Source organism: Lygodium microphyllum, chromosome 15 (genome assembly GCF_053477565.2).
Source record: "Lygodium microphyllum isolate KBCC chromosome 15, Lygodium_microphyllum_v1.1.10, whole genome shotgun sequence".
In the NCBI taxonomy this organism is placed as follows: Eukaryota; Viridiplantae; Streptophyta; class Polypodiopsida; order Schizaeales; family Lygodiaceae; genus Lygodium; species Lygodium microphyllum.
Window position 1 is genome coordinate 108348737 of NC_141149.1, and position 144179 is coordinate 108492915.

Sequence of the window (144179 nt, forward strand, 5' to 3'; positions counted from 1 at the left end):
TTGATCTCTTGATTCAGAGGTCATGTACTTCTCAACCAAAAAGCTCCAGTGCATTTGAAGCTAGTTAAGAGATCTAACAAGGAGTTAGAAAAATGGGGAAACATGAAAATCAATAAGAGGTTAAGAGTTTTAGGCAACTAGATGAAATACTATTCACTTCGCTTGCTCATGCATATATTCATGACGACATTGGAATTCAAACTATTGAAGATGAGAAGCTCTTAGAAAGGCCATTGACATGGTTAGAACAAGTACAAATCTATTGGTGTTACCCAATAATTGTGGGAGAAGTTGTGAAGCAAATGACCAAGGTTGAGCAAGAGAAGCATCACTTGATTCCTATGTCTCGCATCAGGGATTTCAAGGCAACTAGGGAGAAAGCTGGAGTATTAGTACAAAAAGGAGATGGATATAGTACATTAGAACAAAAATGGTATTTTAGTTGAGGTCTAGCCATAAGATATGGGAGACTCCTAATGACTATTATTGAACAAAGAAAGACACTCTAGACTTCACTGCATGATCTGATAGATGTAGCACACACATGCTCGAGGGTTGTTGATAACTACCATGGTGTCAAACTTTCTAAACTCAGCGAAAAAGATTCCTTGTAGAAAAACCCATTTCAATGGAAGAGCTACATGTTACAAGTTTAGTAGGACAAGGCAACATGATTGTTGATATAATTAGATATACCTTTTGCCTCACTCAAGACCTACAAATTCTTGATATTTATGATTTTCTTCAATACAATCCCAATTTTTATGATAGGTTTATTCTAAGGTTGAGTGACGTAGCACCTAATCTTTCCTCCACTTATGCTAGCTACAAAATGAATATTCATCAAATGATGTAAAGCAGAATGGTGTACATAAACCTTCTCCTAACAAGGATACAATAGTAGAAAGCAATAAATTGAGACTCTAGACCCTAAGCCTAAATCCACTTATGTCGCCACTAACTCAACCCATCAATTAGACTAAGCTATGAAGGATGAATCCCAAAACAATTCAGAGGGGGTTGCTTTGACTCACCTCCAAATCGGTATCACTAAACCTAATATGCCTCTTCACATGAAATCTTTACTAGTATGCCAACTCCAAGTAGCATAGTTGCTTATAAAAGAAATACAATTTCTCAAAGTGCAATGGCTACTCCAATTTGATGCTATATTCACCACCTATGCCAAGTTGTTTGCAATGATTGATTTAGGCCTTGTTGATGATGAGGCAACTCAAGCTACTTCTAAATGGTATTCCACTTGTTGCAATGCAAGAGAGTGAACACATCTTCTGCAAAAGCCTCCTAGTTCAACCCAAGTATGTTAAGACCCTCCCTTAGAAGCAATTGCAATCATGTTGACTAATTCCTTCTTATGCTTTTGTGACCAAAATTGAAGATCAATCCATACTTTATAAGCTCAAGTAGAATTGCAATTCCTCAAGTCCATTCTTGCAAAAGTTATTTTCTCATTAACTAAAGCTTTCTTGTGCTGGTAGCTATCTTATGAAGATGGCTAAGTAGCGACATATAGTTAGTACACTTCAATCTCACCCAACCTACTATGAGACCACTTCACTGTAGTCTATCATCGTCTCTCAAAATCTAGACTTGCCATGAGAGTTGAACATCCATTGATTGACAAGATTTTAATTGAAGAGAAATTATGTATAGCTAGATACTTTATAGAATCTTTCTTGCTTGACGATTTGATTACTTACCTTTGTGGATGGGTTACCAAATCAACTAAATTGGATACTTTTGATGAATTGGTGTACATCCCAAATTTCTACAACTAGTGGATTCCTAAAATTGCAAGCTACTAACCCTTGTATGTTAATAATCCTAATTACTTTGTACAAAATTATTTCTTTAGCTCAGTGTGTTACATTGATAAGAGTTGAAATCCCTTGAACCTTGGAGCAATGCTGCATCTTATGCAAGGAGAAGATCTAAGGTACATGATCTAACTTATGTTTTGGGTACAGTGGCAAAAACTAGAAAAGTTGTCATTAATTCTTCCTATCTTTTCCACTATATGGTACTCCCAAAGTTTCACCAAATGAATGTAAGAAAACAATATGACCAAGCAATGCAATGTAAATTCATGGTTGGAAGACAACATCCTTAGTAGTAAAAACAAATTTCCCTAAGTATCTTAAGCTATAGCAAGATCATCTCAGAGCTTAGGAAGAGATAAATAAATTAGAGAATCATCATTAGTGGATTTTCAATGAAGATGTACTGTGACTGTAGCATCCAAATAGTTGTCTACTTCCATAGGTGGAGTTGGACTTCCTTTATCAACAAGTTCATAATTCTTCATCAACAAGTTCAGGTTCTTCATTATCAAAACTTTGTCAGCAAACAAGGAATTTACTTCAAAGTTTGAGGCTTTGTGGGAGCTTTCGCTCAACCTCCAAGACCCACAGACTGCTTATTGTTTCAAGCGTTCCAAGCCAAGCACTAATGGCTACCTCTCACATAGCCGATGCACCATCCATATCTATGGGTGTAGTGAGCTTAACTCCATGCCGTTCGAGTTACCTTCTCTCCCACGCACTTCGGTAGCTCCACGATTCAAGTGCAAGCTTTAAGCAAGCTCCATCCTCAAGCTCCAAGCTCCACGCTCCAAGCTCCATCACCACGAGCAAGATAAGAGAAGAGAAGAGATGAGAAGAAGAGAGGAGAAGATGGAGAGCTTCTCCTCCCCAGTCGCTCACCCTCACACACTCACTCCCTCACACTCTCACACTCCCTCTCTCAAGCACAAGCTCAATCAAGCAAGAATATGAAGAAGAAGAAGAAGAGGAGAGCCACTTTTGGCCACACACAAGAATGAGCTTCTCATTCACTTTTCAACTTTATATACAAAACCCTAAATCCCTTTTGGGTGGTCATCCCCTTATCCCCTTTTTTACATGGCCGGCCATGGCCTAGGCCCTTTTTCCCATTGTCCTTCTATCCTCCTAGCTTCCTTCCTACGGCCCGTCTACATTTACAAGTTACCCGGCGCTCCTTGAATAAAACCATGATGCGCTTGCACTCTTTTACAAAAGTATTGACTTGTGCTTTTCCTTGTGCGCCTTGTTCCCTTATTTAGGACTTTTCTCCTTGTGCGTCTTTGTCTTTCGTTTCACTTTGCCTTGGCCTTTGTCTTCTGCTTTAGCTTTTCCAAAATTTCCGCCTTATTCATCTTCCGGTTAACATTACCCCCCTCCTAGATGAGTGCCAATCCCATGATACTCACCGTCGTAGGTAGCAGGCTTTGGCTTGCACTGAAGACGTGGGTGGAAGGGACATTGGTGGTTGCCATGGAGGAGTGTTGGTGGTGATGTGGAGGAAGGTCGTTGGGGGCACGTCGTTGGCCTAGGTGGCTGGTGATAGGGTTGTTGGAGTTGGTGGTAGGGTTGTTCCTGATGGCCGGCACAAGTGTTGGTTTGCTCGGGATTCTGCACATGACGATTCTTGGCAGGCTTGTAGGATGATAAAGGATAAGAATTCAGAGTTGGGTGTCAATGAAGAGTGAACGACACTTTCGTTGGAGTCTTCAATACCTGCAATTGAAAACCTCTCATAGGTGGTCTCTCCCTAGGGGTAGTGCTAGTCTTCTCTATCGTGCACAAGACATAGTTTAATTAGTTTGGGAGACAAGTCGAACTCTAAGCAAGCTGAGAGTATTGTCCTGCACTTGAGGACCCAAACTGTGTATATATTTTGGTACAGATATTATGTGAGTGCTCGTGCATAATTAGATATTATGTAGTTAGAAGACCGCGGGCTGGTTTCTCATAACGATGTGTGGATGAAGCAAAGTTGTCCATGTTGAGAAGAAGTACACATGAAGGTGAATGCGACATCCTTTGCATTGTGACTGCATGACGTAACATAATTGAATACAGGGACATTGTACTATCGGTAGCTGGTAGCTATTGGATCTGCGTGATGAGGACAATGTACTTTTCATGGCCATTCGTGCATTGCTTACCACAATTGATTGCAATGGTATTAAGGCAGAGTGCAAGAGGGAATCGTGTGAATGGGTCAGGGTGACAGGTCTAACCATAGGCAAGACAAGCTCCCTAGGTATGTCCTACCCTTGATGTGCCCTGAACAATTGTGGGTGATGCTAAGGGTCTAGGGGACTAGGGATAGAGCCAGCCGACCAAGGTCACTGGACGCACCTAATTTGAGAACCCCTAGGTGTTGTGCTGTGATCGTGGGTGCTTCTTATCTTTTCATTCTTTTCTTTTCTTTTTTCCTTTGCTATTTTCTTTTTGGTTTCTTTTTCTTATGCTTTTTTCTTTCTTTCTTTCTTTCTCTTCTCTTTTCTCCTTTTTTTTGGATTTTTTTTTGGACTTGCATGAGTACAACCATTGCAATATGTTGAGGCTCTCAGCCTTTCAATGGGTGAAAATGTCAAGCTTCGAAGGCTTAGGAAATGGATATTATAGTGATGATTGTGCCCTAGCCTCGTTGTTAGAGAAGCAATTGTTGAGATGGGGAGATACACTTGAGATATTGCAAACCTCTTTGCGACACGCGATGTCGGTACAATTGAGGTAACAACTATCGTGAGCCAACTGTAGAGTTTGACCCAGAAAGAGAGCGTAGCCCATGACTATGCTTTGGGCCATGCGATGTGGAAGCTCGCAAGGGTGATTTTCACTTTGGTCAGCGTGGCTTTGTTACGGTTGTTTGTGAGGTTGGTGGTCTTGTGGTGACTTGGGCATTGAACACATTTGCACAAAGACCTGTGTCATCCTGCATCCACTTGTCACTTCATGAGAGTATATGCAAGCCGCATGCGTCAAGTACAACGAACAAATGCAATCATGTCAAGATATTACTTTATCAAAATCCTATGATGCTGATTGTGATGCCTATTCTAGTGCTTGTTAAAGACATGCCATATATTAGTAATAGGTAAGGAAAGTGTGTACAGGTGGGGAACCTGCCCCTTTAACCATTAAAAGATGAAAAGTTATGGCAGGATGGCCTTTGTTAAGTTACTTGTATATCATAGGGGCTACTCTATTTGCATGAGGCGTGGTGAGTCTGGGTGGTTGGGCGACTGAGGCTCTGCTCTGGTGAGGGGCTCTTGTGAGTTTGGGCAGGGAAGATGTCGGTCGGGACCTGAATGGTGTAGTCCCAAGCCGCAACTGTTTCCAGAATGCTGTTGAACAATGCATCAAATTCTTCCTTGTCTCGAGCTGCCCTCTCCTCTTTCGAGCACCTAGTGCTCGAGCGTCTGGTGGGGGCCCACACGATTGGTGTTGCCATGCCTTGTGTGCTCCCTTGAGCTTCTATTCCCCTGGCCTGGGGATTTTTTGGCCTACGTCCGGGGCGGTGTCACTTGGGGCCTCGTTTCTTTGCATACCTTTTGAGACTAGGTACTAGCATTCCAGTGGAGGAGCTTGTGTTGCATGCTCCCTTCAACGACGGATAGCGTCTTTGCAAGCCAAGTGCATTGGGTGCTCCATGTCTGCTACCGTAGGGGGACCTACAAAATGCAAACCAAGGATTAGGCCTTGAGACATGATAAAACTATTTGCATGGAAGGGATTATACAGTGGGTTATCAAGCGCATATGACGAGAAGGGGAGAGGTGAGGCATGCAGTGTTTGTTGCAGAGGGATGGCCCCCATGATGATGTTCATTTGGCCTCCAGCAATTAGCAGATCTTAGCTCATGTCAAGTTGCGTGGACTGGTTGTCATGGAGTGGGGCAGGGCTCATCCTCGGAAGGATAGACCGCAAAAGGGAAAAAGGTGTATAGAAAGGGACAGTACCCTGTCTACACCCTTAGAGATGTTGGTCAGGGCTTCCTATGGCGGTAATGATGGTTGCATGCCCTCCACCTACTAGAGGCGGGAATGGTCAAACATATTCTAAATGTGTGGTGAGAGGAGGACCTGAGGAGCTTAGCCTGTTGAACCCACTCTTCTCCCTGTGCTTGACTATCATTGCTTGTGTGTGTTGACATTGTCTATACAAGGTCACAAAGTTCATTGTTTTTTTAAATATTTATAAATGTACATATTTACTAATCCATGTCACTTCTTGAGGATAAAAGCCAATTGTAGAACTCTGGATTGTACTGGAGTGTGGCACACACATCTAGTACTTGTGGTAGCTTACTCAATACCAATAGATATTTTGCAACATTGAGTAGCATGGAACCTTGTCCGAGTCTACTGGCAACATGTAACTCCTCCTTAGTGAGAACCTTATCAAACAGAGAGTTCTCTTGGCTAGTTTCAGCTAAGTCCGTACCCCGAATGGCAGTTAGCACTCGAAAGGAAGTTGGTGCCACATAGGTTGGGTCTCTTTGAGACTGCCATTTGGCCAATCGCTCCTCTGAGACTGTCATGATTTGGGCTCCTAGTTTGGCCATTGCAATGTGGTTTTCACACCAACGTTGTTCAAATTGACTTTAACCCTCTGATAGTTACTTTAGTTGCTCTATCTCTAAGAGATTTGGTTGATAGAGTACATCATTGAATGTTATAGTTAAGCGTAGTTCGTTGGCTTCCTCGTCAGAGATGAGTCGCATGCGTTCATACAGGAGCCTGTTATAGTGCTCGTCAAGATGTTCTTGCTCTTCCCAGGATAAGGGAAATGACAAGTATTCTTCAAGCTGCTCTTTAGGGAATGCACCCATGTCTGCCAGGACATAGACACGTGCAAACACTTTGAGATTAGCATCCAACTCGGTTAAGCATTCTGCGACACTTCTATGTTCAACGAGGGCTTGCTCGGTTGCTATCTCATGCAAGGTTCTAGGAGTTTGCCTAGGCTTTGGCATAGCTGGGGGCTTAGGCCTAGACGAGCAAGATTGGTCAACGCTAGGATTTCTTATGCTCTTGGGGTTTCCATGTTTCTCCCGAGGCTTTGTTATTGTGTCATGGTTCTCCTTGGATGTGACTGGTATAAATTTGTCATCCTGTTGTGACAGCGTTGTATCCACTCTTGATTGATCAATGCGAGTTCTATTGTCAGTGGATTGAGTGTTGGAAGCAACCATTGATGGTAATGGCTGCTTTGATTTTTCAGAGCACATGGATGTGTCTGAGGTTTCACTGCTATTAGGAGAGACATCAATGGGTTCATTGGTGGATGGTCTCGATGCTTTATTCCTCAGCTCTCCAATGCTCTTGGTCTGGATGTTCTTGGGGTCCACAACCACCTGTAGCTACTGTTGTTTTCGCTGTTTTCTCCTCTTTTTCTTGGTCAGTGAAGGTGCATCTCTCAACGACTCAGGACCCTGGACTAGGTCAACGGTTGATGTGCTTGGTTGGGCCTCAGCATTTTCTTTCTCCAGTGTGTCCTCATGGGACATAGCCATGGCCTGCTAAATAGCCTCGCTAGGTTGTAGGGTACATCTGCCTCCCTTTTTGGAGAGTCTAGCTCTTCAGCCAATTCCCTTGTGTTTAACTCCTCCAGCCTAGGATTTAGGCACTTTGGAAGTGTTGGAGTTGTGAAGGAAGTTGGTTGCAACACCTCCTCCACAGGTAAACTACTAAGGACACGTTCCGCAAGGGGCATTGTCACGGCCAAGGGTTGACTGCTGTGAATCCTGATTGGAAGTAGTAGCGGCTATCCAGTGGGCTGGCTACTCTTGGTGGATTGCGGTGTCAAGTCCCTAGGGTGATCGGAAGTGCTCATGTCTTTTGTTGCGCTTTGAGCATTCACCTGTGTAGATCGAGCATGAGTTGAGCTAGTCACAATAGGTTGCACAGGCATATCCTTGGGCCGAGAGCTACGGATGGTGTCATGTCCCACCTCTTGGACATTTGGAAGCTTAGATGGAGATAGAGATTGGGATTGAGCAGCTGCACTTGATGACTGCTGTTGTGCTTCCTGTGTCCGTTTAGGGAAACAGGGTGTAGGAGACTTGGGACTCTTAAGTGACTCCAACACTGGCTAGAAGATTTGCTCGTGGCTGTTAGATGATTTTGCTATCTGCTTTGTTGAGCATTTAACCTTGCCATGAGCAATGTTGTGCCTATGATGCCTGCTATCCTCTTGGGGAATTAAAGGCTACTTGGGCACTAGTGGCTTTTGCGTATCCTCAATGATTACATGTGATATCTGCTTGTCAAGCATGCTAGGCTGAGGATCTACCCTCCGATTGGTCCCGTTTGGTTTCTTGATTTCAACCATGAGGGGCTCGGTCACTCCACTGTTGTTAACTCGAGACTTGGTTTTTCGTTTAGATCTCCTCCTGTGCTTCGTTGCTTTTGATGCAATCTGGCCTTCAGCTGTGATAGAGGTGGTTTAGCAAGGGGTTTTGGTACCCAAATCCATCGGTTACCTGCATAATACTCTTGAGCACGTACCAACGCTTTGGGTATCCATCTCGGCATTGTATTGGCTCTCCATTGATGCCTTCGTCTATAAGGCTTACGGTTCTTTTGGGGTCTTCTACAATATTTGTAAGTCCAAATCCCGTCCTTGGCATTGTCTCTTGACCTTCTTGTTTTAGGCATGGCCTCATGCTTGTATCAACTCTTCCAACAAGTCCTTGCTCTCGTTATTAGGCTTGACTGTTATGTCAGCACCTTCCTTGCCTTTCCCTCGAGGTTTGATGAGGTCACCCTTGCTAAAGGTCATGACTATCCTCACATCCGGTAGTGTTAGGTGTATCCTCTGTGCTACATAGTCGGCCTCACACTTGGTCACCCGTTTGAAGGGTCTTCCTAGGAGGGTTTCCTTCCCATAATTAGGACTATTTGGAGGAACATGAAATAGGATAGGCAAGCTTTCAGTTTCAATTGTCGCAAGGATTTTGCACTTCCCTCTAAGTGCTTGTGGGTGTCCCATGTAAGGGCTAAGAGTTGTATTAGTCAGTGTGAGCTCTGGTTGGCCTAGTAGGGTCCATGATTCATAGGTCAAGATATTAAAATCAGCTCCTTCATCAATCAGAGCATTGATAGTATGCTCTCTTTTCATGGTGAGTTTGACCCTAAGATAAGCAGGTGGTACTACGTCTTTGTCTTCCGGGTCTTGACTTACAAATTTAAGCCTTCTGACAAATGCCCTTGAGTCCCCAACTGCATGACTAGATGTGGATTCTCCAATGATGTCTTGGATCGTCAGTGCAGTGCTATTCAAGGAGCATCTATCATCAAGACTGTCATATCTAGTCATTCTTCCTGTTATAGCTTGATGTTGCATTTTGCTCTGACTAGACACGGTCTATCACAATGTCTTTGTGTTCTCGTGGTGTGGCCCTTTTGCCTTTGATGGCTAGATTGGCCTGTTGAGATTCTAGGGTCTCTTTTTGTCTTTGTTTGGGTGTGGGCTTCTATTTGCTGCTTTGTAAGTGAAGATCTATGCTTGTGTAGAGTCATTACTACACTAGGGCCTAATCCGGAGGACCTGTCAAGACGCACGTTTTCTTTCCAACCTACTTGGGGGAGGTGCAGAGGGGGCAGAGCCCCCTCTGCGGGGGTCTCGGGGGGGGGGGGGGGGGGGGGGGGGCAGTCCCCCTGGCCCGCAGAGCCGTTACAGTAAATACCATGTGCAATTCGGAGGACCTTTTATAGCCAAATTTTGAACTACTTGCTCTAAATTTTAGCCGAGTGATGGATTTGTGATGTGCCTTTAGCTCTACATAGCCTTTGGGGTCAATTTCGGGGTTCAGATGCATCAAAATTTGTGTTCTAGATACCTGTTCGATTTTGACAGTTTTCTGTCTGATTTCGATTTTCAGGAGTCCGATTATCAGAATCAGACGTCCAATTTAGGGTTGGTCCGATCGGCCCAGTTGTTCGATTTTGGTCACGTCCGATTTTGATGGGTGTTCGATTTTGAACTCGTTCGATTCCTTGCGTCTAATTTTTGTGTGTCCGATTCTCAGGGTCTGAGTGTCCGATTTTCAAAATCGGACCTGATTAGACAAGCAAGGTGGTCCGATTTTGGGGCTGGTCCAATTTTGGGTCTGGTCCGATTCTGGGACTGGTTCAACTTTGGGACTGGTCCGATTCTAGGAATCGGATCGGAAAGGTGGTCCGATTTTTGGAGTCGGACGATTTTCAGAGAGGTCCGATTTTCGGAGTCGGACGGTCCGACTCCAAAGATCGGGCAATCCTATTTTGGGACTTGGACGAACTGGTCCGACGGTGCGGACGCCAGCCCGCGAGTTGCGCACGATGCCTCTAGGTCAATGTCTACTCCACCGAAGCATGCCGTACCTTCCAAATGATGCAAAGCAATAGAGGGAACCACCTGGCATACCTGGAAACGATGTGGCACTCGAATCGATCAGCACGTCAATGATCTCCCCATAGCTCTCTCTCTCTCTCTCGCTCTCTCCCTGGCTCTCAAGCTCACTCTCTTCTCAGAAGGAAGGATGTCAAATGTGGTCTTTCCTGGTTCCTTGGGCCTCTTATTGCCCCATCTCAGCCTGCTGTGACCTCAGAAGTTAGTCCCTCATACTCTTCCAGTCAGAAATCTGAATCCGTGCCCCTATTTCCTTGTTTGCTCCAATGTTTTGCTCCTATCCTTCCTAAATGCAAGAAAAAATTATAAGAAAAATACCTACACTACTCCATCATGCTTTCTCAAGTCCAAAACAACAAAAGCCTACTTGGTAAGGAGATCAAATACCTCTTCAAACTCCCTCGCTTCCTACCTATCTACCTCAAGCACTGGTTCGGGGAAAATCCTACTTCATTGCTCGATTCGAAGCGCGCAAGTGCTCAAGGCTTGAATCTGTTGGTCCCGTCAATGGAACCAAAATGTGGGAGCTTTCGCTCAACCGCCAAGACCCACGGACCGCTTATTGTTTCAAGCGTTCCAAGCCGAGCACTAATTGGCTACCTCTCACATAGCCGACGCGCCATCCATATCTATGGGTGTAGTGAGCTTACCTCCATGCCGTTCGAGTTACCTCCTCTCCCGCACACTCTGGTAGCTCCACGATTCAAGTGCAAGCTTCAAGAAAGCTCCATCCTCAAGCTCCACGCTCCAAGCTCCATCACCGCAAGCAAGACAAGAGAAGAGAAGAGATGAGAAGAAGAGAGGAGAAGATGGAGAGCTTCTCCTCCCTGGTCCCTCACCCTCACACACTCACTCCTCACACTCCCACACTCCCTCTCTCAAGCACAAGCTCAAGCAAGCAAGAACAAGAAGAAGAAGAAGAAGAGGAAGAGGAGAGTGACTTTTGGCCATACACAAGAATGAGCTTCTCATTCACTTTTCAACTTTATATACAAAACCCTAAATCCCTTTTGGTCGGTCATCCCCTTATCCCCTTTTATACATGGACGGTTGTGGCTTAGGCCTTTTTTCCATTGTCCTCCTATCTTCCTAGCTTCCTTCCTATCGCCCGTCTACATTTACAAATTGCACGAGTGAGAGCCCGGCACTCCTTGAATTAAACCATGATGCGCTTGCGCTCTTTTACAAAAGTATTGACTTGTGTTTTTCCTTGTGCGCCTTGTTCCCTTATTTAGGACTTTTCTCCTTGTGCATCTTTGTCTTCCGTTTCACTTTGCCTTGGCCTTTGTCTTCTGCTTTAGCTTTTCTAGATTTTCCGCCTTGTTCGTCTTCCAGTTAACATGCTTAGTATGCAATCTCGCTTGTGCACCTCCTATGCATAAAATTCTTAGCGCTAGATTTACTACATACAATCAGCCTATTCACCTTTCATACTTCCATTCCCACTATATAAGACTATAAGCCAAGTTGCACAAGCATGCTATTATTCAAGAAAAGAGCAAAAACAGGGAGGAAAAGACAACAGTAAAAGGGAAAATAAAATGAAAAAAAAGAGAAGACAAAGGAGAATAAGAAGAAAACAAAGTGAAAAAATAGAGAAAAAGAAAAAGAAAGATAAGATAAAATAAAAGGAAAAAAGAGAAAAAGAAAAGAAAAAGAAATATATGCACTCCCAATTACTACATCACATAGGACATCACATGGTAACATGAAATATGAAAGGCCACAATTTGAAGCAATGTGAAAGAGCAAGTGCCAAATTTATTTTAGTAGTTTACTATTTCTGGAGTGCTATAGTCTATTATGTTTGGACACATATTATTTGTGGTGCATCATGGACACATTATATTCATGGTTGGTGAGAGTTGGGCTCATTCATGTGCATGTACATTATATTTATTACATGTTAGATATGCTCAAGGTCCCACCCTCGTAAGGTGCCACCAATGATCCATGGTGCTCTAAGTTGTAAGGCCCCCATTATGAAGAGAAGCTATGTGTGAGCAAAAACATTGGGTGGGTGTCGTGACTTGTATGTCAAATGAGGTCTATGTGCCTAGATGGCAAAAAGGTGACCTTTGTGGAGCTAGCCTTTAGGCTAGATAGAGTAGTTATGTTGGTAGCAACTTGAGGCACAAAGCATCGAGTTGTGGGGTGTGGGAGTTATCAAGGACCTCTATTTTGGGATTCAAGGTTCGTGGAAGCAACCCCCGGTTGGGAGGTCTTAGGGGGGCTAGTGGTCCCCTTGATTTGGGGGTCCAATGGTAAAGGAAATATTCTTTGGAATATTCTTTGGCCAACTAGGGAATATTCATAATATGGTCAGACATGACGACCATACTACCTTCCTGAGCTATAAAAGGAAGACCCCTCTAAAGCCATCATCAATCTAACTTTTACCTAGTCAGAGTTCTTACAACTACCCTAAGCTCTTCGCGCCTATCATCTATCTACATCGCCATCTGAGCTTCACAATAGAAGTACACGAGTGGATAGAGCCATCTTTATAACATTTCATTTGAAATTAAAGTAGCCTCTGTTCTTCTCATATTTATTGTGTGTTCTCTACTCCTTAGATTCTATTCGACATGTTGCATAATTTCTATAGGGCATTAAATCCCAAGGGTCTTTTAGGAGTGAAGAGTACGTGAGAGGCAAGGGCTTTAATAGCAAAGAGGAGAAATGTCAATTGCTGTATCAAGTAGCGATGCTAGCACATCGGGTAGTGGTGGTGCTGTATCGGCAATTAAAACATTGAGGATTCGTCCACCAACCTTTAGTGAAGGCAAGTTAGATGATACAAACTATACTTTGTGGAAGCTTAAAATCACAACTATCTTTGATTCTTATGAGCTTCTAGAGATGGTGTTAGGGACTAATCTAGAACCACAATCCACCCCTGACCCATCAAATTTGAGTGTTATGATTCCTCCAAATGTAGATCTTCTATGAGCTTGAAAATGAGGAATGTAGATGCACTATGTGCCTTAGTTACAAGTTTTTTTGATAGTGTTTTGACCTTGACTCAACACACAACCAAGGCATCAGAGGCTTGGAATGTACCGAGGAGTTAGTATGAAATGCGAAATCAAATAAGGATTTAGAACTTGGAGAATCAACTAGCAATAGATAAGTTTGTTGTGTGAAGGACAGATAAATGAAGCATTGATCACTCAGATCAATAATCTATCGTAACTAGATGGCTGGCACACCGAGATACAAAGACTAATGAGAAGCTAGCTTAGAGGTGTCTTCGGATTTGTCCACTAAATTTTGATGTATTTTAACTATCCTAAACACTCAAGTGTGAGATCCCAAGCTTTAATGTTTGATGAATTTTGTACACTACTAATGGATGGGGAGTTGAGGCTTAAAGTTGGATAAGGTAGTAGCAATGAAGATGTTGCATTCTCTGCCAATGCAAAAGGCAAATGTGGTTCCTCTACCAATAGTGACAAAAAGAAGAAGGGTGGTGAAAAAAAGTTTCAAGGAGAGTGCTTCTACTACAAGAAGAAAGGACATGTAATTGCAAATTGTTGTGTTAAGAAGGTAGATGAAAAGAATAGCACCATGAAGACTAAAGGGAAGGAGATAGCCAATATGGCTGAAGCAGAGTTGGAGTTATTCATGGCGACCATTGAGGAAGTGTGGTCCTCAGCATAAGAAATATTGAACAGTGACTCATCGGTATTGGATAGTGGCACCTCCTGCCAGATGACCAATAAGAAAGGTCTATGTAGTTCTATGAAGCCTTTGCAAGAATCCATCACTGTGACAGTTGGGAATGATGAAAAATGCCTTGCTAAGGATATATGTACTATTTTCTGTGTTATTGCAAATGGTAAACTCAAATGTGTTATATATTCCAGAGATTAATAGAAATCTACTATTAGTTACTTCTATAACTGATATTAGCCATGAGGTGAGGTTCACTAAGACAAATGCAAAAATTATCAATAGTGATGGCAAAGTTGTTGGCAAAGAAGAAAGGGGGAACAACCTATATGAGCTAAGTGCTCTTACGACTATTGCTGGTGTGGACACAAGTAAACTTTGGTATGAAAGATTTAGTCACATTGGTTTTTCAGTGTTAAAGGAGATGCATAAGCAAGGTATGGTTGCTCACCTACCCTGTAGTAATTGAAATAAAGGAAACATGTGAAGCTTGTATGATGGACAAGCAACAAAGAAAGGAATTTCCACAAGGAAGCAAGAACAGAGAAAAGGCTCATCTAGAGTTGGTGCATGTTGACTTGTGCGATAAAATGTCTACAAAAGCCTTAGAAGAATCTTCTTATTTTATATTGATCATCGACTACTACAATAGGAAGATGTGGGTGTACTTCCTTCATGATAAGGCTCAAGCTTTTAATAGGTTCAAAGAATGGCTAAAGCTTGTTGAGAATGAAATAGCAAAAAGTGTGAAGAAGTTTAGAACAAATGGTGGTGGTGAGTTCAACTCAAAGGAGTTTGAAGACTTTTGCAAGAGCAAAGGGATTAAGCATCAATTGATGATATCTCATACACCTCAGAGAATGGTGTTGTTGAATGTTGAAATTACACCATTGTGGAAATGGCAAGATGCATGCTTAAAGGCAAGGGATTGTCTAACTAGTTTTGGGCAAAAGCTGCTAATATTGTAGTCTACATTCTCAATTGGAGTTATACAAAGACTCTTAGGGCAAAAATCCTCATGAGGACTATTCTGGTAATAAACCATCTGTCTCACATTTTAGAACTTTTGGATGTGAATGTTATGCACATGTTACAAACTATAAGAGAAACAAGTTAAACCCAAAAATCACAAAATGTATCTTCTTGGGTTATAGTAACAAGCAAAAGGTTTAGAAATTGTATGAACAAGGCAAATAAGATCATAGCGAGCTATGATGTGGTGTCCAAGGAGCAGACACATACAGTGGAGGAGGAGAATATAAGTTCTTTCACTTTATTATCTAGAGAAAAATTAGTCCACTACTATGACTCTATCCCAAGAGCTATTCCTACTCTCAAGGAGGAGAAAGCATTGTCTTCAAATGACGATGACAAAGCTCACTAACTTGCAATCCTATGCCTACTACATTGAGGAAAAGGCAAATGGACCAAGGAGGTCACTGAGAATAGAGGAGCAAAGAAAGGCTTCTACTCACATAGTCAATATGGCCTTGATGGGGCTAAGATTATGAGAGAAGTAAAGGAGTCAGCAAACTTGGAAGAAGCACTTGTTGCTGATCCAACATGGAGAGTAGCTATGTAAGCTAAGTATGATAGCATAATGAAGAATGGCACTTGGGAGCTAGTGGATTGGCCAGAAGGAGGAAGTTATTAGCACCAAGTGAATTTGGAAGGTAAAGTACAAGGTTGATGGTAGCTCCAAAAAGTATAAAGACAGATTAGTTGCACATACATTTTCACAAGTTGAAGGATTTGATTTTCAAGATTCATTTTCTCCAATGGTTAGAATGATCACAATTTTCACAATACTTGAATTGACTACTTGTAAGAAGTGGCCAGTTTACCAAATGGATGTCAAACCTACATTCTTAAATGGTGATCTCAAGGAGGAGGTGTATGTGGCTCAACCACCACGGTTTGAGATTCCCCATTTTGAGAACAAAGTTTGTAAGCGAAAGACATTATATGGGATAAAACAATCTTCTGGAGCATGGTACTAGCAGATAGATAAATTCTTTATAGGTTTGAATTTCAAAAGATGTGTCTCAGATGCTAACTTGTATGTCTATATAGGGATAATGAAAAGTCTGCAGTGATTGTCCTATATGTGGACTACCTTCTTATTACACGTGACTATGAAGATATGATCCATCAAACTTGAAAGGCTTTGAGATTTGAGTTTGAAATGATAGTCTTGGGCTTACTGCATTAATATTTGGGATTGAAGTTTGGCAAGTACCTGTTGGCAAAATCTTTATCTCCCAAAAGAAGTATGCATGGGAGATCTTAAAAGCATTTGGCATGAGTGAGTGTAAGGAGATAGCTACACCTATGGAGGTCAATGTGAAGTTATCCATTGAGGATACATCAATATTAGTAGACATTGGGAGGTACAAGAGGTTGGTTGGCAGCCTCATCTACTTGTGTAACACCAGGCCATATATCAATTTTATTGTTGGTGTTTTGAGTAGATTCTCAAACAAACCACAAGATAGCCATTGGAAAGCTATAATGCAGGTGCTTAGATATTTGAAGGGAACTCTTGACTATGGTATTGCATACAATTTTGAAAGTGCTCTTATGAAAAACTATGACTAAGGAGATTGGGAAAGTGACAGTGATTTCATGAAATCAGTTTTTGGATATCGTTTCTCTTTAGGTTCAAGAATTCTCTTAGATGAGTAAGAAGCAACCAATTGTGGCATTGTCTTCTACTAAAGTAGAGTAAAGAGGCAACTTTCTTTGTTGTATGTGAAGTAGTATGGTTAAGGAGGATCTTATGGCATATGGGAGTATAGGATGAAGATCTAGCAGTGCTAAGATGTGATAATCAAAGTTGTATCACCATTGCCAAAAATCGAGTTTTTCATGCACCCACCCAACGTATTGAGATCTAGTATCACTATGTGTATGACTTGATTGAGGATGGGATAGTAGAGTTGCAATAGAGGGGAATGGAGACAATATCTTCACCAAAGCTCTTATGAAGAATCCCCTTCGAATTCATCTTTAGGGATGCAACGTTGGATTGAGAATGTAGTTCACTTCTGGGTGGACATTGAGGGGGGGTGTTAGATATGCTCAATGCCCCACCCTCATAAGGTGCCACCAATGATCTATAGCCCTCTAAGTTATAATGCCCCCATATAAGGAGAAGCCATGTGTGAGCATGGACATTGGGTGGGTCGCGACTTGTATGTTAGATGAGGTCTATGTGATCAGATGTCAAAAAGGTGACCTTTGTGGATCTAGCCTCTCTCGGTTAGATAGAGTAGTTATGTTGGTAGCAACTCTAGGCACAATGCATTAAGTTGTAGGATGTGGGAGTTATTAGGGACCCCTATTTTGGGGTCTCAGGGTTGTAGAAGTAGTCCTCATTGGTTGGGGGTCTTACAAGGGGCTAGCAGCCCCCTGACGAGGGTCTAGGAGTAGCGCCCTTAGCTTGATTATGGTAAAGGAAATTCCCTAAAATATTCCTTGGCCGACTAGGGAAGATCATAATATGGTCAGACATCCCGACCAAACTACCTTCCTAGGCTACAAAACGATGGCCCCTCTAAAGTTGTTGTCAATCTATCTTTCACCTAGTCAAAGTTCTTCTAGCTACCCTAAGCTCTTCACCTATCGTCTGTCTAGATCACCACCTAAGCTTCACGGTGGAAGCACACGGGTGGATAGAGCCATCTTTGTATCAATTCATTTGAAATTAAAGGAGTCTTTGTTCTTTTCATATTTGTTGTGTGTTCTCTACTCCTTGCTTTGATTCTATATGTTATGTTGTGTAATTTCTATATTATCCACAATTGTATTAATTGGAGTTGCAAATTTTGTGTGGGTTGTACACATGAATTTGTACTTTCCATAGCATAGCCCAAGTCTATTTAGGGTAAGGTGCAAGCACACTTCAAGAAATGACTAGTTGGTTTAGATCCCATAAAGTGGATAGGACTCCCAAAAGAGGGTGCAAACCCTAATTCACGATGGTGGAAACCCTAAAATGGAAAAGGGGTACAAACCCTAAAATGCAAATGGGATGTCACCCTACAGAAGTGGCTTAACCCTAACCCTAACCATGGTTTATATAGGGGTGAGAGGTCTTACTTGTATTTGCCCTTTTGGTGCATCCATGTTGCGGAAGCTTTGTCATATGGAAGAGAGTCAATATACTAAACCCCCAAGAGTAAGGGTCAAAAGGATTATACTTCAAAGAATTAAGATTAATACCATGTACCTTGTTCAACATAAATTTGTACATGTGATAATCTTCTTAAGGACCTATTTAATGCCAATATCCTTTCATATCTTTGCACTCCAAAATAGGCAAGACATTGACTTAGGCATGAAATACCTTAGTGTTTGATTTTAATATTCTAATTTCACTTTCATGAATTTACTAGCTAAAATTTAGCATGGTTGATAGGATGAGGTGGCACAAGTATGAGAGAGAGAGAGAGAGAGAGAGAGAGAGAGAGAGAGAGAGAGAGAGAGAGAGAGAGAGAGAGAGAGAGAGAGAGAGAGAGAGAGAGAGAGAGAGAGAGAGAGAGAGAGAGAGAGAGAGAGAGAGAGAGAGAGAGAGAGAGAGAGAGAGAGAGAGAGAGAGAGAGAGAGAGAGAGAGAGAGAACAAGTATTTTTCAAGGTATTGAGATTATCCTTATTCTTTATTATCTCCACTTATGTGCAAATATACAACGTTTACATATACAAGAGGTGCATGCTTAGCATTTGGCCATTGGTTTTTACCTTAACAACCTCCTATTTAAAGGTCAATGTGCCTTCAAGAGATAGAACCCATTGAAAATATTATTCAATGCCCATCAAACATTGAAGTGTGCAAAGTGTTTGGAAGGTAAGCACTTTATAAGAATATCTAAGTTCCGAATTCATGAAATATTTCAATCTTATGTTTGCAACTTTGAGAGCTCTAGCAACTTATCTTCTCCTCCTTCCACTTCCATAGCTTGAGAGAGAGGGGGGGGACCTCCCACCTACTCTTGTGTCTTCTCTCTTTTCTATTTGCTTTTCTTTTTACTTGTGGTGGATATTGAGAGTGCAAGAGTGTGTGGAGCTTCCATAGCTTGTGTAATGAGGATCATTAGACCATTGAAGCTTCACTTATGAAAATAGTTTACAACAAGCAAGATCAAGGAAACTATGAGCTCTTCTTCTTGAGCCTTGAGCTTTCTCTTGCTTTCTTATTTTCTTAGAAAAAGAGTAGAGAGTATAGGAACACCGTAGCTAGAGTATAAGTTACCTACATGGGGGATATGTGAGCCATAGCATTGGAGAATGCATGAGATAGCATGCAACCCATCCTGTGCATGTTGAGCTAGTTTGAGCCAGACACCTAATCCATTTAATAATTCAATGTACTAAACTCTTACATTACAAACTTTCTCCCCTCCCCTCCCCTCCCCCTACAAAAAAAAACTATTATAATATAGATGGGTAGATGATCAAAAACATTCAATTGGACCCCAACATAGGGAGACTATGAATCTATCCATGTAGGGGTGAGAAATTGAATTGAATTTAGATATCAATTGGCTAGAATTCTAAGAAGTCTTAGATAATGGCAAAAGCCATGACGTAATATTATTACTATGGTATCTCTCTTAGATGCAAGCAAGGATGAGTAAGTCATCTTTGGAAGAGATTTTATCACACGCTCATTAGAGGCCAATACTGATAACGGTAATGAAAGTGATGTTGAGATACTGCAACCTAAGAGATTTAAGAGAACAAAAAGGGACTTACCTATACACATGAAGAAAGAAAAACAAATAAAAAACTAGTTAACTAATTGAGAAACATATTAGAGTGTGTTTCAATTAGTTAACTTTCATGTATTTCTCAATTAGTGAACTAGGTGCGGTGATCCAAACATAGCAAAATCAAACATACAAAAAAAATACGTACAAAAAAGAAAAATGCATTAACTTAGCTTAAAACCCACTCAACAAGAGACATTCAATTAAAAAGAATCTAGGCTTGTTTACTTTAAAAAAGGTAAAAACACATTTCCTTTTAATTGGTTGTTATTTGGGATCTGTTTGAGATTGACATAAGTGAGTTCAATAAATCATGTGCTAGCTCCGAGCATAGGCTTGGCCTCAGATTGTATACGATCATAGCCACATATACAATTATGATTATGCATATATATGAAATCATGGCATTTGATTGGGTAGATAAGTTGGGAATTGACTAAGAACTTAAGTCCAATTTCATTGCACTAACTTGGTTATAGATAACATCAACTATATTTTACATTCCATGCCGACAATGTAAGTGATTGATCTTTGTATCTCTAATTAATGAGGTTAGATTTAAAACGTACTCATGGGACTATCTATATTGTGACATTATGGATGCCTTGACTAAAGGAAAAAGATTTGAGAGCTTATGAAAGGTTATTGGAAGGGTAAAGCAGTAAAAAGATTGACCAATATTGACAAAAGGTCCACTGGAATGCATCATGGAGTATCATGGTTCTTTACTTAGGAGCTGTATTGAGGTGATTGTAATTGATTGGAAATGGAGCACTTCATCTTTGGGCATTATAGAAAGGATCGAATATGACTTAAATTGTTCTTCTTGGATTGCTTCAATATGGTGGTGATCCGGGTTTTTTACAACCCGGATTATTACCACAAAATTTGGCCAAAGCCTCTATCAAGAGCTTACCATATCACTTTAGGTTTACTCTTCAAGCACTAGGTATGCTACTTTGCTTCTCGATTATGATAACTCTAGCAAATGGGGGGAACAAGTTCTTAGAAGGCATGTCAATGTAAAGGGTAAATGGGATGGTTATCTTAGTGAAGATGAAAATGGATTACACCTAGGAGTTGAGTGAATGCATAGATTTTTCAAAGGACTAGCCTCCAACTACATATGGGCTCCGTTTGCATCACTAAGATTTGGAATCTATCACCATCATTAGAGGACACCTCACCCTTGCACACAAGTCAATATCCACATCATGGTGTCATTTGGATCTTGCACAAAAGCTTACAAGCATGGACCCCTTTTGTCACATGCTTATATGTATTTATATACATATGGGATACTAAAGTCAAAGCAGCTTTTGGAAGCCCTTTTTTATAATCTCAATAACTCCCAAGAAAAAGCGAATTTCAAGAAAATTCCCGCGAAGGCCGATCGGTTTTGATCTGGTCTACAAAGTTGCAGAAGAAACTTTTTCCAAATTCCTCACGGATTTGAAGTTACGAAGGCGCAGACTGCTGGCTATATGCAATTTTCTTCTCTCTTTCACCACACCAACTTTCCACTCTATCCTTCTTGTAAATATATTATAATAATGTTCTTTGGGCACCCACCTCTTGTAATCTAGCTCCATTTCTCTATTTTGTCTACCACCACCCTTGGCTTCTTGCATGATGACCAAGGTGGGGACTTGTCCCATCCACTACTCTCCATATTTTCAAAGATGCCATACATCATCTAGGATTATGTTAATCAAGAAGATTAGCTTAATCTAATCCCTCATGAAGGCTATATAAAGAGCCCATGGAGAATGAAGAAGGGGGGAGGAGGGAGAATGACAAGTCCATGAGAGCACTCTACAATACCCTCATCTCTTTGAGGTAAGCTATGAGTGAGTTCTTTTATTATGTAGTATAATGGCAAGCTTCCTCTACCTCTTCTCCTATTATCTCCATCTCTTCTCATCTTCTCATTCCATGTAGCATAATGACGAGCTTCTTCTACCTCTTCTCCTCTTGTCTCCCTCTCCTCTCATCTCTCTCTCTTATATTCCAATGTGGTGTCTAGCACATATATTCTCTCTTGTAAATTTGTGTCTTGGCTCTCTTGATTCTCTTTGAACATAGGGATGTCCTAGCCCATCCTCTCTTTGGCTAGGTGGTGCCCCTCTTTAGTTCTCTTAGTGAGGATTGGAGGTTGGATGGGTAAGAGGCAACCCGTTCATCATTTCAGCCCTCAGTGGATCAAAGGAATGCTATGTGCTAGTGACTGCAACTTGCTATCCTAGACCAAGTTGCTATGTAGGTGGGGAATGCATAGCTTCCTATGGGTGCAAAGAATTCGGCTCAAAATACTAACAAGGGATGAAAAAGAAACTATCAAATCTACACATAGTCTTAAAAAATAGCCAAAGATAAAAAAAGAGTCAGTTTTATTGAAGCATGTGCAGAGCAGATCTGTACATCTTCCATGTGACACATTGGTCTTAAGCAATGCCTTTCATACATATCTACATTGTTCGCATAGACAATGATAACTTTGAACATAGGTGGATATCCAATTCCGCCAAAAGCAAAAATGCTCAATAGATAGATTTTTGGGCCTTGAAAAGGAAATGATTGCTTTTACAATTATAGAAATAAAAGATCCATATCATAATGCAATGAATTCATGTGAATGAGCATAACCTCTATAGCATAAACACGGTCCGTACTGACCACATTAAAGGCTAGTTATCTTATTGTAATGGCAAAGGATGCCAATGACTAAAAGCTTATCACTAAGCAGCCTTCCCAATCATATGAGAAGAGAGGTCAATTGGCAAATCCATACACTTGTAGATTGTCTTGTGAGGTATAGCTCACATTCAAAATTTGATCGAGAAATGGGGCAATGCCCCTGAAGCTGTGTAAACGAAAGACCTACTAGGCTACATGCTCGTGAGTGCAATAGGATTCTTTGAGAAGAATAGGCCAACTTAAAGCCTCAAGGGGGACACTCATGAATATATGTATATATAACATGAGTTCAAAATAAGGGGTTTTTAAAACACCATTTTTATACATTATTTACATACAGAAGGGTGTCATATAAAGGGATTACTTACTGATTGAATAGAAAAGGGCTGTGTTTTATTCAAGAAAAATTCACAGATTAGGATATTTATAAATAGGCCATGAACGCACGTTATATAAAGAATATATATATAGTGAACCCCCCGAGCTTAAAGCCTTGAAATCTTAACCATGAAGTCTTATAAATAAAATGAACATACTTTAGGCATATCGATATTGGCACAATCAACCATTAAAAATGGGTCTTTGTCAAAAGCTAGTGGTTATTTTAGCTCTTAAGAAGAGCTATATGAGGCCATTAAATTCATGTACAGTTCGAAAGCCAAGCTTTATCAGTAATAATGCATCTTAGGCTAACACTTACATATTGGCTAGTTAGTAATTAGAACCATGCACGATGATAATAAATTGTAGTGAATCCAATCTTTTTACATTTCCCGACATAGCTCGTGAAGGCCCAAAATGGTTGCTCCACCTTCTGAATGGCTCTCGGCTGTGCCTTGAAGTAGAATGGGTAAATTCTTATAGTGACAACAAATATGTACTTGACTCATATTTATGAATAATGGAAAATTTCACACTATTAGCTTATATAACTAAAGGTTCATGGGTATACAATATTAAACAAAATCTAGGTTAAGGTGCAAAATCGACTTGAGCCATGGGAATCAAAGCCAAAATAATTGAGAATGAGAGAACATAATGTATTGTGCAGCCATTTTTAGGTGTTCATAAAGCTACAGATTATTGGTGTTGAGCCACTCTTGGTATAGTATCCAATTCTAATCATAGTATATGTAAGCTTGCTAAAGCAGGGTAACACCAGTGGTTAGGCAGATGTCTTATCGTTCGAGGTGTTGCTATGAATATGGTTGATTATCTATATGGAGGAGATGAGGGATGCATAAAAGGAGGTAGACCTTCAGTGTTGCCTTGGGAGAAAGCCCACTAAATGTAGTTTTAAAACATTAGTGAGAAAGCATAGAAATTAGTTTATGGCATGATTTGTATGAAAATTCCTTTTTTATTGATGCCTATTTATTTGGTCACAAATAAACAAATAATGTTGAATTTATGAATTGATCCTTCTTTTCAGAGAGAATCTATATTTGAGGAAAATGGTTTATGGATAGATATCTTACCAAAAAAGATTGTAGACTCAAAAGTCAATGAAATTGATAAGCCAATCAATGGAACCAACAATTCAATTCTTGAATTGCCATTGTCTAATCTATTAGAGCCTTCATTACAATATGACAAACATTTTTCATTAATTAGTGCCTTAGAGCGGAACCTACATGAGCTTAAAGAGAAGAACTACAAATAGAATGTTCCAAATGTAAGAAATTTAAAGAAAAACTAAAGGCTTTAGAGCAAAAGAATGAAAAAGACTTAGAACAAAGGGTACAAGAATGAATAACACAAACCTTGAAAGATTAAAAAATGGCATGAAAAAGAGTTTGCTTCTATATGAAAAACCTAAGAAACAATCAAAATCAAAATGCTAATAATAAAATATGGCACAAAAGGCAAATCCAATTTCGGTTTAGTGAGGGCAACTGCAAAGCTATTAAATGACTTGCTTGCTACATGTTAATCGAAACATTACAGATGTTCGCAACAAAACAAACACAATTTCTTTAAAGGCCACTGTAAGCAATGACAAGCACCCAAAAAGGCCAAAAAAAGGAACCAAAGCATATCATAAAATACAATGAAGCTAGTAGATTCTTAAGAGTGCTTCAATTGATCGTGTCTCCAAAGTGCAATGAAAGATAGATATTATCAAGGAGAGGAACTGGGAGAGAGAAAGAGGAGAGAGAAGACTGCAGAGAAGAAGAAGAAGAAGAACAAAAGAGAGAGAAAGACAATTACGAGGAGAGAGAAATACTAGAAGAGAGGGAAAGAAGACATGGAAGCTTGGAGAGCAAGATGAAGGAGAAAGAAGACTTGTATATTTATTTGATAATGAAAAATTAAGTCTCTCTCACCTTATATACCAGCCAGTGTAGCTAGTATTTCTCCGTTATTAAATCCCCCTCTCTTACATTCCATCCCCACCCGAAGGTTTTTTTCCTCAAAAACAATTTGGGCACGTGTGATAACTGGGAGGGGCCGGTCAGAGTACTACTATGTGGCATTATTACAAGGGTATATTGATGAATGAAGAGGTATTATTGTGTATGATGGGCCATGGGGTATGTATAATACATGGGCCTTATTGGGGAGTTATAAACATGAGTTTTTGACCCAAATATCTGGAGTAAATGTGGGCTGCAAAGAGTGGACAACATGCTGTTTACTACAGGAACCTGCTGTAGTAAATCTGTCATAACTTTCTATGGGAGACTCCGAACGGGGTGTGCTATACATCAAAATGGAGCTCTCAAGAAGTACTTTCATCCCATGTATGGTGTACATTGCTGTCCATAGTACATAAAAAACCACTTTAAAACAAAGTGCTGTCTGCAGTCTGTCTGGGGAAAAATAGGGCCATAGTTAGCTAGATTTAGCCAAATCTGCTTCTAAAAGGTATGGGAACTCTTCCAAAACTGAAGCTGGCCTCCAAGAAGCTTTCTCAAGTGGTAAATCTTGCCACTTAATCAAGTATTCCATGATCGAGCAAGAGTGAAGCCTTTTTTCCCTTTGTCCTATGACTTTTTCGGGTATGTATTGAATGATGCCTTCTTCATCTATTGGTGGGAGTTCCTCAACGTAGTCCACTGCTGAGCCAATGAAGGGCTTCAACTAACTCACATGGAAGACATTATGGATCTTTGTAGATGGGGGTAATGCCAATCGATATGCCAAGTCTCCCACTCTCTTGATAATCCGGTATGGTCCATAGAACCTATGTGCCAACTTATTGCTAGACCCATCTTTAAGGGAGGCATATCGTGACTTAGGCACTTTCAAGAGCACCAAATCCCCTTCTTGGAACTCCAAATCCCATCTTTTGTCATCAACATAAAGCTTCATTTGATCTTGGGCTCTCTTCAAGTTAGCTTTACACTGCTGAAGTAAGGCCTGCATTCTCTCCAATTCTTCCTTGCTTTGTGGATTTATTTTATCATGGAAGATAACCACAGGAAGGGGCACCTTGTAGCCATACAAGGCCTCGAAAGGTGAAACTCCAATGCTAGCATGTGTAGAGTTATTATAGCCAAACTCAGCCAAGTGCAACCATGAGTCCCAAGCATGTTGCATATCATGACAGAAATGCCTCAAGTAAGTTTCAAGCCATTTGTTGACCCTTTCTGTCTGACCATCTGTCTGTGGATGGTAAGCAGTGGAAGGGGATAATTGAGTGCCCATAGAGTTGAAAACTGCCCGCCAAAAGTTACTCATAAACTTAGCATCTCGGTCATGCACAATGACCTGTGGTAAGCCATGCAATTTGAAAACATATTCCATGAATTGGCGGGCTACTTGAGAAGCATTATACTGAGTCTTTGTGGGAATGAAATGGGCTGCCTTTGTGAGTCTGTCCACAACTACATAGATGCTGTCCCAACCTTTCTTGGTCACCGGTAGGCTGGTAATGAAGTCCATAGTGATGTGTGTCCACTTGTCTTCAGGCATAGGCAATGGGTGAAGTAAACCAACTGGTTTTAAGGTGCTGTCCTTGTTTTGCTGACAAGGCACATAGCCCAAGACAAAGTCTTTCACATTTCCAAAGGCCCTTCCAGTAAAAGCTTTTAGCAATTTTGTCATAGGTCTTAAAGAATCCCAAATGACTAGTTATAGGGGCTGAATGCATCTCCTGCATGATTTTTTGCTTGAATGGGGAGGTATGAGGGATAGCAATTCGGCCATTATACCATAAAAGCCCATTTTTCAGGTTGATACGAAGAGTTTTCCACACATTGTCCTTGCTGTAATTTCTGAAACACATTGTTGAAATCAGCGTCTAGTAGGTAAGCCTCCTAAAGCTCATGTATCCAATCACTGTGTAATTCCATGATAGCAAAGACTTTACATGCCCACATCCTAGACAGGGAATCAGCCACTACATTGTCCTTCCCACGAGTGTGGGTGATGTCAAAGTCATAGTTCTGTAAGGTGGCTACCCATCTCCTTTGCTTCGGATTCAAATTCGACTGAGACAAGAAGTACTTGAGTACTCTATGGTCGCTTTTCACTCTAAATTGGTTGCCATACAAATAGTGATGCCATTCATAACCCTCTCATTTTCAGCCAGCTTTCGACTCTCAAACGCTATGACCCCATGTTTTTGCAGCAAGACTGCACCAATTCCTCTCCCACTGGCATTACACTGAATGGTGAATTCCCTAGAAAAATTAGGGCATACCAAGATAGGGGTTGAAGTAAGCAAATCTTTCAGCTAATTAAAGCTTCTATCTGCCAATGCATCCCAGAAAAATGCTTCTTTCTTTAGCCTATTAGTGAGAGGGGCTGCAATAGTGGCATAGTGCCAAATGAATCTAAGGTAAAATGAGGAGAGACCCAAGAATCCTCTCAAAGAGGTAGTATTTGCAGGTGTGGGCCAATCTCTGACACACTACACTTTCTTTGGGTCAGCTCTAATGCCTACCTCACTGACAATGTGTCCCAAGTACTCAACCTCAGTCTACATGAACGAACACTTTGTCTCCTTAGCAAAGAGTCTATGCTGTCTAAGTATATCAAATATCTTCATCATGTGCATAAGGTGAGCTTCCTTTGAGCGACTATAAATGAGGATGTCATAAAAAAATACCAATACAAATTTGAATAAGTAAGGCTGAAGTATTTTTTTCATGAGGCTCTGAAACGTGGCTGGTGCATTAGTCAAGCCAAAGGGCATGACTAAGAAGTGATAGAGCCCACGATTGGTCCTGAATGCAGTCTTTATCTCATCCCCTTCATGCATGCGTATCTGATGGTAGCCAGATCTCAAATCAATCTTTGTGAAATACTTAGCTCCCTTCAGCTCATCTAACACGTCATCCACCCTGGGAATAGGGTATCTATTCTTGATAGTGATCTTGTTCAGATCTCTGTAATCAATGCACATCCTAAAAGTGCCATCTTTCTTTTTGACCAACAAGATAGGTGATGCAAAAGGGGATGAGCTAGGCTCAATGAATCCCATATCTACTAACTCTTTAACTTGCTTGGCCACTTCTTCTCTTTCACATTTGGACAACCTATAAGGGGGTTTATTGACGGGCTTGGAATGGGGCTCCAAATCAATGGGATGATCAACCGCTCTCTTGGGAGGTCATGCTATAGGTAACTGAAACAAGTCACGATACTTTGCAAGTAGAGCCTTAAGGGTTGAATTATCCTGCATTTTTCGGGACTGATCTACATTTTCCTTGTTTAATTGCAGCACAAAAATCTGGGAGCATTTCTTGAACTCTTTCTTGAGCTGTTTGGCTGTAATAAGTTGAAACTCACTGCTGTTTTTAATTCTTTGCAGGTGAAAAAGTTGTCCAGCCCTGAAAAACTGTATGTACATCAATGAAAAATCCATGGAAATGGTGCCCAAAATTTTCAGCTAATCGCAACCCAACACAATGTCTATCGGCCCCATATTGAGTGAAATCAAATCCACTTTCTGCTCATAATTTTTAGCAAGCTTAATAGGTACAGCTGGGCATACATGAGTACTAATTTCCTCACTCCCATTGGCCACTTGCACCCTCATCAATTGCTATAAATCAGAGACAAAACATTTCATCCTGTCCACGATTGCTTTATTTAAGAAACTGTGCGTGCTACCAGTATCTACCAAGAAAAATACATATTTCACGTGAATCTTGCCTTGAAGACGAAGAGTGTTGGGGCTCTTAGATCCTATCCAAGCATCCAGGGAGATAGTACAAACAGTGGCAGCAGCATGTGAATCGTTCTTATCACCCATATTTACATCCACATGACCGCTGGGGTCAAATGGGAAGGTGTCAGCCGGGTCAAAGAATTCTTCTTGCCCACATTCCTCTTCAACCTCATCATTTTCAGCCATGATTGCAAAGGCACTAGCATCCTCATGATCCTCATCCGATTCATCAAAGATATACATTCTATGTACCCTTGCTTTTGCATTCCTGTAAGTACATTTAGATGCATGCTCGGCTGTATACTTTTCCCCGCATTTAAAGCAAAGTCCCTTCTCTTTCCTCTCTTTGTAGAGATCCATCGGGATAGAGCGTTGACCACCAAAAGCTGAGACATTTTTCTCCTTGTTGTCCCCTTGTCTATTTTCAGTTCTTCCTTGGTTTGCAGTCCTAAAATGACTTTTTTGCATGGAGGCATTAAAGGTGGGGTATGTGGGGATCTTCGGGGTGCTGAATGGCATATTTCCACCACCATAGCCTACTCAAAATTGTCTGAGTCTTATAGCACTTCTTTGCTGCCCAAAATGTGATTGCATAGGTCCTCTTTGCTGCCCAAACAGTGGCTAAGACGCCCCTCTTTGCTGCCCATGCTGAAATGAAGCATCTCGGCAGTACTTACGAGAGTACCTCTCAGCCAATTCAATAGCTTTGAACAAATTTGATGGGCTTTGGGCTGAAACATCAGTCGAGAGTTGGGGATCCAAACCATAAATGTATTTGTGAAGCTTTGCATCATCACTAATGGACTCAACATACATTGTGAGATTGAGGAATTGGTTTGTGTAGTGACGCACCGTCATCCCACGTTGCTCTAAACCATACCATTGCCTTGCAAGCTTCTCCTTCTCAACCAGAGATACAAAGACTTAAATCATAAGGGCTTTGAATGCATCCCAAGTGTCAAAAAGCTGTTGATTTTCCCTCTTTATGTACCGCCACCACGTGTGGGCAAAGCCCACTAAGTGTATTGTGGCAAAGTGTATCTTTTGATTGTCATTTCTTGGCATTATGTCAAAGTAGTCTTCAAGCTTCGAGAGCCATTCTTCTAATTCAGCCGAGGAGGATGCTGGCCATTGAACTTTGAGAAAATGATATTATCTCTCAACTCCCTTTCATGGTTGGGGGCTGTCCCATATACCCAAAATGGGGCTGATCCATTGGGCTGCCAAGAAATGACCCATTGTTTGAGTGATTCCTTCCAAAAGATGGCTGAGCATGCATAGGTGGCATAGGCTCGGTTGGTGGCTGAGAATTACTTCTTATCCCATTATTTTTGGGCTCTTCATGCCTTTGTGAGGGCTCTCCTTGTTCAAAGCTGATGTTGGGAATGCCCATTCTTCCCAAAATACCTTGGGTACCTGCATAGGCTGTATTCACGGATGGGATGGTCACTCTTTCAGCTTGCATGCTTGGTCTATCCTCTTTTTCCTTGCCTTTCATTTGGGAGTCCATCCACATTGAGAACTTGGCTGCAAGTGCTTCCATGGTAGAGGTCATTTGGTGCATCTCCATCACCATTTGAGCTTGACCTTCCATTATTTCCCTATGCCTCTCTGCATGTCTAGTCTCGTGTGAGGGCTGAGGGTATGATTGAGTGCACTAAGACTTCCCATGGAGTGAGAGCGGCCTTCCTCTTCAATGTCAAAGTTGGTGTCATCCCTTGGGGTGCACGCATCCCTTATTTGTTGCTGAACATCTTCGTTTGCTTTGTTTTTCCCCCTGTTACCCGCCATGTCTAGGTGCAGTCCTGTGAGACCACCTATCACTGTTTTGGCTATAACTAGAGCTAGACAACTCTAATTGACTTACTTTTTTGTTCAAAATAGAGGCAGAAATGCCCTCTTCAAGATGAGCATATGCACGTGTTACCAAGTTTTATACATAAATTTTTGTAATTAGAAATGTGGGACTGTTCTGTGCAGTCCAGCACCCTGTCCACACATAGGAAAGGCCTGTTGTGGGCTGTAGGTACTTGGTATGCTCCAAATGGGTATCTAAAACTGAACAAGGTTCTTGGAAAGGCCTAAAGGTACTCTCCAGGGCCAGCACCTCAATTCTTGGGAGTGGCAACACCTCTGCAAATGCAAGCAATTTCTCAAGCACTCTGAAACAGTCACAAGTGGGCTGAAATTGGGTTCTCTGTCTATTGCACCATGGGATTCACTGGTTGCTTGGTATCATGCATCACTTGAGCACCCCTTAGCATGTTTGGCATCCCTTCAGCATTACTAAGCACGAGAATAAGCATTCCCAGGACCGTATCAACAAGGTAGACTCTCATACATGCATAATCACAGCCATTACTGCATAAATGACTGCATAGGTGTATCCAATGATACATACATCCATCTTCAACCCAAGCATTCCCATACATCACTGCATACATGGCTGCATGCATATCTAAGGATACATTTGTTGAGGTACATCCGTACATCCCATGCACACAAGAGTGTGTCATGTCATAGTCATCAAAATTCCATCATGCCAAGTCAATTTCTCAATTTCCCCAAGAAGTACCTGCACTTGCAAACGAGTTTTGGGCTCCGGATCATCGGGAGGTAGGCAAAGTTCCCCCCGGGCCGGGTTGTGCACCCCTTCAGGGTCTTTGATGGCAAGGGGGGATCACCCCTCTTCTGTCTTGCCACCTTGCCTGGCATCGGGCTTTTCCTCACCCAGAATATACATGGCAGACATTTATTAAATAAACACCTAGCATGAGATGCATTTTAGGAATGGAAATTTTGGGCTTTTGATGAAGTGCATGGAATTGGAATGGGGAATAGGGATAGAGAGCTTACCGGCACTAACTCACTACCTACTCACCCTTATACAATGGATTTCTTAATCAATTCTTGGCTCGGCCAATTCACAAGAAGCCAAACAGGTTATGGGTAAGCAAAAATATAATCTCAATGAAGCTTTAGTATGCGTAAAATCCATTCCAATGCCATAAGATGAAATGAGAATGATTGAGATTAATATTCAGCATGCATACAATGTCTAGGACTCCTATTACCTACTTGGACTCATGCATTCTCTCAAACAAGTGGATAGGATTCAACAAGGCTTAATGAGAGAGAATGAGAGCCAAGAATCGATTACCTTGAGTTGTTTGATGAAGAAGGCAGCCACTAATGCCACTTCAGTACTTCATGAGAGCTCCAATTTGATCCCGCATGCTCCATAGCTCCAAAATGGTTGTGCTCCGTCAAGAAAGGATGAAGTCAAGCTTCGGGAAGAAGGATTCTTCCATGGGGAAAGGGCATTGCTTGCATAGACTGATCAAGGGGGTGATTCCTTCCAAATGAGCACTCCATAATGCCTTCTTGCTTCCAAGAAGCCTTCAAACCTTGAGGATGAGCTCCAATGTGGCTGTAGCTTGGGGATAGGATGGCTCAGGACCTTCTCATGAAGAGCTCTTGATGAAATTGAAGCTCTCCTTCCATATCCATGGCTGCCCACAAGTGTATGTCTTCAAATCTTGCTTCTAATCTTCTTCCCATGCTTTTTGATGGCTGAAATCTTGAGCTAGGCTTGAAGAGGGACTCCCGGGACCAAGAAAAGACCAAAATCTTCAAGATTTTTGAGCTTGATGCCAAGCTTTCATGGCTGCAATGGACTGCACATGATCAGGGTTTCTTGAAGTGGAAGAGGAGTCCAAGAAGCTAAGAAAGAAGGCTTCAATCTTGCCCAGGGGACGTGCAATGAGCTGGGAGTGAGAAGGAGAGGAGGGCTAGGGTGCTGTCAAACAGGCCAGGAAGCAGCCCGCATTTTGCGCCGTAATTTATGGGCAACTCCTGGAGGGTTGGAGATGGCCACCACAGCTCAACCCTGCTTGGTTTGTGGCTCTTGAGCTTTAGAAATGAAAGGGGAAGGGCTGGTGCTTCATGGAAGAGGGGGGAAGCAAGATTTGTGCATGTTTTCCTCCATGGGAGCTTGCAAGAAGCTTGAGAAATGAGGAGGGAGAAGACCCTCCTTGAAAAGTAACCCCAGCTAGACTTTCTTCTAACTCCTGTGACCACGATTACTAAGAGTTTACCTTCAAAATGGGCCAAAAATGACCCACGAGCTGCCAAAGTCAGTCTTCCTCCCTCCAAACTTGGTCCAAGCCGCCATTAATGCTCCTGCCTGTAGCCCTTATGGTCCAGAAATCTTTGGGAACTCCCCTACTGCTCCATGTACCTGTGTACCTGTGACTCAAAATTCTATGTGACTAGAAAGTTGTAACTGGGTAAAATGAGGGACTAACTGGGACCAAGAACCTAGGCTCTAATGCCAATTGTCAAGGAGAGGAATTGGGAGAGAGAAAGAGGAGAGAGAAGATTGCAGAGAAGAAGAAGAAGAACAGAAGAGAGAGAAAGATAGTTATGAGGAGAGAGAAAGACTAGAAATAGAGAGAGCAAGACTAGAAGAGAGGGAAAGAAGACATGGAAGATTGGAGAGCAAGGTGAAGGAGAAAGAAGACTTTTATATTTATCTGATAATGAAAAATTAAGTCTCTATTACCTTATATACCAGCCAGTGTAGCTAGTATTCCCCGTTATTAAAATCCCCTCTCTTACAGATATCATGAATGCAAAGTGCTACAGGGCAACTAGACTTAATTTTTCACCAGCATTATAGCCTTTTGGTACATGTGTAGATAATTGGCAGATGTATTTAGACTTAAAAGGCTAAATCCCTTTTTTTTCCTTGCAGCTTTGTGCATTTGAAAGCAAACTATGTTTTGATAAAGAATGAGAACATTTAATGAAAGTAGTGAACCATGAATCTAACCTATGGGCTAAGACATGAGACCGATGGGTTGTAGTACCTGTTTACTGATTTTAATCTTAGTTACAAGATTAGCAGTGAGAGGAAAGGAACCTGAATTAATGTACCTATTCGATAGTAGGGACTACCTATATTATTAGGAACAAAAGATTACATGACATCTCAACGCATGGCATTTGATTAAGCAATAGACAAGCCATATAGGAAACAATAGTGAGATCTTTGAAAGGGAAAGTCCCAGAGAGAAATCAGAGGACCCATATCATTTGCTAACCCCCTTAGGACTTAGAAATGAGAAATAATTTAGTGAATGTTAAGTTTTCAAAAAAGGGGCCTATGTACTTGTTATGTTTTGAAAGCTAAGGGTAGTTGAAAATTGAAAGAAAATAAATTGATGGGGGTAGAAATGCAAAATGAGCCTTATTGCTTACATAATGAACAAGCATACTCATTGAAATGAAGAGATAGCCTTAAGATAAAGCAGTAAAGTAACTTGATGGTTTTTATTGCTTTTAAAGGCAAAAAAATGCAGCAAGCAGAAAGTGAGAAAAATTCCTTTTATTATATAGAATAAAAGCGAGTTAGGACTGTCCCCATTCCATTTAACACTAACTAACTATTTTCTCTTCTAATTAAGTGGTTGGGAATTAAGTATACTTTTGGAGCCTACTAACTTTGTTTGTAACCTCTCTTTTTTCAGGCGGATTTGATTGGAATTTGAGAAGTTTCTCTTATTCAAAGTTTCTTTGTTTAGGGAGGCTTAAATTAGATTATCCTAGCTGAGCCCCTTAAGCCCTCTTCTTACAAAAATAGGTCAATTCTAAAAAGAACAATGAAAATAACCTAGTTCACGACTCAGAAAAGAAAGGACAATGTAATGCTTGAAAATTTATTTGTCAAGCGCAAGTTAAAAATCCGTATGATGGGTGACTCACATGTTTGACTCGGAGAGCACTTATTTAGCCTGCATCATTCATTTACATAGGTCGAATAGTATTTAAGAGACATAGATTTGTTTTTTTGAGATCTACATTTTATCATTGTTTAGCTAATCATATAAAAATTTTAAGCCCTCTATCGTTAAGTGTAAGTAAACTATTGACTCTATCCTATTGGTCAGGGGAACTATATAGAGAATAAAAAAATTAGCTAGCGGATATGTCGATAAGGCCTTTGGAAACCTTTGACAACCACAACTTTCATGCCTTTGGTTGTGCAATATTATCTCCATGCAAAAAACTAAATTCATTTTCATCCTACTATGGTTAACATAATCGATGCCCATCTTTTACTTTTCTCTCCTCTCTTCTTCCATGGCAAAGATGTTACCCAATTTTTCAATACAGTGGGACAAGAAACAAAACTAATCCGAAGGAAGGAAACAATGCTTGTATATAGCTAATATCTTATGTGAGAAAGCTAAAAATATTTGTAGTCGATACTATTGTAATAAGGATACCTAATGTGAATGTACAAAACCTATAGAAATGGATTGATGTAGTAGTTACTCTTTTTTAAAAGGAGATGTTCGTTGACACTTGTATGTAGTGAATGCTTTATTTAAGGGGACTAAGAAGGTATGCAGTCATCATTGCCAGAAAAGGATTAGATCTTAGTGGTCTAAAGTGTAATACTTTTCACTTGATGAAACAAACATCAATACTTCAATTAAGTTGATAAGAGTTGATTTTCCTTATTAAAGTGCTTTCTTAATTGCTTAAGAAATAGCTTGGGGACTAAAAAGAAAAAATTATATGTGTAAATTCATGCATCTATATTTCGACAGATTTGAAATTGTAGGTATGTAAGAGGAATCCACATTTGTTGTTCGAGTTGATTAAATGGTGTAAAAATTGCTTAAATTGAAACACCAAATATGGTTCGACCTCCCTACATGTATTTTTCAATTATATCGATTATGTGAAGGCAAATGCATTTATTTGTTATGGGATCTCAGGCATAAATTTGTGGCTTCCACATTCAGTTTTGATATTCCAAAGGTAGTAATTTTATTAGGACGCTATATTCTTTATGTACAAAGTTTCAGAAATATTAAAAGGGAAAATGTAAAGGTTGTAGTACGAACAATACATGACTTAGTTATGGAAAATGTGGTATTAAAAGTTATTTTCTAGGTCGTATTTTATATTAAACCATTGAAGTAGCACATCGCATTATAAGCATGCATTTTTAAAGAAATGGTTAAATACAGTTAAGGATTTTTGTAGATATTTTAATTATTCGTAAACTTATAGAAGTGAGAATGGCAAAGGAAAAGGGAATCCCATATGTTGGATGTCTTGTGTGATGGAGATAGATTTCATTTGAGATAGATGGTGTGCCTTTGTCAAATGTTTGAGAAGTGGTGAGATTAGTGGCGCATAGGCTATGTGTGTCAACTAAGTTTGTTTACTAGTCGTAATTGCAACAACATTGCTTACTTCGTAAAGTGGACACCCAAAAAAATGGTGTTTTATAATAAATAGTTTTTATTAGGTTCAAAAATTACAAATGTATACTTACTATTTAACTATGGCATAAAATATTATATTCAGTATAGTTTTTGTTTGAAGGTAGATTTAGACAAATCAAGTGGCTGGTGCATCAATTTTATTATAGTATAGAAGCTTTAGCTTATATCAAATGGTTAATGACATTAGAAGGTGCAAAATTAAATGGAGCAGGAGCAGCTATCATGGCCTTGGCAGGAGTAGTAGTTGGTATTGGAAAAACATTTGGTTTCTCGCTAACTTCTATGGTGTGAAATCTTTCGTTAGCTAAATAACTATTCGATTATGTGATTCCAAGTTTTGTCTTGATAGAAGCACTTGCCTTGTTTACTTTTTTGTATTTTAAATAAATGAACCAAATAACAAATGGATTGTACATGGAGCAAGGATTGGGTCTTGACTAATTCCTTCCTTCTTTTTGGTTTGGCCCTCTTGATCAAAAAGGTAAGGCATGGTAATTGATCATTTTGTTTTAAATCAATAGAAACTAAGGTGTCTTTTGATTTTGGGCAATGATAGATTCAAACCACGTAAATGAGGCACTTTATTGACTGGGCTAATTGCCTTCATTATTTGAGCTAATTGAATAGAGATTTTTATTTTGTTCAATGGTAGTTATTAGGATGAAAGGATAGATTCATTTTCTTCTCAAAAGATTGCGCCATGATACAAGCTATTGTTTCGTCTTTTGGGACTTCATCAATTATCAATGCCCATGGCATTCATTGGGATCATTGGAGCTCAATTAACTAAACTATTGATGCATATGACTAACACATTCATTTTATGCCCAAACAAACACGCAAACATGAAGATTTTTATTTATTTTGATCAAATGGATAAGGAATGATTGCATTATTAATTAAAATAATCTATTGTATTAATCTTGGATTCTTTTTATCTAAGAGCCAGAGCAACTATGCAATTATTTGCATTATCATAGAATTTTTTTATTTGCTTTATTTTTGAGACATTATCTGTTTTTTTGTTTGATTTTTTTGGCATAAGGTGGATAATGAATTAATTTAGGAATTCATATATAGGAATAAAAAATGTAATCTAACTAGTTTTCGATTTGGACAGAGCAAATTTCATGAATGTTGAGCACATACTTTGTGTTGGTAAAGCTGATGCAAGTTCCTTTTTTAAGTGCTAAAGCATTTTAGCCTTTTGAACCAAAGCCAATATGATGTAAATCGATCAACCTTTATCACCTCATATTATTATTTATAAGCTATAGCTTACTATGATCTTATTTATCCTTCATGGAACCTTTGGAACTTTTTTGACTACTGCATTGTTAATTGTAAATTTTTTTGAAAGTTGGTTATTTTAGCCTTATTTTTGAAATGCCTTCTTCGCTGGAAAGCATTTCCATTGATTTATCTTAGGCCTAGAAAAATTTCTTTTTTAAAGCTTTGTCTTATTATATGAGTAATGGGGTTTGTCATTTATGGTAAGATTTCATATTTATTTTACATCTATCTTAAGTTTATATTTTTGGAATCGTGATGTTATTAGTTGCAGCTTTTTTTTTAACTTTTTTGAAATGTATTCAATTTTCCATTTTGTAAGCATCGAGAGTAAGCTAACCTCCCCAAGCAAAGATTCTATTTCAACAAAGTAAACCTCTAAATTGAAAAAGGGAAAAAAAATTGATGCTAGCTATGATGGTCTATATGTTGATGCTTACCAATAAATAAGTTAATGGATTTTTTCATAATGTTCAATGTGTTGATGGACTATTTCTCTATCTCATAAAACTTACTAATAAGATGCTAATGGATATGTATAACAATGTGAAAGGGGGATAAGAAAAAACCAAAGGACATTTGTTTTTAAAGAAAAAGAAAAAGATCCAATGCATTGGTTATGGTTTCGGTAAATGCATTGTACCATATTTCTTTCTTAATAAAAAAGATATTTCCAATCAAACTGTTTATAAGAGTTAAATGTGACAAATACATTGGTTATGGTTTCGATAAATTCATTGGCTATGTTTTTTATAAATGCATGGATTCTGGTTTTAGTAAATATATTATCTATGGTAAATGCATAGGTTCTGGCAATGATAAAATCATATCAAAATTTTTGTCTTTCATAGAGTAAATCTTATTTTAAAGTAAATACATCAATTTTTAAATGCATTGGTTCTAAGGAAAGCATTAGTTTAGGAGACTATATCAAAAACCCAGAGAAAAGCCACTAAAAAGACAATAAACATAGTTGTAAAGACTATCATACTTACCTAGAGCTAACACTTCTCTTATCCTCCATAGCTTAAGTTTGATTTAATTCATAAACACATCTAGTCTTAATAAGGAAAGCACTTGCTATTATTGCATCCTATAGATAATAAATTATCTTATTCTCATTAAAAAGGCCAGAGCCTAACGATTATTAGAAATGTCATGTGCAATCTCATAAGTTTGTTTAGCCTAACCAATATGACTTGCAACAATTATTTCAAGAATTTTTATATTGTATGACTTGTAATGGGGCAAGGATTGGATTAATGTAGAATATAATGAAACGTTTCAAGTCAATTCCTTCTATTTTTAGCCACACTTTACTCTCCTTTGTATCTAGCAATATTGAAGCTCATATTATAATTATCACAGTAATATTATACATGTTTTTTAATTTCATTTTAATGAGAATAAGAAGCGATTTGTTTAGTCGTTACATCAACCAATTTTTGTATTCTCCATATGGCTTGCAATCATTATTTCAAGTAATAAAATGAGAATATGAAACCTTTAGTCCCTTTTTTATTAGCTTTTTCTAGTACAGCTAGTCCCATTTTATTGGCTTTTTCTAGTATGGTTACTCCTCTTATTAGCTTTTTTCTAGCTGGAAAACTTGTAAATTTTTATCACATTCCTTGCATAATTGTCTTGCTTCCTCTTGAATATGTAGTGAGTTGCAACATGTTGCTAGAGGCAGCAAAATAGTATAGGGTGCCAGATTAAAGAGTTGTAACTCTATTGAGGGCTTATGACTAGGCATATCTATGCCTTTTAAGCCTTTTGTCTCATAAGCGTGCGAAGGCTTCTTAATAACTAGCTCATAATGATGGAAGCAGTGAGTTTTTTCAAAAAGAGGAATGGCCATATTTCTTATTTAAATAAAAATGTCATTTGACATTAATTTTGTAAGATAAGGTGAACATTTTGGTCAAAATTAGCTTTGAATAAAGGTTATGAGAGCTAGCTTTAAATAAGGATACAAGATTTGGCTTTGAATAAAGGTTATGAGAACTAGCTTTGAATAAGGATACATTGAATTAATATTATCTAATTGAATATTTTAAGTTTGAGTAGATACTGCATTTAATTCTATAGACTCAAATAAAAATGGTCTTCCTTATGACATTACATTATTAACCATTTTTGGAACATCTATATTTTCAATAGATTTACCTCTTGATACATGATCATATATCCTTAATAAATTTTAATGAATTATTATCAATGATTTCTTTTATTTTATATAAATTATTTGTTTCACTTCTTAAATTATTCAAAGAATATCCATAAACATTAAAAACAGACCACTCAGCTTAAGTATTTGATGAATTACATTAGGAATATTACCAAATCTAAGAGATTATTTATCCAAGGGTTCCCCTTATGGTGAACCTTTTACTAGATTTGTAAAGGAAAGCCAATTTATGTATTCGTAAATACCATGAAATGAGGGACAATTATTATCCACAAACAGTCAAACAACTATTGCCTTTATTAAGAGATACCCAATAAATGTTTGATGCTTGCATACAGTAGCTAATCTATATATTACATTAGAGCAATCTATGGTAGATTTTTATCCTTTTCTATTTAAGTATTCAATTATGTATGAGTTTGACCTACTGCAATTTGTTTTATCTTCAATTTGCTCCTTTCTTTTATCCTAATCATGGTTTCTTTTACATCTAAATGTAAAGAAAATAGCAGATCCAAAAAAATTATCAGCTTACGAGCATGGGTTTGATCTCTTTAGTGATGCTAGAAGTTGATTTAATATATGATTTTATTTGGTCCTTTTTCTATTTATTATTTATTATTTAGAAGTAACTTTTTTATTTCCCTGGGAAAATTTTAAAGAAAAGATAGGTTAGTTATATGGATTTTGGTCTATGATGCTATTTGTTTGGATTTTGACTATTGGTTTTCTCATCGAATGGAGGAAACGTACCCTTGATTGGGAATAAATGGTTTGCAAAGAACTCACTTAACCTCCTTTTAAAAAATGCAAGAATTCAAATCTTATCTAGTGCTTGGGTCAATCCCAACACCCATTAAATGCAAGAAAGCTATTTAAGAATAAAGAAAAGGTTCAAATACTTTATCAGGAGATGAAAGAATTGAACATGTGAAGAAGGATTTCCAATGGATTTACATTCTGTCGCTTTTAACCACTCAACCGCTCTCCTGAGTGGCTTGGATTTAGACCAAAGCACACTTCTCTAGGCATTGTCCAATTCAAGATTGATTTTCCGCTTGTTCCACTTAAATGCATAAACAATATGCCACTCCATAGGTAACTAGAAAGATTGAGGAAAGATACAGAAAAAAAAAAGTTGAACGATAAGAAACTAATAGCTAATAGCAACGATTTCCCATAATCTATTAGTCTATATAAAATCCATTTTCTAGGCATATCAAAATACATAAATTTCACCAGTCATACATGATAAAATAGAGTAACCTCTTGTGCATATTTCATGGCACTTAGTCCTCCTAGAATCGTAAAAGAAAATTTCCCATCATATAGCTTGCCTACTTTACTTGCTTTAGATGTTAGTTTTGCACCATTTTTGTTCAAATCACTTAGTTAGCTTTATGGACAAGAGAGCAAGAAGGAAAAGAAACAAGCCTACCTTGCAAGGATTCGTATCACATTTAACACATGGACAAGGCACAGCCCACCAACTATAAAATACATCAACTAAAGTTATAATCATACATGATTGAGTTTTAGTTGATACAACCACTCAATTGTCCACTTTTGATAAACATAATTAACCCAATTACATATCATCCCCTAAAAGCATATAACTATCAAAAGTTAACAACTATTCATCGAAACTGTTATAGTCCAAATACTCATAAAGTTGGGTTGGCAACTAGCCATTTCTCAGGCTCATTTGCCACCCTCCAAACTGTACTTGCAAGTCTCCACGCCTATTGATATTGAAAAAATAAGCTAGTATTTTATGAGTTCCCATTTCAGCTTGCCAAAGATGAGATGATGTGACTTAACTTTGTGTATCACCTTTTCCTACTTGCTAGAAATTTCTGACAATCTCTCTTCCCTCCAATCAAACCATGGCCTTATTTTCAGCAAAAAGAAGCAACATTTTTTTGCTTAAACATCCATACAACAATACATTTTATCGAAAACAATATTTACATGTCCAATGCAACCTATGGACAGTTTTTGGCAATTTTTAGCTATGGGATTTTACTTTTTCTTACTTGATTTGAGCCTTTGAAACCCTAGTAAAATATAAGCAACGGTCTCCTTTATTGAAGTGCTCATCTGTGCCTAAACCTATTGTGAGACCTCCATTTCCAAGGTAGTCAAAGTTATCATAGTTGACCCTTAGCTTCCTTTTTGATGCTTTAGTAACAATTAAAATTGTTGTCAATACATCAAAAATTTCCTACTTCAAAGATGACAAGGGTGGGTCCATTGGGCTCAAAATTATATGTCATTAGCTGTGATGTTAGTGCATTTAGTATTTATATTATAATTTAAGCTACCATATATTGCCTATATTGAAAACAAGAATATATGCCCTCAACTAAAAGAGAATTTTCAATCTTATAAGGCTAAATAACGATAACATTTCTTTTTCTTTTTTTTTTTTGTTTCTTGCATGCTCTTTCAATGCCAAATGCTTTAAGCATTGCGTTTGTTCCGGTAGCCAGATGTTTTGTGGACTATTTAATTCGTTTGACTTAGCCTTTGTTGCACTTCTATCATCTTTGTAAAAAGACGCCCTTCGATACCATTAATAACCAATAGCTTTGATGGTAATGGCTAGATATTTTATTTCGTCTGTTGCATACAATAAGGCAAAAAATAGTATGGTGATAAACATTGAAATGAAACCAGAAAGAATGGTCCAAATGATCTCTATAGTAGTTCCATGCATTTTTTCTCCAGGGAATAGGATTTCTCTTAACATGGAAATACCACAAAGTGAGAATCAACATCCATAATACAAAAATCATAATAATGGTTAAAAATGCTAAAATTTCATGCTGTAGGTCAATTATTCCTTACATCATGGGTATGGCTACGTCTTGAAATCCCAATTACCAAGGTTCCATAGCATTGCAAAAAGCAATAGAAACGAATAGATGGGTTCTTCCAATCATTTGGTAGAGTTTCTTTTCTTATATCGGTAAGGCTGCATCAAAGATACTCGCGTCAATGGAGCTAACATAAATGAATCATAGTTATGCTTTGTTTTTGCTGCTTGGATTCACCTTGCTTGCTTATGCTTTTACATCACAAGATTTTACCACCCACTTTATACCCATCACCAATATATTGTTGGGTCTTCATTAGGGTTTATGAACTGGAACAAAACAAACACAACGTATTGTCAAGAATGTTGGAGCATAAAGAAGCAATAATATCCCATTTAAGTTGGACTAGCTTATTTCTAGGTTTCCACACTCTAGGTCTTTACGTACATAACGATGTCATGCTAGCCTTTGGAACTTTAGAAAAATAGATTCTTATTGAGCCCATTTTTCCACAATGGATACAATCCTCTCATGGCAAAGTCTCATATGGATTTGATGTACTTCTATCCTCGACAGATAGCCTAGCATTAAAAGTTGGTCAGAGCTTATAGTTACACATTACTTTTTTTTTTGCATTTGCATCATTGAAAAATAATTATGGTTACGGATCTTTCTTAACTTTACAAACTACTTTAACCACCTTTTAAGTATCCTAATGGTTTAAAGCAATTATTTCATCTAGAAATCAATCCCTTTGGCTATTCTTATCATAAAATTCATCAATAATATCACCAAAGCTCATAGAGGTGTATCCGTATTTGGCAAAGTGAGGGAATGTACTTGTGAAGCTAGTGATCTCTATATGGAAATGAAGAAATCAAAAGTCATTATTAATGAACAAAATGTATCAAAATCAAAAGTGGCTTTAGTCTATGGTCAGATGAATGAACCCCTAGAAGCTCGTATGAGGGTCAATTTAACTACTTTAACAATGGCTAAGTATTTTTGAGTTGTCAACAAACAAGATGTATCATTGTTCATTTTTCACTTTGTCGAAGTGGGATCAAAAGTTATTGCTTTACCAGGTAGAATGCCCTCTGCTGTGGGTTACCAACCAACCCTTGGTGCAGAATGCCCTCCGCTATGGGTTACCAGCCAACCCTTGGTACAAATGGCATTAATAAGTGGTTTCACCATGATAGATAATAACCAAGTAAAAATACTTGTTAATGAAGTGAAACGAACGACTAAAATGGATCTCGAAGAAGCTTGAGAGACATTTTGGATAGCTCAGGATAACTCAGCTAAGGCCCAAGGGAAAAAAGAGATGATCGAGGCGGCTCACTTGGCATTCAAAAGGGCCAAAGCTTGATCAAAAGCTTTAGATCCTAATTAATTACAGTTTTTCTATCTCCTAAATCATGAGAAACAAAAGTGGAACAATTCAAGAAGAAAAAATGATTTAAGCAAATAGATATTTCTTTAGGAGTGTCGCAAATTTCCACACGTATCATAAAAACTTATCTCAAATAATAGAACTTATTAGGTATCAGCATAGCATAGTATGGCACCTAATAAGTTTTACCTCTATTGGATTTGAACCAATGACTCTCGTCATATGAAAGCAATACTCTAACCATTGAGTCAAGTAGGCCTTTTCTCTCCCTGTTACTTCAGTATACTCAGTAGAATGATCGAGAACAACAGTGGGACCAATAAATAGTTGATCTAACTTGTAAAATAAATTTATTCCTTTTTTCTCCCAAAAGATGCCTTAAAATAAGTTCTATTATAATGGCCTAAATCCACATAAAGGCCTAAAAGTATGGAAACACTTTGTAAGACATTGGAAAATGGATTTGTATATATGGCTTTGGATAAGATTATAAAAGGCATGCTTTCACTCATTTGTGTTGTGCCCATTGCAAAAGCAAACTATTTTTCTCTCCCTCTTTTCCTTCTCTTCTCTTGTTGCATCTCTCTTTTTCTTCTCTTTGAGCTTCATTGGTTGCATCTATTCATTTCATCTTTTTCTTGCTCATGATGAGTAAAGAGAGAGTAGCTTCACAATTACACTACATAAAACACTACAACAACCATGGGTGTCTAGATTGGATCCTTTCTTCATCATCACGATGTGAAAGGATAGCTTAGTAGGGAGACATTTGAGACTTCCTAACGATATACCCTGACACAACATAAGGAGTGCAATAAAGCAAATACCAAATATGACATGGTTTTTATTTATCTATATATGGTTACGAGTTGAGTAAGGTTTGATGTATTTTGGAGGAATCTTAGCTTTTCTTGTTGCTCAGTTGGTTTTGGTCAGCTTGGGCTTTGCCTTGTAGCTTCCCTTACCTCCCATTTGACAATGTTATTAAGGAGTAAATTTATTGCTTGTGAGATAGTAGTAGAGTAATTGTAGTAGTGCTTTGGAATATCTTTATACTTTTTGCTATCCTCCTCCTTTGCCATTCTAGTTGCTTACAATTTTCCTTTGAAATCCCTTGCTATTGATTCTTTTTGGTATCCTCATTCTTGCTATTATACATGCTCTTCTCTTTGCTTTGATATTACATGCTATACTTATTCTTTGTTGCCTTTCTTTCTCTTGATGGTTCTTGTGAACATTTTTGCTTTTAAATGACTTACGTATCATTGCATTCCATCATTCTACTATCGTTGTTTATGTAGTTTCCCTTTTATTAATGAAATAAAATGTGTTAAGTTTGCAATAATGAAGACATTATGTGGTTTTTTTCTTAACAAACTTTTGTTAAATAAGATTTAATAATATTATAAACATACCAATCATTAATACCTTTCTTATTATGGATAAGTGTTTAAAGGCCTCAAGATGTGTCAATATTTTAGAATTTTTGACCATGAATGTAAAAAAGACAACGAAAAGGACAATACGTTATTTTCTAGACTTTCTGGACTCTCTCTCTCTTTCTAAGTAGAGTTGGCATTTCTTAGATAACCTAAAATCAAATCCAAAATAAGCATAGAAAGCATGTTCTCATGATAAAGCAAACAAATAAAGTGTTCTTTTTTTACTTTATAAAAAACAAAGATATAATCAAGAAAAACCAATATAAACTAACCTAAATAAGGTTTTAAAACATAAGTATTATGAAAGCAGTCGAATGTTAATCAAACCAAAAGGCATAACTAAAAACTCATAGTATTCATAACTTGTTCAAAATGCAGTTTGACATATCAAAACAATTGATACGAAATCATCATGATGATACAAGTCATGACCATGTTGTGCAATGCACTAGGACGCCCTTTCTTACAATCCTTTACTCATAGAGCATCTAAAGTTCCTCTAACAATATGATATCTTACACCATGTAGGTCCTTAACTCTTCCACCCCTCACAAAAGGACCACAGAATGTTCCTGCAAATTATGGCCAATTCTTGGTATATAAGTTGTTACCTCAAACTTAGAGGCTAATTGAACTTTTGCAACTTTACATAGAGCAAAGTTATGTTTTTTGGGTGTAGTTGTGGAATGGTTGACAAATAGCTAGTTCTAGTGTCACTATACAGAATTGTACATGAGATTCCCACCACTTGCAACTCCTTGTCATTCAAAGAAAATTCAGAATAGGATTACATAACTAGAACTCTCTTACATGTTTTTTCTTTCTCCATACAAAAGAATCTATGAAACAGGGGGTGTAAAAGCCCTCTCTTTTTCAATCCTTTTCAATTCTTCCTTTTTTGCATTTCACCCTTCCCTCCGTCACTTCTCCTTTTTTTGAATTTAGTCTACTAACATCTGGTAAGCATTCTAAAGAAGTAGTGAGGAGAAAGAGATTTGTTTGTTGATTTGAATGTCTCAAACATGAAGTAATCTTGATTCCTACATTTAGAAATTTACTTTACAAATCTGGTACCTCACCCTTTTGTGTTTGTTGATTAGTTCGAGAGTACTAATACATGCCCATAATCATTCCCATATGATATAGAATCCAAGGTATTCACGTCATGAATCACTCCATTTCTAGAAACCAATTGATTTGTGCGATGCTTGTGATGCACACTCCAAGCTCACTCCAATAGGATGGATAGATTAAAAGATATAATGGAAATCAGAAGATGCCTGATCAAAAGATAGAAAATTGTCTAATCGAATGAACAATTAGCCAATGATTTTTTTTGTTTTGTCCTATTCAAGTTGTATTCCACAAATTCAATAGAAAGGAGATCAAAGAGTTGGTATGAGCCTATTTGTATCACTAATTACTACTTGAGGAGGAATCTATTTCAAAAGGATCATAGCTTCAATTTGACAGATCCAACTTTCGTACTTTCTTCTTTCTTTCGCCCCAACAAGACTATCTGGTAAAGATTCGGTAACCTAGAAAGGATATTCATTCCTATAAGATAGGATTTGATGATGACTTCGGACCCACTCGTATTGTGAGGTTGTTGCTGCAATAGTCACTAGAACTAGAGACACGCACGCTAGAGGAAAACTCTTCTATCTTTTTTATGACCCAGTTACCTTTTTAATTCTTCATTCAAATGAGATACACATCCCAAAACCTTTCCCTCCTATGGATCAAATCGAAATCTCCTCGTTTTCTATGGAAAAATATTCTACCATGGGATCTAGAAATGGGTCAAGTTCTTGCTATTACCAAAGAAACACAGATGTTGCGCATTTAGTGAAACTCCAATGTTGTTTCAAAGAAATGGTGAAGGAGAACATGCGTCAATCTTTGTATAAGACTCTGTATCCTTTGCGAGGATTGCCCTTCCTGAACGGTTTTTGAAGATAGACCCCAAGAGCGATAGCTATACCATGTTACCTCCCCAACTCGGCTAATGGGCCTTCACTCATGGGGGAATAGAGTTTCTCCCCGATAACCCCCTGAAAAAGGTACAAAAATGGTTTCTTATTGACCTCATGGATGGCAACCCATTCAAAATAAATCTATTGAGGGCCTTCCTAGAATAACAAAGAGCAAGTGTGTTTGTTCCTTTGGGGACCTGGAGCTATAGGAAATTCTAAGTTAGTGTAGCTCCTTGAGTCTATCCTAGGAGAACCTTGTTGTGCCCTTAATATCCTTCGACTCACTGACAATTTCGAAATGAGGGAAGTCCAGGATAAGATTATGCTAACACTTTTTTATATTCCCTCCAAGGTCAATAATGTGCAGTGCTCTATGCTCAAAAAGATCATTTCGAGAGGGCATAGTATCTTTGATTAGAGAATAGTGTGTGCGTCATATTTGCTTGCAACCTAACTTTAGGATCTCGAATATTCCTCGGATCTAGGAATAATCAGAATTCCACTAATCATGTGGTTAATGCTCTTAGGTTGGTTTCGGAAGACATGGAGGAGGGAAGGGAGGAATTGGAAAATCTAGAAGATAAGGAAATTTTCGAGATGACCAAAGAAGAAGATCGTGCTATTAGGGAGTTCTTAGTAGAACACCTTGAGTTGGATAATTTGGACCCGATAGAGTGGATGGAGGAAGAAATCAATGTTGGGGTTATTTGATTAGTTCCCATTTGAGCACCCAGACAAAGGAAATACCCACCCTATATGACAAGTTTGAGAAAGCCTCGGTTGCCCCATTAGGCCTACCTAGAAGCCTAGTTCCCTCTACCACTATGGAAGGATGGGTGTATCCCTTGACATATGATCTATCAGGGTGTGTGCAACGGCTAAAACATCTCTCTCATCAATTTCAAGAGCTATTAAACCACCTTAACCATGACTCTTCTAGCACAACAAGAGCTAGCAATATGCTATTTCACCTATTTTGGGGAGGAACTACTTGATACTTCTAGAGAAGGTGCCCTGTACAATAGTTGTTTGCAACTTCCTATTAGGATTTGGCTGGTTATCCTAGGTTGATACCCCAAATTGAGGGGGGATCAACAACCATAGCAAACCTTAGGAGGGACCTCAAGGGGACAATGAAAGAGGTTTTAGGGAACACTACCCTACCACCAGAGCTAGTTCTCAAGGAATTAGATATGGTTGCATGCCACACGAGTATCTATGTTGGACTTATGGGCAAGGCGCGGGCACCTAATACATGGGAGGCTTACCACTCTCCTTCCTTCTAGAAGTACGTATTTTCCCAGTGGGGAAAGGATATTCTTCAACCTTTACTAAAGACGTTGCTTTATCTAGGTTTAAACGGAGCTAGCCTGACAAGGGAGGGAACCCTATGGAAGCATGCGAGCATTTGTCTAGGGTGGAGTTTGAGATATACTGTCTAGGGTGGAGTTTGAGATATACACGCACCAGGTATTGCGCCACCCCCCTTCTGCAAGAGTTATCCTTTTTTCGAACTTCAATAGGGCAGAGAGAGAAGATTTATTTGCCTACCCTAACACTCCCCTATTATGGAAAGGAGAAGGAGGCCTCAATCCCGCGTAGGAAAATGATTAGTTATCACGAGGGTCTGATGACCTCCCGAGCATTGGCTTCTCATGAGCTTGTCCTTCTCATGCCTATAGTAGAAAAGCTACTCAATGATCAATCTCGGATACCTATTGGTATAGAAAATGATGGTCTACTCTTTCTTACATGGGAAGAGACAAGAGAGGACATGCTTGACAACTTAAATTGTTTTTTGAGAGCTTAGAGCTTGGAGTTTTTGGAATTGCCTATCTTATTGGAGAGGAAGAAATAGACCCAAAAAACACAAACAAAAAAACAAAAAAAAAGAGATCCGAGGAAAAGATCGATAGGATCGATAGGATTGGTAGGATTGGCATGACCAACTAGAGTGCCATGATCCCTTGGTCTCTCTCTTATTGACTCTTTGTTCCAAGCCCCCTCCCCCTTGTATCTCGTACATGCTTTGAGTAGGATTTTTCTCACTTTTTTCTTCTTTTTTTACCCTTTTTTTCTTATTAGGAGGATATATGGGACTCTTTGCTACTTTACTAGGTGGTTTTGGTATATTCAAGTATTTCATAGGCTAGTTCGCGCTAGTCTCCCTTTACCTCCTTTCACAAGTCTTTGAGAAGGCCAATCAAAAGAGTCTATGAGAAGAAGACCAACGTTGCTTGCTTGTCGACTTAGTTACCGAATTGTGGGCCTCCATGGACCTGAAATAAGATCAACCCGCCAATTTCACCACTTGCATGGGACGATAGGAGGTACAATCCCTTTATCTTTACTTTGTTCCCCAGGTCATTTTTTTAGTACATATTTTGTTTCAACCGAATCCAAACAATTTCTTCCATCTCTTCAATTTGATTCATAAGGGAATGGTTAAGAGGCTCGTGGTATTGACACGAACCAATAGGGATAGATATACATGGGATGAACCTCAAGCTAATAGAATAGGAAGCAAAAAGATTCACCTTGATCTTGACACTTGAAAATAGAATATATTCTTCTGATTTCTCCACAACAATGTTGAATCCTCCTCCTTTTTGTAGAAGGAAGAGCTAGAAGAGCATAAGAAGCTATAAGTGATGCAATGATGCAACTACGAATCTTATAGAGAGTTTGATCTTGGCTCAAGATGAACACTGGTGGCATGCCTAACACATGCAAGTCAAACAAGGAGCATCCTCGGGGTGTTTCTAGTGGTGGATAGGTGAGTAACGCGTAAAAATCTACCCCTAAGAGGAGGGGGACAATAGCTGGAAATGTCTATTAATACCCCATAAGTTGAGGAGAAAAAGGGAGGAATCCACTTGAGGAGGGGCTTGCATCTGATTAGTAGTTGGTGGGGCAATGGCTCACCAAGGCGATGATTAGTAGCTGTTCTGAGAGGATGATCAGCCACACTAGGACTGAGACACGGTTTGAACTCCTAGAAGAGGTAGTAGTGGGGAACCTTTTGTAATGAGTGGGAAAAATCTTGACAGAACAATGCCGCATGGAGGTAGAAGGCCACAGTCGTAAACTCCTTTCCTCAAAGAAGAAGCAATGACAGTATCTAAAGAATAAGCATCGGCTAATTATGTGCCAGAAGTCATGGTAAGATAGAGGATGCAATCATTATCTAGAATGATTGGGCGTAAAGTGTCTGTAGGTGGCTCTTTAAGTCCCCTATCAAATACTAGGGCTTAACCCTAGATAGGGGGCAAACACTACTGAGGTAGAGTATGGTAGGGACAGAGGGAATTTTTGGTGGAGCGGTGAAATGCATAGAGATCTAAAGGAACACCAAAGGCGAAGGCACTCTGTTGGGCCACCGACTGACATTGAGAGACAAAAGCTAGGGGAGAAAATGGAATTAAATATCCCAGTGTAGTCCTAGCTGTTAACGATGGATACTAGGCATTGTACATATTGACCCGTGTAGTGTTGTAGCCAACACGTTAAGTATCCCACTTGGGGAGTATGTAAACTCAAAGGAATTGACAAGGGCCCATAGAAGCAGTGGAACATGTGGTTTAATTTGATACAATGCGAAGAACCTTACCATGGCAGCTTGACATACTGCGAATCCTTTTGAAAAAAAGGAGTGCCTTAGAGAATGTGGATACAGGTGGTGCATGGTTGTCGTTAGCTCTCGTTCCGTAAGGTATTGGGTTCAATCCCACAATGATCGCAACCCTCATGTTTAGTTTCCATTACTCAAATTGGAACCCTAAACAGATTGCTAGTGTGATAAGCCAAAAGAAGGCCGGAATGACGGCAACTCAACATGCCCCTTGCACTCTGGGTAACACACATGCTACAATGGTCAAGATGACAGAGGGTCACGACCCGTGAGGGCAAGCTAAACTCAAAAATTCAGCCTTAGTTCGGATTGCAAGCTCCAACTTGCCTACATGAAGCTGGAATCGCTAGTAATCATTGGTCAGCCATACAATGGTGAATCTATTCCCGAGCCTAGCACATTGTATACACAAGAGGAAGCTCACTCAAAAACACAAGAAGATAGATGGAGGCCAAAACGTTTTCTTCTGGTTTTTTCCTTCTTCTTCCACACACTATACAATGTACACAAAGTATAGATAAGATACAACACAAAGGAAAGTCACCTTCTTAGTCAAACAGTGCATAACCAACTACACTGATCGACTGGTGTTATATCTTTGCCAGCTATAGGTAGATGTAACAAACTAAATATAATAAGTGATAAGTCAGTGGCCATGTAAGTATCATAATGACCACCAATGTGCTAAGTGTAGACGTGCGAACTCATCTAGCCAGGCTGTCCATCATCAATGTCCGCACGTGTTGAGCTTGCCATCTCAGCACTCCCCCTCAAGCTCAATTCTATCTCTGCAACTCCAAGTAAGCTTCGAAACTTTCGAAGCTTCTCTGCACCCAATGCCTTTGTGAAAATGTCAGCTATCTGATCTTGTGTGCTAGCATATACCAAGTCAATCTCTCCTGCAAGTACCTTCTCTCTCACAAAGTGGTAGTGCACCTCAATGTGTTTTGTCCTAGCATGGAACACTGGATTCCTAGCTAACTGTATGCTACTCATGTTGTCACAAAATGAATGACAACTAGACTATCTCCCTGCATGTCCAAATCACCTAATAACTTTTGCATCCATACCAACTCACATGCTGCCATAGCAGCACTTCCCTGCATGTCCAAATCACCTAATAACTTTTGCATCCATACCACCTCACATGCTGCCATAGCAACACTTCTATACTCAGCCTTTGTACTCGATAAAGCAACTATAGGTTGCTTTTTGCTGCTCCATGTAACTGCTGCACTACCAAGGGAAAACATGAATCCACTTGTAGATCTTCTGTCTGACATGCTACCAGCCCAATCTGCATCTGTGTATCCAAAGACCTGTATGTCCTTACTTGCCTCATAAAAGAGTCCATAATGTAAAGTGGACTTCACATACCTCAATATATGTCTAATTGCATCCAAATGAGGCTTTGTAGGCATCTACATAAACTAAATAACAAGGCCAACAACATAGTTCAAGTCTGGCCTTGTGATAGTCATGTAAATCAAACTCCCTACTATCCTCCTAAACATAGTACCAACTACTAATTCCATCAAAAGTAATACCTCTGCTCACTTGAAACTCACTTTTCTCACTCAAAGGGTTATAACTCTATGCCATGTGTTTGAGCATAGCCTTTTGCAACTAGCCTAGCCTTATACCTGCTAACTAAATCATCTGCATTATGCTTGACTTTGTAAACCCACTTACAGCCAATAGCTTTATTACCCTTAGGTAAGGATACCAAATCCCAAGTCTTATTGGCTTCTAATGCATCCATCCCCTCATCCATTGCTGCATCCCAATGAGCATGACCAACAACATCCTCAAAACAAGTGGGCTCAACATCCTCAACTAGTTTCACCATATAAGCATAATGGTGAGATGCATAACCTTCAAAACCAAATCTTTTAATAGGGTATCTGTGTACCACCGAATCACTCAATGGAGCCTTTACATTACTATGAGATCTCTGTACACCTAGTGTCCTGACTGAAGGAATACCAAGCTCATCATCCAAACTCTCCGAACCACTAGAATCTCCATCAAATCTCAAATGACTGGTAGATGCATCATTACCATCCAGCACTTTCTTCTTTCCTTTGTCCTTCCCTACATCACTTATAGATCCACCTGAAGATGTGGGGCTACTCCTTAGTCTCCCAAACCAAGGGCTCACTGTAGGTGTAGTACTAGATGATGTTTTAGTCCACTAAGACTCCGCAATTCTTGTTTATCTTTCTGCACATAGCTGTCCTGATCATTATCATCATCCAAAACATCACCAGCAGGTGTATATCAACTTCCCATCTCATCAAAGATAACATCCCTACTCACTCTGAGCTCACCTGTGACAGGGTTATAACAGCGATACCCTTTTTGCTCTAAAGAGTATCCAATAAAAACACAATTTTCTGCCTTTGGATCAAGCTTCTTTCGTAGCTCATTTGGCACATGAACGTATACAACACAGCCAAATACCTTCAAGTGCGATACATCAGGCTTCTTGCCAGTAAAGCATTCTTCAGGAGTCATCCCATGAACTATAGCTGTGGGAGTTCTATTCATAATGTAGACATCAGTATGGACAACCTCATACCAAAAATGTTTGGGCATATTCTTTTCAGCCATTAATGCCCATGCAACTTCTGCAATATGCCTGCTTTTTCTTTCTGCAACAACATTTTGTTGTGGGCTATACCTGCAAGTAAATTGCCTCTTTATCCCATGAGTCCTCAAGAAGCCACTGAACTCATTAGAGAGGTACTCTCCCCCTCCATCTGATCTCAAGCACTTCACTTTTAAGCCTATTTCCGTTTCAACTGTTGCCTTAAAAGATTTGAAGTGCTCAAACACATCACTCTTTTCCTTCATGAAGTATACCCATAACTTCCTTGAACAGTCATCAATAAATATGACAAAGTATTTGCTGCCACCAAGAGATACATTCTGTGTAGGCCCCCAAACATCTATATGCACTACATCAAGTATTTTTCTACTCACTCCTCTATCATGCGAGAAGGGTTGTCTTGCCTGCTTACCAAACTGTCATGCTTCACAGACTTTATGCAATTCTGCAACTCTAAAAGAAGGCAACCCTGTAACCAATCCTCTGGACTGCATTAATTTCAGCCTTTGCACATTTGCATGTCCAATACGTTTATGCCATATTTCAATATCTGCAACTACTCCTTTTCCTTTAGCATACATAGCAGCATCCATTGCATGAATTCCAGCATCTAAAGCGAACATTCCGCCAACTCTACTTCCTTTTGCGACCAACCTGTAGTTATCATTAAAGTGTTCTACAAAACAACCTTTTGCATTGAATCAAACCTGCAACCCCTGCTCTACCATTTAGCCAATAAACACTAGATTCTTTGTAATTGATGGCACATGTAATACATCTATCAGAATCTTTGTCTGGCCATCATACAAGGACAAGGGAACCTTTCCAATGTGTGAAATTGGGTGGCATGAATCATCACCCGTCTGCACATAACCTAGGTTTTGTAAGTCATGCATCTCTCCAAACCATTCAACATGACTGGTCATATGATTAGATGCACCTGAATAGACATACCATACATCATCATGTGTCCCCTTTCCTATAACTACATTCATCATATGCTACATAACAAACAGAAGCTCATTTTTGTATTCATTCTGTTGTGAAGACGATGCATAGTTTCCTTGCTGCAATTTACCACTACGAATATCATCCTTCTTAGCATAACAATTGGCTGCAATATGTCTTGTTTTTCCACAATAATGGCAAACAATAGCAGAATTTCCAGAGCCTCTGTTCTGCCATCCACCTCTTCCTCTAGAGCTCCCCCTACCTCTAAAGTTTCCTCTGCCTCCAGAAACCTCCATTTCACCAAACTGTTGATTGAACCTATTTTGCTGGTTATCGCCAGCACGTCCCATACCACAGCCTCTCGAAGAGGATCTACCACGTCCCCTTCTTGAACTCGAGTAAAATGCTTGGACCTGTTCACCATTTCTTATAGACAAATCACCTTGCATATTGGTCTCTTCAGTAATCATGAGAGAGATCAGCTCATCAAAATCTGAAAATGGCTTCCGTACATATACTGAAGTAACAAATGATTTCCATGCCTTCTCATTATTAAGGCCACTCAAAGTGGATGAAACCAAATCATCATCATTCGGCATTGCATCAATCGCTACTAAAGCATCTGCAATGCTCCTCACCTTCAACAGATACTCATTGATAGACATTTTCCCTTTCTTCAAGGCATTCAACTCTTGCTTGAGTTGAATCTTTCGTGCCTTTGTATTTACTAAAAACATGCTCTCAAAAATTGTCCAAGCTGCATGTGAAGTTTCTACATTTCTGATATGTCCCAACATAGTATTATCAATGACTATAGATAACCAGTACATCACCTCTTTATCTTTCGCATTCCATTCTTTCCATGCTTTTAATTCATCTGTAGTCGGAGAGATACCCAGCTCTGGCTCCTTTTCTTTACCTAAAACAAACTCATAAAGGCCATTTCCAATGAGGAAGTTTGTCACACGGAACTTCCATGAAGGGTAGTTGTTCTTGTCAAGCTTCTCAATAATGGGATTTCCACTGTTCTCTACCATTATCACAAACAAGGATACAAGACAACAAGTTAGTCTTCTGCAATCTTTCACAACACATGCACAGCAATACACCAAGCAACCTTTTTCATTGATTGCTCAATAGTACATGTAATCTGCAACCTGTTTGCAGATAAACCTTATGTTTGCTTCCTGCAAACATCTCAAAAATTACAAATTGAAAATTTGTAACATGTACACCCACTTTCGGTCAAAACAGTCGAAATCACAGTGTACCTTGAAACTGTTGTCTGCAAACTTGCAGCTCTAAAACGGGGCTTGAAACGGCCTGAGACGCCCAAAGTAACTGCGGACAACCCCTTAAGGGCTTATCTGCAGAATATACAATGATTTGCTCACACACCAAATCTCATAATAATCTAAGATTTTTGCTCGACCCTGCTTCCGGTGCCTCCACAAGCACTATCCAAGAGAAAGAGTGGAAGAATGGGAGAGCTTCTTACCCGTTGCTTGCTTGCTCGAACCTTGCTTCTTCTCCTTCACTTCAGCCTTCAAAATCAGCCTCTCTCAGTGGCGCAACTCTGATACCATGTCAAGAATCGCGTGATGGGGGGATGTGCTTGAGCTGTTGCGCCAAACACACACTGTATACACAAGAGAAAGCTCACTCAAAAACACAAGAAGAGAGATGGAGGCCAAAACGTTTTCTTGCTGGTTTTTTTCTTCTTCTTCCACACACTATACAATGTACACAAAGTATAGATAAGATACAACACAAAGGAAAGTCACCTTCTTAGTCAAATAGTGCATAACTGACTACACTGATCGACTGGTGTTATATCTTTGCCAGCTATAGGTAGGTGTAACAAACTAAATATAATAAGTGATAAGTCAATGGCCATGTGAGTATCATAATGACCACCAATGTGCTAAGTGTAGATGTGCGGACTCATCTAGCCAGGCGGTCCATCATCAATGTCCGCATGTGTTGAGCTTGCCATCTCAACAAGAACATCAGCATGGCATACTCCTCTTGTCTCGACTTTTAGGATCAAATTCTTTTTTGTGAGGATGGACAAGGTGATTCAGGGGAAATCCTTTGGGCATTGAGCTTTCTATTCACTCGTGGGATCTCGGCAATCTAGGGAGGACCACTTACCCCCAAAGGCTCCCCTTGGGAATCTATACATTCCTTATCGATGTATCGATGACTATCTCTTGAGCACAAGCTGAACAACTTCCACTTAGATGTGAAAGAAGGAGCACCTGAGAACACCAATTCAAAGACCAAGAGCTAAGGGACCACCCTTCTGATTGGGGGGTGGCGGAAGGATCATACTATCCGAGACTCTTCTACTTTACTCACGGATCTATAGAAGCAACAATCAATTTCAATTCCCAGGTTTGAGGGGTTCTCCAACCAAGAAGGACTACTCAAAAAGGTTGGGAATTCAAGCCTATACACAGGAGGAATGTCAAGTGACAATTGTTCCCCAGTATTTAAGTCTATCCACATCAATTGGGTATTTTTGGTAATCCCCAGACCAAATTGATACCTTGAGAGAAATGTATTTTGTTTCTTTTTTCTGTGATAGGAGTAGGTTCAATAAAGGATCCTAGAGTGTACATAAGCGTTGATGGGAATCTCTCAATGCCTATCTTTTTTTTTCTTTTCCAATAGAACTTGTTACTAACAAGGGAAGAGGGATGGGAGACTCCATGCACACTTGGAGAGCGCGGTACAATAGGGAGTTGTACGGTGCATTCAAGAAGGATGAATCATTCCTAAGAAAGAATTCGGATAGGATCTTGGTGTAGGTGCAATGAGAATGTCATGAAGGAGAATCATTCCTAAGAGAGAATTCAAATAGGATCTTGGTGTAGGTGCAATGAGAATGTCATGGAGGAGAAGGAAGCATGCTTAATGGCTCTTCTCAAAGAGTTCTCTCATGATGGTCTTTGCTTGGAGCTAATCTAACCTTAAGGAGCATCCCCAAGAGTGATTGCACACATAATCCCCATGGTTTAGAATGTGAAATTGGTAAAATAAAGATGATCCACCATGAACCCAAGGTAGAAATAAGTCATGAGGGATGAACTAGATAAGTTTCTTAAAGCATGCTTTCTTTACAAAATAGAACGCATGGACTGTGTATCACTCATTATAGTAGTACTGAAGAAAATGGAGTATTAAAGTGTGCATCAGCTAACAAAAATGTAAACATAACAACAAAAAGGGACAACTTTTGTTTGTCTCACATCAAGCACATATTAGAGTGTTTAGGGAACAAAGAGGCATACAAATTCTTGGATGGGATTTTTGACCACAACCAAGTGTAAGTCCACATAGACAACAAGCACAATATGGCCTTTGTCACATATTGAGGTGTGTTTGCATACATAGTCATGCTTTTAGATTGACTAATGCATATGCCACATTTTGATGCTTAATGTGTACTATTCACGAGCACATGTAAATATTTCTAAAAGTTTTGTCCATGATTTATGCACTAGCTCCAATAGGAAGAGCATTTCAAAAAGAAAAAGATGGGCAGGGAAGATGGACTATCAATTAATCCCTTAAAGTGCTAGTTTTGGGTTAAACTTGGATGTATTCTAGAGCATATGTTGTCCAAAAATGGCATACTATGAACATCACTAAGACAAGATGGTTGCCAATCCCAATGAATTCTACTGCTCTTCAAGGCATGTTGGATGGTATAAGCACTTTGTCTTGAATAACTCAATCATTGTTAGACCTTCATATAATCTCTTTATAATGTTCACTTGGATTGAAATGCCAAAATTCATATGAGAAATTGAAAACACCATTGTATTGGACCAATATTAGATCCCCAAATCTAGAAAATTAACTTATATGTATATATTAATAGCTATAAGATAGTATTGTGCTAGCATGGTGAGTATAACTTGAATTTTCCCTTGAGCCTTGCAAGTTAACATCTTACTTATTCCAAAATAAACTAGTTAACAAACAAAAGAGGAGTCTTGGGAATGGTGTACACCATCAAGAGTTTTCACCATTATTTGTTGGCATGATGATTAGCGAAGTGACTTTCATTGTTTCTTGATTTTGACTTGTTAGTGGTAGTTAGGAAGGGAAAATAACATTATATGGCTCACCATAGGTCTTGAGTGACTTGTTAGTGGTAGTTAGGAAGGGAAAATAACATTATATGGCCCACCATAGGTCTTGAGTGAAAGTTGAGGAAGCTCTTAGAAATTGATGGTAACCTTCCTAACGCATACTTGTGTAGAATTGCATAGAAGACCAAGTTGTTTAAGGCTCTAGTCACAATTCATGAGGCTAACGACATCTTAGATATTGTGGAGAAAGGACTTCCCAATGGCCCATAGAGAAGGCTCCATTGTGTAGGTTATTCATAAATACTTGGTCTTACCAATCAATAACTAGATTGTTGCATAGACTAGGGTGGAAAGAACTATTAAGAAGATATGTATGTGAGCATGAAATCAATGCGGTTCTGTTAGCAGCACACGGGAATAGAGGGGGTTCACTTCAATGTTGAAACCACAACCAAGAAAGTATTTAAATCCCAGCTTTGATGGCTAATTTTATTCAGGGTTGGAGCTCGATTTGTTAAGTAGTGTGATAAATGTTAGCAGACTAAAGTATTTATGAGAAAAGGATAGGATGGAGCTAATGCTCCCATCATAGCTTGCCAACCATTTGAGAAGTGCAGGATGAGTTCATAACCACATAATACTCACAATCATGATATATTATCATTCTTGCGGACCACCTAACAAAATGGGATATGGGTTTATCATCATAAAAAAGGCAGCGCATAGATCTTGGTATGACAAACATGTACAACACCAAAACTTTGACAAGGAAACCCACTGCTCTTGTACACGATCAACAAACACAAATAAAAATGCAGTTGTGTACTTGGATATGTCATGGTTCCTTGAATTAGCAAGTCTAAAAATGTGGAACTAGAGACCTTGGATGGAGAAGGAATAGAGAAATTTAATGGAATTTGGGCAAAGAAGTACTATCCTCTAGGAAATCCCCTACACAACCACAAATTGAGTGCAATGATGATGAGATAAGAGTGCCCTCTTGACTCAAAAGAGAAGCCAACAATATCCCTACCTATCTTGAGATAGCACTCATTGCAAAGAGGATTGACATTGATAATCTCTTAGGCAATCTAAGCTTGTGCCCACAACAATTCATATAGGGGACATCCATACTTATTGTTAGGCAAATGCAAGATTGGCATGATTCTTGAAATAGAGAATATACTAGTGTTGTTCTTTATTTTGTCCAGCTGTGAGGATGTTAGAAGGATGTAGTTACTTGGCATTCAAGTACTACTCAAGTTGCACCATTCATGGACTACAAAAAGAACCCACATAAGTCTACCAGGAGTCAAGTTAGCTTAAGCCTTTAATTCGAAGAACCATGTCCAATCATAGGATCCAAGTGTCAAGTAGACTCTTGCAAACCATCAATCTGGTGCTTCAACTAGCAAGGGTGTAAATATGGCACTATAAGAATCATTGGGGTAGAGCTAGAAGCATGTAAGTCAAGCTATGTCTTCAACTACCTACCTAGCATTTGCTATTGCCCACATTTCCAACATCTGTTGGCTAATGGAGGACTAGGTTTTTCTCCCTCTATTGCCATCAATATCAACATTCAACCTAGTGGAATACCACTACTATGTTTCAAGATTTATCATGAGTACAATGCCCTCTTGGAGCTATTCCTAACGTCTCTAAAACGACTCTCAACTCACCTAGTCCTCGATCCTCAAGACACAAATTTGAGGCCATATTCTATCATATTCAGTATACTCAGTGCCTAAAACTTGTCCCTAAGAGATCTCATGTCATTGTCAAGAATACGAAGACACAAGGACCAAGTTAGTGGTCCACTTGACATGAAAATGAATACTAGTGGAGTATTAGCTCATGCAAAATGATAAAAAGCACCTCAACTTAAATAGCAATGAAGTAAGACAACTATCATGGTAACTACAACAATGCCCGAGACCAGATCTCCAAAGAGAAGATTCTATCTGTGTCTCCACGTTGAATAAGTACGTGGAGGCAATATTCACCTTGTGAGGACCAGAAACCATGCAGTGAGCCTAGTTAGGAGCACTAGATACCTAATGCTAGCTTAACTGAAATACAACACTTAGCATGTGCATACCAAATGAGAAACCAAAATTTGCATAGATACTTTTGGTATTTTGCTAAAGCTGAAAATGAATCTAAGTGAGTGTAGGTTCAAGAAAAGTAAATGAAAACTAAGTGAATAAACGTGAAGTGGAAGACAAATAAAGTGCTAAAAGGCTTAGTCTATGGAAGCCTAAAGAGGCTTAGGTAGCCTATGAAGCGTAATGATCTAGCTAGATTGCATAAAAAGACGAGCCTGACTTAACCTACAGGATTGTGGCCTGACTAGCCTAAGGATTCTAAGGGAAATCTAGGAATCCTAAGAATCTAGCATAATGGCAAAACCATTTAAATAAGCCATAAGGCATAGGAGATCTAGCTCCTCTGCACTACTAGCAAGCCACTAATGAACATGAATACCAAGGCGAGGAGACTCTGCACTCCTCCCTGAGGAAGACTCCCTCTCAACCTTCATGGACCTGGGAGTCAAGTTAGTTAACCCAAATTAGATCCCTCCCTACTGGCATATAACCATGGTTCGTGTTCAGGATCAACCAGAGAGTGTGTGACTAGGTGCATAGTGCACAGGTGGCATCCACACTAAAGCACCCAGGTGCAATGCGGTGCGCATTTGGGTAGCTAAAAATGGTTGAATGCCTATAAATGTGGCTCACAAACAGTTTGAGCTAGAGCTGGATGCCTTATGGTCAGTCTTAATGAAGGCTCTAAATGTAACGTAGATGAAGCTGAAGGTGTACTTAAAAGTAGGAGAAGAGGGCAGGAATTCTAAATGCAAAGCACCAAACTTATATGAAACAGAAGGTCTAGGAGTAATTCTCTGTATCCATGTTGGTATCAATTTGGCACTTCGCAGTTATTTACAACCAGATCCTGCATAACAAGAGCAATATAGAGAAGATCACAATCACACAAAAATGGACTGTACGAACCTGCCATTGGTCTTGGTTGACATGAAGACCTTGGACTTCCAGTTGTATCACAAGTGGATTGTCTTCCCTCAAGTAACTCGGAGGTGATCAGACTTGCTAGCTAATTGCCCCAATTGAGAAGCACCTTCTGAGAAAGGTATTGAAAAAAGAAGAGCTGGGCTTCAATGAATTGTCCCAAGATGAAAAATAAGTACAAGTAAGATAGAGGAGTCTGAACTATTATAGATTGGATTCATGTCGCTCCAAGCAAATCAAACCCTCATGATAGCCACAGGATACTATTTAGTAGAGCACTGACTCTTGAAATGATGTACATTAGCAGAATCTGATCTAGAGCAGCAAAATGCAGACCTGCAAGGGTAACTTCAGCAAATGAAGCAATCCTGGACAGAAACACAGTAGATCTGGTGGTCATACAGCATGCACAACAGCAAACCTGTTGGAGGATGATCATAATGTAGCTGTATAACAGATTGTGGCAGTTCGAGCTGGCCCGAAAACCTTGAAAACAGCAGCTGATGATGTCATGAATGGGCTGGCGTAAAATGCAGCAGATGATGACATCTATAGGTTTACAGCAACAGGAGGATGACCACGGACAGGGCTGGCAGCAGCCTCTAGGATTGACAGTGATGGTGGCAGCAAGGATAGCATCTCTGGATGATGGCAGACTAATGATGGGAGTGACTGTGAGCACAAAGGATGAAATCCCAAGCAAAAGTACAGCTGTCCTTGGCTAGCAAGAGCAACAAGCCTCACACAATCTTTGTGCATAGACAGGGGGTGCCATGGAAAACCTATGGCTTAAGATCTTCCTTTCTCTTAAGGAAAAACGAAAGAAATGAACACCCGCAGACAGAACAGCAATGAGAGACACACCTGAGTAGATGAACAATGATGGAATGTACACTTAAATCCTGAGAAATTAAAATACATAGCAAAACTAAAGAAAACCCTGGGAGTGCTTGGCCCTGATCCAGCAACCGAATAAGAAAAGATCCCCATGCCCAACAAGATGCTGTAATACTTGGATGTCAGCCTAAATTCTTGGTTGGCTCCAACCCTGGTTTCTAGTACTCCTTTGCATTAAATCCTGAAATTTTTATCTAGATATAGCAATGTAATGGCCCATTGTGAGTACATTCAAGACCCGTAGCACAGCCATGCCCTTAGATGATACTTGAATATTTTAACTTCCTGCAGATCAAATACTATTTGTTCCTAAGCGCACATATTTTACCATGACATAATTATTGATAATATATGCACAATCATGCAAAAGAGGAGCTTTTGATTGACAAATAATGTAGAAATTCTCTGATATAAAACAATTTTGGTAGTTTTTATAAACACAATCAGTATGTATGAGTTTATGTTTCATCGAATTTTCCCGTGATAAATTATCATCTTGCAAAGCGAAGGTGGAAATCTGTCTGATGTTGCTGACTGCTGCTTCTCTTAGTTTGGGACATGAGGACAAAGCTGAGTTGAATAAAAGATTATTTGAGGAATTGAATGCTGCTGGATTGTCTTCACTATCCTTAGAATATGCTCCAGCTTTGTGCACCCTTTTATTGGCCTGTATGGAAACGCTTGCAAACATTTCTTTTGTTTGTAGGGAGTACATATCATTCTGAGCAGCAGTAAACATACTTGCCATCAGCATATAAGAAGAAGCACAATGTGGATACAAATCTGAAAGTTGGTGAAAGCATCGATTTCCTACTTCCTTTTCTGCATGAATTTGGCAGGCACTCAACAAAGCTATCCATGTATCTTTTGATGGAAAACATGGTAAACTAGCAAGAAACTTCTCTGCATCATATAGCTGTCCTGATCGACCAAAGAGATCAATTATGCAAGTAAGATGGTCTGAATGCAATAATGTGCCATATTCTTTTGTCATCAACTTAAAAACCTCCTGACCTTTGACAAGAAGACTAGAGCGGCTGCAAGCAGTAAGAATACACACAAAAGTTATAGCATCTGGATTCACACCCTGTTTCCCCATAGCCTCAAAAACCTGAACTGCTGCATCAGCTGCTTGATTTATTCCATATCCTGCTATCATTGCATTCCACATGACAACACTTTCACCTGCTTGCTTTTCAAAGACATTCTGTGCTTGTGAAAGTGTGCCACACTTTGCATACATCAAAATTAGTAGGCTACCAATAAAGACATCATTTTCCAATCCCTTCTGAAGAATTTCTGAGTGTATTTCCTGTCCCTTATGAATACATCCAATGTTGCCACAAGCTTTCAGTGCACAAGTTATTGTAATGGGATCTGGAGCTAAGTCTAGCTGCATTCGTTCATAATGGTTTATGGCTGCTTGATATGGTCCATATTCTGCATACCCAGCAATAAGCGAATTCCATGATACTCTATCTCGGGTCAGAAGTTTGCTGAAAACTCTCTCAGCCTCAAGTAATGAGCCACATTTGGCATACATGTCAACCAAGCTGTTACTGATTGTTAGTTCTTTGTCAAGTCCCATCAGTGTGATATTTTGATGCATTGCTTGACCCTGTTCTAAAGCTCCTATGCTGCTGCATTGTTTCATGATGCCAATGAAAGTCATTGCAGTCGGAGAAATGCCTTCTATTCGCATTTGCTCAAAACAATTCAACACTCCCTCTCCAAAACCATGCTCCGCATATCCTGATATTAGAGCATTCCATGCTACAGCATTTTTTTCTTGTAAGCTGTCAAAAACTTTCCATGCCTCCAAAACGAACCCACATTTTGAGTACATGTCCACTAAAGTGCTGCTAAGGAAAGAGCTAATGTCATAACCATTCTTTACAATTTCCGTGTGCACTTCATGACCTTTCTGAAAAGCTTTACCATCTCCACATGCTTTTGCCATCAAAATAAATGTCACGAAGTCCTTGCAAACGCCTTCCATTTGCATCCTTTGGAAGCATTCAAGTGCCAATTGGTAGAGATTGTGCTCTACATAACCTGCAATAAGTGAGTTCCATGCCACAAGATTTTGATCTGGCAATCCATTGAAAATATCTTGTGCCTCTAGAATTGACCCACACTTGCTATACATGTCAACTAAAGAATTTCCAATGATTGGATCTTCTTCATAACCCTTCTGTATGATTTCTCCATGAACTTCATGCCCCTCATTTAGAGCTGTCAAGTTCCCACACACTTTCAAAACACAAGCCAAGGTTACGGCATTCGGAGAGTGAACATCCGTCCACATTTCTTTGAACCACTTCAAAGCTTCCTGTTCAGCTGAATTCTCTGCATATCCAGCAATTAAAGTTGTCCACGATACCACATTACGAACTGTTAGCCTGTCAAAAACTGCCTGCGCTTCTGCAAGTAGTCTGCATTTGCCATACATGTCAATTAATATGTTAGATACAAAAGTGTCATGGTCCCACCCCCTTTCTATGGTATTCTTGTGTAGCTCTTGTCCTTTTTCTATGAATCCCATGTGGCCACATGCTTTCAGAACACAAACATATGTAACAGCATTTGGAACAACACTTTCAACTTGCATCTGTTCATAGCATTGCACCACTAACTGATAGGTTTCAAATTCTAGATAGCCTGTAAGAAGCGAATTCCATGCAACTACATCTCGCTTCGATAAACTGTCAAATGCATTTTGTGCTTCCAAAAGTAAGCCAAACTTCACATACATGTGAACCAAAGTGCTCCCAACAACCAGATTTTTCTCACATCCCATCTCCATAATCTGTTGATGTATGTATTGACCAGTTATTAAGTCCTTCAGATTCACACAAGCTCTGACAAGAGCCACCAATGTGAAACTGCTAGGAAAAATCCCATCGTCTTGCATTCCTTTGTAGAGCTGGAAGGCAATTTGAGGTTGCCCATCTTCAACATATCCTAGTATCAGAGAAGTCCAAGAATACAAATTCCTGTGAGCCAGCCCATCGAATATCTCCTGAGCATCACATACACTTCCACATTCTACAAACATCGGAACAAGATAGTTCCCAACTTCTGGATGTGTATCCAGCTTCGTACTTCGAAGTTGCTCAAGAATGCACCTTCCATGTGCAAGGTCTTTAGATTTCCTGCACTTATGCAAGGTCTGAATAAATTCCTGGATCAAAGCCATGTACAAAAAGATGCCTCATTGAGTATAGTCAAATGTTTATTTGGCTTAATCCCCAGCATCACATGCCCCATGTCACTGCACAGGGCAGCACTAGCTCCTCCACCATCATCCTGGGACAGGCAGAGAAGCATGGCCAAAAGGTGAGGTACCCAGTCTCAATTTGTCATGGGGCAGACCGACATATAAACCCTTTCTTGTTGTGTACAGACTACTATGATGGGTACTGTTATTCTTATTCTCTGCGAGTCTACTGAGGTACCATTTTACCTAGACTAATGCTTGTGAAGGCCTGTAGTCATCTGTAGTGGTTGTCTGTTAGGCAAGTTCTTATGCATCGAGCTCCAAACTCTGTCTACACCAGAGCTGACCAAAAACATTTGGAGCATTACACATAGTTAGATCAAAAAGTGGTTGACTCTATGAAGTATTCCTTACAACCAATTACAGGCTGATTTTGTGACCTTGTTTTAATATTACGACCATATGCGATTAGTGGGTCTGTTTGTATTTGTTATCATGTCACATTATTCGAAAGAAGTTTTTGGAAAAATTCCCACATTGTGAATTACAACAACATCATGAGCTTCTGCGAGGGACGGAGGGGCCGGCAGTCCCCCCCTGACCCCAGCCACACGCCTAGCTAGATGTGCGGTGGTTCCTGAGCAGCAGCTCATGATGATGAACATTACAGGGGGAAATCAAGGGCAAAGAACCCCTTTTCCCACACGAGAAAATGTGGAGTGATTTAGTGTGTGCAACTGTTTCTTAAAACAACATATCGTATTGAAAGGCCATGACCAAATCTCAATCTATGCAAATACATCTTTTGGCAAAAGATTTAGTAGTGATTTCCAGATACAAATTTATCTGATTTGGATTCGCGGCAGAGGCAGCCATAGCCAAGAAAGAATCGACGATTCTCACAAGTCATAGCCAAGAAAGAATTGACGTTCCTCACAAGACACGAATCGGTATCAATAAACAGAAGCTATTGTGATGATGACGGTGAGAGGAAGGCATACCACGATATACTGCTGCATTGCCTGATGAGACACAGACGCGATGACGCTAACGCAGTCGGGCGGGCGGTCGTGCTGACAGAAAACTTTAAATCGGAAATTTGGAAGGATTTTATAATTAGATTTCATATACTTGTGCCATTTTTTAACAAAAAGATTTGTAAAGTTCAGAGTTTTACACCTTCTTCTTTACATGTTAGAAACTAAACTAGGTAGACAGATGCAGCTTTGTAAAGGAGTGCGAAGTTCCATATGCGATTCTCGCATGTTTGTTATGTAGCAGTTTTATTGGTGGCGTTTGGACATCCGTTGTGTTTTTAAGCGGAGTACGTTTGTAATTAGGTTTTAGCATTATTTAAATACATGGAGAATCTTGAAAGGAGAATATGTATACTTATATAGTTGGAGTCAATGATCCTGGATTTGTACATTCACTTTTTTTTCGCTATGTTAAATGAGGCTTCTTCTCTTCAAAAGATAATACTTTTTACATCTTGCTGGGTGTTCGTATAGGTTGTTGTACTATGTCACAATTGCATTTTTCTTACGAATGGTAGCCTACTCAAAATTCCTTGCCTTGTCTATGCTCTCAACTATTGCTTCTATCTTAACCTCGAAGTTATCCTCAAATGGTTGGAATGTTTCTATGTCTTTTTTCATTTTCTTGGCGGGATTTCTTCGGTGTTGTTGGATTCGTTTCTCAATGTTGTTCATATGGCCTACGTACTCCTTGTTGTTCTTCTTACATCTTATGTTGTAGATGAAGTACTTGCTTTTGTATCTCTGTGTTGGCGCTTCTAGACTAGCTCATGGGTCTTGGTTGCAGACAATGCCGGCCGATATGAAAGTACTTGAGCTGGTGGCAGGACTTGGAATGGTTGAGGCTGCAAGCTTGGCATTGGCAAAAGTTTCGTTTCTTTTTTGTTTGCTTCTACTGCATTTCTGGGAGAAAAGTTGATATTGATATTTTTTTAAATGTTTGAGAAGGAGTCGTGTTTGAGAACTTGCATGTTACGTAGATTATGTTGCTAAATGGTTCGGAGTTGGAACCATGTTTCTGGGTGTAGAGCTCTCTACTCAGTAGGTATGTGACCTTCTCGATTGTTATTGCAGGATTGTCACGACTGTGATTGTAGCGGTTATTCTTCATGTTATCTTCTAGTGTGTCCTTGCCTTCTTTTTTCATGACTTCTGCTAACTAGTTGAGCGAGATGTTAAATCTATAGTGCAGCAACTCAATTGGGTCCATTCCGATGCCATTTGTTCTTGTGTCTAGTAGTGCTTGGGTCATGCTTGTTCATAGTGTATTGTCAACCATGTCTTCATACTCAAGTTCGAGTCTGTCGAGTATGGCTTTGAGGAATCCTACATGGTAAGTGCATATGAGTTAGTGTTGTTTCAAGAAAAAATGAAGGTTACGAAGTTTGTGTAAGGTTGTGTACCAATTGCAAGCTTGTCATCTGATGCAAGATGATATTCGTTGTCGGGAATTTGAGTGCATATGGCCATCATTTTTTGGAGATTGTTGTACATTGCGAAGCTGTTTATGTATATTGATGGCTTTTGCCGAACCACATTTGCCATTCTCATCTAGTTTGTCGTTACATACCTACAATTCTGTGTTTTTGCAGGATGGTTATCGATCTGGCATTGGGTGTTCATGTGGTTTTGAATGTATAGCTGAAACATATGCATGCATAGGTCAATGTGGTCGAGTGAAGTAATATATTTGTATTTTTATATATACCAGATATCATATGGATTATGCATACCTCGTCTCTAGAGTCATCTTTGCCTTGATAGATGTTGTGTATTTGTAAAAGAGAAAATGAGGAAAGCACATTAGTATGTTAATAAATCTATTAATAAGAGAAGAAAATTGAGAAAACACATTAATATTTAAGCAAACAACGTTTGGAAGAAGGTTTAGAATATTGTTTTATTACTTACTACAAGAAGCATATGAGTTTTTTGTGTGATGGAATGTGTTGTATTTAATCTTTGTTTGTTTTTTGTTAAGTTGTGTTGTTTCTCTACTTGAGTCATGGTGTCAGAAAAGGTGTCAAAGCAAAGGCAAATGGATATGGAAGGCCAATAATACACAAATTTCTTCTTTCGGTTACATGGGAGAGTATTAGTAGACTAGGCACGACGTGAATACGCTTCTAATGTGTAGAAGTGCTTTTTGGTTGATTGTGGCTCCTTACAATTTGTGACCGGTGATGATTGCATATGTGAGTGTCAAAGAGAACATGGATTTATGGTACCACTTGCTATTCAGTGACTTGCATTGGTGCTTGTTGCATCGTAAGGTGAGCTGTTGGTTCATTGATTGGATTGTGACCTGGATTCTTGATATCATTTTGTCGTTTGGTGTGTCAATACAATTGATCTTACACATTGCACCATTTACTGCACCTATGCTAAGGTCAATGTTCTCAGTTATCACTGTAATCACACCAACTGCTATCTCGTCTATCTTGCAGAAGTTCTTGTTGTGTAGCTAGGTCTGCAATGTTGGCTCGTCATTTGCATTCGTCTAGATTTTGACGGTGTGGATCTTTTCAGATGTGTAGTATTTGTGTAGAATTTGCTTGTTGTAGTTGCAAACATCTTCCTTGTGTGTGCATATGATTGTTGCTTTTTGATCGGTGAAATCTAGGGCGTTCTTCTCATCGATCATGCATTGATGTAAGCATTCATGTATCTCTCGCTTTGTTGGGCAACGATGCATGATCACTTGTAGAAACTATAGGAATGGCGGGTCGCGTGTATGATGAGGTGAGGTTTGGAGATTGAGTTGCTTTCCATGTGCCTAGTATGACGAGGAGGTGATGTGACATTGTTCGCGAGACTCAATTTGATGGTTGCATATAGGGAGTAACTGTGCAAGATTGCCAAATAATATCATGAGCTTCTTACTGAATGGACTGATCAACAAACCTTGGTAGACGCTCACTATCTCACATACTATTATATCGAACATTGTTTTTGTTAACATGGACACCTCATCGACAATGATTGCATCAGCTTCTCTTATCACAATGTAGCATTTGTCCGTCTCTTACAATTGTACTAGATATTGTTGTGCATGTACTAGTATCTTGAATTGATAGTGGACTGTGGTGGATAGGCTACATAGTCTAGTTATAGCTACTCATGTGCTTGTTGTCAACAATACAGTCTTATTCCTGGCAATGAGGTTGTAAATGTAGTAATGTATGAGGAAGCTCTTTCCACTGCCTAGTGTGCCACTGACGATGCGTAGACTATATCTCACATTGATGAGGTGGTTGAAGAAAACTTGTTGTTTTGATGTTAAAGTGTTCGAAACTATTTCGTGAGCTATAACATATTTATCCTTATTGATGCAAGGATACTTTCATAATTAGAAGTTGTTGGAGGTATTGTGAAATGTAATTGGGTTGTCTTTGATGAAAGGATCTTTTTAATGATCATGTTTGTCAGTTTTGGTGGGTTTAGTCCGAGGCGAGCAAGTTTCTTTGTATATAGTCTGTGATGAACATTTTGAGGTCTTCCTCATTGGCCATGAGTCCACGAAGTTGTGACACTCGATGTAATGCGATTGTGTTGAGTTATTAGTTCGGTCTCTAACCTGAAGGTTGTTCGTTGCAGCAATGTGTTTAAAAAAAAACCTTCAGTTTGGTGGCTTGGGTCAAAATTGATGAATTGTACCAGCCTTGTATGCTACTCCACGGTATTGCCATAAGCATCATGGAGAGTGGGTTCATGATCAGATGCATTGGTGGTTTTGGTGATGCTGTAGTTTTTGTGGTAGTGATAGAATGTTACATGCAGCTCAATAGATGGACACATGAAAGGTCTACAAGTGCATGATGATATTTCCTATCCTTGTCAGCTTTCGTTGTCCTATTTATGTAAGGGAGCTGTCGATGTACTCAACGAACTCGCTTTGCGTGAGTATTGGGATCTACATGCAATTTAACATTGCTTTGATGGGGGTGACATTGGCTTGCACAATATTGTGGCAGAAATTAATTTTTTCCTTGTTTGAGTCCAAGTCTTATAGCCCTAGTCTTTTCGCATCTTCTGTTTGGATATTTAACTTTCTGATCAACTCCGCCTTCATTACGTACTTAAGCAAGTAGTAAGAGATGGAAGAGTTTGTTACTCGTTGAATATTCATGTGAGCTTCCCAAAGGAGCAGTAGCATTGGGTGATATCACATAAGATTTCGATGCTCGTCTCCAAGACAGTAGTAGATGTATGATTGAGTTTTAGGGTCTATTGTTGGTTCCAAATTGTCATGTGAGGTGGCGAAAATCTATACTTGCATTTATCGTGGTTGTTACTTTTGCTTATATAGCAGGCATGATGACACCTATGAATTTGCTTTGCCAACCACAACAAGGACTCGTAGTTTTCTTGTCAAAGTGCACCAATCATCGTTTAATGGAATGTATGTGCATATCTCGTTTGTCATATTTGCAACATCTGCCTCATGTAACCATAAGATGGCATGTGCATATAAGGAGCCCCTATGTTGGATCTCATATCTAATGACATGGTGTTGGACATGCCCAACACAAGTAGTTTTGCCAAGGATGCACTGGTTGAAGAAAAGGTGGAACCTAGTGTGTGGAAGAGGAAAACGCACTCAACAAGGCAGATTTTGTATGAGAATTCAAGATTGAACTCCTTTGCAATGCATTCCAACTTATTGATCTCAGCCCACCTTGTATTGGTAACCTCATCTACAATGAATATAAGGAAGAAATTAGGCATGCGTCATACATCGACCATTTCATAAGGTTCTTCAAGTTATGTCGGTGGGGATCCTGGCATTGAAGCAGGAACACTGTAGAGCAAAGGATGTGCCTGACGACCTCCTCATTAGAATTGTGCTTATTTGTGCACCTCTAGTTGTTGATGTCCCTTTGTAGGCAAGTCATGCTCGTGCTGTTTGCAATCGAGATAGCTTGTTTTAGCTAGTATAGAATTAGGATGTAAGGCTTATGTAAGGTATACACGGAGAACAGGATTGATGACATCTTGATGTATTCACTAAGACAGATGTTCCCATCGTACACACCATGGCCAAGTGGGAACAAGAATGGAAACATTACATTTTCCAAGGTGATATCTAGGCAGGGGGCGAGCTTCTTGCAGGCAATTCGTCTGTCCTGAACGTCACTATCATTTCTACCAAATGGTTATCATTTAGTAATATGATGCATGTGAACTCATATTGATTGGGTTGAATGGAGAGCCTTCACAATGCAGCGCTATAATACTTTCAATGGATTGCTTGCTGAGGATGCAAAGCCCTATCCTTGGATGTGGATGTTTTGCTATAGCCATGTACTTTTGGATCGGCAGATTATGTAGCATGTTGAAAATGAACACATCCACAATTTCAGATGTAGTCAAGTCATTTCTAGTAGATATCCGTGAAAGTGATCCATCATTCCAAGAGATTAGAGGGTTATCGAGAATAGATTGATGGTCCATGGTTCCATTTGCAATTTCTCTTGTCATTTTGGAGACCAAGATGGATGTATCAATGATGCTCAATAGTTGAAGTTGTAACAACTTTGCATTGAGAATTTGTTTTGTGTAGTTTAGTGACAATGAGACCACATATTTGTTTCTATCTTTGTCTCGTAAGACATGGTCGGCATTTCATTATCATCATGTTAACTCCATGTTGTTAATATGCAAGGATGAGAATAGTGCTTGACAAAGCCATTGCTATTTGTATTTCTTATATACATGGATTGTTCTTTTGCGAGATGATAGCATGATGTTACATTGTGACTATACCACAGGATGCACAGATTGTTGGTCTTCCAATGATGCTTTCACACTTTGCTACCCAAGATGATTTGAATTTGTCTATGTTGTACCAAGTTGCAGCAAAGGGTTTTAATGATGTTTTCTACAAGCCATAGTTTTCCTTTTTCTACAAGGCTTGAAGGATGCCCTATATCTTTGTTTCTGCATAGTGTCCATTGATGCTAATGACAATAATACATTTTTATCATTCAGCTATACTACACTTGTTCATGAAAACAACATGCTATGCTTCGTAATTATATATTTTAGAAAAAAAACACTAGTTTATGTGTTTTACATGTGAAAATGATGATTTTTAAATTTTTTGCTTAATAGTAATTCTAATAAATAAAGAAAATCAATAAATATTAAAGTGAATAAATAATAACAATACTTCAAGAACTAAATGAAATTAAAAAACATGCTATATGTAGCATGTCGAAGAGTTGACACAGGTCTCTTAATATTTAAATAATTATGGGAGGAGGTGCCATTCCCCCATCAAATCAAAATATCCCATTTGTGGAAGTAATATGATTTTGTATTTTTAGTATGTTTGAAAGATCGTTACGCTTTCATTTTTGCCATATGTTCAAAAGATCGTTTTCTTTCCCTTTAGTTTCACTACTAATTAACTAATAATACTACAAGTATTAATGCTACTAATAAGTCTAACTAACATAAGTCTATCTACTAATACTACAACTAATAATTAAGTATTAACCATTATAAATACTACTAATATTACATAAGTCTAACTAATTAACTAATAATACTACAATTACTAATACTACTAATAAGTCTAATTGATTAAGTACTCATAATATTACTAATAAGTCTAATTAATATAAGTCTAACTACTAATACTATAACTATTAATTAACTATTAACTACTATAAATACTACTAATATTGCATAAGTCTAACTAACTAACTACTACTAATACTGCATAAGTCTAACTAATTAATTAATAATAGAGAATGAAGGACGAAGCTTTGAATGTAACCTTTTGACTTGCAAACGCGATGAATGATGAACTAATGTACGTGTCTCCACACTCTTGTGTATGAACTTGTTGTCTGCTCACATAAGAGATAAATTTCATAATCAAGTAAATGGCCCATATTACTTAACTGACCTCTCTTTATATAGGCTTAAGGCTTCCCAATGTTATAAGTTTTCCATTAAGCTTTTCAAGATTTTTATCTTTTAAAAACTTGATAAGCCTAAAGGCTTTTAAATGTTCAAGTTTTTTAAAAAAAGCTTTTCTTCACATTGGCAAATAGGGATGGGGTCATCAAAGTTTTAAAAAAAATTATTATGTTTTCAATTTAAAAATGAGGGTTCTAACTATTTACAAGAGGGAGCTTTATTTGGGGGGTATGTGGGGGTTGAGTAGCTTCTTGAGAGGTGATCTACTAGTTAGATCAAGCTACATGTTTACATGGAGTTTTTACTCGGATGGAAAAAGATTCCTAATGAAATAATATTGTTCTTAATCTCCTTTGATCAGGAGATGAGACGGAGGTAAAATTGGGCAATGTTTACATGCAGTAAGCACAAGCTTATTTGAAAATAGTGTGTGCAAAAATCAAGTTTTAGCTAGATTGCTCATGTGAAATGATACAGTATGCCATTTATGCATTGGATCTTACAAAGTTGTCATTCAAAAGTGGATGTCCTTCGTGGTATTATTACTAAATTTATTGCTTATTATGCATTCTCTATTTAGTACATTTATGTCAATAAATTAAAAGACTCGCTTTTCTTTAAGTGTTGATGATGATCTAGCATGGCCATGAGACCATTTAGAGACCAGTATTCCTAGTGCATCACTTAATGGGATGATCAGAGCACTCTGACAAGGATATTTGGTACACACAGTACAAGTTATGAAGGGGGAAGGGAGTGTTTGCCAAGTGTAAGAGTGTACACAAGAACCAAGGAGTTACACATAAATGAAGATGGATTGAGTTCTAAGAAGAGGAAGTGCATTAGCATTGTGTATATGTATTTATGTGTGCATTCGGGGATGCCTGGAAACCTTTACTTGTGTGTAATGGCATTGCATTCATTTTGGGTCATCCTCTCCCTTATAAGTCAAGGTTTAAGGTCTTTCTCTCTTAATGAATTAAGGAGAGAAGTAATTCTCTCACTAAGAAAGACAAGAGACGTGATCCTCTCCGGAAGTGAGGGGAGAAGTGATTTTCTCTTTCTAAGGTCTAAGATGATACAAGATTTTGTGAGGAAGTCTCTCTCCAATCTTGGCACTCAAGTCTCTCTTCGAGAAGAGAAGCCCTTGGAGCCTATAAAAGGAAGGCTATAAAAGGAAGGCATGAAGATCAACATTTCCAGTCTTGGCACTTAAGTCTCTCTCCAAAAAGAGAAGCCCTTGGAGCCTATAAAAGGGAGGCTCTTCTTGGGTGTGGAGGAGGTGAAGAAAGCATCACTTAGCATGTATGCAAGAAGAGGAGAGAAGGCAGTTCGAGTCTCACAAAGTGATGTGGAAGCTCTGTTGAAATCAAGCACCAAGAAGAGAGCCCTACACATGTTGTGTAGGAGAGAAGAAGAGAAATCAAGAAGATCAAAGGAGCCAACTTTTGAGTTGTGCAAGTGCTCGCCAGCTGTATACCATGCAAGGATCTATGTAAGTTCAAGCTCACCAACCCTCGAGTTGTGCATGTCAAGATTGTGGGAGAGAAGGAAGGAGTCTCACTTGTAGCTTTCTTGCTTGCACAATGGGGGAATACACACATAGGTGGAGGCTGAAAACAGTTTTCCTCTTCTTAGTTGTGTAAGCCAAAAAACTCAAGTACAAAAAGAAATAGAAGAACCCTATATGTGGGTCTCAAACCAAACTCAACTAACTAAGGTGGCATACTAACTGAGTCACAAACTAGAGTAGATAAGGATAGCTGTCATCTAGCTATTATTCATGAGCGGTGTACCAACCGCATCTGCAGCTAACAAGTCGGTGACATAAATGCACAACGGTCACCCTGGCATATCACGAGTGAAGCTCGATATCTCAACACTCCCCCTCGAGCTCAATCCCAATTCCTGCACACCAAGCAGGTCTCTGAACTTGCGCAGCTTCTCTGTGCCCAATGCCTTCGTGAATATGTCAGCTATCTGATTCTCTGTGCTGACACAAACTAGATCAATATGACCTAGTAAAACCCTCTCCCACACATAGTGATAATGCACCTCAACGTGCTTTGTTCTAGCATGATAGACTGGGTTATTTGCCAAGTGTATACTGCTCATATTGTCACAATAAATGACAACTGGCCCATCTGTAGGCTGATGCATATCATAAAGTAGCTTATGCAACCAAGCTACCTCACATGCAGCCATTGCTGCACCCCTGTACTCAGCCTCTGTGCTTGACAAGGCAACTGTAGGCTGTTTCTTGCTGCTCCAAGTGACTGCAGCACTCCCAAAAGAGAACACATATCCATTGGTAGATCGTCTATCAGAAATACTACCAGCCCAATCAGCATCAATGTATCCATGCAACTGTATTTGAACCCCAGTCTCATAAAATAGTCCATACTGCAATGTGGACTTCACATACCTGAGTATGCGTCTAGCCGCATCCAAATGCGGTTTCCTTGGAGCCTGCATAAACTGACTTACCAATCCAACAACATAGCTCAAATCTGGCCTGGTAATAGTCATATAAATCGAACTTCCTACTATGCGTCTGTACATAGTAGGGTCTTCCAGAAGCTCACCTACATCTACGCTCAGCTTCACATTCTGCTCCAAAGGAACTAAAATAGGATTATAGCCTGTCATCCCATATTTGGACAGCATGTCCAATCCATACTGCCTCTGCAAGAGTCGTATCCCACTTGGTGATCTAATCACCTCAATGCCCAAGAAATAACGCAGCTCTCCCAAATCCTTCATCTCAAATTTCTGCTTCAATAGCATTTTCACATGAAGGATATCTTCATCACTATCACCTGTCATAATCAAATCATCAACATAAATGACAAGTAGCATAATACCTTTCTCTGTTTTTCTCACATAAAGTGAGAAATCTGCCTTGGAAATCTGAAAGCCAATAGTGACAAGATACTGTCCTATCTTGTCAGACCATGCTCTAGGTGCTTGCTTCAAGCCATACAAGGCTTTCTTCAACCTGCAAACAAACTCAGGATGAACAGCATGCATATAACCTGGTGGCTGCTCCATATAGACCTCTTCTTGCAAATCACCATGCAAGAAGGCATTCTTTACATCCATCTGATATAAAGACCATCCCTTTGATGCAGCCATAGCAATGACTGCTCTTACGGTTGCCATCCTTGCAACCGGACTGAATGTTTCTTCATAATCAATGCCATATGTTTGTGCATACCCCTTGACTACTAATCTTGCCTTGTATCTATTCACAGAACCATCTGCATTGTGTTTCACCTTATAAACCCACTTACAACTAATTGCATTCTTATCTTCAGGCAAAGGTACCAATTCCCATGTAGCATTTGCTTCCAAGGCATCCATTTCTTCATCCATGGCTTTCTCCCATTTTTCTTTTCCCATGGCTTGCTCAAAAGAAGTGGGTTCTGGTTCCTGTATCACTTTGACCATATAGGCATAGTGAATGGCTCTAAATCCATCATATTTTAGCCTATCCATAGGATACCTAGCTCTAGTAGACCTGTGCAAAGTAGGTTCACTCCTAGGTGCTCTCAAAACATCCCTGGTCTTCCTTACTCTAGGTGTAACAATAGAAGGAATACCCAACTCATCATCAATGCTCTGTTCTGAACCACTGGATTCACCATCCACATAAGAGTGACCTGCATTCACATCAAACATGGGCTGATCTATCTTCTCTTTTCCTTTTCGTGAAACCTGCATACCACTATCTGCATTGTTTTGAGAAGATTCTCCTGATCTCAATTTGCCTGTCCATGGCGAAGAATGTGAACCACTGCTAGAGGATGCTCCAGGTCCACTAATATCTTGTGACTGCTGCTCTGAATTCTATGCAGCATCACCATTTTGTGCATCTACATTATCAATCACATTTACTGGTTTATACTAGCTACTCATCTCATCAAAAACAACATCTTTGCTCACTGTAAACTTAACGAGTAGAAGGGTTATAACATCTATACCCTTTTTGCTCTGCAGAGAGTAACCAATAAAGATGCACTTCTCAACTTTTGGATCCAACTTGGATCTCAACTCATCTGGCACATGAATATAGGCAATGCAACCAAAAATTTTCAAATAAGAAATATCTGGTTTCCTACCAGTATACCTCTCCTCTGGAGTCATGCCATGTATTGCTGCAGTGGGAGTCATGTTCATTATGTAGACTGTTGTAGCAACTGCCTCAGCCCAATAAAAATCTGGCAGGTCTTTTTCATTGAGCATGGCATGAGATACCTCTTCAATATGCCTGTTTTTTCTTTTTGCAATTCCATTTTGCTGTGGGGTATGACTACATGAATATTGCTGCTTTATGCCATGCTCCCGCAGGAACCTTGCAAACTCATTTGAGAGGTACTCTCCCCCTCCATCTGACCTTAGGCATTTTATTTGCAGGCCTGTTTCTTTTTCAACCATAGCTTTAAGAGTTTTGAAATGCCCAAACACTTCACTTTTCTTTTTCATAAAATACACCCAAACTTTTCTGCTATAGTCATCAATAAAAGTGACAAAATAATGACAGCCTCCAATAGATGCAGCTTTAGTAGCCTACACATCAGAGTGGATTAATTCCAATGGCTTCTTACTCTCTTGAACATGTCTAGGAAATGGTTTCCTTGCCTGTTTTCCAAATTGACAGGCTTCACATACCTTATGCATTTCTGCAACCTTGAATTTAGGCAATCCTGCAACAATATTTTGGGCTTGCATTGATTTAAGTCGTTGTACATTAACATGACCAATGCGTTTATACCTGTGGGAGCTTTCACTCAACCGCCAAGACCCACGGACCGCTTATTGTTTCAAGCATTCCAAGCCGAGCACTAATGGCTACCTCTCACATAACCGACGCGCCATCCATATCTACGGGTGTAGTGAGCTTACCTTGATACCGTTCGAGTTACCTCCTCTCCCGCGCACTCCGGTAGCTCCACCATCCAAGTGCAAGCTTCAAGCAAGCTCCATCCTCAAGCTCCACGCTCCAAGCTCCATCGCCGCGAGCAAGACAAGAGAAGAGAAGAGAAGAGAAGGAAAGAGGAGAAGATGGAGAGCTTCTCCTCCTCAGTCCCTCACCCTCACACACTCACTCCCTCACACTCTCACACTCCCTCTCTCAAGCACAAGCTCAAGCAAGCAAGAAGAAGAAGAAGAAGAAGAAGAAGAAGAAGAAGAAGAAGAGGAGGAGAGCTACTTTTGGCCACACACAAGAATGAGCTTCTCATTCACTTTTCAACTTATATACAAAACCCTAAATCCCTTTTGGGCGGTCATCCCCTTTTCCCCTTTTTTACATGGTCGGCCGTAGCCTAGGCCCTTTTTCCCATTGTCCTTCTATCTTCCTAGCTTCCTTTCCACCGCCCGTCTACATTTACAAATTGTACAGGTGAGAGCCCGGCACTCTTTTACAAGATTTTAGGGTGCGCCTTTTTATTTTAAAATGCGCCTTTTCCCTTTTGCATTTGCCTTGGACTTTTAAGGTTGCCCTTGCGCCTTTGGCCTTTCCTCCTCTTCTTTCTTCAGTCGAGCTATCTTTTTTCTGCATTTGCCATGCGTCTTTTTTATTTCCTTTTGCTTTCTTCGTGTTGGGGTTAACATTACCCCCCTCCTAGACGAGTGCTAGTCCCATGGCACTCACCGTCGTAGGTAGCAGGCTGTAGCATGCACTGAAGACGTGGGTGACAAGGACGTATGTGGTTTCCGTGGAGGAGTGTTGGTGGTGGTGTGGAAGAGGGTCCTGGGGGCCTGTTGGTGGCCAAGGTGGCCGGGGGAAGGTTGTTGGAGTTGGTGGTAGGGCTATTCTGTGTTGGGGATTGCATTGATGGCCAGCTCAAGTGTTGGGTTGTTGGGGATTCTGCTCATGACGAGTCTTTGCGGGCTTGTCGGATGGTAAGGGATAAGCATTCAAAGTTGGGTGTTGATGAGAGCGAACGAAACTTTCGTTGGAGTCTTCAACACCTACAAGTGAAAATCTCTCATGTGGTCTCTCCCTAAGGGTAGTGCTAGTCTTCTCTATTGTGCACAAGACATAGTGCAATTAGTTTGGGAGACAGGTCGACGAACTCTAAGTAAGATGAGAGTACTGTCCTGCACTTGAGGACCCAAAGTGTGTATATACTTCGGTGCAGAGATTATGTGAGTGCTTGTGTATACTTAGATATTACTTAGTTAGAAGACTGTCGGCCTAGTTCCTTGTATAGCAATGGGTCAGTGAAGCAAGGGCTTAGTTGATGGAAAAATTTGTTGATGAAGACGGGGAGTACACTTAAAGATTGCTTGAGACATCTTTATGGTCTTGTCAAGGCAATGCATCACAATTAAGCTCTGTGGTGTCTTAGCTTTTGGTAGCTAGTGGCTACTCGTAGTGCTTGAAAAGTATGGTATACTTTTTCAGTGTCTTTCATGCCTTGCTTACCACTGTTGATTGTAACGGCATTGAGATGAAGTGCAAAAGAATTGTGCAAGTGGTTCAGGGTGACAGGTCTAACCATAGGCGAGGCGAGCTCCCAAGGTATGTCCTGCCCTTGATGTGCCCTAAACAATTGTGGGGGATATACAAAGGGCTAGGGGATTAGGGACGGAGCCAGTCGACCAAGGTCACTGGACGTACCTAATTTGAGAACCCCTAGGTGCGGTGCTGTGATTGTGTGTGTGTGTTTTTTTTTTCTCTCTCTCTTTTTTTCTCTTCTTTTTTTCTTTCTTTCTTTCTTTCTTTCTTTTTGTTTTCTCTTTTTTTTTTTCTTTTTTTTTTTTGCAGTGGAAAAAATGAATACAATCAATGCCATACTTTGAGGCTGTTAGCCTTTCATTCGGATTTGAGAAATGTTGGGATCCAAAGGCTATGAAGAATGGATATTACAAAGATGATTATGTCACCAGCCTTGATGCTAGAGGAACTGTTGTTGAGATTGCCCTCGACCCTCGCGCCTCGACTCACCGTTTGAGCCCCCACTCGGCCCACATGATTCGAACAATTATCACTCGGCCTGTCCGAGTCAACCATTCGAACCAACTTAATATTTCGCCCCCTCGGCCACATCTATTCGATCATCTGAGCTGCAAATTCGACCATTGTTCCCATTCGGGCCTCAGGCCCCTCAGGCCGTCCTAGTCCATCACTCGGCCCTTGCGATTCAGATGAGTTGGTCAGAGTCAAATTTTTACAAATACAGGCCATATCTCAAATCGATTACTTCTGCAAAATTATTCTACATTCCAAGGTGCTTCATTGTGGCACATCAGCCCTCAACATCGGGCGCATCAGAGAGCAGCATTGCGAAAATTCCCTGTCGCTGCCAGATCTACGCCTCTTCCTGTTCATACCATCTACGCCATTAGCATGCGACAAATTTTAGGCTGTGACCATGGGGCTTTGGAAGGCTATGACATAAGCTTTCTATACATGTAAAAAGTTTGGGAGATTATCAAGAATACAGCCCACACAGATCAAAAAACGAGGCCCCTGTCTGAAACCCTAAACTGTCAACCATAACTATTTTCTTTCAAGCTCTTATTTACTTCATTTCCCACTTCCAACTCATTGACATTCCTGATATTCAAATCAAAACTGAGCATTGAAGTGTCGTGCATGATTTGAGGAGTGGAAGATTGAAGAATCAACAAGGAAAAGATTCAAGAGAAGACCAAGCCACTTTAACTCAAGCTTCTTCCTTCACTTTAAATCTTGCTTCTTTCCAATCAACTAAAGCATTTGTTACTCAGATCTGAAGTTTCTAGCCAATATAAATCTTCAAGAAAAAGATTTGGAGTACACCTCTGAAGATCCAAGCACCAACCTAAAGATCATGCAACCCACTTGAAGATTCAAGCTCAATATCACAACACCTTAACGGCAGTAGTAGAGTCGTAGACCCCGAAACGAACCTAAAATGAGTAAGACCACATAGCAAGGAACCCTAAAATCTATCAAGATGACCAAAAACTGATCGGACAAGCCTAACATGCCTAAGACGAGACGAGAGTGCATAAGCTGCTTAGACATGTGTTCTTCACACTCACATTGACTTCCAGCAATTGAAAGTACACTTAAGAACAACCAAAAGCCTGATTGAGCACAAGTGCACGGAAAAGAACATGCACACACTGAGTGGAGATAATTTGAGGATTGTGTGCAATAATTAAGGAACTCACTCACCACATACCCTAGGATGCATCTGTGCTTCACCCAGAACTCGCACTTTATGTGGTTCAACGATGATAGACATGTGGAAGGCCTAGAGATTGATGGATTTGTCCATTATAGTGACGTAATGGAAGCTTCTAATGCTGCTAGAACAACTTTGCAAAAACAAGGTTTAGCCTTATTGATGAAGAATTCAAGAAGTGGAGAGCGGATTGCCCTTTTCATCAGAATCAACAACAATGTCTTCTTGTACAAAAGGATGTTGGATTTCTTGTATTTCTTCAATATATGGACAGTTGTTCTTCAGATACAATACAAGAGAAGAAGATGGAGGATATTGCATGCAAAGACAAAGAAGTTGAAGAGAAGGGTAAAATGTTTCAGGAGGATATTGAGAACCAGGTAGTGCAGGGATTTAATGTTGCTTTGTTTAAAAGTGAGAACATTACAAAAGTGAAAGAAAAGGGGATAGAGTTGAGTGCAGAGATTGAAATTCTCTCGAATGTGTCCCAACATGTCCCAGTTATCTCAACAACAAAAAGAGGTATGTATTGCTAAATGATATTCAACACCTTTTTGATATTAGAGAAGATTACTACTTGGCAATCCTTGCCGCATGGGGTCAAAATGATAAGAATTTTATAGATTATGAAGAGGAATTGCTAGCAACTCTTGATGTTGAGGGAGAGAATTTTCAAGACAGTTCTGTAGCCTTGCATTCTTGTATTAATCAGATTGTGGAATATGAAAAGGGGGGAATACCTTCAAAGGAAGAGTACTTACAAATTCAACAGAGACTTCGTATTGATAACGTGAGGTATGAAGAGAAACTGAAGTCTCCATTAGAGGAGAAACCAAAAAGTTCAATAATTCTATATGATGATAGTCTTCTTGAAGTATGAAAGATAATTCTAAGATATCCATTGTGATTTATATTAGAGTATGTTATGCATTATACACAAATATTTCTGGATATTTATCTACTAATATCTTATACTATTGTGGTTTATTGTGCAGATAGAAATTGAAGATGCATACAACTTTCTTGGAAGAGCCAAGGGTTCAAGGCCATTTAAGCTTGGAAAAAGTCAAGGCCTTGGTCATTATATTGGAAGTTTAAATAATCAAACAGTTGCAATTCCAAGCTGTCAATAGAGGGTCAAACAAGATAATTTTGGTGGAGAAGGAAGATGCTGTAAGAGTTTTTGGCTTCATGTCTGGAAACAGTGAATCTAGGACAGGATACTTTGGAGTTCTTGCCTCTTATTTTCTCTCGCATGTAGGAGATGCCAAGAATTTGAAGCTCCTTCCAGGCTATAGGAAACAATAGTTCCTGAAATGTAGGGGTCTTGCTTGATAATGTGATTTTTCCATACCTTAGGTTAACCAAATAGATAGAGATCCATATTTCTTGATAAAATATGAAGTGTGGTTGTATAAAATATGCTGCTTAGTTAACAAATAAAGAATTTCAATTAGAAAACCCTATATGATTTAGACAATAAAGAGACATACATATGCAAACTTCTTACCATATAGTGAGTAAAGTGTTGATTACCCCAAGCTTCTGTCATTGAGATGAAAGATATGGGGAATGCCTCTCAGATATTTGGTGTGTGTATTATATACAATTGCTCTAAGGACTTCTCTACTTGTTCTAGAAGGAGTATATCCACAAAGTACTTGAGTGATTCCATATGTAGGGTGGTAAGCCTATTGGCTATTCATTACCTTCTCATGTGAAGGTTAGTCAGGAAAATTATTCCCAGTTAGATGATGAGAAGGCCGTGGCCAAGATCCCATATGTGTTCATTGTGGGAAACTCGATGTATGCCATGATAGCCACTAGACTTAACATAGCATTTGCAATGGGAGTTGTTTCTCATTATATTGTGACACCTAGTTGGAAAATTGGGATGCTATTACACTTGAGATTTTGCAAACCTCTTTGTAACATGTGAGACATCGAACAATTGAGGTAGCACTTGGAGTGAGCTGTGCATGGACAAGGGCAGAGCATCTTGCGAATTGAATCTTGGATGATGAAGAGATGTTCGCCCTTGTTGAGAGCGTGGCTCCTGCCCGAACATAGAGTTGGCCAAGAAGGAGGAGGTAATCGATGATTATGCCTTGGCCATGCTCAATTGCAATATGTGCTTTTTCTGCAAAGGTGTCCTTAGGTTCCCATCCAGAGGCATTTCCGTCATGGCTTTTGTTTTTTGGTATCCTGTCACTTCCTCCATAATGGTTCTTTGTGGGGTTGGTGGTCTTGTGGTGACTTGGATATTAAACGCTTCTAGCCCTTGACCTGTGTCATTCTGCATCTACTTGTCACTTTGTGAGAGTATATGCTCACTTGCGTTAAGTACATCGGACCAATGCAATCATGTTAAGACATAATTTTTCAGAATGCTATGATGCCTATCCCATTACTTGTTAAGGTCGCATACATTAACGGTAGGTGAAGGAAGTGTGTACAAGTGGGGATCTTGCCCCTTTACTCATCAAAAACAAAAAGTTCTGGCCTGATGACTTGCCAAGCTACTTGTACATCATAGGGGCTTAGTCGATAGGTACTAGGCGGGGTGAGTCCGGTTGGTTAGGCGATCGGGGCAGTGCTAATGCGGGGCTCTCGTGAATCTGGGCAGGGAACATGTCGGCTAGGACATGAATGGTGTAGTCACAGGCCGCTACCGTTTCCAGAATGTCTTTAAACACTTCATTGAATTCTTCCCTTTCTCGGGCCGCCTTTTCTGCCCTTGAGCATTTGGTGGTCGAGCGTACGTTGGGGGTTTGTGCCATTGGTGTTGCCACATTGTGTGCACCTCCTTGAGCGTCCGCTCCCCTGGCCCGTGGATTCTTCGGCCTTCATCCGGGGCAGTGTCGCTTGGGGCCGCGTTTCTTGGCGTACCTTTTAAGAGTGGGCACGTAGTGCACTGACGGAGGGGCGTGTGCTGCATGTTCCCATCGGCTGCGAAGAGTGTCCTTGCAAGCTAGCTGCCCTTGGTTCTCCATGTTTTCATCGCGGGGGGCCTGTAAGATGCGAATCAAGGATTAGGATTTGTTATATGATAAGACCATTCATATGTAAGGGATTATAGTGCAGGTTATCAAGCGCATAGGACGAGAAGGGGAGGGGTAGGGCATGCAGTGCTTGTTGTAGAGGGATGGCCCCCGTGATGTATATTTAGCCTCCTGCCATTAGCAAATCTACACCGGATGGCGGTCATAGATTTAGGCAGGGCTCCTCCTCAGAAGGATAGACTAGAAAGGGGGAAAGGTGTATAGAAAGGGACGGTACCCCATCTACACCATCAGAGTCATTGGTCAAGGCTTCCTATGGCGGTAATGAGGGTTGCATGCCCTTCACTTGGAGGTGGGAATGGTCACATGACTTTTAAGTGTGATGAGAGGAGGACCTGAGGAGCTTAGCCTGTCAAACCCAACTCTTCTCCCTGCGCTTGACTATCATTGCTTGTGTGTGTTGATAGTATCTATACCGGGTGACACAAAAATCATTGTTTATATATACATATATATATGTACATATACGAATCCATGTCACCTCACGAGGATAGAAACCAATTGTAGAGCTCAGGATTGTACTGGAGCGTGGCACATGCATCTAGTATTCGTGGCAGCTTACTCAATACTGATAGATATTTTGCCACATAGAGTAGCATGGAACCTTGTCCGAGTCTACTGGCTATATGTAACTCCTCCTCAGTGAGAACCTTATCAAACAAAGTGTTCTCTTGGCTAGTTCCAGCTAAGTCCGTACCTCGAATGACAGTCAGCACTCGAAGGGAAGTTGGTGCCACATAGGTTGGGTCTCTTCGAGACCGCCATTTGGCCAATCGCTCCTCTGAGACTGTCATGATCTGAGCCCCTAGTTCGGCCATTACAACGCGGCTTTCGCACCAACGCTGCTCAAATTGACTCTAGCCTGCTGACAGCCGCTTTAGTTGCTCTATGTCTACGAGATTTGGTCGGCAGAGCACTTCATTGAACGTGACGGTTAAGCGCAGTTCGTCAGCCTCCTTGTCAGAGATGATTCGCATGCGTTCATGCAAGAGCCTGTCGTAGTGCTCGTTAAGATGTTCTTGCTCTTCCCAGGATAGAGGAAAGGGCAAGTAATCTCCAAGCTGTTCCTTGGGGATTGTGCCCATGTCCGCAAGGACGTAGAAACATGTGACCACATTGAGCTTAGCATCGATCTCAGCTAGGCATTCTGCAATACTTCTATGTTCAACGAGGGCTTGCTCGGTTGCCATCTCATGCAAGGTTCTAGGAGTTTCCTTAGGCTTTAGCATAGCTGGGGGCTCAGGCCTAGATGAGCAAGATTGGTCAACGCTAGGATTGCTTATGCTCTTAGGGATTGTGTGTTTTTCCTGAGGTTTTGCTGCTATTTTTTCATGGTTCTTCTCGGATGTGACTGGTATAGATTTGTCACCCTGTTGTGACAGTGTTGTATCCACTCTTGATTGGTCAATGTGAGTTCTATTGTCAGTGGATAGAGTGTTGCAAGAAATTGTTGATGGCAACGGTTGCTTTGGTTTTTCAGAGCACACGGATGTGTCTGAGGGTTCACCGCTATTAGGAGAGGCATCAGTGGGCTCATTGGTGGATGGACTCGATGATTTATTCATCAGCTCTCCAGCGCCCTTCGTCTCAATGTTCTTGGGGTCTGCAACCACCTGCAACTGTTGTTGTTTTCATTGTTTCCTCCTCTTTTTCTTGGTCAGCGCAGGTGCATCTAACGTCTCAAGACCCTAGGCTATATCGACCGTTGATGTGCTTGGTCGTGCCTCAGCATTCTCTTTCTCTAGTGTGTCCTTATGGGACATAGTCATGGCCTGCTGAATAGCCTTACCAAGGTGTGAGGGCACAACTGCCTCCCTTTTCGGGGAGTCTAGCTCTTCAGCCAACTCCCTTGTGTTTAACTCCTCCAGCCTAGGCTTTAGGCACTTTGGAAGTGTTGGAGTTGTCAACGAAGTTGGTTGTGACGCCTCCTTCACAGGTAAATGACTAAGGACACATTCCACAAGGGGCCTGGTCACGACCAAGGGCTGTGACTGTCGTGATTTCTGATTGGAAGTAGTGGTAGCTAGTTTAGTGGGCTCGCTACCCTTGGTGGATTGCGATGTCGAGACCCTAAGGCGATCGGAAGTGGCCGTGTCTTTTGTTGCCCTTTGAGCACTTATTTGTGTAGATCGAGCATGAGTTGATCCTCAACAAAGCATCCATGAGAATTAAATCTGACCTGCAAGCCCTACTCAACCATTTGACCAACAGAAACCAGGTTCTTGGTGATATTCGGGATATGAAATACATCCGACAAGTATTTCTTTTTTCCATCCTGCATAGACAAAGGAATATTTCCAATCTGCACAATAGGATGTGAGTATCATCACCAGTCTCCACAAATCCTGATTTTTCCGTTTTCCTTGCATCCTGCATCCATTCTGCATGACCTGTCATGTGGTTTGATGCACCTGAGTCAACATACCACACATCGTTGCTTTCTTTTGCACTTGTCATAGAATTGGTCATGTGCTGCACCATAAACAAATGCTCATTTCTGTCATCACCCTGTCTACTAGAAGATGCATAATTCCCTTGTTGCAATTTTCCATTCATGATGTCATTCTGCTTTTTATAGCAGTCTTTAGCCATATGACCCATTTTACCACAGTAGTAGCATTCAACATTGCTATTTGCATTTTGGCCTCTTTGCCATCCACCACGACCTCTTTGGCTCCCCCTGCCTCTAGAGTTACCACGTCCTCCTCCATAGGACTGGTTTTCTTGAGTTTGCTGCATATTGTGATTTCTACCACGGCCTCCAGATCAGCCTCCTCTACCTCTGCCTCTACCTCTTCCAGTATTTGAGTAGAAGACAGCTTCTTTTGAAGTTCCTCTTGAAGAAGATGCACCACCATTTCTCTACTCCTCAGAAATTAGAAGAGCAATCAACTCCTCAAAATCAGGAAATCTTTCACGGACGGAAATGGATGTTCGAAACTGTGCATAATCCTTTCCTAGACTATTCAAGGTCACAGAAACTAAATCATCATCTTCCATTGGCGACCCAATGGAAGCAAGTGCATCTGCAATCTTCTTCACCTTCATATGGTAGTCATTGATGCTCATACTTTCCCTTTGCACATTGTGCAACTCTTGCTTGAGCTGCATTTTCCTGGCTTGCATATTTGTGCTATACATTTTTGACGTATCCCATGCCTCCTTTGGCGTACTTGCATCCTGAATATGCACAATCATAGAGTCTGAAATACCGATAGACAGCCAGTACATAACTTTTCTCGCTCTCTCATGCCATCCTTTAAATGCCTGCATTTGTTGTTGATTGGGAACATCAGGAAGAATTGGTTCTTCTTCGTTTCCTGCAACGAATTCCCAATATCCTTTTCCCATAAGGAAGTTCGTCATTCTAAACTTCCATGCTTGGAAGTTGTTCTTGTCAAGCTTTTCAGTGACAATCTGTGAAAGAGAATCAGACGCCATTACAGAACACTGCAAAAAATTCTGTCACTGCAAAAAATACAGCTTCAGCGGCAAATCTGCAAAACTGACGGAAGTGGTATTTGACCACATAGTCACTTCCTAGTGACGATTTTGCATCAACAGGCAACAAGGATGATTCTCTAACTCCCAATGTCTCTGCGCACAGGCATACAATGCAGTTTCTACGGAAACTTTTCACCGACCTGTAGAGCAGTGGTCGCACAGTAAAAAACATGGCCTTTTCCTGAGTGCGTGCGGAAAAATTCCGCCTTCAAAACAGGCACTGAAATGGCCTCGAAAAAAAAAACAGGGCAACCAAGGGCTAAAGTCCTTTCACGCAGCATATACTGCCCTCTTGTTACACCGCGAAGGGCCTCTCAATTTGAGACAATGCACTCTTGCACTTTCCGGCTGTGCTACCTGCAGAGACTTGCTCCCAAACTCGAAAAATGAAAGCAACACTGGTCCTCTTACCAAAACACCGTGAACTTGGTTTGCTTTCTTGAGCTCCTTACCACGAACCAGGCTCTGATACCATGTCAAGCTTGTGGGAGAGAAGGAAGGAGTCTCACTTGTAGCTTTCTTGCTTGCACAATGGGGGAATACACACATAGGTGGAGACTGAAAACAGTTTTCCTCTTCTTAGTTGTGTAAGCCAAAAAACTCAAGTACAAAAAGAAATAGGAGAACCCTATATGTGGGTCTCAAACCAAACTCAACTAACTAAGGTGGCATACTAACTGAGCCACGAACTAGAGTAGATGAGGATAGCTGTCATCTAGCTATTATTCATGAGCGGTGTACCAACCGCATCTGCAGCTAACAAGTCGGTGACATAAATGCACAACAGTCACCCTTGCATATCACGAGTGGAGCTTGATATCTCAACAGTGCAAGTGCTGCGGAAGCTCTATTGAAATCAAGCTCAAAGAGGAGATCTCTACACATATTGTGTAGGAGAGACTCAAGAAGGATCAAAAGGTGCAAACTTCCAAGTTGTGCAAGTGTTAGCTGGTTGTATACCGTGCAAGGAACCGTGATCTTGTTCCCAAGATCTACAAGTTAAGAACTAGTTTATGTGTAACGGAGGAGCTTGCTCCTTGTCAATAATATAACTCTAAAGGGGGGGATTGGCCCATCTTCCAGCCCTAGTGTGTTGTCAATCTCTCTCTCTTTCTCTCTACATCTTTCTTTTCTCTCATCTGTTCTCTCTCTACACAAGCATAATATTCACCATATATCTTTTAAGTATATAAGAAGGTCGAGCGTTTATCTCAGACCTTGTAACATGTATTCTCCTTGTCTCTCTTGTGGTGATGGTTGTGTTGCTCAATGCCTAATGTTGGTGGCTTGACAACATCCCATGGTTGCATCATGACATCACAAGATTCACTTGATATGCACACATTCTTGTCAATTTTAGTTGCAAGATGGCCCTTTCAACTGCTTTAACTCTTTCTATGTTGATGATGTGACTTGAGCGAGTCTTGCTTGAAGACCCTCAAATATCACAAGAATGTCCACTTGTTCCCAAGTCACTAGTGCTCCCAAGAGTTGTACTACTTAGGAGGATGTCCTTTAGCCTGAGTGGTTCCTAGTATCTTCTAAGGTGGAGGCAATGGACTAGAGCTTCTCTAACTATTATCAAGTTCATCTAGCTTTGCATCTTAGGATGCAAGGACAAGACAACTAACCCTTCCTCTTGAGAAGTTTAAGTAATACAAATTAGGGTCACCTATGGAATAGTGTTGGATGAGGCAAAGGAGAGATGATCCTCCCTTACTATCAAAGATCTCAAAGGGGTGCATGAACTAACCCAAGGAGGTATTTTTTTCCACTCCTTGGTGTTTCAAAACCGATTATAGACATCATTTGTAGGTACATTTGAATGGGCATTCAGTTTGGATGACTTTAGATTGATTTTGAGGAAAGAGATGTCAAAATAGGGTAGTGTTGGTCACACAATCCATTTATAGGCATAGAGATGGATTTGAAGAATTACCATGGTTCTTTCAAACAAGCCATCATAGGATCCATTTGGTTCTATAATTTGAGATATATTCAAGTTTTCTTGATTGCAACTACTATGGAGAAACCTTAAATAGCTAGATATGGCTCTTGATTTTGATCTATTTGTACCTAACTACCCATATTTTATTCAAAATATTATTAGATCTCCTATTTCTTCATATCCTAGGATTTGTTTAAAACTATTAACCTCTTGGATTGGTTAGAGTATAAAGAAAGTTATTTTAATTTTACTATTTTGTTGTCTATATTACTACTACAAAGATACATTCTTCTATGGTAAGGGACATGAGAAAAGATTAGGGGTTGATTACATTAATAAGGATGTTTAGCCATGTATGCCATTCCTCATGCCTCAAATGAAGCCATAAATCAAGGTCTAGAAGTGATTGAGGTGAGTACATAAACGGTGAAGGGGGTTCCTATGTATACTATGAGAGGTAGATTGTAACATTCTCCAAAGAATCAAGAGCACTATAAAGACTCTCACCCCCTTCATAAAGAAGAAGATCTTCATGGGTGTGATCCATTCTACTAGTCAGTTTTTTTTCAACCCACTAGTACAGCACAAAGAGTGGAAATTAAAGCAAACCAACAATGTTATTATTCTACTCATGATGAAGATAGAGAAAGAAGACATCAATCTCAATTGGGGTTATCCTCCTGGCTAAGTCTCAAATATGGAGGCAATGGAACCTTTCCAATGTATTCCTTTCGAGACAAAAAGAGTATTGAAAAGCTCAAATACCTTTCCAATGTATTACTTTTGATACAAATAGAGTATCATTTTGTCTCTATCATACATAATGCACATGCTAAGAATGTGACTAGCATTCCCCAAGTCCTTTATCTTGAAGGTTTTGTGCAATCTTTTCTTTAGGGCATCCACATCCATGACTAACTTCCCAACAATCACTAGGTCATCCACATAAAGAATCAAAATCATAAGGCTACCATCCTATTGGGCCATTTTGTCAAGCATTGGGTAAGGACAATATGCTGGCACCAAATGAATCAAAGGGTGGGCCAAAAGGGTTCAAGGGTCACGCTGTTCCTTGCCAATTAGGTAGCATGGTTCTAATTGCAAATGTATTGTACTTATTTGCAACATGTATACAATATCGAGCAATGTATTTTGAGTCATAATGAAGATAGCAATTTATGTTCTATCTTATTTCTGTGTTTTGATCTATTGTTAAGAAATGACAAATGATGTATGCTTTAGGAAGAGACACCCTGAATCCCATAAACATAGTGGTGTAGAATGCTACCTACCCAGCTACTATAAAGCATTGTACTTAACTATCACTTTCATATGGAATGAATACAATATCATGATGCTTTGTACTTTCACTTAGTGTCTTGTAGTTGTCAGTCCATTACACAAGATTGTCTTTATGAGTCCAAGCTTCCATCTTGGAACCTAATTCACTTGTGTAACAGTTGGTCTCTCTTTGTCTATATCAATGTGAGTCTTGTCTTCATCTTCCATCCTCCATAGCTCTTGCCATGCTATAGATCCATACTTTTCACATGGTATCAGAGCCCAGTCGGGCATCACACTACTGATCCAACTCTATTTCACTCTCATCTAGCTCAGCTTGAGCTCAGCCACAAGTCTAGAACCCCATCTCCTACACCTCCTTCTCATTGCCCTGTTTGACAGCCATAGCCAAACAGGACCTACAGCCATTTGAGCTCCTAGATCTCACGGTAGAAGCCAAATCTCATTACAATTTCTTTTGAGGAGTTGTTTAGCAACTCAGGGCGCAACTTTGTACCACTTTGTAGATCAACATTGGTCACTCTATGCACCGGGGCATTGACAAAATTTGTGATCACTGTAATTTCTGCCCCTGTCTCAATTCGTATAGCTCGATCTCTGCCTGTGCACTGCGATTTCTCCTTTGAGCATAGGGCATTTGAAGGGTGGCTTCTAAGCTTCCTCTCAATCAAATATTCAATTGGATCATCCACTTTACTGTACCAAACAAAAAACCAATCAACGAGAAAACTCTAAATAAGAGACTCCATAGCCTTGAAATTCAAGCTCAAAGTACCTTCATTTTTTCATCCTTCTTAGTCAACTAGACCTTCTGTCATTTAGATCTGATCAGCTCCAGCAAGTGTAAACTTCAAGAAGAAGATCTGGAGCAACTCACCTCAACTCAAGTAGTCCACCTGAAGATCAACAATACCACCTGAAATTAGGCAACATCAAGCCTAAAATCAAGCTAGTATCTCTTCATACTAACCTAATGCTTCTTGGCACCTATGTTTCTTGACACATCCAAGAACAATTCAATTGTTGGTTTTACTTGAGTCTTGCAATGCCAAACAAAAAGAATTTTAATGTGGAATGCCCAACCGATTAAATCTCTTGTAAGCTTCAATCTCATTGTAAAAGGATAGACACTGCCCGAGTACACTCATGGTAAGACCTCCTTTTCAGAATGTCTGAACTTGAGAAAATAGCCAAGTTCAATGGAGAAGGCTTTCATGCTTGGAAAGAGAAGACCATGTACCATCCATGAGGAAAGACCTTTGGGATCTCATTGAAGATGATGAAGATGATGCAGATGACGGGAAAGAAGATTCAGAAAGCGGGATCCTTGTAGTAGCTCCACCAAAATTTAAAGAATGGAAGAAGATGAATAGTAAAGCATTAGGCATCATTGCCTAGGGACTAAGTGATGATGTGCTACATCATATATCTTGCATTAGAGATGCTCGAACTGCTTGGGAGGAACTTGACAAGATGTTTCACACCCAAGCAAAGAATTCAAAGGTAAAATTACTCATGCAATTTTTTAAACTGGATATAAAAGACAGAAAGTGCTTCCATGACCATACACATTAACAAGTTCAAGAGCCTAAAAACCTAGCTTGCAACTCTTAAGAAGAATATTGATGAAGAGGAAGCAATAATCATATTGCTTGCAAGTGTAAATAAGGATCCATATGAGAATCTGGTGTCCACCCTAAGTAATGTTCCAAGTCTCTCACTTAAAGATATTGAGCAATCTCTTCTTGATGTAGAGAATAAACAGAAGAACAAGAATGCAAAAGATGGTGTCCCATGATCTAGGGAAAATCTCTTATACACCAAAGGAGTTGCTGGACCCAAAGGAAAAGTTCGAGGATTCAACACCGAGAACAAAGATCATATGACATGTCATTATTGTGGTAAGATTGGCCATATAGCCAGTGAATGTTTCCACTGTAAAAAAGCACAACATATGCAGAATGGTAACCACTAGAATCAGTTCATGAATGAAAGAGAAGAAGAAGAAAAAGATGCTTCCGCCATCAACAACAACTCTGATAGAATGTTTTGAAGAAATTTTCTTTCCCATGGATTTTCTATTTCCCTTAGTGGATTTGCTTTGTAAAACAAAACCCTTATCAAAGATGTAAAGTTTCAAGCTTCAACTTGACTACACTGTCTATGAGCTAGTCTCTCGGGTCATGTTATCAAGTAGGGGGAACAAAGGCCATCAAGTGTAGAAACTTGTCATTTGAGGGGGGTGGTTAAGAAATGACAAATGATGCATGCTCTAGGAATAGATGTCCTGAATCCCATAAGGACAATGGTGCAGAATGCTACCTACCCAGCTACTATAAAGCTTTTCAAATAGAATGAATACAATATCATGATGCTTTGTACTTTCACTTAGTGTCTTTGTCATTGTCAGTCCATTACATAAATTGTCTTTATGAGTACAAGCTTCCATCTTGGAATCTAATTCACTTGTGTAATAGTTGGTCTCTCTTTGTCTATGTCAATGTGAGTCTTGTCTTCATCTTCCATCCTGCATAGCTCCTGCTATGCTCTAGATCCACACTTTTCACATGGTACCAGAGCTGAGTCGGGCATGGCACTACTTCTCCAACTCTGTTTCACTCTCATCTAGCTCAGCTAAGTCCATAAGTCTAGAACCCCATCTCCTACTCCTCCTTCTCACTGGCCTGCATATTGGTAGCCATAGCCAAATAGGACCTACAACCATTTGAGCTCCTAGATCTCATGGTAGAAGCCATATCTCATTATGATTTCTTATGAGGAGTTATTGAGCAACTCACGGTGCAACTTTATACCACTTTACATATCAACATTGGCCACTCTATGCACCGCCATTGACAAAATTTGTGATCACTATAAATGTTATGCATGTCTCAATTCGTACAGCTCAATCTTTGCCTCTGCACTGCGATTTCTCCTTTGAGCATAGGGCATTTGAAGGGTGGCTTCTAAGCTTCCTCTCATCAATTATTCAACGAGATCATCCATTGTAGCCGTTGTACTAAACAAAAAACCAGTCAATGAGAAAACCCTAAATCAAAGACTCCATACCCTTGAAATTCAAGCTCAAAGAACCTTCATTTTTTCATCCTTCTTAGTCAAATGGACCTTCTGTCATTTAGATCTGATCAGTTCCAGCAAGTGTAAACTTAAGGAAGAAGATATGAAGTAACTCACATGAACTCAAGTAGTCCACCTGAAGTTAGGCAACAACAAGCCTGAAATCAAGCTACTATGTCTTCATACTAACCTAGTGCTTCTTGGCACCTGTGTTTGTTGACACATCCAAGAACATTTCAATTTCTGGTTTTACTTTAGTCTTGCAATGACAAACATAAAGAATTTTAATGTGGAATGCCCATCTGATTAAATCTCTTCTAAGCTTCAATATCATTGTAAAAGGATAGACACTACCCGAGTACACTCATGGTAAGACCTCCTTCAGAATGTCTGAGCTTGAGCAAATAGCCAAGTTCAATGGAGAAGGCATTCATACTTGGAAAGAGAAGACCATGTACCATGTTGTGCGGAAGGAGCTCTGGGATCTCTCTAAAAGTGGCGAAGATGATGCAGATGACAGGAAAGAGGATTTAGGAAGAGCGATCCTTGCATTAGCTCCACAAAAACCAAAGAATAAAAGAAGATGAATAGCAAGGCACTAGGCATCATTGCCTAGGGACTAAGTGATGATGTGCTACATCATATCTCTGGCACTAGGCATCATTGCCTAGGGACTAAGTGATGATGTGCTACATCATATCTCTGGCATTAGAGATGCTAGAATTGCTTGGGAGGAGCTTGACAGGATGTTTGGCACCCAAGCAAAGAATTCAAAGGTAAAATTACTCATGCAATTTTTTAAGCTGGATATAAAAGACAGAAAGTGCTTCCATGACCATACACATTAACAAGTTCAAGTGCCTAAAAACCCAGCTTGCAACTCTTAAGAAGAATATTGATGAAGATGAAGCAATAGTCGTACTGCTTGCAAGTGTAAATAAGGATCCATATGAGAATCTTGTGTCCACCCTAAGTAATGTTCCAAGTCTCTCACTTAAAGATATTGAGCAATCTCTTCTTGATGAAGAGAATAAATAGAAGAACAAGAATGCAAAAGATGGTGTCTCATGATCTAGGGAAAATCTCTTATACACCAAAAGAGTTGTTGGACCCAAAGGAAGAGGTTGAGGATTCAACACCAAGAACAAAGATCGGATGACATGTCATTATTGTGGTAAGACTAGCCATATAGCCAGTGAATGTTTCCATTGTAAAAAAGCACAACAGATGTAGAATGGTAACCACCAAAATCAGTTCATGAATGAAAGAGAAGAGGAAGAAAAAGATGCTTCTGCCATCAACAACAACTCTGACAAAATGTTTTGAAGAAATTTTCTTTCCCATGGATTTTTTGTTTCCCTTAGTGGATTTGCTTTGTAAAAAAAACCCCTTATCAAAGATGTAAAGTTTCAAGCCTTAACTTGACTACACTGTCTATGAGCTAGTCTCCCGGGTCATGTTATCAAGTAAGGGGGACAAAGGCCAGCAAGTGTAGAAACTCATCATTTGAGGGGGGTGTTAAGAAATGACAAATGATGTATGCTCTAGGAAGAGATGTCCTGAATCCCATAAGGATAGTGGTGCAGAATGCTACCTACCCAACTACTATAAAGCATTGTACTTGACGATCACTTTCATATGGAATGAATACAATATCATGATGCTTTGTACTTTCACTTAGTGTCTTTGTCATTGTCAGTCCATTACATAAGATTGTCTTTATGAGTCCAAGCTTCCATCTTGGAACCTAATTCACTTGTGTAATAGTTGGTCTCTCTTTGTCTATGTCAATGTGAGTCTTGTCTTCATCTTCCATCCTTCATAGCTCTTGGCATGCTCTAGATCCACACTTTTCACATGGTACCAGAGCTGAGTCGAGCATGGCACTACTTCTCCAGCTCTGTTTCACTCTCATCTAGCTCAGCTCAATCCATAAGTCTAGAACCCCATCTCCTACTCCTCCTTCTCACTGGCATGCTTGTTGGCAGCCATAGCCAAACAGGACCTGCAGCCATTTGAGCTCCTAGATATCACGGTAGAAGCCGTATCTCATTACGATTTCTTCTGAGGAGTTGTTCAACAACTCAGGGCGCACTTTGTACCACTTCCTAGATCAACATTGGCCACTCTATGCACCGCCATTGACAAAATTCGTGATCGCTATAAATGCTATGCCTGTCTCAATTCGTATAGCTCGATCTCTGCCTGTGTGCTACGATTTCTCCTTTGAGCATAGGGCATTTGAAGGGTGGCTTCTAAGCTTCCTCTCCATTGAATATTCAACTGGATCATCCACTGTAGCCATTGTACCAAACAAAAAACCAGTCAATGAGAAAACCCTAAATTAGAGACTCCATACCCTTGAAATTCAAGCTCGAAGTACCTTCATTTTTTCATCCTTCTTAGTCAAATGGACCTTTTGTCATTTAGATCCGATTAGTTCCAGAAAGTGTAAACTTCAAGAAGAAGATATGAAGTAACTCATCGGAACACAAGTAGTCCACCTGGAGATCAAATTTTCCACCCGAAATTAGGCAACATCAAACCTGAAATCAAGCTGGTATCTCTTCATACTAACCTAGTGCTTCTTGGCACCTGTGTTTCTTGACACACCCAAGAACATTTCAATTTATGGTTTTATTTTAGTCTTGCAATGACAAACATGAAGAATTTTAATGTGGAATTCCCAACTGATTAAATTTCTTGTAAGCTTCAATCTCATTGTAAAAGGATAGACACTGCCCGAGTACACTCATGGTAAGACCTCCTTCAAAATGCCTGAACTTGAGCAAATAGACAAGTTCAATGGAGAAGGCTTTCATGCTTGGAAAGAGAAGACCATGTACTATCTCGTGAGGAAGGAGCTCTGGGATCTCCTTGAAAATGGAGAAGGCTTTCATGCTTGGAAAGAGAAGACCATGTACCATCTCGTGAGGAAGGAGCTCTGGGATCTCTTTGAAAATTGTGAAGATGATGGAGATGACAGGAAAGAGGATTTAGAAAGAGTGATCCTTGCACTAGCTCCACAAAAAACCAAAGAATGAAAGAAGATTAATAGCAAGGCACTAGGCATCATTGCCTAGGGACTAACTGATGATGTGCTACATCATATCTCTGGCATTAGAGATGCTAGAATAGCTTGGGAGACGCTTGACAAGATGTTTGGCACCCAAGCAAAGAATTCAAAGGTAAAATTACTCATGCAATTTTTTAAACTGGATATAAAAGACAGAAAGTGCTTCCATGACCATACACATTAACAAGTTCAAGAGCCTAAAAACCTAGCTTGCAACTCTTAAGAAGAATATTGATGAAGATGAAGCAATAGTCGTACTGCTTGCAAGTGTAAATAAGGATTCATATGAGAATCTTGTGTCCACCCTAAGTAATGTTCCAAGTCTCTCACTTAAAGATATTGAGCAATCTCTTCTTGATGAAGAGAATAATTAGAAGAACAAGAATGCAAAAGATGGTGTCCCATGATCTAGGGAAAATCTCTTATACACCAAAGGAGTTGTTGGATCCAAAGGAAGAGGTCGAGGATTCAACACTGAGAACAAAGATCGGATGACATGTCATTATTGTGGTAAGACTGGCCATATAGCCAGTGAATGTTTCCATTGTAAAAAAGCACAATAGATGCAAAATGGTAACCACCAAAATCAGTTCATGAATAAATGAGAAGAAGAAGAAGAAGATGCTTCCGCCATCAACAAAAACTCTCATAGAATGTTTTGAAGAAATTTTCTTACCCATGGATTTTCTATTTCCCTTAGTGGATTTGCTCTGTAAAACAAAACACTTACCAAATATGTAAAATTTCAAGCTTTAACTTGACTAGACTGCCTATGAGCTAGTCTCTCGAGTCATGTTATCATATAAGGGGGACAAAAGCCAGCAAGTGTAGGAACTTGTCATTTGAGGGGGGGTGTTAAGAAATGGCAAATGATGTATGCTCTAGGAAGAGATGTCTTGAATCCCATAAGGACAATGGTGCAGAATGCTACCTACCCAGCTACTATAAAGCATTGTACTTGACGATCACTTTCATATGGAATGAATACAATATCATGATGCTTTGTACTTTCACTTAGTGTCTTTGTCATTGTCAGTCCATTACATAAGATTGTCTTTATGAGTCCAAGATTCCATCTTGGAACCTAATGTGTAACAATTGGTCTCTCTTTGTCTATGTCAACGTGAGTCTTGTCTTCATCTTCCATCCTCCACAGCTCTAGCCATGCTCTAGATCCACACTTTTCACATGGTACCAGAGCTCAATCGGGAATGGCACTACTTCTCCAGCTCTGTTTCACACTCATCTAACTTAGCTTAGTTCATAAGTCTAGAACCCCATCTTCTACTCCTCCTTCTCATTGGCCAACTCGTTGGCAGCCATAGCCAAACAGGACCTACAACCATTTGAGCTCCTAGATCTCACGGTAGAAGCCATATCTCATTATGATTTCTTTTGAGGAGTTGTTCAGCAACTCAGGGCACAGCTTACTCAGGGTGCAACTTTGTACCACTTTGTAGATCAATATTGGCCACTCTATGCACCGCCATTGACAAAATTCGTGATCGCTGTAAATGCTATGCCTATCTCAATTCGTATAGCTTGATCTCTGCCTGTGTGCTGCGATTTCTCCTTTGAGCATAGGGCATTTGAAGGGTGGCTTCTAAGCTTCCTCTCCATTGAATATTTGACTGGATCATCCACTATAGCCGTTGTACCAAACAAAAAACCAGTCAATGAGAAAACCCTAAATCAAAGACTCCATACCCTTGAAATTCAAGCTTAAAGTACCTTCATTTTTTCATCCTTCTTAGTCAAATAGACCTTTTGTCATTTAGATCTGATTAGTTCCAACAAGTGAAAACTTCAAGAAGAAGATATGAAGTAACTCACTTGAACTCAAGTAGTCTACCTGAAGATCAAGAAGACCACTTGAAATTAGGCAACATCAAGCCTGAAATCAAGCTAGTATCTCTTCATACTAACCTAGTGCTTCTTGGAACCTGTGTTTGTTGACACATCCAAGAACATTTCAATTGCTGGTTTTACTTTAGTCTTGCAACGACAAAAATGAAGAATTTAAATGTGGAATGTCCAACTGAAAAAATCTCTTGTAAGCTTCAATCTCACTGTAAAAGGATAGACACTACCCAAGTACACTCGTGGTAAGACCTCCTTCAGAATGTCTAAATTTGAGAAAATAGACAAGTTCAATGGAGAAGGCTTTCATGCTTGGAAAGAGAAGACCATGTACCACCTCATGAGGAAAGAGCTCTGGGATCAATTTGAAGATAATGAAGATGATGAAGATGACGGGAAGAAAGATTCAGAAAGTAGGATCCTTGCACTAGCTTCACAAAAAACCAAAGAATGGAAGAAGATGAATAGCAAGGCACTAGGCATCATTGCATGGGGACTAAGTGATGATGTGCTACATCATATCTCTGGCATTAGAGATGCTAGAACTGCTTGGGAGGAACTTGATAGGATGTTTGGGACCCAAGCAAGGAATTCAAAGGTAAAATTACTCATGCAATCTTATAAACTAGATATAAAAGACAGAAAGTGCTTCCATGACAACACACATTAACAAGTTTAAGAGCCTAGAAACCCAGTTTGCAACTCTTAAGAGTAATATTGATGAAGATGAAGCAATAGCCGTACTGCTTGCAAGTGTAAATAAGGATGCATATGAGAATCTTGTGTCCACCCTATGTAATGTTCCAAGTCTCTCACTTAAAGATATTGAGTAATCTCTTCTTGATGAAGAGAATAAACAGAAGAACAAGAATGCAAAAGATGGTGTCCCATCATCTAGGGAAAATCTCTTATACACCAAAGGAGCTACTGGACCCAAAGGAAGAGGTCAAGGATTCAATACTGAGAACAAAGATTGGATGAAATGTCATTATTGTTGTAAGACTAGCCACATAGCCAGTGAATGTTTCCACCATAAAAGAGCACGCGGATGCAGAATGGTAATCACCAGAATCAGTTCATGAATAAACAGAAGAAGATGCTTCCACCATCAACAACAACTCTGACAAGTTGTGTTGAAGAAAATTTCTTTCCCATGGATTTTATATTTCCCTTAGTGGATTTTCTCTATAAAACAAAACCCTTACCAAAGATGTAAAGTATCAAGCTTTAACTTGACTAGACTGCTTATGAGCTAGTCTCCCAAGTTATGTTATCATGTAGGGGGGACAAAAGCCAAAAAGTTTAGGAACTCATCATTTGAGGGGGGTTGTTAAGAAATGACAAATGATGTATGCTCTAGGAAGAGATGTCCTGAATCCCATAAGGACACTTGTGTAGAATGCTACCTATCCAGCTACTATAAAGCATTGTACTTGAGGATGACTTTCAAATAGAATGAATACAATATCATGACGCTTGTACTTTCACTTAGTGTCTTTTTCATTGTCAGTCCATTACACAAGATTGTCTTTATGAGTCCAAGCTTCCATCTTGGAACCTAATTCACTTGTGTAACAAGTGGTCTCTCTTTGTCTATGTCAACATGAGTCTTGTCTTCATCTTCCATCCTCCGTAGCTCCTACCACATGCTCTAGATCCACACTTTTCACGTGGTACCAAAGCCCGGTTAGGCATGACACTACTTCTCCAGCTTTGTTTCACTCTCATATAGCTCAGCTCAGTCCACAAGTCTAGAACCCCATCTCCTACTCCTCCTTCTCACTAGTCTACTTGGTTGCCATAGCCAAACAAGATCTACAGCCATTTGAGCTCCGAGATCTCATGGTAGAAGCCATATCTCATTACGATTTCTTCTGAGGAGTTGTTTAGCAATTCAGCGCACAACTTTGTACCACTTTATAGATCAACATTGGCCACTCTATGCATTGGCATTGACAAAATTTGTGATCGTTGTAATTTCTGTGCGTGTCTGAATTCATTCAGCTCGATCTCTACCTGCGTGGGCTGCGATTCCTCCTCTGAGCATAAGGCATTTGAAGGGTGGCTTTTAAGCTTCCTCTCCATCAAATATTCGATTGGATCATCTTCTCTAGCTGCTGTACCAAATAGAAAACCCTAAACCGGAGACTCCATAGCCTTGAAATTCAAGCTCAAAGTTCCTTCATATTTTCATCCTTCTTAGTCAATTGGAGCTTCTGTCATTTAGATCTGATCAGTTCCAGCAAGTGTAAACTGCAAGAAGAAGCAACTCATCTTAATTCAACTAGTCCACCTAAAGATCAAGAAGACCACCTGAAATTAGACAATATCAAGCTTGAAATCAAGCTAGTGTCTCTTGATACTAACGTACTGCTTCTTGGCCTCTGTGTCTCTTGACACATCCAAGAAGAATTCAATTGCTGGTTTTACTTTAGTCTTGCAATGACAAACACAAAGAATTTTAATGTGGAATGCCTAACTGATGAAATCTCTTGTAAGCTTCAATCTCATTGTAAAAGGATAGACATTGCTCGAGTACACTCGTGGTAAGACCTCCTATAGAATGTCTGAACTTGAACAAATAGCCAAGTTCAATGGAGAAGGCTTTCATGCTTGGAAAGAGAAGACCATGTGCTACCTCATGAGGAAAGACCTCTGGGATATCTTTGAAGATGATGAAGATGATGGGAAAGAAGATTCAAAAAGTGGGATCCTTGTAGAAGCTCCACAAAAAAACAAATAATGGAAGAAGATGAATAGCAAGGCACTAGGCATCATTGCCTGTGGACTAAGTGATGATGTGCTACATCATATATCTGGCATTAGAGATGCTAGAACTACTTCGGAGGAACTTGATAGGATGTTTGGCCCCCAAGCAAAGACTTCAAAGGTAAAATTACTCATGCAATTTAAAAATTGGATATAAAAGGGAGAAAGTGCTTTCATGACCATATACATTAACAAGTTCAAGAGCCTAAAAACCCAGCTTGCAACTCTTAAGAAGAATATTGATGAAGATGAAGCAATAGTCGTACTACTTGCAAGTGTAAATAAGGATGCATATGAGAATCTTGTGTCCACCATAAGTAATGTTCCAAGTCTCTCACTTAAAGATATTGAGCGATCTCTTCTTGATGAAGAGAATAAACAGAAGAACAAGAATGAAAAAGATGGTGTCCCATCATCTAGGGAAAATCTCTTATACACCAAAGGAGCTGCTAGACCCAAAGGAAGAGGTCGAGGATTCAACACCGAGAACAAAGATCAGATAAAATGTCATTATTGTAGTAAGACTAGCCATATAGCCAGTGAATGTTTCCACCATAAAAGAGCATACAGATGCAGAATGGTAACCACCAGAATCAGTTCATGAATAAACAGAAGAAGATACTTCGGCCATCAACAACAACTCTGACAGACTGTGTTGAAGAAATTTTCTTTCCCATGGATTTTCCATTTCCCTTAGTGGATTTGCTCTGTAAAACAAAACCCTTACCAAATATGTAAAGTTTCAAGCTTTAACTTGACTAAACTGCTTATGAGCTAGTCTCCCGGGTCATGTTATCATGTAGAAGGGACAAAAGCCAGCAAGTGTAGAAACTCATCATTTGAGGGGGGTTGTTAAGAAATGACAAATGATGTATGTTCTAGGAAGAGATGTCCTGAATCCCATAAGGACAGTTGTGCATAATGCTATCTACCCAACTACTATAAAGCATTGTACTTGACGATGACTTTCATGTGGAATGAATACAATATCATGATGCTTTGTACTCTCACTTAGTGTCTTTTTCATTATTAGTCCATTACAGAAGATTGTCTTTATGAGTCCAAGCTTCCATCTTGGAACCTAATTCACTTGTGTAACAAGTGGTCTCTCTTTGTCTATGTCAACATGAGTCTTGTCTTCATCTTCCGTCCTCCATAGCTCCTACCATGCTCTAGATCCACACTTTTCACATGGTACCAGAGGCCAGTCGGGCATGTCACTACTTCTCTACCTCTGTTTCACTTTCATCTAGCTTAGCTTAGTCCACAAGTCTAGAACCCCATCTCCTACTCCTCCTTCTCACTGGCCTGCTTGGCAGCCATAGCTAAACAAGACCTACAGCTCTAGATTTGATGGTAGAAGCCATATCTAATTATGATTTCTTTTGAGGAGTTTTTTAGCAACTGAGGGCACAACTTTGTACCACTTTATAGATCATCATTGGTCACTCTATGCATCAACATTGACAAAAATTGTGATCGTTGTGATTTCTACACCTGTATAAATTTGTACAGCTTGATCTCTACCTACGCACTGCGATTCCTCCTCTAAGCATAGGGCATTTGAAGGGTGGTCTCTAAGCTTCTCTCCATCAAATGTTCGATTGGATCATCCATTGTAGCCGTGCTATACCTAACAAAAAACTAGTCAATGAGAAAGCCCTAAACAAGAGATTCCATAGCCTTGAAATTCAAGCTCAAAGTACCTTCATTTTTTCATCCTTCTTAGTCAACGGAGCTTCTATCATTTAGATTTGATAAGTTCCAACAAGTGTAAACTTCAAGAAGAAAATCTGGATCAACAAGATCACCTAGAATTAGGCAACATCAAGCCTAAAATCAAGCTAGTATCTCTTCATACTAACCTAGTGCTTCTTGGCACCTGTGTTTCTTAACACATCCAAGAACAATTCAAATGCTGGTTTTACTTCAATCTTGCAATGACAAACACGAAGAATTTTAATGTGGAATTCCCAACTAATTAAATCTCTTGTAAGCTTCAATCTCATTGTTAAAGGATAGACAGTGCTTGAGTACACTCGTGGTAAGACCTCCTTTAGAATGTCTAAATTTGAGCAAATAGCCAAGTTCAATGGAGACAGTTTCATGCTTGGAAAGAGAATTCCACATACCATCTCATGAGGAAAGACCTTTGGGATCTCATTGAAGATGATGAAGATGATGCATATGACGGGAAAGAAGATTTAGAAAGTGGGATCCTTGCAGTAGCTCCACAAAAAATTAAAGAATGGAAGAAGACGAATAGCAAGGCACTAGGCATCATTGCGTGGGGACTAAGTGATAATGTGCTACATCATATCTCTGGCACTAGAGATGCTAGAACTGCTTGGGAGGAACTTGACAAGATGTTTCACACCCAAGCAAAGAATTCAAAAGTAAAATTGCTCATGCACTTTTACAAACTAGATATAAAAGATAGAAAGTGCTTCCATGACCATACACATTAACAAGTTCAAGAGCCTAAAAACCCAGCTTGCAACTCTTAAGAAGAATATTGATGAAGATGAAGCGATAGCCGTATTGCTTGCAAGTATAAATAAGGATCCATATGAGAATCTTCTGTCCACCCTGGCCAAGTCTCTCACTTAAAGATATTGAGCAATATTTTCTTGATGAAAAGAATAAACAGAAGAAACAAGAATGCAAAAGATGGTGTCCCATCATCTAGAGAAAATCTCTTATACACCAAAGGAGCTACTGGACCCAAAGGAAGAGGTTGAGGATTCAACACCGAGAACAAATATTGGATGAAATGTTATTATTGTTGTAAGACTAGCTATATAGCCAGTGAATGTTTCCACCATAAAAGAGCACACAGATGCAGATTGGTAACCACCAAAATCAGTTCATGAATAAACAAAAGAATATGCTTTCACCATCAACAACAACTCTGACATACTGTTTTGAAGAAAATTTCTTTGATATGGATTTTTGGATCCCCTTAGTGTATTTTCCTTTTTAAAGAAAACCCTTACCAAAGATGTAAAGTTTGAAGCATTAACTTGACTAGGCTGCCTATGAGCTAGTCTCTCGGGCCATGTTATCATGTAGGGGGAGCAAAAGCCAGCAAGTGTAGGAACTCATCATTTGAGGGGGGTTGTTAAGAAATGACAAAGCGCGTATGCTCTAGGAGGAGATGTCCTGAATCCCATAAGCACAGTGGTACAAAATGCTGCTTACCTAGCTACTATAAAGCATTGTACTTGACTTTCACTTTCATATGGAATGAATAGAATATCATGATGCTTTGTACTTTCACTTAGTGTATTTGCCATTGTCAATCCATGACACAATATTTTCTTTATGAGTTCAAGCTTCCATCTTGGAACCTAATTCACTTGTGTAACAGCTGGTCTCTCTTTGTCTATGTCAATGTGAGTCTTGTCTTCATCTTCCATCCTCCATAGCTCCTACCATGCTCTAGATCCACACTAGTCACATGGTATTAGAGCCCAATCGGGCATCGCACTACCTCTTCAGCTCCATTTTCCTCTCATCTAGCTTTGCTTGAGCTCAGTCCACAAGTGTAGACCCCCATCTCCTACTCCTCCTTCTCATTGCCCTGCTTGGCAGCCATAGCCAAATAGGACCTACAACCATTTGAGCTCCTAGATCTCACAGTAGAGGCCATATCTCCTTATGATTTCTTCTGAGGAGTTTTTCAACAACTCAAGGTGCAACTTTGTACCACTTTACAAATCAACATTGGCCACTCTATGCACTAGCATTGACAAAATTTGTGATCGCTATAATTTCTACGCATGTTTGAATTCATACAACTTGATCTCTGCCTGCGCGCTCTACGATTCCTCTTCTGAGCATAGGGCATTTGAAGGGTGGCTTCCAAGCTTCCTCTCCATCAAATATTTGACTGGATCATCCACTGTAGCCACTATACCAAACAAAAAACCAATCAACTAGAAAACCCTAAACCACAGACTCCATAGCCTTGAAATTCAAGCTCAAAGTACCTTCATTTTTTCATCCTTCTTAGTCAACTAGAGCTTCTGTCATTTAGATCTGATTAGTTGCAGCAAGTGTAAATTTCAAGAAGAAGATATGGAGCAACTCACCTTAATTCAAGTAGTCCACTTGAAGATCAAGAAGACCACCTGAAATCAGAAAACATCAAGCCTGAAATCAAGCTAGTCTCTATTGATACTAACCTAGTGCTTCTTGGCACCTGTGTTTCTTGACGCATCCAAGAACAATTCAATTACTAGTTTAACTTCAGTCTTGCAATGACAAACACGAAGAATTTTAATGTGGAATGCCCAAGTGATTAAATCTCTTGTAAGCTTCAATCTCATTGTAAAAGGATAGACATTGACCGAGTACACTCGTGGTAAGACCTCCTTCAGAATGTCTAAACTTGAGCAAATAGCCAAGCTCAATGGAGAAGGCTTTCATGCTTGAAAAGAGAAGACCATGTACCACCTCATGAGGAAAGACCTCTGGGATCTCTTTGATGATGATGAAGATGATGTAGATGACAGGAAAGAAGATTCAGAAAGTGGGATCCTTGCACTAGCTCCACAAAAAACCAAAGAATGGAAGAAGATGAATAGCAAGGCACTAGGCATCATTGCCTAGGGACTAAGTGATGATGTGTTACATCATATATCTTGCATTAGAGATGCTAGAACTACTTGGGAGGAACTTGACACGATGTTTGGCACCCAAGCAAAGAATTCAAAGGCAAAATTACTCATACAATTTTATAAATTGGATATAAAAGACAGAAAGTGCTTCCATGACCATACACATTAACAAGTTCAAGAGCCTAAAAACCCAGCTTGCAACTCTTAAGAAGAATATTGATGAAGATGAAGCAATAGCCGTACTGCTTGCAAGTATAAATAAGGATCCATATGAGAATCTTGTGTCCACCCTATGTAATGTTCCAAGTCTCTCACTTAAAGACATTGAGCACTCTCTTCTTGATGAGGAGAATAAACAGAAGAACAAGAATGCAAAAGATGGTGTCCCATGATCTAGGGAAAATCTCTTATACACCAAAGGAGTTGTTGGACCCAAAGGAAGAGGTCGAGGATTCAACATCAACAACAAAGATCAGATGACATGTCATTATCGTGGTAAGACTGGCCATATAGCCAATGAATGTTTCCACTATAAAAGAGCACAACAAATGCTGAATGGTAACCACCAGAATTAGTTCATGAATGAAAGAGAAGAAGAAGAAGAAGCTTCCACCATCAACAACAACTTTGATAGACTGTTTTGAAGAAAATTTATTTCCCATGGATTTTCTGTTTCCCTTAGTGGATTTGCTTTGTAAAACAAAACCCTTACCAAAGATGTAAAGTTTCAAGCTTTAACTTGATTAGGCTGCCTATGAGCTAGTCTCCTGGGCCATGTTATCATGTAGGGGGGTGGGGGGGGGGGGAAGCCAGCAAGTGTAGGAACTTATCATTTGAGGGGGGTGTTAACAAATGACAAATGGTGTATGCTCTAGGAGGAGATGTCTTGAATCCCATAAGCACAATGGTGCAAAATGATGCCTACCCAGTTACTATAAAGCATTATACTTGACTATCACTTTCAAATGGATTGAATAGAATATCATGACGATTTGTACTTTCACTTAGTGTCTTTGTCATCCATAACACAAATTTTTCATTCTCAATCCATAACATGATGATTTGTACTATCATGATGATTTGTACTTTCACTTAGTGTCTTTTTCATTCTCAATCCATAACACAAATTTGTCTTTATGAGTCGCTACCATCTTGGAACCTAATTCACTTGTGTAACAGTTGGTCTCTCTTTGTCTATGTCAATGTGAGTCTTGTCTTGATCTTCCATCCTCCATAGCTCCTGCCATGCTCTAGATCCATACTTTTCACATCTATATGCTTATTCTGTATTGTATTACACTATACAATTCATCATGGATGCATATAACAATCTTTGTGTCAAGTCAGTTTGTGTGGTAATGTGATGTATAATGATTATATTTGTATTTGATTACACTTGGTGACCATGATTATTTTTCTCTTGGTCATAAGTTTGCATTCTCAAAGTCCATCTCTTCTCTCAATGATGATGGACCAGAGGAGAATCGCACTCTAGTGCAATCCCGGCCACTATGGTTGTGGCATGTACCCTTGATTTGTGGTACACGTCTATCTTCATCGATCACTCTTGTGACACTGAAGGCTTGTGGCCCAATTCTTTCCCTCACCTATTTTAGTGGTATTTTCTTCTATCCCACCTTTTGGCTACACTATGGCATTTATGACTGAAGTCCCTTTGCCTAAATTTACAAGGTCTTCCTCATAAGACCCTGCTAGTTTTCTTTGGCAATTTGAGGTGGCTTATCTCATTCCCCAATGCAAATGAATTTGGTGTATAAGGTCATAGTGTTTGAATCCACAATGTAAAAAAAGCGATATCATGGTTGAAGGAAAAGTAAGGGTGGGTGGATTTTGATGTGGAAAGTCGACTTTCTCAAAATGATTTTAGTAGGATCGGATTACCAGAAAGTGGAATGCCTTTGAAATCTTATATAGTGGGATTCTGATGTCCAAACTTATACTTCTTGATTTCAAGTGCTTTTGTAGAGGATCAATGATGTTGACAATAGGCCTGAACGCAAAATGTTACATTCCATCCATAGCAAGGGATTGAATCGCAAGCTCCATTGAGGTTGTTTATGAAAGATATTATTGCACATGATCTTTTGCATTTCATTCAACAAGCCCTGTGGAAATAAATGACCTTATTGTAGGGTAAGAAAGGGAAAGGAAAGAAGATTGGCAAATTCACTAAGAAGAGACACAATTCTAGCAATAGTGACTTAGATATAGACTAGACATAAAGTAAGAAAGTAGTAGGGACAAAGAGGACTCTAAGAATGAGGATAGGAGAAACCCATAAAGTCCAAGAAGAAGGACAAGAGTTACAAATCCTTAAGTAGCACCTGCAAGGCCGCAAGCAATATACTCTAATATACCAAATGTAGTAATTTGGGACACTTGGTTGTCGATTATGGTTTCCATCAATGATGCTGTGGGATTTTGCATACCGTAACTCATACTACAAAGGTTTGCCATTATAATGCACATAGCTCAATGGCTCAAATAGGGGAATTGCAAGGCACGAGAACAAGTCCGCTTGCCAATTAGTGTACTACAGATACTATCTATTACCATGGTCACATTGGAAATCTCTTATACTCAGTAGTATTATTCATCTCCCAACATGACCAAGGAGGACATGGATGGGGACAAGGAGGCTAAGATGATACCCCTCAACTCTCAAGAAAGCAGTCTTTATTTTGTATGTAAAAAGGGTACTAATGGGTAGAATGCATGGAGGTCCACGCTTATGATGCTAAAAAACAACGAGGGAGAGATCAAGCACTAATGCCTTCACTCAATATGGTGGAAATAGAGGAGCTTTTGGCACATGTTGTGAATGTAGTGACTTGCTTGGGGAAGCAAGTCAAATTAGCATTGAATAAACCTATTGGGGTATCCTAGTGGAGCAAGACGAAGTACACCATCAATTTGCAGGATGGTCTATAACAGAATCAACCACAATGGGAGATTCGTAAGAAATTCATGTTTCGATGAATGAGAAATAGCATGGCATGGAGCTGCACTTGTGAAAGAATATGTAGGGGCTTCATCTGATGAATTAGGTCTAGAGCCTCAGTCATCCACCGTTCTCAATTTTTATCCCCTTGGGTCATCTCTTAAACCTAGTTCCTACATTCAAAGATCATCTACTCCAACTTATTCAGCTAGATCATCCTATATGACTAGTACATGAAGTGCTAACCATGACTCTAGTAGCAATCATATCTAAGGAAGTGTAGAAGGTGTAGCATGAGCTAGTACCACCATGATCTCTTCCATCAAATCCTACCATTCTGATTATCACTATTTGGGGCCAAGGCAGAGCCAGCAATATTGTGTAGCTTTATAGTGGATCTAGGGTCAACATCAATATCACCTCCTATTTGTAAGGCCATGGCTTCAACAAGCTCAAGTGAGCCACAGTTGGGATTGAGAGGATATAACAAAGTTTGGTTCTCCCTAAATAAGATCCCTTTGCCATTGATTTTGTATTTCAACAAGTGGTAGTGAAAATGATCAACATGATGAAGGGTTGGATGATGACAAAGAAGCCAATTTTTTGGCAACCAATTCAAATTTGAGACCTTCTGTCCTAGTGGATATTCTATAGATTAGTCAACAATACCTTAGACCAAAATCCTAGGTATATCTTTGTCTTAAGCAGGAAAAGGATGATTCAGAAGTTGTTCTAGTCCAGAAAAGATTACCTTCTAGAGATTCAACACTAAGGAAGAAGCAGGCAAAGACTATGGCTTTGGTGGCTTCAAATATTGTTGAAATGTTGAGGTAAGAGTAGGAGTCTGAGGCTCAATGTCATAAATTCACTAAGGTAATAGGGGATGAATTGTTTACAATTTATTTGGGGTCAGATGACAAAAAGGCGATGGAAATTAGTGCTCACTTAGATCCAATCTTTTATGAGAAACTCATTGCCTTATTGAAAAACTTAAAAAAACTTTCGCATATTATTACTTGGATATGAAGTGTCTTGATCCCAAGTTTAATCAGCACCGCATTCCCTTGAAATTAGGTGCAGTACCAATTTGGATGCAAGGATATTGGATGAATCCCCATATGGCTAAACTGGCCAAGGAGGAACTAGATAGGTTGCTCCAAACTTCATTGCTCTAGTGATTCATATTGAATGGATTTCTCCAATTGTTATTGTGTCAAAGAAAAACAAGCCAAATTTGTGTGGATTACCAGAAGCTAAATGAGGCTACTATTCTAGATCATTTCCTATACATTAACTAGATAATGTTTTGGATGCAACAATAGATCATGAGATGAATTCATTCTTGGATGGATCTAGTGTGTATACTAGCTTACTTTGGGAGATCAATCCAATACAACTTTTAGTATTTGTGTGCATTATATTGTGGTTTGGCCTTAAGAATGCTCTTATTTCTTTTCAGCAAGATATGAAATAGAATTTTTGTCCTTATTTGACAAAATTCATGAGGGCCTTCTTAGATGATTTCAACGTTTTTGAAGCTATGCTCCTTCATCTTCATCATCTTTGGTTGTGTTTATAATATGTCAGGTGGTTCTTTCTTGCTTGAACCTCCATAGCTCTTGCTTCATCTTATTTTCTCTTATGCTCTCACACCTACTCCATTGTTCAATTGGTACTAGAGCAGGTATTTGAGAAGCTTCATTAACATTCACTTTAGCTGGGGAAGCGAGAATCGTTCTCAATTTTCATGGTAGACACTCATTAAGGTATGCATTAGTGTCATCTATTCTTCAATAAAATCCACCCCTTTTGACATTGATCGAGGCCTTTCACTAAACTTTTGAGCTCTAGCGAGTGAGCTGTAAGCTCATTAGCAACTAGTAGTACCCTAGGAGCAACGAGCGTGATTTGCTTCTATTTGGGCTACTCTTGTCTCTGACATCCTACATCTTCTCCATCTCTCCTTGAGATCCAAATCATTTGTCGCTCTCTTGGCACCCTTCTCAACATTGAAGGCTTCAACCTTGAGCATTATTTTGAGTGCTTAAGGCTAACCATTGACCTATTGTTCAAAACAAATCTACTTATTACTATTTGGGCAGCAAGTATTTGCTAACTTAATGCTCTATTGATGCTTATGGGGCTTGCTTGTTATGCCTATGCCTAGATGATGTATTGATTCTCAAATCAGCATTTGAAGGGTTCTTTGCTATAATACCCTATGGGTAGCAAGCATTCACTGTGAAGGTTTATGTATTGAATGCCTACAAATTCTTTAGGGATGCTACATGGATGTATTGATGGTTGGAAGTTGGCATTGATTATTATACTTGAATATGCTTATGTTGAGCTTTGTTAGATACATATTTGAAGTGGCTATTTGCTTCAATGGTTTCCCGCTTTACGAGCTTGAAGACTTACTGTTGTTATATGCTCTTAAATGTATTGCTTTACATTTTGGGTACTTGGATGTTATGAGACATATGTATTGAGCTTTTTTTAACTCTTAGACATTCCAAATTTTCTTCTATAGGATCACTTTGATATTTTCATTGTGGAGCTTGGACTCTTGAGTCAATGGGAGACTCTTACATGCTTATTAGTTTATGCATACACTACCCTTATTGTAGACATTGATGATTGTGGGTTGATCTAGCTTTGGTTTGTACACTTGGTACTTTCTCCTATCAAAAGGGTTTGTTATCTTTGGATGCATTCTCAGTTATGCACTTGAGATTCATTATTCATATGCACAACAAGTTAGTTGCAGATTGGTGGATCTTCGTTTTATGCACAGTTGGATTGTGTACATACTACTCTTTTGTTTGGGAGTGCATCCTTTGGGTATTTGATAGCATTTAGTACCTTGGTGGGCTATGATCTATTTTTCACTACTAGTTGCATTTTATATTCCAATTGCTACTTGGGTATCCCTGGCAATGGGAGCTTTGTATTTTGATCTTTTGCCTATAGTTATACACTTATTTACTACAATTTTACAAATAGCTATGCTAAAATTCAAATTTGAGTAGTTTCTTTGAGAGTAGACACTTGTATTCAGCATGCTAGTGATTCTTACTTTGGACATTAGTGTATTGGCCCAATCTTCCTCTAGTTGCATGCATTTTGGCTCAATATAGGATCGATTCGCTATTATTATAGTGGCTTGTATTTTTTTTGGCAGACATAATGACAAGTGTTTCAAATGCATCCAATGGCACTATTATCTTTAACATAGAGAAGTTGCATGTCAATAACTTCCAATATTGGAAGTCTCATATTTGGCAAGCATGGTTGCAAAAGAAGCAAGTGAGGCCATTCAAGACCAAGGGAATAAAGCTAGAATATTGGAATTGAGATGATTATTGGGAAGATTTTGATGAGATATGCAAGTCCTCTTGCCTTTTTCGAAGCAGGTTTATTTCAATGTTATTTTGACTAAAGATGGTGGTTATGATTTATGGAGAAACAATGTGAACTTGATGAAAAGCAAAGTCTTGCTTCACATTTATATTGGTTGAAGAAGCTTGTGGATCTTCAGTAAAGGAGAGCACTCCTATCTCCACTCACTGGAATAAGTTCCAATCCATTTTCTGTCCACTATTAAGATTGTGCCTTGCAGTACAGTTCAAATGATTATATACTTATTGCTTCTTGACTTGATGCTACTCAATGCTTGATATTCAATCTGCTTACTCTCACAATATTCTTGATTCAAGGGCTTTCATATTACCTTGCTTCATCATTGTTTTATACCTAGTGCACTATTACCAATTCAATAACTATGTGATATTGTTGGCATATGTGATGTGAGACCACAGATTCATACTGGTGCTCCATTTGTTCTGCATGATGTATATCGTGTCTCAACCTTGACTCAAAAACCTTATCTCAATTGGATAGTTATATGATGAGCGGTCTCGTTTATCCTTTGGTGATTCTGCATGGAAGATTATATGTGGCAACCTTATCTTTTGTATAGGTGCTAGGATTGGCAGCCTATACCCCTTGCTTGTATCTAGATCTATTGATCATGTTTTGACCATGATTGATCTTTCCCATGTATCTATTTAGCTTCACTTTCTTGGGCATATGTTCCTCAAAGGAATGAAAGTATTGACTTATTTGTAGTACTTGCCACCTGCCCCTTATACCCCACCCCAGAATCATATTGCCGTGCATGGATAGGACTATTCAAGAAAGAGTCCATAGTATGCTTAGTGAAGTAGGTTGATCACAATATTTTTAGATTGAGCTAGTTATAACTATAGTATATCTAATTAATAGATCCCGCTACACTACTCTTGGTAGAAGAGTTCCAGAGGAGATATGGTTTGGCAAACCTCCCTTGTATGCATACTTATGAGTCTTTAGATGTGACATTTTTTTACCATATTCCCAAAGACAAATACAATAAGCTGGATTTAAAGTTGGTCAAATGCATATTTCTTAGTTAATGTGATGCAACTAAGATGAGCTATTGCCTTGGGGATCCATAGGCTCGGAAGGTTATCCACCACAACCATGACATTGTGTTTCATGAGAAAAATATGTATATGAGATGTGAGCAGGTGGTTGAGGTATGCATAGGGTGAGATTTCAAGATGAGCCTCTTGTCATAGTGTAACTGATGCTAATTAGAAAGCCTCTAGGAGCTGTTGATGATATAGTGGCCAAGATTTTCTAGTTGTGTAGGATCATCATGTTATTAGGGATTTTTGAGGTCTCAAAATTTTCTTTTAGAATGTAGAGAGTGTGTGCTGTAGACCAATGAGAGCAAAGCCTCTGTAATGAAAATTCTATTTTTGAAAAGAAAAAAGTCATTTTATAAAATTAATAGACATAGATATAATATTACTACGAATTTTTATTGTGAATATCTATTTTTATCATCTCATAATTATGATTACAACACCCTTTACATTAATGGCATAGGGTCTCAATCACTTTACATCGATGATATATATAGGATTGTATAATAATGATAATTAAAACTAAAGTCAAATTACCAAAAAACTTAGTGTTCGTCTTTTTTTCCTCCCTTGTTTTATTGTTCTCATCTATTTCCTTCCTTTTGGTGGTAGCTTGTTTCTCTCGCTTCCCTCTGTTTGCCATGGATATAGAAATTTGATCTTAAATAAGATGCCCAAGCTTTAAAATCACATTCATATTTATGTTTGATTCATTTTAAATAGATGGAAGATGAATTCCTACCATTAGCAAAAGTAGTTAGATTACCATGCAACAAGTAAAACATAGGAAAAGACATATATGTGAGAGCTCTTTCATCTCTGCTCGAAGGGCAAGATCAAATATTTCAAACGTAGAGCAAATAAAAATAGCATAAAAGACATTTTAGTACAATATGTATTTATGCTCAGAGAGTTGCATGTGGAACCTAGAGCTTCAAGTTTTTCATTGCATAAACTGAATTGTAAGTATTTCATTCTCAATGTTTTTTAAATTAAACTTGATATTAAGTTTTATTATGATAGATTTTATTTTTATTTGTATATGTCTATCCTTTTAATCTTGAATAGCATCCTATCAAGTTTATTATTGATGTTATATTTATACATAGTTTGATTGGAGAAGAAATAACCATTCTTATATTATTCCTATGCATAGTGGCTAATGGAAAACAATATTAGTGCTTCCTTGCCTAATTTTACAAGCCTTGAGTGGTCTCTACCAAGTCCCAATCACTAGTGAGAGCTATAGATGTAAAATATTTTCTGAAATACAAAGAACAATAAAACCTAATATCTCAAGTAGGCTAAGGAAGATTACTTTGTTTATGCCTATTAATGTGTTTATCGATTTCTTTTTCAATTCTGAGATAAGAAAGTCAAAGGCCATGCTATCAATCAAGAGACTGGCATATGATTATGTCTTAGAATTTGTCGATGAGGGGTGGGATACCAGGTTAAAAGGCAAGATAACTTGTAAGATAGATCAAGAATCTCTTACTTGCAAATACATGCTTTCTACTTAAAATTTTATCCTTAGCTTTTATTATAGTAGATGACATTGTGTTGATGGTAAGTTGCTTTGGATTAGAATCTTGAGGGTTGTAGCAAATATCCTATAGTGGATCTTGATTTTTGGCTCAATGAGAACATTATTATGATACTGAATGTTAGATCATTATGTACACTATATCAAATGAGGTTGGATTTACAAAATAAAGATATCGAATTGCCATCTTCATTTGCATTCCAACTTAACAATAAATGGATAAGTTTATACATCAAGTTATGTATAGTGCATATATATTTGATTCAAATTTTTGAATGTAAATGCTGTGCTAATTTTTTACAAATCTGAAAGAGGAGAGAGAAAAATATACATTATAAGTATATTAAAAAAAATCTCTTCATTTTCAATATAAATACAAGTTTAGATATTGTAGCAAATTTGTATGTACTTTTTTCATGATTTATATACATGAGATTTTATAAGATAATATACGAAAGCTATTTCTTTTTGTGAGAAACATCCCTTTTAGGTGATCTTTTACCTTTCTTTGATGCTTTGATTGCCTTAGGTATTGAAGGCCCATCCTTCTCTACTTCCACACCCTCTACCCCCTCCTTAGCTGTGTCCTCCTTGTCTTCTTGTTCTTATTGTATGCAATTGACTAGTTTATACTTGAAAAGTTTTACTCATATACATACCAAACATGCTCTATAAAGTTTTCATCATTAAGATAAATAAACTTGACCAATCTCTTGGCATTTACAATTAGAACCCTCCAACCATAAGAATGATGGCCATCTTGTGATGAGGGCTTTATAAGCAACACAAAACAAAATTATACAATTTATTTATGGTAGTTTATTGAATCAAGTATCTTGATGTTTTTTGATAAAAAACTTATCACAATTTGTCTATACTCCATTTCTGTAAATAGATCAAAGGTGGCTTTCTTTGTATCACTTCAATCAATCTTTTGGAAGTTCTATATCAAATAATAAAAACAAATAAAATTTCACATGATAAGAAGCCTTGGGATTATTCCACTTACATCTTAGCATTTTCATGTATTCCTTTCAAACAATTGATTAAAAAGCATTGCTTGTCTATAAAGTTTATGGTAATCATGCTCCAATAAGACTTGAAAATAATCATTTATAAATAATTTGGTATACTAACTCTTTTGAAACTAGAAAAAATAGAAGACAACTTACTTGTGATATGGAAGATTGAAGGATCAAGAATTTTAACTTTTTGTTTTCAATTAGCTTGCTTTATTTATAGAGGCTTAATTTTATTTATATTTGCTTTGTGTATACAATTTATTTATAAATAAATTGAAGTAAGTTCCCTTAGCTTCAAGCTCCCTTAGCCTCATATAATGGAAGATTGAAGGATCAAGAATCTTAACTTTTCATTGTATATCAAAAGGGAGTTAATGCATCATACACCTAGTAAAATCAGTAAGATAGTGAGTATATAGGAAAAAAATCATTGTTAGAAAAATATTATTCTTAATAGCAAAAAAAAAAAGATAGGTTATATCTCAATCCAACAAGAAGAATGGAGTCATATAATTTTCTCATTTTATCCTTGAGGATCTGCACACATTCTGAGCCCAAAGGAACAATATTATTTATCTTGTCTATGTCACTGGGTAAGAAGCAATATACATTGAAACACGTTGAGTCAAGCATGTCAAAAAGCTCAACTTCTAGTGATCCTAGTTTCTCTGCTTTTTTTTTCTTCTACTTTCTTCCTCTTATGCTCCCTATATTTCTCTACTTGTTTCTTTATAGCCTTTTTTCCCTTTTCATGTTGTCTTGTATCTCTCTCATGTATGATATCCTCTACTTTAGGACATGTGTCCTCCTTCTTTTTCATGTATGGTAGCACATTAAGAATATTTTGTCTTTTCATTGGTAAGAGAAAGTGGCTCTAAAACATTGGAGAATCTATATCTCAATCTTCTAAGAATAATTGTATCCTTATCCGTAAGTGTCACCCCATGTGCATAGGTAGCGTAGATGTATGTATCCTAATAATTTTCAATTAAGAAATCCTATGGATCCTATTGGATACAATGAAAAACACTCCTTGTCCACATGTAACTATTCAGACTACATCTACCACATCTCAAACCCTATGAAAGTCTCCTTTAAGCTTTTTTGGTGGCTTGGATAGTTTGGAGGACTGATGGATCTTCTTAGCAATGTTCCTACAATCAATCTTCTGCTTCCTTGTAATAGCTTTAGTTCTAGTCATAGGTCAACAAAACAACCACAATAAAAAGTTAGGAAAATACAATTAGTAACTATTAATTTGTATATTAACATATGGTATGCACAAATATTACCATACAATAATAAGAAATCCAACAACCATTAAATGTTGACTAGTAAACATATAAAACATGAAAATAAAGTAGACAAAGAAATGTGCTTTGAAGTTAGTAGGGCATACCCACAACTAAAAAATTTGCATTTCATTTAACATTGAGACAAAAAATACATTGATTTGATCACTTACACTATATGATTTGATCATGGATGCTTGCCTTCTCTTTCAATAGGGTAAAGGAGGGCTTAGCTTTAGTTTGATGGAGATAGGGAAGATTACGTCTAGAAATGGTCAATTATTGTGAGATACTACTCTTTAGAAGACTCCAAAAAAGGCATTTAATAATAGAGCTATTGCTCTTGAAACTTGTACTAAAAAGGACATTGTTTCATCGAAAAGAGAGTTCAAACTTTTTTGCTATTTTTAAGGTAAGTTTTCACACATGGGACTATTTTTTGGGCCTACAAAAAGTAATTAATGAGATCATGTGTTACCAAGTACCACTCTAATTAATTTCAATGTTATTTCTTTAGCCTAAGATAAACTTGAGCATTTTATCCCAACCATTCTAGTAAAGAATCATTTTCATCTAGCCTTTCAAGGAAAGCTCATTTTGAATGTAGTATACTAGCTTTCCATCTCTAGCAAGAGTATTCAAGCAAGACCAACATAAGAATCAAGCCTCCAAGGCAAAAATTTCATTAGCACACTAGATATGAATAGAAAATTCTATTTTTTAAAAGCTTTTGATGCACACCTATTGAGTAAAATGTGATATAGCTTTGAGACTTACTAGATGATCAACTCTACAAGCTAGAAAAATTTGCAAATGTCTTAGCGAACCTCAAATCAAAAAGAGACAATTTGTCCTAGATTGTGTCGTATGAAACACGAGTTCAATAGTGGTGTTGTTTGTTGGCTAAAACTAATCTCACATTTCATATGTCAAGGTTTTGTTGTGTGAATGTCCCACTTGATTTTTCAAATTTTCTTGCTCAAAAGGATTTGTTTTGCTTTTCTTTATTTTTGTAGGATTAGAATGTAAAAAATAAACCTATCCCTTGAGGGAATGAAGCAAAAAGAGTTGGAGGATAATTGTGATGATAGACTCTTTGATTTTCTTCAGAAGACATGGAACTCATCCAAGTTTATTTACATTAGAGATATGCTCAATGTCCCTTTTGATTTGCAAGAGCTCCTGAGAGATCTTGAAGAAAAGCTTAAGGAGTATGTTAGACATGTAGAGTCTCACACAATTGAAACTATGTTTATTTTAATTATGTGATCTAAGAAACCAATGCTCCCATGATAACTTTGGTTAGCAAGTATTATCTTATTGATGAGGAGTTTAAGCCATGACATTAAGTGCATTTTTCATATGGATCAACAATAGTATCTTTTGATTTAAAAAGATATAGGTATTCTTTTGTTTATCCAATATATGGATGATTCTTCTTGAGAGAAAGTGTAAGATAACAAGGGAGAAGATGTTGCATGCATAGATTAGGAGCTTGAAGAGAAGGCAAATATGTTTCAAGAGGATGTTGAGAATTAGCTGGGGCAAGATTTTGATCTTGCTACATTCAAGAGCCAGAACATTACAAAGGTAGAAGAAGAGGAGTTGGAATTGAGTACACAGAGATTGAAGAAGACTCTTTTGATTGTATCCCTATATTTCCTACCTACCTTATTTTTTTAAAAAAAGATATGTGTTTCTCAATGTTATTCAACAACTTTTTGATATTAAAGAAGATTATTGCTTGTCCATCCTAGCAACATGAGGCTAAATTGACAAGGATTTCATGATTTAGGAACCATACCCACTACCAACTCTGGATGTTGAGGAGAAGAATTTTCAAGATAGCTCCATGGCCTTACACACATATGTCAATAAAATTGTGGAATATGAAAAGAAGGGAATATCCACAAAAGAAGAGTTATTGTTGAGGGCATAGGGTATGAAGACACACTAAAGCCTCCATGAGAGGAGAAGCCAAAGAACTCAACAAATCTTTATGATGAGAGCCTTCTTTAAGATGATAAAAACCCAAAGGTATTAAAGATATTTTCAAGATCTTCATAGGCTTAATACTAGAGTTTTGTTGTGCTTAAATCTTTATGATGAGAGCCTTCTTGAAGATGATGAAAACCCAAAGGTATTAAATATATTTTCAAGATCTTCATAAGCTTAATATTAGAGTTTTGTTGTGCTTAATGGACAATATTTTCATCTATTGACAAGGAAATCTTTTTTGTTTCTTATATAGATTGGAATTGAAGATCCTGATAACTTTCTTGGAAGAGCCAAGGGCTCTAGACCACTAAAGCTTGGGAAAATTCAAGGACTTGACCACTCTCTTGGTAGCTTAGATAATCAAACTTTTGCAATTTATCACAACAAATTCTCAAGCTCTCCAAGTTTTCCAACGATGGCTTTGAAAGCTACTTCCAAAGTCATTGGATTTGAAGTGTTCAATAATAGAGAAGTGAATAAGATCATTTTGGTGGAGAAAAAAGAAGCTATTAAAGTTTTTGGCCAAATGCTTGGTTACGATGGGTCTAGAGCTAGATACTTTGGAGTTTTTAGCTTCTATTTACTTTGTCTTTGTAGGAGGTGCAAAAGATTTGAAGCTTCTTCCAAGCTATAAAAAGCAAGAGTTTTTTTATATATAGAGGCCTTATTGAGTGGGATGAAGCTAAAGATTCATGTACAACAGAGATAGATGAAGGATCTTAAAGAGGGTTTCTTGAAACCTATATTTTCCTTCTCTTTGTTTAGTTTGTAACCATTATAAAAATCTCTACTTTGAACAAGAGTTTAGATATTCCTCTTCAGTTTTTGGGTAATGATTTGTATGGTTTTTGACAAAGTGATGCATTGCACAATATGGTTGTATCTTAAAGCTTAAATTTATGCCAATTTTTTCTATAAAACTATTAAAAGGCCTCTAATAAACTATTTGCTTTGACACTTCCTCCTCCATATCTTGTGTGCCTAAAGTATTTTGTTCTTACCTCTGGTAATATGATTTATCCATGCCTTGGGTTGACCATATAGATAGGCTTCCATATTGTTTAATGAAATATATGGTTGTATGAAATATACTGCACAGTTAAAAAACAAAGAAAGTTAGTTAAAAAACTTATATAAGTTAGACAATGAAGAAACATAAACACTTATTACTAGAGTAAAGTGTTAATTAACCCAAGCTTTTGTATTACCTTTTTGAAAAGATTCAATTGATCTTTGAAGTCTTTGATATCATCATCTTTTCAATCAATTTTATCATAATAAAAAAGTAATTTATCTAGTGTTTTTCAAACTCTGGCTTTTTTTTTCTGAGCTTGTCCATTATTATCATGATCCTTAACTGCATTATGTAGGGATTTCCATTTATTATATATAATGATTGAACAACCATTTCTAGAGTTAATACTGCCAAACATTCTATGAAAGAGTAGGAACCTTCTACCCTTCACTCCACCAACAAATCACTTTTTGGGGACACAATTTCCATCCTTGGACTTTTGAAGAACTTATTCAATAATAACATTAACTCCATGTAAACTAGTTGTAGGACAAACTTACTCGATCTTTGTTATAGCATCTTGTCTAGCTGATAAAGGTTTTAGCTTTCAAGCAAACCCTATGTAAAGATAAATGAGCTTTTCAATTATTCTACAAATTGCATGAAGTGTACATATATGAGCATTGGCCAAAGGAATATCTAGAATTGGCTTGAAGTGTGGGTCTTTGATGTGTCTGTGAAGGGGGCTCTATTCCAATTACTTGAGCTCAACTGTGCATATGCAATATAGGTAGGAACATCTAGAGTTTGCTCCTTTAGGCACATCATACATGCACTTAAGTGTCTCCAAGTGACTAGCTATGTGCCATTCAACCTTATAGTTCCCAAATCCCTCAACAAATAGCTATTCTCTTGCTTGTTATCTCTTAATCATATCAAGTATTGAAGTTTGATGAAAACCCAATACAGTATATCAAAATCCTTTGTGTTTACTTGAAAATCTCCTAAGAACCAGATCTTGTATTTAAATTGAATACTAAATATCATTGAATGAATGCAATGACTTGATGAAATTGCTTTATTTATCAAGATAATGGAGACCTTTTCTAATTTTGTACATTTTAAAATCTCACTATTATCAAGTTTAATCATAAACATAGCTACTCATTGTGCCTCTTATAAAGACAAATCATAGAATTTGATCATCAAGCATTTAAGAGTAGGAAAACTAAGGAAAATGTTGTTAAATTCATAGTAAAGAACCTCTTTCTTCTTGATCTTAAAGCTGGGCTTGATATGGAAAGGCTCACCTAAAACCTCCATCACTTTATTGTTAACTCTATGTTTAATGGTCTTCACCACAAATGGCCTCGAAAGTAAACAATTGCATAACTAACATTGTTTCATATTTGATTGCATTAGCTAGAAAATTTGTATATATGCATCTTAACTAACACCAACACTATCCAAAGTCTTCTGAACTAGCTTAGAATCCAAAGAACGATGTTTAATGAAAGAATCCAAGCATTATCTGTTTACTTTTTTGAATTTCTTCTTCTCAAGAATATCCTTTGGGATTACTTATGGCAATGTATGATAATAAAATTGAAATGACTTTGAAGTATCTCTCTTACTTACATTTGGTTGAAGAAGAGATTTAAACAAAGTAACATCATAAATTAGATACTATTATAAGAGAAGTTACACTCAACATTTCTTAAGTAAAAGATATATGTTGATACTTGGATTCTTTTATGCAATCATCTCCTTCTTTTTTGAGATACTTAATATTCTTGAGAGTTCTTTGTTAATTTCAAAGCCCTAAAATAGTTTTTTTCGTTGGTATACTTTGATACTTTTTTCAATGAATGATTCTTTTGTTGATACTCCTATAGTTTTAGTAATAACTCGTCTTTATGTTTTGTTAACAAGTGATTCTCCAATCTAAGAACATCATTCTCTACAATAAGATTAGATATATAGCCTAAAAGCCCATTATAATCATCACCAATAAACTAGATTAGTGAAGAGCTATTATTAAAACAAGGAGTACTATTTTGGATAGGATCTTTGGGGTATAGCTTCCATCCAACCAAAGATCAAGAATTTTCTTCCCTTCAAATCAAAAGGCATACTTCATGGATCCTAAAACAATGTTTTTTTTTCCTACTTGGTTCATACTCATGTTCTAGCTCAACGTGAAGATGATAGAGAGCTCTTTTACTATTATTATAAGTATCATTGGATGATTGATCCATAGCTAAAGATATGGTCTGTAGCTTTCAGTAGGCATACTATGTGAATTCAAAAAAGTTGAAGAATACGTAACTAACAAGAAGAGGAAGAAGGATAAGGGAGAATGGGGATGGATAGAAGTAACCAAATGTCCAAAAAATTCAAATTAAATAATATCTTTTTTCACTTCTATCACAACACGATCTTCATTAAGTCAATCACCATCATCATCTTTATAGTAGCCTACATTTCTAGGTTTGATGCAAGTCACGAGAGGATTATAATAATGATATTTTAATGATTTTAGATATGTTTATTTATTAAAATATAAACTTTTTAGAGAACCCTAAAATTATTTTTATTTTCTAAGATATCTTTTATATCTAGGATCTCCTATAGGGCATTTTCAAGATCTCAAAATTCCCCTAATGTAGATAAAAAGGATAGACAGTACATAACCCAACCACCACAATCTATTTTGAGATGCTTTGCTAGAGCCTTATGCCCTACTGATTGCTTTGAGACCTCTATACATTATGTCTTATGACAAATTTTAATGAGTTCCTTACTTATGAGGAGGCTATGTAGAGAGGTGATAGTCACTCTTGGGAGAGGCTATGTAGTTTTAGTTTGATTCACTGTAGAAAAATCATATCTAGGACTTGGTTTCCTTACCAAATGATAAACATGCATTGCTATGCGAGTGGGTGTACAAGTTGAAGAGCATCCTAGTCACCCTAAGCTAACATACAAGGCTCATTTAGTTACAAAGGTTTTTAAACAAGAAAAGGGAGTTGACTTTAATGAGATATTTTCCCTTGTGGTCAAGATGGCTCCCTTACACTTGGATTGGCCTTACTTGCACGATGAGATCTAGAGCTTTATCAAATGGATGTGAAAATAGATTTTTTACATGGGGACGCACATGAGAACATCTATATGCACTAGCCTAAGGGCTTTGTGGACAAGGGTAGGGAGCAGCTAGCATGCAAATTGATCAATATTTTCTTAACTTAAGAAGGAGCTTAGGAAATGGTACCACAAGTTGGATGTTTTTATGCAATCTTGCGGTTATTACCATAGTGTTGTGGATTTGTGTCTTTACACTAAGAATACTTGTGATGGTAGCCTTATCATTTTGGTACTATATTGATGACATGCTAATTTTTGGGAGTGTTTATGCTAAGCTAGATGCTTTGAAGACTTAACTCAAGAATATCTTTGAGATGAAGGGCATGGGACATGCCTCTCACATACTTGATATTGTCATTATGTGTGATTGCTCTAAGAGACTTTACTACTAATCCTAAAAGGAGTACATCCACATAATACTTGAGCAATTCCATATGTAAGGTTGTAAACTGATGGCTACTTATTACCTTGTCCATATGTAAGGTTGTAAATTGATGGCTACTTATTACCTTGTCACTACTAATCCTAAAAGGAGTACATCCACATAATACTTGAGCAATTTCGTATGTAAGGTTGTAAACTGATGGCTACTTATTACCTTGTCATGTGAAGGTAAGGCACACAGATTGTCCCTAGTCAAATGATGAGAAAGCTGAGATAGCCAAGTTTCCATATTATGAATCAACAATGGAAACTTGATGTATGCCATGATAGCCATAGATTTGATATAGCATTTACAATGGAAGTTGTGGCTTATTAAATGGTGACACCTAACTAGTGATATTGGGACACCATGAGGGGTATCATGAGATACCTTAAGGGCACTACAAATGTTTGTATCTGTTATGATGACCAAGATATTGGAATTGTGGGCCATATAGACTCCCATTATGCAAGACATGCAGATAGTAGGAATTCCACCTCTGGCCATGTCTTCACTTTTGTTGGAGGTGTTGTGTCTTGAATGTCATGGTGCAAAAATACATGGCCTTGTCCACTACCAAGACTAAATATATTGCAACAACCACTAAGGCTTTCAAGGAGACCCTATAGTTAGGGTATTTGGTTGTAGCAGACCTTGATACAACTATGACTTCTATGTTGCATTCAGACTCTATGAGTGTCATGCAATTGGCCCATAATCTATTCTTGCATGATGCAAAGACTAAGCATATTGAGGTTTGTTACCACTTTATCACAAAGGTGGTTGAGGACAAGTAGATAGAGTTTGTTAAGATCTCAACTAACGAGAATCCTACAAATCTACTTACTAAAAGTTTCCCAATGAAATTTTATACCTTCCTTAGGAAGTTGATGGGCATAGCACGAGATTACCTCTATTTCTCATCCTATTGTACTTATATGTATACATTATACTTTGTCACATTTTTTCTTATTTTCTCCACACTCATTTAATTCGGATTTAATTGGAATGTTGTTGGGTACCACATGTGCTTATTTGCTTATAGTTATTTTGTATATATAGTGCCCACATGCTTGTACACTATAGGTAGAGATTGCCCATCATTATCACTTTATTATTTATTCTTTCTATGACAATAGAATAAGGGAAGGTAGATCACACATTGTGACTATTGGAGTTCTCACATACCATGTTGCTCTCTCTTACTACTTGGATCTCCATAGCTCTTACTTTCTCTTGCTTCTACTTGTACTCTCACACTTGCTCTACCTTTAAAAGCTATCATACCACTATAATTTTTTGTGCTTAGTATGCGCATAGCTATTGTGGATATGTCTCCTTCTGGAGGATTCTTTACCCTTCCAGTTGAAATCCATTGCTCAACTTTATGAATATTAGATCTAGGGTACTTATCTTTTATTAGTTGAGGCAAGAATACTTGATGGATTATCTTTCTATAAGAAATGCTTATTTAAGTGTGGTCAAGCAGTACTAGTTTTCAACACTCGGATGGGCAAGCATTTGAGGAATCTGAAGTTTGAATGGAGCAGGTCCATTTTTCTATTCTGCAATTTTGAATGCAATGCCTTTTATTTGGCAAATTTGTAGGGAATCTTCCACGTATAGTGAATGGATTTAGGTTGCACCATTATCGTGGTGACAAGTAGGATTGTTCATTCATGATTTTTTATGAGGTTGAAGAATCTTTTGGTTCTAGTGCTCCAAGTTCTAACTCCAAACTCATGATTTCTTATGAGTATCTTGATTTTAGTACTCCAAATTCTAACTCCTATGTTCTGATGATGGCCCAAATTGTGATCCAAGTGTTTTTTTCTTTGTTTTAATTGGTTGGTGAGTTCTCAATGCTCTTAAACATTATTCTATGCATATGGTCAAAGTGGTGGTGATATGGTACTTTGAGATGTAGATGATGTTTCTAGGTCATCATGGGATCTTGCATTGATATGGCATGCATACATTGGTGGAAATCTTTCCTTTCTTCTTCATTGTCTTATTCACATATAAAAGCCTAATTCTTTCATTTTGCTGCTCATTTTTGCCTCTTTGTGCCATGCTCATCACTTTTTCCCTTCTTCTTGTTTTCCTTGTCATCACGCTTTCTTGCCTTCTTGTCTTTGGTTACATAGTTATATTTGATATCATGGTTCCTATATTTCTTGTCTTTTACAACCATGGTGGGTTGCATAATTATATTTGATATTATGGTTCCTATATTTCTTGAGAAATTAGAGCCTATGAAAGACTAGGCATAATCACTATTGTTGGGAAATAAATATTCAATGTCTTGGGACTATTGGACATACTCCTACTATTTTAGGAGTTTTGATGCACAAAATCTATTGGCTATCTCTCACCTAGCCTCTCACACATTACAAGAAATCCAAAACCATTATAGTGAGCTCCCTTGGCCCTCCTTGAAGAACGAAGGTAGCTCTTGGAAGGCTCCATGACTCTACATGCACCCACTCTCCCTTCGCACCCTTACAACCTTCACGTGCAAAGAGAGAGCAAGAGGATAGGCATGAGAGAGCACTCAAGAGAAGAGATAGGAGCTTCACCCTTGGTTCCTCACTCTTACACACTCCTTCCCTCAAGCTTACACACACACACACTCTCTCTCTCTCTCTCTCTCTCTCTCTCTCTCTCTCTCTCTCTCTCTCTCTCTCTCTCTCTCTCTCTCTCTCTCTCTCTCTCTCTCTCTCTCTCTCTCTCTCTCTCTCTGTGGGAAAAATAAAAGCGAGAGTAAGAAATGAGCATACACATGAATAGACTTTTTTGTTCTCTTTCATCACTTTTTAGGGTTAGGATTTCCATGTCACTCTTGGGCATCCAACCCACTTTTTGGGCCAAAGAACGATCTTCCCTCTAAGTATGCACTCAATTCCATGTTCTTATGCTAAGTGCTATTGGATTTAATTACAATTTATACGAGAGGGGGCCCTCATTTACAAAACTTGATTTCTTTTTCAAGGCCTAGTAATTTCCAAAATAATTTGTGGCTCTCATGTTCTTCTTTCTATTCAAGTCTTTGTTTCTTCAATTACTTAACATAAATTAGTGGTTTTTTCGATTTTGAGTTGGAAAAAAGGAGTGAAAATGGGATAAACTCAAAGAAAATATTAAGTTTTAGTCAAAATGATAAGCCAATACAAATAAATTAAAAAATACCTATTTTCCATGAATAATAAATAGAAAAAATAGCAAAAAATAGAAAATTGGGGTTTTCATGCTCAAAAAATATGGAAAAATAAGATTTATGTGCATGAATGTTTGGCAAGGTTAAAGCATGAGGTGAAGCCTCAGTTTGGCATCGTCCTTTGTGTTATAGTACGTGTTTATTGTTTTTTACATACAAAAATGACACAAAATAACCATTTACACCTATGCACTGCATCAACACCTAAACGGTGAGGGGGGGAGGAAGTTTGTGTGACGATCTAATTGCTAAAAAGATACCAATTCTGATTTCCCTTTTTGTGCATAGCATTTAGGGATCGTTCCATAGTTAAATATAGGTGACTAGTAGCACGGAAGTTCCGGTGCTAGTCCCTAAAGCAGCACAGTACATAACGCTTAGTCAAAATTCATGAAAGGGCTATTTTCCGCACCTCACATGGTTGGTTTTTTAATCATAAAATGGTTGTGCACCATCGTAATACACCTTGCATCAAGCATGCCACGTGGTATCTCCTAGAATGCATTGCAATTGATTGATAAACTTTGACCAACGCTGAGAGGATAGGAAACCCAAGCTGTAGGTTTAGACGGATGCTTCAGTTGGGGAAAGTTTTGTGAGGCAAATCAAAATCTCCTAGAACGTTTAATTATGAAAGACTGGAGTTTGTGCGAATGTCATATGTATTAGCGACGCATCTTGGGGCCAATTCCCGAGGTGTAGGAGAGTCGTAGTGGAGCCGCGGCAATCAACCGAGAGGTTCTTCCCTATGTGTGTATTACGAGGCATTATGCCTATATGTTATGGGATCTCCCTCTGAGGAGAAGGGCAGGCAAATGTTGGACTACATATTGGATACAAATACAAAATTGTCATAAGCATTTGGTGCAAAGTGAGTATTAGACACTCCTGGCCTGCGAGGCCGTGTGGTGGGGTTATCTATTGTATATGCATGAGGTCCGGCTAGTGCCATAGCCAGTGCCGGCCCATTTTAGATCCCATCACCTAGAGCAATTTAGTCTAAATAAGAAATTCCTGCCAAGGACAACCAGGAATCTTGTGACCTCGAGTGATAAGGTTCCGCGATGTTTCTATTGCAAGAAGTTAGGTCATTTCAAAACATAATGTCCAAAGCACCCTAAACACCAATGCTCCTAGTGCCACAACATTGGGCATATCGACATCAATTCCCAATAGGACTCAAAGAGAACTTGAACTTACAAGAAATGAAGTTGTACAAGCTTCAGTGATCCAGAACCTACCAGGAAATTATCAGAACTTAGGAAAAACCTAAAAGATATTCATGAGATGTAACTACAATAAATTTTCTCTTGTAATCCAGACTCAGTTATATCAAATACAATAAGTTGTTATTTTAAAGACCGCATACTTATGAGTGGTCAGAGTGTCACAACGAATGTTTGATGGGTCTTACCCCACATGTTCCAAAATGAAATCCCCAGTTCTGTCGAGATGAGAACATCTTGATTTCTCTAAGGGGAGGAGGATGTAATATTTCCAAGCAATTAAAAATTAGTTGGTTAGTTCGAAAGTTAGTTAGTCAATTAATAAGTTAGTAAGGTTACTAACTAATAATTTTTATCTATTTAAAAATATATTTAAAATTTTGAGAGTTATAATCTGACATTTTTCTCGGATTAACAAGGAGGATCGTAGCCAACCTTCACGGAAGTTGCAATGTGAACGAGAATTATGAGCCATATTAATCACTAGTGTTAATGTGTATAGTATGGATGATCCAAAAATATTAGATTTTTGGACAAAACTAGCATATTTTAGATATTATTTATTATAAATATCCTAAAAAGATATGGAAATTTCTAGAATTGGATGTCATGTAAAAAAAAGCAAGTGATTTTTTAGCTAGTTTTGGAGATTTAATACGAAAAAGAGGGATTGGTGAATTCGTGCACACTGCGATCGCAGTCTACAGGCAATAAACGATACTTCAAACAGGGAGAAAAAGGAGTGATCTAAAAGATTTCTAACCAGGTGTCTTGGTGTTTTACCCCCCTTTCGGAGCCAATGGAACCATCAGATTTATTATTTGAGCATCAACTCACTGATTTTTCCAAGATCCCCTCCACAAAGAGCTCTTCTTCTCTACCACCACAACCCTTCTTCTCTTGTTTAGCTATAAATATGAGGCATGGGGAGTAGTTAGGGAGGCACAAGGAAGCACAAGGAGACCCCAAGAGGCTAGGAGAGAGAGAGAGAGAGAGAGAGAGAGAGAGAGAGAGAGAGAGAGAGAGAGAGAGAGAGAGAGAGGAGTTACCCCGAGAGGCTACGAGAGAGAGAGAGTTAGCTCAATTTCCCCTATCTTGGTCTTTGACTAAGCCATCTTCTCTTATGCTCTCCCATATCAAATCCATTCCTCCTTCTTTATCTCTCAAATCCACTTGCAGATGATGGCCCCCCAAGTGAAGAATGTTGTGTGCATATGGCAATCCCACAACCAGCAACAACGAAGCTTCGAGCAAGGGTATCACTATCAATAAAACTATGGTACTGGATATAAATAATACATTTCTAAGTTGTTAAGCTGCTTGCTTTAGTTTCTCATGAGACACATCGGGCCCGTACTATGCCGCTGAGAATAGGTCATTGAAAGAGATAAATTCCATCTTTATAATTGTAGAGTGCATATTCAAGTGCAAGAGTTAAAACTATGAAAAAGAAAATTTCACTCATCCATGTATGGGAAACACATCTACACTGAAGTGGCGGATGAAAGTGTTATCGCGTCTATTCTTGAATTGTTTGGAAAAATGCAAATGGTTTTGTTGGTTGATCAAACAACACCCTAAATGCTTTTACATTCAACTGATTGTTGGATTGTGGTTTGGATGATTATTCCAAGTTCTTATGATTTATGGTAAATTCATGGTGGGGGTCTGTGATGACAACTTGCCATGGGAATAAAGGAATGTTTTATGGAAGATGATATTAGGATTGACTGCATTGACTGTGCTTGATTCTTGAATGAATTAATTAAGGAAAGGTTCTTTGCATGGGTGGATCACCTCCATGATCACACCGCAGATAAACTCGAAAAGGGCACTGCTCGATTCACAAGCCGAAGGTTGAGTGGTGGAAAGGCCAACCACGGAATTGGTGTTTCACTCGTAGGTAGCTTGTGGGTCATGTGGAGCTTTGAACACCCCTTGCTAAGTCCAGAAATGGATTTGAAGACTGTCGTGGCCCCAATGTCTATGGCATTGGAAGATCCTATTCTAGATAAAGGATGGAAATTATGGTGCCATGTGATTTAGACCGGGTACTTCTGCAGGGCAAAAGGGATATATAATTTCTCCTATATGGGCAAGAGACAAAGATTAACTTGAAGATAAGTTAAGGAACTTGTTTGTCAAAAGGACTGCTTGCTCTGTTTTGTGTCATTGCTATAAGTTATGCGAGAGAACTCTATTCCCTAAAAGGCTTAATTAAGGAAGATGATTGTAAATGTCACACATAAATGTGATAGGACCTAATTAAATAACTTAAAAACTTCTATTGAGAGAAGCAAGTGGGCAAAACCCCCGACAAGTCTACCCTACAGCATGGTGGTCCCAAAGAACTGGGAGGCTTCTCACAAGGTCTTACTGGCGATCATCCCTTAGTAAGTGTTAGGTTAGAACCCCGATTCATGCCATTTTAGGGGACTGGAATGGGACTATGCCCTACGGGTAGAGAGGTTGAGTCTCTTTGAAACAAGTGTGGCATGGATATGCTTCGGATTGGGTATCTCTATGCAAAGTAGGATGTCCAGGACCCGATTGACTCTAGAATGCTATCAAGAGACCTTGACTACTAGAAACCCAGATTTCAGGTCGATCCCAATGGGTTTGGCTACGAACATTCCGTTGCAAGGCGGCGAACTCAAAAAACCCTAGGCAAAAAACCCCATAACATTCCATAGGAGTTCCAGGTGGCGTCACTTAGATTCGTCTCTTGATGGACTGCTAAAAACATGCCTGGACAGCCAATAGGCATGGACGTTACATCTCTCAAAGCATGAGCTCATGCAAACGTGGCTCTAATACCAGTTTAGAAGCAATGATAGGATATGAGGTAGAAGCTATGGAGTACAAAAGGGTTCAGAGAGAGAAGCACACAAGAGATTTTAGTGATTAAAATTAATGATACTCTTATTATTTGTTATCTTTAGTTGTATATGACAATACACTGTGTATATATACAACGGGTGCCTACTCGTCAACTCTTGGCCATTGGCCTTTATTCCAACAATCACATGGAGGCTTAGTAGTAGGCTTGGAGGCAAGAACTTGTGTATCAATGTAGTTTAATTATAGTTGTGGAGGGATTGATGGATTGGGATTGATAAACAACTTAACCCTACCTTACTTTTCTTATTCTCATTGTTGTGGTTATAAACTATTCTCTCTCTCTATCTTTGGTTCTTGTTGCTCCTCTTTCACTTCTCTTCCTCTAGAGGCTATCAACTAGAAATGTTTGGATTGAGATTGGAAGGCTCAAGACGAGCTTCGTGTTTGCAGGGGGAGAAGCATTAATTTCTAACCCATCCCTAAAATATTACTAGCCTCACAAAGTCTTTGATGAGGCTATGAGAGTTAAAGACATCATTCAAGAACAAATTCAAGGATCAAATAAGGAAGAGCATCCAAGTGCCCCAATCTAAGGCAAGATTAACTTGAGATAATGGATATGAATTTATGGATAAATTTTTTAAGAGCTCATTACCATGTTGTATACTTTAAATAACAAATTCACAATAATAGGAAAAGCATTTGGACCATGCTCATGAAGAAACTACTTACCTCAAGTGCAAAGAGACTCATTTAAGGAATGTGTGTCTACAAAACTTGGGCAAACCTAGATTTCTTTCAACTTCAAACATGGGAAATTAGGATAAACATGTGCAATGTCCCCATGAATCCTTTTACTCACACAAACCCTTGAAAATCATGGCCACACCCAAACCCTTAACTTTTCAACCAGCACCACTCAATCTCTTTAGTATCCCCAACATCAAAATTCCATGGAAAGTAGTTCAATGTATAGCTAAAAACTAAGGTTAAGTGATATTTTCCATTCATTTTAGAAACCACAAGACATTCTTTATTATTGGCATAAAGAGAGTTGTATATCTTCAATCTAAAGGCCTAAAGGGTGCATGAAGAGGGAAAGAAGATGGAGCTAGGAAAGACATCATATACTTTAAGTTTCAACAACCAAATCACAAATATAAATTTTCCAAAGAATCCAAATCTAGGGAAAATAACATAAATGCTCCATTGGAGTTGTTTCTAATACAATTCATTGGGCAAATATGCTTGTGAATGTTATGATCAATAATCAAGCAACTGTGATTCTAGGGCCTCAAACCTTACATGTAGTTGTATTTGGAAAAAACAAAGTAAAAATGAAGCATGGAAATAGTTAGTTTCCCATGATATTGAACCTAGGTATGCATGTATTCATGCCCTATTTTCATTCTCAACAATGCCACCCACACAAACTATTTGTACTAGGGCCCTAGGGTTTTGTAATCCTAAAGAGTAAAGAAATTGAAAAATGAATAAATTGACGAAATTGAAAAGGCTACAAAAACCTCGAAACCGACTCTTGACAATGCTATCAAAACTATCAAAGGAGTTTGAAAGTAGATTTAAGAATTAACAATGGTAAGGAAATCCCAAGCTAACCAAAGGAGTGTCATAGATTTGTCCACTAGAAGCCCAAGCTAGCCAACTAAGTAGTAAGAGGAGTATTATAGATTTTTATCCATCTTTAGTTTCTATCACAAATCGATGTTTCAATTCTCATTGGCTTTTTATTCATAAACAACAAACAACTCGAGCAAGCCTTTAAGCATTGAATAGATGGATTGAAGGAGAAAACATATACTAGTAGTGTTGGATAGATGGATCAAAGGAGCAAACCTACGCTACTGGTGTCTCTCTTGCCAAATCTTACTAACTAGAAATATGTCACAAGAAATTAGTATGTCACTCAATTCCATGCAATGGGAAATTGAAGAAATGGAAGGAACACATCAAGTGCCCCTTAGAATTCAAGGCAATACAAATGCTTGTTATTATAGACTAGGAAAGAATGCTAATGTGATAAGAATCTAAAGCAGTGGGAGAAATAATTCAAATTGTAAGCTCAACTTTTCCTTTGGGTAGTAGACACTTTTGGTTTGAACTCATGGGTATCTTAATGGCTAGGCATGTTAGATTTGGAGTTCATGATTAGCCATTAATAATGAAAATCTAAAACACTAATGGATGAGGAAAGCCAACTCTTACATAATTGATACTTTGAGCAAGACTAGATACACAATTGTGAGAAGGCTATAAGATTGACCTTGTCCATGGAGACTTGACCAATAAAACATGTGAGATAGATTATCTTCACATTTAGAATGCCCACCAAATTAACACAAAAGTTCTTCGACATGGTTTATAGTACAATAGAATACAATTTAGATAGTATATAAAATAGGCAAATCATAGTAGATCTACTTCGTGTTTGTAGCCATGAGTGCAAGAGCCAAAAACTTCAAAATGAGTGATGGAAGTCACCAATGTAATTAAATGTCTAAACATCAAATCCATTGTATATAATGTTAGCCATGTCAAGAAAGGTCTTTACTCACCCTTACAAATGGCAAGACCTACCGGGACAATCAAACATAAGTTGCAAGAAAACAATGTAGGATACATAAGACAAAGTGGGACTCCTTGATGATACTTCCAATATTTTACCAAACCAAGTAAGAGGATGAATCGATAGTGTTCCTCAAGACCCTAGAGCCCATCAAATCCAAAGAGCTCTAAAATCAATGAAATCAACTTAGCCTCTAAAGGTGAAGAGCAAAAACCCATCTAAATAGAAATATGAAACCTAAAGAGAATGCTCGCCTGCTAGCTCATGAAGGAATTTCATGATATTTCTCTCAAAAGTATATAATACAAAAAATATATTATATCTAACTAATGACACAATCCCCATATGTACTTTGACACATGTGATCATTTCGAACCTTGCAAAAGTAGCCAAGTATGACAAATCATGATCTTGACTCCTTAGTGATGAGATGAAGTGCACAATCACCAATATACTTAAGTGTGTGGTGAGTTCTACCATCCCCTATGGTTTTCCATAGTGAACAAGGTGCATCGAAGCTAGCAAATCTACATCCTCTATTGCTCATTCATGCTACATAAGCTAGCAAGTTCACCAAATGTGGATGCCTGAGGCTAGGGTGTGCCATCTCCCAACTTCAATTTTGACATTAACTTCTAATCGATACAAAAATAAATGGTTTATTCTAATATTCAAGCATGAAATTGTGGAATTTCTTTGTTCATGCTCTATTAGGTTGTACCCTAGTAATTCTCTTATGAGAGGGAGTAGGATATAGAGACATTCAAGTATTTTTTGCCAACAATGCATATGCATTAATAGGGGTTTTATTTTTCATATTTTACTAATACTTTGTATTTAATAACAAACTCAACCCAATTTAGCATTTATTAAAAAGAAAATTGAGAACATGTATGCTAAGTCATCAATAACAAGATCTAATTAACAATTGGAAATGATCCAATAAGTCAAGTTTGGATAAACAATGTTAATCATTATAGTACAAATAGTTGGGTGGCTATGGTATTGAGATCCACCTAAAAGCTAAGGTGAACCCCACAATCCATACTAGACTCCACTCTATAAGAAAGCCAACTTATTTTCGCATTAAGTATTTTGAAAAACACCTCCAAAGCTAACTACTTCCTCTCTAACATCATTTGCATGATTGTCTCATCAGCACAACTTTGCCCCAATGCTTATTGGCAACCTCAGAGCCCTCAAACCTAGTGGCTCTCAAGCACTAGTAGGACATTCCCTTTACAAAAAGTAAGAAGAGGTATTCTCCTCAAGATGTGGTTTTGCAAATTAAAGATTAATGTGTGATTAACTCCTAGCTCTTTAGGTGAGCAAGACGTTGCATAAATTGTGGAATAATTAGAATTTTTTAACCTTAGTGTCAAAGTTTCAATTAAAATATAAAACTTGGGAAGTAGGTGCCAAGCTTGTGCTTACACACTCTACTCTCCTTTTTTTGGATTAGGATATGCTTTTTATTCAAAAACATTAGAAAAATAGTTGAAAAGATGTAAGTCAAGTTTGTCTATCGGTTTTTGGCAAATGAAAACAATGCTTGTGGCAATCATGGCATGCAAGAGAGGGTTTCTAGTTGTTTTACCATGTAACAATAGTTTTCTCTCTCTTCTTGTTGCACTCTCTCTTCTATATGCAAAGGATAAGACTAAATAGCATCGTGTAGGGTTGACTTGAAGTGCTTAGCACTAGCAAGAGCCTAAAGCTTCTCTATTTAGGTAGACTTGTTGTCTAGGGTTGCATGAAGGTTGTGGGTGAAATTTTCTCTTTCCAAAGGACACAAAATTTGTTGTTTCTAGTAGTCTTGGCATACATACAAATATTTGTGAAGAGTTTGTGCAAATATCAAAGTTCTCAATGCATATTTGGTCAATTCTATTGTCAATTGGTGTCAATTGGTCAATTGGTCAGAGACTCAGACATATCTGGAGGTAAAACGGTTAAAATAGCAAGTCATCACTTCTTTTCATGCAAATTTTAGGGGTTCCATGCCAAGTTTAGAGTCCCAGGAGTTGGAAGAGGGCAAAACCTCAGTCACTTTTTGCCCCAGCCCTCTCTCTCTCTTCTCCTGCAAGTTGCCATGGCTGCCAACCCAAAGAAACCTCAAGATCTGGCCTGAGGGTGCTCCCCAACATCAACCAGCCCCAGAACACATTCCCTGACCCCCCAAGCTACTGATCAAGTACTGGACTGGGGGGAGTTGCTGCCCAAAAGGCCTGCAGGACAGCCCCGCAATTTTCGATGCACTTTGCGCTGGCTGCCTAGCCCTCCTGTCATTCCTCCACTGCTGCCTGGCCACTCCCTACCACTCCTGGGCATTGATTCAGCTTATCTCTCTCTTTCCCCTTGGCACTTTTGATTCCGAGATTCAACCTTCAGGGTGGATAGCAGCTGGACTATTTGACACAGTTTGGGGTAGCCATGGATTCTTCAAGCTGAGGCCATCCGTGACCTTGAGAGCTCATACCCCACAAGCACTTCAGCCCGTGAATGATTTCTCTTGCCTAGATGAAGACATTGAGTTCAGCATGCATGGGAGCTTTGTGGGCAGCCATGAAAGCTTCATTTGAAGATTCCCATCTTTGAAGCTCAAGCTCGGGGACAAGCACGGGAGCCTTCTTCATCAACAGGAGCATCGCATGCTGAGGTATTCTTCCACGGATGCTCAACCAACAATTGGACTTGATCAATGGAGCAATCGGGCACCATGATGACTTATGCTTCAACGGCCCTCCCAAGCATTAAAGAGGTATGCTAATGTGATCTTAATCTCTCAATTTAGCCACTTGCTAAGCTTAATCCATTGTTGGAGAGATTTGTGCTTGCATAGGTTTGTGTGCATGCATCATACCTCTTCTTGAAATTTATTGTAATGGCTGACATTAACCCCCATTTGGTATTGTGATCTCGAATGAACCCCAAATGAATAATAGCCATTGTAAATTGGGTAAGTAGTAGCCAGTGAGTCACTAGACTGCCAAGGTAACCCCTACCCCAACCTTTGTCATTCCTTGCATCTCATGAAAAGCCCAAATGCCTCCTTTCAAATGCATCTCATGCTGATTGTTTAATAAAAATATCTAACATGTATACTCCGGCTGAGGAAAAAGGTTGATGCCAGGCTAGGTTGTAAGACAAAAGAGAGGTGACCCTCCCTTACCACTTAAGACCCTCAAGGGATGCACAACCCAGCTCAAGGGGAACTTTTCCCACCTCCCGGTGATTCGGAGCCCGATACTTGTATGCAGGTGCAGGTACTTCCATGAGCCCCACTCCCTTGCCCCAATGATCCCTCTCGGATACCCCACAATGCTAATGGCACCCATGTATGACACTTGAAGTACATGCAGTCAAAGGAGATGTATGGCAGTGAATGTATGTTGGGGGTAAAGGCACCTCTGCCTAGCCGCCCGTGTATTACTATACTGACAGTCACCACCACTGCACACTATAGGTGGCGGACACCTATCACCGTCACTTTATTCTTTATTCTTTTAGTAACAGTTTGAATAAAGGAAGGCCGGGTCACACATTGTGACTGTTGGAGTTCCCATTTGTAGTCTCTCCCTTTCTTGCTCTTGCTCTCTTGCCATAGCTCTCGAGTCCAATCTTCAATCCGTCGCTCCCTTTCAACTAGTATCAGAGCTCTGCTTCCCGACTCTTGAGCTTGGTTCGTGGCATTCTCAACTTCCCATCAACTCCCCACTCGCATTGGGTCTCCTTCCCGGCAGCCATAGCTCATTCATTCTCTTGAGCTCGTGTCACTCCCCGGCTTCCCAAACTTCTTCCCGACCTATTGAGGCACCATCAGGGCATTGGCATTGAGGTATTGCTTCATTATTTTAGATTTTTAATTCAACTCTCAGATCTCACTGGCTGTAAACAAGTTGTGGGCAGCCATAGCTCACACCTCTTGGAGCTTCCTTCACCTGGATCTTGCTTCCAGCCTATCAAGGCTTATTGAGGCTTGATGTAGGCCTTCTTTGGCTCTCATTTGTGCCCCCTTTGGACCCCATTGTTGACACGTGGAACAGCAGACCCCCCAGCCAGCTCACGTTTTTTTTTGCGCCTATTTCAAAATCTGGCCCAAAAATCACTCTTTTCGTCATATCTCGGGCATTCGGAACCCGATTCAGGCAAGGTAAGAGTCTAAGTTGGGGTTTTGGCATGCTCCAAACGCTATGGTGATGTCAGATTTGCCAAATTTTGATGACAAAATCTTCTGCAACAGATTTCAGGTCTGAGACAGCATGTATTTGTATGCCTATGCTTGTTTGGGCATGACTACATAACCGGTTTGATGCCTATTGCATCCCGATTGATTGGGGGATTGAAGCTACATGTAATGCTCTAATTTTGGCCTGATTTTGGGGCTGGAAATACACAGTTTATAACAATAAATGCATGTTGAATACTCTTGGGCTGAAGCTATCTTTCATGCTTTGACATATGCCTATTGGTTCCAGATGTATGTCTTGGATGTATGTCTTGGGTTATGCTATGATGTATTGATCATCGAGGGACGACTTTGAGCTTGTCATTGAATCCAGATGCTTTTGCAAGCTTGAGCTTATTTCAACCCGCACTTATTGACATTGGTATATGCTTTGACAGTGATGCTTCTTGGGTTAATGCATACCTGTTGCCTATGGCTTGATGCTCATGTCACGGTTGATTACCCTATGCATACGTTGAGCTTGAGTGCTCATTGAAGCTCTACCTTGGATGCATTTTGGATTATCTAGAGTAGTCTTGGATGTTACTTGGCTTGTCAAAGTTTGGATTGGGATGTATTTGATGTCTTACATGCTTACGGATGCTACATACGGATGCTCTACCACCTACATGTTCGGGATGTACTATTGATGTATTGCCTTGGGCGTATGTCATTGGCACTGTGTCTTGCCTTGGCTTGAGCTCTTGAGCTCGTACATACGACTTTTGTGCCAGTGGGAGCATTGTTGAATGCTTATCAGACATTGAGCAGGCGGTACTTTTATGCATTGAGTTGTTACACGCAATGGAGCAGTTATAGACACTTGAGACTTTGGGACTTCTTACCTATGATACATCATATGTCTTGGTTCACTGTATGCTTATGAGCTAAGTCTCAGTTTTGGATCCCTATCTTTGTGAACTGACACCTACTTGTGTCAAGTTTTGGTAGTGGCAGGAACACTTTGCCCCGTTGACTGGGGGGTGTGCCTACTCACTAGCAGATGTTTGTATGACATACTTGGGTGTTGGATACATGCTTATCGACCATCATATACTTATGCTATGCCCGCATGATGCCGGCCTTAGTCTTGGCAATATTTGATTGCCTTGGGATCCGATTTTGGCACTGTTAGCTCTCTTTTACTGAAATCTAAAATTTATTACAGCAAGCATATATGTATGGACTAACATGGATTTTTCACGCTGAAACACTCTGAAATGGTGTACTTTTACTAGTACTTGGTGGGCAGCAGCTTTAGTTCCACTTTCCTCGCCATTTTTCCTCGATTTTGGTGATTTTTTGGTCATTTTCTATAGTAAACAGCAAGCAGTTTTGAACTGTCTACAGTCTTCTAGCCTACATTATGGCGAGTTCGTACCACTGATCATACTATTTTCAACATCACTAAGCTTGATGGTACAAATTACTCTTATTGGAAGAGCCAGATTTGACAAGTGTTGGTGTAGAAATTGCAGATCAAACCTTTGAGGTTAAGCGGGCATCCGCCTCCAACTATGCCAGATGAATGGCTTGAGCTTGATGAGTTATGCAGGTCCACCATTGTATTGTCTCTCACAGAACAGGTTCACTACAATGTATTTGCAGAGTGCATGGCAGTTGTGGGATAAAATCAAGAATCTCTATGACAAGAAAAGTCCAGCGAGTCAAATGTATTGGCTGAAGCAGCTTATGGATCTGCGCATGAAGAAGAATGTGACTATATCTGCTCACTTGAGCCAATTCCATGCTATACTCAAGAACTTGACTTCGCAAGATATCACTTTTGCAGAGGATGTCACTCCTCTTTTCTTGCTTGGTACTCTTAATGAGTCATGGGATGTATTCCACACTGCATTATGTGCCTCTACTGCTACCTTGAAATTATCTGATGTTGAGAGTACTCTTCTGCATGGAGACTCTCCATGGAAGATTACTCATGGCAGACTTGTGATTGCGAGGTGCCAAGGCTGGCAATCTCTACCCCTTGATTGTATTAGCTTCTTCCCTTGATCATGTTTTGTCTGTGGGTTCTATCCCACATGTATCTCTTTGGCATGCCCGTTTGGGCCATATGTCTTTGAAGGGAATGAAAATGCTTTCTAGTTTGTAGTGCTTACCGCCCCTTGATTATGCATGTTTTGATTCATGTGAGCATTGTCTTTATGGCAAGCAGACTAGGTCTACGCATAAGAAGTCTGGTAGGCCACGCATGAGTGAGCCCTTGGCATCGGTACATTCGAATGTCTGTGGGCCCATGCCTTGTCAGTCTATGGGTGGTGCAAAGTATTTTGTTACGTTCATAGATGATTTTTCACGAAAAGTTTGGGCTTATCCCATTAAGCTGAAATCCGATGTCTTGGCTGTGTTTCAGAGATGGCTTGCATTGGATGAAAATTAGTCTGGGTATAGGCTAAAATGCCTAAGGACAGATAATGGGGGTGAGTATATCTCACGTGCTTTTGAGCAGTTATGTGATGAGAGGGGTATTAAGCGTCAGTTGACCGCCCCCTACACCCCCCCCAAAATGGTTTGGCTGAGCGGATGAATAGAACCATCCAGGAGCGTGTACGTAGTATGCTTAGTCATGCAGGCCTACCACAGATCTTTTGGGCTGAGGCAGTTAGTATAGCTGTGCATGTCATAAATAGATCACCTTCTAGTGGTTTGGATTTCTAGGTTGCAGAGGAGGTATGGACTAGAAAACCCCCCTCTTATACACATCTCCGTGTCTTTGGATATGAGGCATTTTGCCATGTGCCCAGGGACAAGAGAAGTAAGCTGGATCCCAAGAGTGCCAAATGCATTTTCCTTGGTTATGGGGATGCGGGCTATATGGGTTGCCGTCTCTGGGATCCACAGGTGTGGAAAGTCATCCGCAGTCATGATGTAGTCTTCCATGAAGACAAGATGCATAGGCAACCTAAGAGAGTTGTTAAGATCCACAGGGTCATATTTCAGGAGGAGCCGAGAGCTCCCGCACAGCCAGTCGGACAACCTACAGCTGTAGTAGATGCTCATGGTCAAGGCATTGGATAGGCAGCTGGGAAGGCAGCAGAGCCTGCCATGAGACGGTCTACTAGAGACAGACGTCCACCAGATAGATTTCAGCCCTCGATGCATTATGTCTTGGTTACAAATTCAGGAGAGCCTTTCACTTATGATGAGGCTATGCGCAGGGGTGACAGTCACTCCTGGGAGAGGGCTATGCAGTCTGAGATAGACTCCCTGCATAAGAATGACACTTGGGATTTGGTTTCCTTGCCTACGAGCAAGAAGGCTTTGCCATGCAAGTGGGTGTACAAGCTAAAAAGTACCCCTGGACACCCCAAGCCAGCATACAAGGCTAGATTGGTAGCAAAGGGTTTTAAGCAAGAGCATGGTGTGGACTTTGATGAGGTCTTATCTCCTGTGGTTAAGATAACCACCTTGCACTTAGTCTTGGCTTTGGTTGCTCAGCTTGACTTGGATTTATACCAAATGGATGTCAAGACGGCTTTCTTACATGGAGACTTGCATGATGAGATTTATATGGAGCAGCCTAAGGGCTTTGCAGAACCTGCAGGGAGCACCTAGTGTGCAAATTGAAGAAAAGTATTTATGGCTTGAAACAGGCACCTAGGGAGTAGTATCATAAGTTTGATGCCTTTATACAGTCACAGGGCTACAACCGGAGTGCTACGGATCCGTGTCTTTACAGAAGAAAGCTCGTGATGGTTCTTTATTGATTTTGGTACTGGATGATATGTTGATAGCAGGGAAAGCTCATGATGAGCTAGATGCTCTTAAGACTCATCTCAAGAAGAGCTTTGAGATGAAAGATATGGGATAGGTCGCTCACATACTTGGTATGTGCATTATACGCGACAGGCATCAAGGACTCCTCTACTTGTCACAAAGGGAGTACATTCATAAAGTCCTTGAGCGCTTCCGCATGTAGGACATAAAGCCTATTGGCTGTCCATTTCCTTCTTATGTGAAGGTATCACAGGCTGATTGTCCGTAGACAGAAGAGCAGAAGGCTGAGATGGCCAAGATTCCCTGTGCATCCGCAGTGGGCAATCTTATGTATGCCATGATAGCCACTCGTCTAGATATTGCCTTTTTAGTTGGTGTTGTGGCACGCTATATGGCTACACCTGGCAAGAAGCATTGGGATGCCGTGAAGGGTATCATGAGGTACTTGAAGGGCACTGCAGATATGTGCATATGCTATGGCAGCCAGGATACAGGAGTTATGGGGTACACTGACTCTGATTATGCAGGACATGCAGATAGTAGGAAGTCCACTTCCGGCTATGTATTCACATATGCTGGAGGTGTTGTTTCTTGGATGTCCAGGGTGCAGAAATGCATGGCCCTTTCTACTACAAAGGCTGAGTATGTTGCATCCACTGAGGCTTGCAAGGAGGCCATTTGGTTGGGTCGTTTGGTTGCTGACCTTAGTATTGATGCTATCCCTACACTACATTCAAATTCTATGAGTGCTATTCAGTTAGCCAAGAATCCATGCGAAGACAAAACACATTGAGGTGAGGTATCACTTCATACGTGGGGTCATTGAGGACAAGTCTATTGACCTTGTCAAGATCTCGACGGACCAAAATCCTGCAGATCTACTCACGAAAAGCCTCTCTACAGAGCGCTTTGCCTTCCTCAAGAGGTTGATGGGCATGGGATGAGATGATGTCTTTCCTCATCCTGTTGTACATATGTACATGTTGTACTGTCTTTTTTTTTTTCTTTTTTTCTTTTCACTACTCACTAGGCAGATTCGCCTTTAAGTGGGAGGTTGTTGGGGGTAAAGGAGCCTCCGCCTAGCCGCCCGTGTATTACTACATTGACAGTCACTACCACTGCACACTGTAGGTAGCGGACGCCCGTCACTGTCACTTTATTATTTATTCTTTTAGTGACAGTTTGAATAAAGGAAGGCCCGTTCACACATTGTGACTGTTGGAGTTCCCATTTCTAGTCTCTCCCTTTCTTGCTCTTGCTCTGTTGCCATAGCTCTCGAGTCCAACCTTCGATCTGTCGCTCCCTTTCAATGTATTTATGCATTAATGGTAGAGCTTATGGGTATGCAATGATGCTTGGGATTATGCTCAGTATGCTCAGGATGTTATTGATGTGGCTAATCAGGCCCCTTGAACTATTCTCTACCCATGTAAGACCTTGGTACTAAGGGACAGGCGGTGTTCTTGGTCACAATCCTGCAAGACTGTCACAATGATTGCAAAAAATTCTATTTTGAATCTCTAAGTGAACCCTATAGCTCACCTTGAAGAGGGCTTCTTCCCCTCCTGTTTGAATCAAAAACCTCCCCAATCGGAGCTACTCTTTGAAAGTTATGCCCATTTTTGTGCACTAGGGTCATTGTGGACATGATGTAGACCGCTCGAGGACAGGCACAGTAAACCCATTACAGAAAATCCTGATCATTTTCTATCACAAAGCTTAATATCTCATCTTGAAGAGGA

At 39.1% G+C, this 144179-nt stretch overlaps 1 protein-coding gene across 1 annotated transcript; it reads right to left on the reverse strand.

The window, feature by feature from the left end:
* Positions 1-62071: 62071 nt before the first annotated feature.
* Positions 62072-66438, reverse strand: LOC148024890 (pentatricopeptide repeat-containing protein At2g33680-like). The gene is made up of 2 exons (XM_087694559.1): positions 66353-66438; positions 62072-65693 (listed from the first exon to the last, which is right to left on the reverse strand). The coding sequence occupies exon 2, from the start codon at positions 65328-65330 to the stop codon at positions 62424-62426; it is 2907 nt and encodes a 968-aa protein (XP_087550685.1). The 5' UTR covers positions 65331-65693; positions 66353-66438; the 3' UTR covers positions 62072-62423.
* Positions 66439-144179: the final 77741 nt, after the last annotated feature.

Bases quoted from the DNA above. Each gene is read 5' to 3' on its own strand.
- LOC148024890 (XM_087694559.1), bottom strand. From the start codon at position 65,330: ATGGCTTTGATCCAGGAATTTATTCAGACCTTGCATAAGTGCAGGAAA.